This window comes from Chionomys nivalis, chromosome 3 (genome assembly GCF_950005125.1).
Source record: "Chionomys nivalis chromosome 3, mChiNiv1.1, whole genome shotgun sequence".
Taxonomy (NCBI): Eukaryota; Metazoa; Chordata; class Mammalia; order Rodentia; family Cricetidae; genus Chionomys; species Chionomys nivalis.
Genome location: NC_080088.1, coordinates 48,471,301 through 48,615,479, shown reverse-complemented (window position 1 = coordinate 48,615,479; position 144,179 = coordinate 48,471,301). Strand labels below are relative to the sequence as shown.

General features: G+C 39.8%; 2 protein-coding genes across 2 annotated transcripts; both read left to right on the top strand.

Moving 5' to 3' along the window:
* The first annotated feature begins 7,812 nt into the window (after positions 1–7,812).
* LOC130871844 (chromatin target of PRMT1 protein-like) lies at positions 7,813–8,565 on the top strand. The gene has a single exon (XM_057765492.1). It carries the CDS (start codon positions 7,813–7,815, stop codon positions 8,512–8,514), a length of 702 nt encoding a protein of 233 aa, XP_057621475.1. The 3' UTR covers positions 8,515–8,565.
* A 36,924-nt stretch (positions 8,566–45,489) lies between these two features.
* Positions 45,490–122,852, top strand: LOC130871264 (nucleolar protein 16-like). Its single transcript, XM_057764636.1, is given in 3 exon segments — positions 45,490–45,634; positions 122,291–122,556; positions 122,559–122,852. Coding segments are annotated over 3 exon segments (705 nt in total).
* The last annotated feature ends 21,327 nt before the right edge of the window (positions 122,853–144,179 follow it).

Here is a 144,179-nt window from a genome sequence, read left to right as displayed (position 1 = left end):
TGTGTGTCAAATACTCTATTTGGTCTTGGAGATAGAGCAGTAAACAACATGTCTGTCACCCCCACCAGTGTCACTGTGCTAGACGCTAATAACTGCCTGGAAGAGACTAACTGTGCAAGTGGGTGCTATTTTAACAGATGTGGGTCGGTTTGTAATGGAGAGTCTAGGGGTGGCTGTCACAGAGTAGTTAGAATGACCTGGCCAAAACATGCATATGATCTACGCTATAAGCAAGGGTGATCATGTGTGCCTTGTGGGAGGAGTTTTGGATTTCAGAGAGTCAGGCAGCAATCTGCAGGAGGAGGGACCGCTTGTTCATCCCAGCTGCCCAGCTAGCTTAACTCCGAAACAATCACACAAAAACCATATTAATTAAATCACTGCTTGGCCCATGAGCTCTAGCTTCTTATTGGCTAACTCTTACATCTTTATTTCACCCATTTCAATTAAACTGTATATCACCACGAGGTCACGGCTTATCAGCAAACTTCCAGCATGTCTATCTCCGGCGGTAGATCCTTGGCATCTCTCTGACTCCGTCTTCTTCCTCCCAGAATTCAGTTTCATCTTCTCTGCCTATCTAAATTCTGCCCTATCAATAGGCCAAGGTAGTTTCTTTATTCATTAACCAAGAAAAGCAACACATAGACAGAAGGACCTCTCACACCAGCAATCTGTAGGGGGTGTGGCTTAGGAAGAGGCACCAGCATGTTTAAAAGCCCCGAGGCAGAAACACAATGCACTATCCTCCCTTCCTCCCTCCTTCTTTCCCTCCCTCTCTTCCTGCCTCCCTCTTTTCCTTCCTTCCTTCCTTCCTTCCTTCCTTCCTTCCTTCCTTCCTTCCTTCCTTCCTTCTTTCCTTTCTTTCTTTGAAAAGCAGAAGCAATTAATGAGATTAATTAGATCAGGCCCAGAACAATCTCAACATTTGAATATGTAGAAGGGGGTAGAACTGACAGGAGTCCACAAAAGGAGCGGGAAAATCAAGCAGATGACAGAATTATGAGCAATGTAAACAACTGTGAACAGCCAGATTTTTAGTAGTCAGGTTAATAGGCTTTATCCCTAGGGACAGTAGGATAGAGCCAATGAGGTAAATGAGAAGGACATCAGGTAAATGTACAGCCAGGAGACAGGCCCAGGTCTTTCCAAATTTGGCTCATTACTACTGGACAGTGTCCATGTCACCTGGTAGCTTCTTCAACATCAGAATCTTAGATCCCCACTGCAGATAAAGCTCTGTGTAGAGGAGTTATACACATATTCAAATTTGAGAGGCACTGCTGTATCCTACTCTCCTGGCAGTGAAACCCACTGTGTGGACTTCTCTAAACTCTAGAAAGTTAGGCATTGCAGAAACCCCTCTGGGCCCTGACAAACCAGACTGGGTATTCTCCCAGCCTTCTGCTACCCAGTGAATTCTCATGGCATTTTTCTACACCTGCTAGATGACCCCTCTCTGTCCGGTCTCTGCAGTTTTCTTTCGTGCCTTCCCACTTCTTCTCCCACCATCCACCTCAGGGACTTTTCCACAATTTGAGGGCCATTAGGATAGAGGAGTTTGCACAAAAATTCACTCAGATTATGGTGGTCACAGCCTCACAGAGCACTCAGGGTGTGATCTTGGGAGGCGAGAGGTATCTGTTTGAATCAGTCAAGCAAACTTTTCTCCTTCAGAAGTCCCAGGTCGCTAGGGATGCCCCATGGAAGCCAGTGAAGCTGGGAGAAACTGCTCAGCTTGCGCAGCGCTCCTCCCAGTCTTCAGACACAGTGTGTCTAGAATGCCACCGCATAGCTGGCAGTCACCGTGGGGCCATCCCTTTGCAAGCCTCCCAACAACTTCCTCACACCAATGCCAACCCAGATGCACTGCCTGACTGTTTTGCAGCAGCGCCATTCTGCTGGCTCTCCTAACAGGGTGCCTCAGGCATCTACAGTACCGCGCCGATGATAAAGACAGCTACCATTACTCAGGGCAGACTGCAGGTCAGAACCAGCTCCATTTGCTGACTGTACTTTGTCTTGCGAGGCAGGCAACAATTCCAGGATGCTGCATAGTTCCTGGATGGAGAAATCAGGGTCTACAAAGGAAAATAACTTGGAGAGAAAGTCATAGTCTAGCATGTTTACCTGATTCTTCTTGACCCACACTCTTTGCGTGTGTATACATGTATGTATGCACATGTACACACACATACATGAATGGAGAATCTAAAAGACAATTTTGAATGTTTTTTTTTGGGGGGGAACTATCTATCTTGTGCTGCTTGCTTGCTTTTGACAGTCTCCCATTTGGTGGCTGTCTGGGGAGCCCATGGGTCCACCTTTCTCTGTCTCCCGTGCTGAAATTTCAAATGCATATTTCATGATACCAGCTTTTTTACATAGTTCTAGGAATTGAACCCAAGTCCTCATGCTTGCATGGCAAACACTTTACCAACTGAATATATCCCAGCCCTTTGGTCCTCTTTAATTTGGATTTTCCCCTTCCTTATCGTCCATGTGTTCTTCATGAAAGGATTCACAGGCATCGCATCCAAGATCACAGACCAGCACTGCAAACCTTTAATGTAGTTCTGAGCTGGAAAGAGCAAAGAATAATAGTGACACTTAAAAGTCTGAATATGTTAGGTGTAAATTAAGACTGGGGGTACAGATAGATCTTTGTAGGGAAGGGAAATAGAATAGTTATGGATGAATGGAGGAAGCTGGAATGGGATAATCAAGTGGGGAGGGGAATAGGATGGGGAACAAGGGAGAGAATGCGGAAAACAGCTAAAATGAAGGGTCATTTAGAGGATAGTATGGAAATCTAATACAGCAGAAGCTTCCTGAAATATATACATATATGAAGGTGATCTGAATAAAGTTGCCAATTGTCCTCCAGTCATCTGTGATTATTAGAACGTGAATCTCAGGCCATTAGCAATCTGTTGTGGGACAGAGTCATCAGACCTGGGACTGTAGTTACCACATCTCCCCTGACCCCAACATGACTGTAGTTGGGTCTAACTGATGTCTTGGAGGGTGCTAGAGCATGCCAGAGGCTGAGGTTGACTGTGAAGGGAACTGTACTGATGTGGTTTCCATTAGGCACTTCTGCTAGTAATCCCTCTCCCAGCTCATATGCAAAAAGAAAAATCTCATTGGTTCACCATGCTGGTCTTCATGCTTTCTAAGTTCTGATAGTGCCCTATCAAGTAGACATTCTTTCTGGGGGAAGCCACCTCAGCCAAGTTCTATGAGCCTCTTTCACGCTGGAACGGTTATAGTCAGAGTCCATGCCCAGGCACCCTAACAACTTAAGCTCAATCACTGTCCTATTGCTTTTTGATGCTTTGATAAAACACTGACCAAATCCAACTTGAGGGTGAAAATGATTCATTTGACTCACAGGTCACAGTCCATCATGAAGGAAGACAAGTCAGTAACTTAAGGCAGGTGGCTAGAAGCAAGAACTGAAGCAGAGGCCACAAAGCCCTGCTGCTTATTGGCTTGCATCCAGACTCATGTTCTGGTAGCTTTTTATATTGTTCAAGACCACTGACCTAGGGTTGACACTGTCACCCATAGTGGGCTGGGCCCTCCCATATCCATCAACTGAGAAAATGTCTCTCAGACATATGCACAGGCAAATGTGATGGGGGCAAATCATTAACTAAGGTTGCCTTTCCCCAGGCGTGTCTAGCTGACAACCAAAATTAACTATCACAGCTACCCATTCAATAGATAAATTAGGTAGTAATAGTGAAAAGCAAACACAGGAGATGTATTCAGTATGGCTATGTTGGGTGAGAAAGGGAACACAGAGACCAGTAACATCCCAAACTCATCTTTGATGCCCTAACATGACGTTTAGGTTTAAAAAGAAAATAAACTAGCTAAGTAGCCATGGTCAAAGTGTGACCCCATCTATCACTGATAACTGGGCACTAGTCTCTACTGTAAGGGTAGTAAGAAAAGTCAGTACCATATGAAATCACTTTCCTGGAAACAAGCCACACCTCCCAAATGTGACCAGCACCAGAAACTTAGTCTTGTCTTTCTCCCAGCCTGAGAATCTTAGGGAAATTCCAATTTCTTGGCATCTATTGTTTTAATAGTGTGATAAACAAAGGGAGGGGCATATGTGTCTCTTTGGAATATTGTTATCGCAGAGAGTGTGGGTATGCCCCATCATTATTGTCATTATTAGTTTCTTGCATCTCGTTAAATGTAACATCACGTGGAAATGTCAGCTTTTGCTTTGCAATTTTCAGAAAATTTGTGAAAAGGATTTGATGTTGTCTTTTCTCTCAATCATCGGAGAAGACAGACTGTTATATTGCCAACACCTGAGGTTTTTGAACAAACTAAAGAAACCCACTCATTGATGAGGGTTAGTTGATCAGTGGGAAATGTGGCATGACTTGAAGGTAGAAAGGAGTGTCTGCATTTTCTCAATTTCTCCTTTAAATACTACATTGTATGAAATTCTCAAAGCATTAATAAAAACTTTGCTAGCAAAATAAGGCTTGCTTTCTTTCCTCCTCTATACAAAAGAGGTAGGTGCTTCCAATGATCCAGTAGAATTGTTGCCCATCTGACTCAGTAATGCCAGGAGCTTCCCCACAGCCTCCCTAGACTGTGTGTGTAATGTGGAGGAGCCCTGTCACTTCTCTTCCTTCAGGCTACACAGGCTCAGATATCAGCTTCAAGAGTTCACGGTGGGAAACCTCTTCTTCCGGATACTTCTTAGACAGTCTTACATCTTACAGTTCCCTTCTCAGACATCCCTGATTAACAAAGCCTTTTTTCATAGCTGTGTATGAAAGATATCCTTCATAGCACACTGTCTCTGTTTGCCATGCCCAGCACCCATTGCCATGGTCACATCCCACTTTTACTGGCTGATGAGTTTTCATCCTTTACTACAACTTAACCTCCTGACACTTTGAATACAGTGCTGGCGTTAGGAAGATTCGGTGAATCTTCTTTGCATGGAGGCAGGCATATTGTTTATGTACACATTGGCAAAGACTCTGCTTTTTCAAGCCAGAGAGGGAACTGGATTGCTGGCATTGAGTCTGGGCCAGGAACTAGAATATCTCAATATTTATAAACATTTGAAAATCAGAAGTCAACTCATTGTCCATCAGTCAGACAGAGTTTGGTCAGTAAAACAAGAGCTAGTCTAGATATTTGGGGTGTGAAATAATTTAATGCAGGGAATCAGAGTCTAGCACCGTTGGAATGTGTGTTGTGTTGGAAGGTCGTAAAGCCAAGGTAAGCAAGGCTGCTCCCAGAAAGCCTGCAAGAGCAGGCTGTCAGAAGTCATCACCAATGGCTTGGCTGACTTCTGCAAGGAGTGAGTGACTCTCAGCAGCCTCTCTGAAAGCTTCCATTGAAATTCCTGCCAGCCATGGCTGCCATCTGCTGATATACACACACTGGTCTACAGCTGCCACTTAGTGGAGAAATAAGGCTCTCTTTTTTCCTGTTCTAAAAATTCAAACAAGTGTTTCTCATTAGCTAGATCTTGATGAATGATGCCGTGAAAGGAATGTGGGAACGGTGAGTGGCTCAATCCTACAACACAGAGGAGAGGGTAGAAAGAGGGACGCGTTCTCATTTGTGACACACAGTGTAACGTGCTGATTGCATATCCATTAAGTGGGGATTACTATAACTTTAGAACTGATGCTGTCCATGTCTGCTATTGACCAACACCTTGGCATGCTATGAAGTTGAATTCTTAAGTTTCAAGCTAGGGGATATAGTGACAACCTAGCAAACATCAGTGATCCATCTTAAATTCTCATCCTTGCCTCAAATAATACTTTGAATCTTCCTTATGGAAATGAATGCCTAGAAGAATTTGAGGCTGATGGATTATTGCCTCCTTGAATAAAAGAATGCGTTTTATTTCTCCCATTGGGTAACCTAAGAGATTTCTCCCACTTCATGATAAGTGTGTTGTTCCTTTTTAACAGATACTCTGGGAAGCAAGAGAACTTCAGTGACTTGCAGGTGATGCTGGAGCCAGTGGGCTAATGTCACCATCCATCTGGGTCTAGCTGCTCATTCACAATTTAGATACAGGATAAGGTCCATGGGCAGGAAGGAGTAATGTTCCACTGGGGTCAGAGTCAGAAAGACACTGTGCTGATGGTATGGCCTGTGTTGGCCCCACTCTGTCTCCTGGTGGGGTAGGAGGAACTCTGTGAAGATGCCATCTTTGGAGGCCCATTTTGCTCAAGTGTTTCTGATGTGTTCATCTCATCTAGATTGGAATGCATCACAGCAAATCAGTGTCAAAACAAATCAAGCCAGTCACATCTATGGATTTCTTATAAGCATTTCCCATAGTCAGATTAAGTCACCTTAAAAGCTCTCCAGCTAGATATCTACTTACCTTAGGTTGAATATTGTTGTTCAATTTAAGAAAAGGGGAAACTCATGAACTTCTAGGTAGCAGACACAGTAAGCTAACACCCCTCTACTTCATCTGGAGTAACTCCACAATAGGAAATAGCATTAATGTGTTATGCTTCTGTATGCAGTAATTCATGAGACTTTGTATAGGAAAACCATGACCTTCCTCACAGCATGGTGATTTCTTACCTAGAAACACCATGAAGCAGTCAAAGACATGCCCTTCAGGTGTACAGAGATTCTCTAATTCTTCCCCTTATCACAAGAACCATACCGCCACTTTTTAAATACATCTATCAATTCAGAATATTAGTCTTCAGAGTCCTACGAAACATAAGGAGATAAAAAGGCTCAGAGATCACTGTACGGTATCCTTTGACCTTTCCTTGCTTGTGATCTACTTGGTCTTAGGACATTGTTGTAAACAAGCAAACAAACAACCTCATTCATGAAGTGGCTCCCATTGACTTGGAATTCATTTATTATGTCTCTTTGTTCACTGAAAAAAATATTACCTATGCTATGTGCTGTATTCATTCCCGTCTAACTTTTAAGAATCCTTCCCTCTATACAGTCATCTACCTCCTAAGCTCTCCACATCTACGCGTCAGTCCTGCCCTGTGTTTCCAAATATTCCCAAGTCGCTTACAATGAGTATGGTATTATTATCCTGCTTCCTCTAATCCCAGGCTTCTAGGGATCTCTTGTTGTGAATATTTGGACCTTTTTGTTACGATTCATTCATTGGAACCCAGTTTTCACGCTTGCTGTATTCTGGAAGTAACATTATTCTATAGCTCTGTGGAGACTACGGTCTCTCTAAATTCAATAGTCTTCACTCCACATTCTTTCTGACATGCTTCCTAAAGTCAGCTGTCCTCATAGTTACCGAAACTACTACTTAACACACCAACCCAGCCCGCAAGGAGTGAGCCTCGCGTCATACCGTTTAAGCATCTCACCCAAACACCCAGCTAGTTGACCTGAGCAGGCCCCATCAGCTCAGGTTCGGCCGGCCCTCGGCCCGCCTGCCGCAGCCAAGGTGGCAGCCCCGGGAGGAGCGCTGGCGTCCGTCTCCTTCGATTCTCGGATTTGAAGTTGGCGCCGAAAGTCATGCTAAAAAGCACCACCAAGATGTCTCAAGAACAATGGCAATGGGTTTTTGATCCTACTGCACGTACTGGCTTTGTGGGAGCCTAGGCAGTTTGGATGCTCACCTTACTAGACCTGGATGGAGGTGGGTGGTCCTTGGACTTCCCACAGGGCAGGGAACCCGGATTACTCTTAGGGATGATGAGGGAGGGGGACTTGATGGGGGGCAGGGGGAAATGGGAGGTGGTGGTGGGGACAAGGCAGAAATCTTTAATAAATAAATAAATAAATAAAATAAAAAAAAAGATGTCTCTAAACGAGCGCTTTACTAATATGCTGAAGAACAAACAGCCGATGCCAGTGAATATTCGGGCTTCGATGCAGCAGCAGCAGCAGCTAGCCAGTGCCAGAAATAGAAGACTGGCCCAGCAGATGGAGAATATACCCTCTGTCCAGGCAGCATTAAAACTTAAGCAGAGCTTAAAGCAGCGCCTGGGTAAGAGTAACATCCAGGCACGTTTAGGCCGACCCATAGGTGCCCTGACCAGGGGAACAATTGGAGGAAGAGGCCTACCCATAATCCAAAGAGGCTTGCCCCGAGGAGGAGGACTACGTGGGGGACATGCTACCAGAACTCTGCTTAGGGGCGGGATGTCTCTCCGAGGTCAAAACCTGCTCCAAGGTGGACTAGCCGTAGCTTCCCGAATGGGCTTAAGAAGAGGTGGTGTTCGAGGTCGTGGAGGTCCTGGGAGAGGGGGCCTAGGGCGTGGAGCTATGGGTCGTGGCGGAATCGGTGATAGAGGTCGGGGTATGATAGGTCGGGGAAGAGGGGGCTTTGGAGGCCGAGGCCGTGGCCGTGGCAGAGGGAGAGGTGCCCTCATTCGCCCTGTATTGACCAAGGAGCAGCTGGACAACCAACTGGATGGGTACATGTCGAAAACTAAAGGACACCTGGATGCCGAGTTGGATGCCTACATGGCACAGACAGATCCTGAAACCAATGATTGAAGCCTGCCTGCCTACCCACTGTTAGACTCTTGTTAAAGTCACCACATCTATCTATCTATCTATCTATCTATCTATCTATCTATCTATCTATCTATCTATCTATCTATCTATCTATCATCTACTATCATCTATCTATCTATACCAAAAAAAACCCTTGAGAAAACATGAGAAGAAATCTGATTGATGCTGGAAGGACCTATCACAATAGGTTGTGGACTTGCCTTTTACCAGATGGGGCATTTAGTCTGTTCCATCTACTTTTTGATACTGTGTTACATGAAACCCTATTTTCCTTTGATTTGGTTGAGTTTGTTTTGTTGTTTATTCAGTCACCCAGACTTCTATTTCAACAGGAATGCGTTGGCTTTGTGAGTAGAACCTTTTTCCAGTCTGCTTCACCTGCCATGTATGCTGTCATTTTAATATTTCTTCTGTTCATCTTTATGATCCCAGAAAAAGTTCCCAGAAGGAGCCACTGGGCTCTGGGATAGAGTTCTACATCTTCCTTAAAAGCTTTCTCGTCATAGCTAAAACTTTATAAAGGTGTGTGTCTGCTAGGTTGATGGTGAAGGTGGTAATTTGGAAATGTTGATATTGCTACTGAGCCAGGAAAGGCTTACACGAGGTAGCCACTTGGTTTGGTCATTGACGTTGCATAAGTGGCAGCTGACTTGCTGAGGTGGATATGTATAATTTCCACCCTAAAATAAGATTTTTAAGTTTTTTTTGGCTTTGTGTCATGTCCAAGAGGCCTGTACACATTTAGTATAGAAGCCATTTGATATGGCAGAAGATACAAGGGTGGGAGACTGTTTACAAACTAACTGCTGGGAATGCAGAAATGCAGTTACCTATGTCCAGAACCAGTCTTGGTCTAATCCACATAACTGCCTTTATTTGACCCTCTTGAAGGTTTAATTTCAACTATGTTTTGTCAGCTGTTCAGTTTCAGTGCAATCTTGTATTTCTGGTTCATTATAACAAATTGTTCTCTCAAATTCAAAAAAAAAAAAGAGATCCTTTAGTTAGATTACTACCTTAGTCTTGAAGGTCCCTAGGGTCTTTCTTTCTATTTTGATTTTATTTTATTTTATTTTATTTTTGATTTTTCGAGACAGGGTTTCTCCGTAGCTTTTTGGTTCCCGTCCTGGAACTAGCTCTTCTAGACCAAGCTGGCCTCGAACTCACTGAGATTCGCCTGCCTCTGCCTCCCGAGTGCTGGGATTAAGGGCGTGTGCCACCACTACCCGGCTAGCCAGGGTCTCTCTTAAGAAGCTCTATTTTCTCATCGGTTTTATATGTTGCCCTTTCTAAAATTCTAGATTACATAACACACTCTAGAATTAACAATCCCAAAGATAATTTACTATGTTTCACTAAAAAAAAAAAAATAAATAATTAAAAACAAAAACAAACAAAAGACCAACTTTTCTTTCTACTCCTTGATCTATCCTTGGTGACATCATTACAGCCTGGAGTTGTGTGTTCATATTTGCTTATCTGTCCTCTGCACTCAGTGTCATGAATGTATCAGATCTTAACAAATCTTGTGAAATAATTCTTCTATCAGCCTAATACAGGCCCAGGTTTCTTTTCCCCTCTTCTAAAATGCATTATCACTCTTGGGAGACGGAACCATGACCAGGTTTTCTGAAAAGCTGTCTTCTCTCATAGCTTCAGATTTCTTTGTTTTTCTAGACATAATCCAGTGGTTCTCAACCTTCTTATTGCTGTAACTCTTTAGTGTAGGTCCCAGTGTTGTTGTGACCCCAAGCCTAAAATTATTTTGTTGCTACTTTAAAACTGTGATTTTGCTACTGTTATAAATTGTAATATAATATAAATATCTAATATGCAAGACATCTGATATGCAACTCTCAAAGGAGTCTTGGCCCACAGGTTGAGAACCACTGCCATAATTCATGTTATAGCAATCAGTGTTATCAGTTAAGTGCCCTCTGAGATAATTTTCCTATTCAATTTCTGTGTGTCTACTTTCCCCAGGAGACAGTGCTATGCACTAATGGGTTGGGATGGTAGGATTTGGAGACAAATGTACCATTTGGTATGAGTCATATCCAGCTTTGTGCCTGTGTGCTTTGCGAAGTTAAACTTGTTTTATATCACCTTTTCTCATGTACAAAAATGGGGGGGTTTACACTGGAGAATCTTGGAAGGGACAAAGGAGACTGATCATGAGTGAGATGGTACTTTCCACACTGTTGAATGGTTGCTTTCCTCTTTCCCCTTCCTTTTGTCTCCAAGAGCTCTTCCTGTTATTAATCTTTCTACATTCTATTTACATGCATCAATTCTCTTTAATTACAAAAAAACTCCTCAAAGAACATTATCTATTCATTTTATATGCCACAGGTGTCTTTGTGTATGGAAGGCATGTGACCTAAAAGTCTCCATGTATGATGAGATTTTTTTCCAAAGCCTTGCTCCTCCAAAATTTTGAGAAAAGAAGTCTTTCGTGTATTAACAGAGCCTGATGAATCAGTAAGTAGCTGAGTTTCCTAATGAGTATTTCCAGTTTTTTTTTTATTTTGCATGACATTTTCTTACCATTTTAAGGGATATGGTTCTCTCCCTCCAATAAAACATTTCCACATTTTAATATATCTGACTGTGTTTTTCTAGCTCTCTGTGAATTTTCATCTGGCAAGTTATTTCTCATTGAATCTTCATAGAAATTTATTTTTAATTTAATTTAATCATGGTTTATTTTGTTATTGACAAACAGCTTTTCTTGGTTTAGAGATGAAGGCAGTAGTATAATCTTGTGCTAAATGCACATCTTTCAGAAATGGAATGAACTGGAACATGTACATTCATATCCCAGCTAGTTCACTTTGTGATCTTCTGATATGGAAAGCCCTTCTGTATATGTGTTGCTTTAATTGGTTAACGAATGAAGAAGCTTCTTTGGCCTGTGATAGGGCAGAGACTAGCTAGGTAGGAAAATTAAACTGAATGCTGGGAGAAAGAGAACAGAGTTAGGGAGACACCATGCTGCCACAGCCAAAGGAGACAATGCCCAGGAACTTTACCAGTCTGAGCAGCTGGGACTGAACAAGCAGAGTCGAACTACAGATTGGTGTTGCAGCATGTGCCAGCTAAATCCACATAAAACCTGAGAGAGGTTGGAAAGGAATTTTTGACACAAAAAAACAAAGTTTAGCCATATATATATTTTTTGGGGAGGGGAGGAGATGGGTTCTATTTGCCTGTGGCTCCCTTAAGAGAAGTCTTCCTCATTCAGTAGTAGCAGCAAAAATACAAAAAACAAACAAACAAACAAAAACCCAAACAAACAAACAAACAAAAAAACAACGTGGTTTCAAAATGACAGCTTCCTGATTCATGCTAGTTTCACAAACAGCTCTGGCTCTTTCAGGAGGATGAACACTTGAATGGGGTTTGTGGGAAGCATGCTGTTACTTGGTAACAGCACTGGCCAACTGGCTACCAGATTTGAGATGGTAAGGATGGCTCCCACCTGGCAGTCTCAGAGCCTCCACCATGTTGGACTGGACAGAGCCAACAGGCAGGACCATGAAGTTTGTCCTAGCATTTGAAGAAGCAGTCCTGGTCAGAATATTATTACAGATATGCAATAAAAACAAATTTGTGGAAAAGACCTCTAAATGGGTCACAGTGTTGGATAAATGTATGTAGGCTTGAGAGAGAGAAAAAAACAAGAGAATTTAGACAGTTATAAAAGGAAGTAAGTAGTTTTAAAAACTAAAGCAAAGTCTTTAAAGAGACAGACAGACAGTCATAGATATTAAGGGGGTAAAAAGCCACATAAAAATGGAATATACACAGAGAGTCTGGATTATATTATTGTGTTTTCTTTGAATTTTTTGACTGTGAATGAGCTAAGTACAGAGAGACATTTCATTGTACAGGCTGCTAAGCTAAACCAACATATATATTTTAAAGGTGTCTTGACTTCAAAATTTGAGTCTAAGGATATGTTGCTTTCCACAGAAGATGGGAACCTGTGAATTCCTTCCTGGCTAACATGGTTTGATGGAACAAGACCCTTTGAGAGGTTTCCATAAACCCTAAAAATTCTTTACCTAATAAAGAGCAGGAAGTAGTTTGGGGAAAACTATGTCCAAATTCCCAAAAATATTGCTTATAAATGTTTGCTTACATTTAAATGGGGATATGCTATAGAAATGAATACTTTGCATTGGTATGGATCTTGTTTTATTGATACAAATTTAAGGTTAATTTTGTTATATGTATTTTCTGCTCTTGATTAAGGCATTGTGTTTGTGCAGCTCATTTAAAAATGTAATGTATAATTAAGAAATACAGGTTAATAGATAGTCATCTATAATAGTCAAGGGTGTAGTCATGTTAGGTTTTCTAGATATGTAGGTATATATTTTAGTTGGACAGATAATCTTCAAACCTTTCAAAGACCTACAGAATATGCATTTAAAATGTTTTAAAATTTTAGGACTTTTCATGACAATGAGACATATTGGCTCCTGGCAGCACCAATCTACTTCAAGAGGAAGATGGGCATTGAAGAGACTTCTTATGGAGTTTTTTAGGCATTTGGGCAAGAAACTGCTCTTGCCTGGACTGCTTTATCTTATGCTATATGAACTGGACATATAGGACTCACAGAAAAATGACTGCTGAACTTGTCTAAAGGTGAGACAGTCCTTCATGGTTCCTGCTTTATGAAAGAGTCTGCCAGGCATTCTGCAAGGCACAGAAGAAAGACACTGACAAACTGCCAATATAGGCAGAACTGTCTTTCAAATTTCCTGCTTCATGGAAAAGTCTGTCTGAAGCTATGGGCCTATAAGCTGAAGATGGATGCCCCAATGGTACAGAAGAACTTTGGGTGACTGTCTAGGCAACAAGATGTCTCTGTCAATTCTAGAGTTTTGGAAGTTGCTTATAATTCACTTTGTGTTAACTTAGGTAATACTATATCCTTCTGGAGTCTTTGATGGAGTTGAAGAAAAGATACTTATGGTTTTCCTTAGTTATGATAAAAGATAAAGGAGATATAAATATTGTAATTATCATTCTTACTTGATACCTGTTTTGTTATATGTAATTTTACTATGTTAAAATTAAAACCTTACTTTTTCTTTAGACAGAAAAAAAGAGATGATTTGGGAAGTCCTCCTGCATATGTGTTGCTTTTAATGGTTTGTGAGTAAAGAAGCTGTTTTGGACTGTGATAGGGCAGATTAGAGCTAGGCAGGAAAACTAAATTGAATGCTGGGAGAAAGAGAGTGGAGTCGGTGAGACATCCTGCCATATAGTCACCACCAAAGGAGACAGATGCCCAGGAACTTTATTATTCTGGGCAGCTGGGAACAAACTAGCAGACTCCAACTACAAATTGGACAACAAACTGTGCCTCAGTCTCTACCTCTAAAGTAGAAATAATTATAATATCTGGCTCATGGTGTCATGTGAGAACTAAATAAGTTTATAAAATATAAATGCTTATACCATAGACCAGTAAAGAATTAATGTCATTCATAGATAAGTTGGGGTTCCAAAGATAGCCAACATCTCTGTTTTCCTCAATGTATTGAGACAGACCTATGCCTCCTATCTTGCCAACTTAACAAAATGCTGCTTTCCATATGCCTTGGATTGGTAGCTGACACAGAAGTGGAGAAAATGGGACTGAAAAGACAGTCCATCAGTTAAGAACACTACCTCCTCTTCCAGTTCAATTCCCAGCATTCCACATGGCATCTAATAAGCATCTGTAACTCAAGTCCTTGGTGATCTGATGCCCTCTTCTGGCCTCTATGGGCACTTCATGCACATGAAATAGACCCCCATGCATATCCATACACATAAAATAAAAGTGAATAAATCTTTTTAAAAGTGTAGAAAATTGAATTAAATGTGTGATTTGTAGGTCTTCTTGCAGAAGGCTAGAAGTTAATAAGTAATGGCCATTAGATAAAGACTTACAGTTAGTAGGAAATTGTAACATGAGGTTACAACATGCTTTGTTGGGGTTTCTGTCCTGCCCAGTTCCCATAGCCGGCTAGTCCCAAAGAAAATCACACATAAGTTATAAACTGGTTGGCCCATTAGCTCAGGTTTTGTATTAGCTCTTATAACTTACATTAACCCATTATTCTTATCTATGTTAGCCACATGGCTTGGTACCTTTTTCAGTGGGGTAGATCACATCCTGATTCTTTGGCATATGGACAGGACTGTGGAAAAAGCTTCCTTCTTCCCAGAATATTCCTGTCTAGTTGTCCCACCTATACGTCCTGCCTGGCTACTGGCCAATTAGAGTTTATTTAAAACGTAATTGACAGAATACAGAATTGTCCCATACCAGAAAGTAAACTTGATCTTCTAATACACACAAACACAAACATTCAAACACATACACATAAACACACACACATATATATATGTATACATACACACAAATATATAGACATACACACACACACACACCTAAAATCCAACACATGGGAAGCTCTGTTGCTCACAACACAGAGTTTTACTTATTGGTGGAAATCATAGCTCTACATTACTCCTTCCCATATGGAACACTATGTTCGACACTCTTAAGACAAGACAAACCACTGACAAACTGGGAGCAGTTAGGACAGGACAACCAGGTAAAGGAGGAGTTAGTACTTTTGGGCAATAGAAGCAGTACACAGAGAGGCTCTAGCTTCCCTGAGAATCAGGATATCAGGCTAAACATATCATTGCTTTCATTTATTCTGCCCGGGGCACAAAGATGAAAATGTCTAAAAATGAAAGACTTATTTTGTTAAACATGTTGAATTTGCTACCTGGAGCTTTGAGTAGGTGCCCAGTGCAGGTTGGAAAATGAGTAACCACTCATATCCAGTTATCTCCTGGCTCTGGTTTACATTAACATTTACTTAACATTCACATTTAATTCTTACAACTACCTAAGGCAGATACTGTAATTATTCCCATTTTATAGATAAGGAGAATGAGGCTCAGCCAGACTTTCCTCGGGGGTCATACCAGTAATTAGTGCAGAGCTGGGTTTTGAATGCAGCTGTTTCGGTGTCACTTATCTCTGGAAGTCAGGGTGAGAGCATGGGAGGTGCACTTAGCTTGGATTCGCTCTAACTCATTTCATGTCTAAGTCTTTATCACATAAGGAACAGCCACAAACTCACTAATCTTCATTGGGGAAATAGCTCAGTTGTGAAAGTACTCATCTGGCAGGCATGAGGACCCGAGTTTGATCCCAGAACTGCAAATGGATGCATCTTTCCCAACCACCCGGCCCCAAATAACCAACTCAGAGGCTGAATATTACCTATAACTGTTCGGCTGACAGCTCAGGGTTGTTACTAGCTAACTCTTATACTTAACCCATAATTTTTATTTATGTTTAGCCACATGGTTTAGCACCTTTTCTCAATATAATATTCTAATCTTGCATCTCTGGGTTTGCTGGCAACTCTCTGACTCTGCCCTTCCTCTTCTCAGAATTCTTCTATTCTGGCTCTCACACTCAATCTTTTCCTGCCCAGCTATTGACCAATCACCTTTTTATTAGCAAATGAGGGTAATACATATTCTTAGTGTACAAAAAGATTGTTCCACAGCACAGAACCCACTTGAAAAAAGCCAGGTATGATGGGGCATGCTTGTAATCTTAGCAGCGAGGAGGCTCCACAGGCTAGAACAGCCTGCTTTATTTTGCAAGTTCCAGGCCGGGGGAAACACAGGAAGGAAATAAACAGTTGGACAAGACCCAAGGAATGATATCTGAGGTTCATCTCTGGCCTCCATACACACATGTACGTCCTCACAACAACATACAATTACCGACTCATTATTCTTTGGTTGGGTTTATTGCTATATTTGAATCTTGTATGTTTAGAATACTATCAGATAGCATGCAAATTGCTTTGTCTATTGGGGGGGGATTTCTCAGTCAGAAGAATTACACCATAGTTTTCCCTGTTTTCAATCACACAAGAAATTATGGGTTCTTGTTAAAGAACCAGGGCTGCAGGAGTTGTTCTGAAAACCTCGATGAGAGAACAGAAAGCAGACTATTATTTGCTGAGTATTTTCTGGATGCCAGGAATGTATGTGGAAATACATATATAGTGTCTCACTTCATAGACTTGGTATGCTAGTGAGGTTTATATCATGGTGAACTATGCCCACTAACATTCTCAACAAGCAACGGAGGTCATGTTGGAACCTAGAGGTATCAGGTACCAAACCACACCTTTCCAACTACGCCATATTGCTTCTCAATCACAAACACCAAGGACTTTACTGTGGTTTCTCCAAGTTCAAGAAAAGGACAGCAACTATTTAGTCTTACTAATCTCTTCAGGAGACCTTCAGAGAAAGAAACAAGATTCATACCAGACAGACATGACACATGATGAACAGTCTCATAGACTGGCAGTATGATGTCTAGAGCCTATCAGTTACCAAGGCTTGAACAACAAAGAAAGAGTGGAGGAAAGATGGCCTCAAAGTCTAGTCTAACAAAGAAAAACCCCAGGCTCTTTAATAGATACTGGTTCCTTCTCCAGCTAAGACCGCCCAGGGTCACTTCCACATATTTCCTGTATGTGTTGACTCTCCTCTTCTATGTCTAAAGTAACCCAGAAGAGTATGACCACCATACTCTACTGAGGAAGGCACCAATGTGTGTCATTATGATCCTGTCATGTAAAGAAGACAGAAATTTTCTGGATTAGTTATCTATTGCTACACAATGAATTGCCTCAGATTTAGTGGTTGGGAATAGCAAAGTGTTTATCTTCTCATTTCTGTGGGTTAGGAATGTGGAAATAATTCAATAATTCTAGGTCAGCACACAATTCCAAGGTCACTTACTGGATAACATAGTCCCTATCTGTAGACAGTTCTCCATGTGGCCACTGGATGAGTAGTTTTCCTCACAGTGAGAACAAGATGGAATTGAAACAACAAAACCAGACAAACAGAACGAGTGATTGAAGTAATATACTATCCTTTCTGTTGTAGGTCATTGACCGCAGGGATGAAGCAACCCCACCCAAACTAGGAAATGGAAACTAACAAAAGTGGAAATACCACAAGGGAAGGACCAATGGCAGACGGGCTTTGAAGCTAGTTGTCTCATGGGTCCCTCAGTTAAAGGCAAATATTTCTAGAAAGGGTTATCATATTAAAAGGTCACTGATCATTAACCAAGTAGCTGCTGCTGTGGAAAGCAGAAACAGATGAGCAAGCTGGGGCTCTAAGACCGGGGGACACTTTCTCTTTGACACTATAGAGAAAAGTCGATAGAGGAGGCTCTACTCCTTGTGGTTGGAAAGTTTAGGATAGGCTGATAATAAAGATCCTCAAAAGTGGAGCAGTGCCCTGTCTAAGGGCAGGAAAGATCCTCAAAAGTGGAGCAGGGCCCTGTCTAAGGGCAGGGAATAGAGTCAGAGTGAGCACAGAAAGCCATTTTATTCACTGTTTTTGAGAACATCCAGTACCCGGGTCTTGGCACTGGGGATCCACAGTCTTGGTGCAGAAATGGGAAAAAAGCAAGCGCTGTGCCTGCTGCTGGTTAATTAAATGTTGATTCCAAGCAGCTGGTAGAATATGTGCACTATATATTATCCTCAGTTTGCTTTTTCTCTTTTTTCCTAAATCACACATTTTAATTAACCTCCAAGCCCTTGCTGGGGCTTTGAAAGAACTTAATTGGCCTGCAGGGATTGGAATACACAACTGCTAGAGAAAGACTGTGTCTCCGTCGTTTTCACTCCAAGGACGTATAAAATTGAAATTATTGTTTTATTTCATTCTTTGAAGCCCAGCGCTACATGTGGATTCGTATTTGAAACTGGCAGAGGCATTCTTGGATGCTTAAGTGAAGCTTGCAAAAGGTTTTTAAATAGTGTGAATATTTTGTGCACAAATCTTTTATTAACCTTGTGTCTTTCGGTTTCCAATGAACTTAACACTCCCATTTTTCCCATTTTTCCCAGTGAAGGACTGAAATACAGTGACCAGGATTTAGGACACGAATTTCACAGTCAGGGTCGGGGGAAGAATCTCTTGATAACAGGGTCCCTCTAACAGCTTCACCCAGGAACCCATCTAGTGCCCCTGGGTCCAGGCAGTTGGGTACCATATTAATTCTTGGAGGCAGGGTCCTGCCCAGCACCCTGCAGGACTAAGCAGGTGAGCTCACATTCGGCACCGGGCAGACAGGCACTACTAGGGTGAGCAAATGGTATGGGGAGGAGGAGGAGCGAAGGAGAGAGAGAGAGAGAGAGAGAGAGAGAGAGAGAGAGAGAGAGAGAGAGAGAGAGAGGAGAAGAAGAGAAGAGGAGAGAAGAGAAGAGAAGAGAAGAGAAGAGAAGAGAAGAGAAGAGAGCCAAAATGGTCCATGTCCTGTGAAAGAGGCGAGGGGAGCTGGCTGATGTGGGTGGCATGATTACTAGTTAGGGTCATGGTGATGTCTGTGCCTGGGCTGCATCTGGGACTCATGTCTGGATTCATGACCCTGATGCAGCCATGGTCTGTTTTGATGTCCCAGGCTCCTGATGTCACTGAATGTTGGGAAGAAAGGGCTGGCTATACAGACTTGGCCCTGCCCTTCACTGGCTATGCAAATAGGGAAGGGAAAGGTCCCCTGGCACCCAGTCTACGTGTGATCAGTTGATCACAGAGCTACCACCAAGAGAGCTACTTGAACCTCTGTTTTAAAGAGGAAGACAGTGAAGACTCAGGAGTTCAGAACTGCTGTGGAGTCATAGGGCAAAGATGTGCTGGAGTTTGGGTGACGACAAGTTTGTCTGATTTCAATTTCCATGTTGTTTATGTATTAACAGGGAGAGTAGATTCATTTTCAAAAGTGATAAAATCTCATTAAGAAAATCATATTCTCTATGTCAGGGTTCTTTTATTCTCTGATTCATATTGTACTTCTTTGGTTCATGAAATTACTGAACCCATAATGGCATATAATACCAATATTGGCAAGATAATTCAGATTCCACCAATGGTTTCCACTGATTTTCTACTCTATAGTTTCTCCTTCTTTTTGTCAACCCACGGTCAGGGAGGATTAAACACACATGTCACTCAACAGTCCCTCTGGTTGTGAGTTAGCAGCATGGAAGGGAAAGGGATAAAAATAATAGCTAAGGCAAGTTTACATTTTCAGGGGACTTCAGTTGCCCCTGTTAGACCACCCATGACTATTCTGGAAAAGATAATTTATATGCCTTCACAGGAGCTTCTGGTCTGGGAAAGAATTCTCCTTTGAAGAAGGAGGCACAACTCCTAGAAATCATAGGAATGTGAACATTTCAAAAGTTTCTTTCCAAAGAAGAGATAAGTTCATCTTAGGTCTGAGAACTTTAACTGATTTTCTTATTGTTAACAATTTGGAAAACTAGCAAGGAATTATCTTTATCACCCCTGTGCCTCCATTTAGTGCCCATTCAGCTTCCCACTTAGGCTGTTTAATTGGCTCTCTATTTCACTTAGGAAAAAGGTACATAAACCTGGGCAGTGATTTTGTTTCTACTTCATAAAATTGCTTAGTTTAATTATAAAAGCATTTGTGTCTCATTATAACTTATGCATCTAAGATAGTTCACACTAAACCTTTGCACAGTCTTAATATAAAACCAAGCAATACCACTTTTCTACCTTGCTATTCCTACAATGTGTCCCTAAAGTGATGTTTATTGACAGTGTAACAAACGTAGAGAAGAGATATGCAATCAGAATCAGGACTGCAGCTCTAATGCTGTAATTAGATGATAGAGCTTCCTAGAATCTAATTCACTGAGTTCTTGCTACACTACTGTGGGATATATGTATTCCTCACTCCACTTGAAAGTTCAGAGAGGCTGCCTAACATCAAACAACTATTAGTAACAGAATTCAGATCTTTTGTTTGAAAATTTCCATACTCTTTTTGCTCCTGTCTTAGTCAGTTTGGGTACTCTAACAAATACTGCCGGGATGCTGAGACATCCAAGATCAAGGCACCAACACACTCAGTGTCTGGTGAAGACTCAAGTCCTGGTTCACAGACACTATCTTTATCTTTTGTCCCCATGAGGCAAAAATTAGTTCTCTGGGGTCCTCTTTACAAGGTCACCAATTCCCCTGAGAGTATTATCACGACCGTGTCACCTCTACAAATCCCCATCTCTAACTGTCATCCTTTTGGGAATAAATTCAAACATTTGAATCAGAGGTAAAAGCAAGTTTTCAATCCATTATAACTTTCAGTTACTGTGCCTGCATCCCTAGAAATGTTTAAACTAAAAATTTAGTTTAAAATAACTTTTATTTTGGTTTGTTTACTCTTTATTTTCCTGTTTGTTTTCTAAAGAGAGATAAAGAAGGCATGGAATTGGACAGAGGAGGAGACGGGGAGGATTTGGAAAGATATGGGGAGGGGAAACCATGATCCGAACATATTGTATGAATTTTAAATAAAAAAGTTTAAAATAAATAAATAAAATAATGGTAGACTCATGTGCAATTGTAAGAAATATTGCAGGGAATTCTGTATCTCTTTAGTGCATATTCTACACTAATATGTTGTAAACCATAATATAATATCAAAACCAAGATATGAACATCAATTCTGTTACAAGGGAATCCTTCCTTTAACCAGTGCTTTCTTTTTATATTCACCCACACTCCCCTCCCTCTCATTCTCTAATGTCTGAGAAACATGAACCTCTTTTACATTTATTTATTTTTGTCATTTCAAGAACATTACATAAATATAATCATGCCATATGTAATCTTTAGAGGATGGCTTTATGCTCAGTGTGCAGATTTTCGTTTGTCTATTTTTTTTATTACTACTTTTGTGATAATTGTTGACTTAACCATTTACTCATTTAAGAACATCTAGGAGGTTTCTGGATTTAGAGCTGTAAAAACAGTCCTGCTATGAATATTTATTTACAGCTATTCTTGTGTTTGTGAATATAAATTTTATTTCTCTGGAATACGTGCCCATGAGTGCAACTGCACTATGGTATTACAATTGCTTGGTCGCCTTCCTTAGAGATTCTCAAATTTTTTTCCAGAGTTTATGTGCCTTTTTTAATGCTCCCAATAGTGTAAACACTGTACTTTGTGACTCTTTACATTCTTGTCACTCTGGTGATAGATAAGGATATCATATTTTTATTTTACATTTTTATGTTTATATTTCCCTGTTGGTCTATGATATTTAACATTGCGTGTGTGTGTATGTGCATGTGTTTGCATATGTACACTCCCTTCAGTGAAGTGTCTCTCACTATCTCATATTAATACTCTAAATGAATTGTTTGTTTTACTACTGATTGCTGAGAGTTCTTTACATATTTCAAATATAAGTTGTTTTCTAAGTAGATGGCTTGAACATACTTCCTATCAATCTGTGGCTTCTTTTTTTAACATTACAAGTCCTTTTTTGAATAAATGTTTGCAGTTTTGATGGGGTTCCATTTGTCTATTTAATCTTTTCGTATAAAGTATTAGCACTCTTTGGAGAAGCTACATCCTGAAATTGTCTTGTAATGGCCTTAGAACTAAGCTTCTGCATTTGTGTCTATTATCTACTTTTAGTATTTCATTTGTTTGGTTTGCTTAGTTTTGTTTTGCTTTTGCCCAAGGATGCCTAACTCTTAGAGCAGCTCTTGTTGAAAATGTTATTGGACCACTTTGTACAATTTATGTAATGAAACATAAATTGAGCAGGTGGCTAAAGACAGTGATTGGAAGGATAAATAAGAAAGCACCTGTCTAATACTCTTAGAGTACAGGCTGGGTGGAAGAAGCCAGCCAGTAGGGAAAGCCTACATGAGATAAACATTTTTCAGATTTCACATAAGTGCGGATAAGAATGTGCAGGTCCACTTTCTTCCATAGACGACAGACTTAGCAACACTATGAAAACCAGTACCTCCGTGGGGACCCTAGAAGTGACTTAAGATGCATAGCATCCATCTGAAAGGCCAAGAAGAACTGATGTATGCTGGTAAAATGTCTGTTGCATCTCTTAATCACTGTCTTTCCCCCAGCTGGCACAATATAGTCCAATCAGAAGCTAATTCAAGATTCTATGCAGTGGTTTGAATGGGAAGGGTCCCCATTCCCCCCGCCCAAGTATGTTTGAATACTTGCCTCCCCCCCCCCCCAGTTGGCGGAACTGTTTGGAAAGGATTAGAATATCTGGGCTTGTTAGAGGAGGTGTGTTATTTGGCATGGGCATTGATGTATGAAAAGCCCAGGTCATTCCTAGTCAGACCTCTCTGCCTTCTGATTGTGGATGCATATGTAAATTCTCAGCAGCTACTCCAGTGCCATGTCACCTGCCTGTTGCCATGCTCTACCATAACGCCCATGGATTCTAACTCATTGTAACTATAAGCACCGAATAAATGCTTTCTTTTATAACTTGCCTTGCCATCATGTCTTATCATAGCAATAGAAATGTAACTGAGACTTTCTGTATTAGAGCATATAGCTCCAATGTTCTTTTTCAAAGAACTGCCTAAACTGTTTTCTTTTTTCTTTTTTTTTTCTTTTTTTTATTTTTGGTTTTTCGAGACAGGGTTTCTCTGTGGCTTTGGAGCCTGTCCTGGAACTAGCTCTGTAGACCAGGCTGGTCTCGAACTCACAGAGATCCGCCTGCCTCTGCCTCCCGAGTGCTGGGATTAAAGGCGTGCGCCACCATCGCCCGGCTCCTAAACTGTTTTCTATTTAATGTGCCATAGAGAACAGATGAGAACTGTCATAGATTGTCTGTCTAAAGCTGGGGAGAAAGAAGGCAATCTGAACAAACTTTTTTATATAATCAGAGAAACAATATTGCTACAGAATTATTATGTGGAAAAGTGATTATGAACTCGTTTGAGAGAAATTAAAAAAAAAAAAACTTTTAGCTAGAAAAAGATATATTCTCAGAAAGATGTTGAAATGTTCCCAGAACCTTTCTGTAGGATTCCTGGTACAATTCTTTTCTAAACAATCTCCATTAGTTGTACTTGGAAAGGCAATCATTAAAAAAAAAAATAAGCAACTAAATTTTGACAAACAACTATAATACTTACAAGTGTAGGGGTCAAATCAAAGGGAATAAAGAAATGTTTAGACTGACCTTGAGGAAATCTGCCACCAAGGACTCCAAGGCAAGATGACAGTCTAGAAGCTGCCTTTGCAAACTCCAAAGAAATAAAGAAAGGACTCAAAAAAGTCATGAAGGTAGTGACAGAGCCACTGCAAAGTTCAGGGAGAAAATGGGATCACACAAAAGGAACTAAGACAAACATACCTCAAGCCATGTGTCTCTCTAAAGAAGCTAAGGGAAACAGAAGCCTCATTGAAAAGGTAAGCCAAGTGAGCCTGATTCAAGCAGACCAGTGATGTGGGAGTGTCATATATCAATCTGTTGATTTCATTGGTTAAGTAATAAAGAAACTGCTTGGCCCTCATAGGTTAAAACATAGGTGGGTGGATTAAACAGAACAGAATGCTGGGAGGAAGAGGAAGTGAGCTCAGACTCGACAGCTCTGCTCTCTGGAGCAGAGGCCATGCTCCCCTCTCCCGGGAAGACGCCATGAAGCAAGCTACCAGGTCAGACATGCTGAATCTTTCCTGGTAAGACTGATGCTACACAGATTATTAGAGTGGGTTGATCAGGATATGAGAATTAGCCTGTAAGGGCTAGAGTTAATGGGCCAAGCAGTGTTTAAATGAATACAATTTGTGTGTTGTTATTTCGGGGCATAAGCTAGCCAGGCGACCAGGAGCTGGGGCGGCAGGAACACAGCCTGCAGCTCCCACTACAGACCAGCAGAACCAGCACAAGTCTACAACTCCCACATACTCAAATCAAGCTGCAGGTTTTGATGGGACAGTCATTTCTCAGGCAGGAGTACCAGCAATGAGGAGGAATTCCAACTTGTCACACTTTGTGGCTTGGAGGACAGCAACCATGAGAGAGAACCTGCTGTTCGATGTTAAGTTACCTTTGTGATCCAAGAACAGAAAGCGGTCATAACTCATCGAGTCTGACTTTTTCCTACCACAATCCCAAGATGAGAGACAGCAGTGGGAAGCAGTCACACAGACTAGGTGAGTGGGCTGGAGGCAAGCTGAAACATTCAGCTGGGACAGTGACCTTCACAGGGAAAGGTAATCCTCCCTTGGTGGCTGGGAACAGACCTCATCAATTCTTATTGACCCTGCAGTAAGATTGTTCTGAGCCTCAGGTCAGTGAGTGGATTGTCACCATCTGTCGTTCACTGTTGAAGGGTCTAGAAACTGAAGTGCCATAGACATTTGCAGCTGCCTCATTTGAACAGGCTTATCAATACTTCAGGAGGTAGAAATTATGAAGACCAGTCCTTTACCTGTACACATCTCAGTACCATGGTTGCTTCTCCCATTCCTAATACTCTTCCCCAACTAGAACATTAGCCACTTTGGGGAGGGGGGTACGATAAAGGAATTTGGGAATGTGGGATATTCTACCTCAAAACTGCAAAGCTAAGATGGCCACAAAGGCTTTTGCTACATAAATGGAAACTGCTAAAGTAGACAACTCTGATGGATGTCAGGTACTCATCCAATATTGGTTATCTCGTGACATCAGGTACCTACCCAATACAGTATCAACACCAACATAAGTTACAGGGAAGTCAAGAATCTACAAGTCTAACCGACCTTTCTTATGTATGTCTCTTAGTTACTTTTCTTTTGGTGTGAAGACCAAAACATAACCAAAGCAACTTTTAGGCTTATGTTTCCAGAGGATGAATCCATTGATCATAATGGTGGGGAGTATGGCAGCAGGCAGGTAGACCTGGCACTAGAGCAGTCTCTGAAAGCTTGTATCTTTCCATAAAAATGAGACAGAGAGAGCAAATTGAAATGGCATGAGCTTTGGAAGTTTCAAAGTCCAGTCTCAGGGACACATCTCCTCCAAGGTCATACCTCTAAATCTGTCCCAAACAGCTCAAGTATTCAAACATACGAGCCTAAGGGTACCACTCTTTTTCAAACTGCCACAGCCACTATTATATTTAAAATGGAAGTTCCCTCAGCATCTAAAACTCCCATACTATTGAACTATAAAATTTCTGGATATATAGACACAGGACCTGGTGTTAGAGGTCCTTCTGTTTATGTGTTGCTTTCATTGGTTAATGAATAAAGAAATTGCCTTGGCCTTTTGATAGAGCAGAACTTAGGTAGGCAGGGGGAAAACAGAACTGAATGCTGGGAGTAAGAAGGGCAGAGTCATAAAAGCCATGGATCCTCTGCCTGAGACGAACACCACCAGTAAGAATCTTTCCCAGCAAGCCACTGCCATGTGGAAATATACAAATTAATAGAAATGGGTTAAATCAAGATGTGATATCAGTGGTTCTCAACATTCCCAAAGCTGCAACCTTTAATGCAGTTCCTCATGTTATGGCAACCCCCATCACAAAAGTATTTTCATTGCCACTTCATAACTGTAGTTTTGCTACTGTTATGAATCACAGTGTAAATATCTGATATATGACCTCTGTGACCTATATGACCTCTGGCCTGAACTGGGAGTTGGTGGCTCATGCCTTTAATCCCAGCACTCAGGATGTAGAGGCAGGTATATCTCTGTGAGCTCAAAGTAAGCCTGGTCTATAGAGAGAGTTGCAGGACAGCCAGAGCTACACAAAGAAACCCTGTCTCAAAACACAAACAGAAAACAAACAATCCCCCCCCCCAAAAAAAACCCTGTTGGTCTGGACTAAAGTGTGCATGCAAGTGTGTGTGTGTGTGTGTGTGTGTGTGTGTGTGTTTGTATGCTGTGAAGAAAAAAAGGATGAAAAGTTCTCAAAGGGACACAGTAAGAAAAAATAGTAAACAATGGGGTACATATTAAATGTAAACAGAAGCCAAGACTTTGAGGGTGAGTAGGGGACAAACAGTACGTAACAGGAGATGGGGGAGAGGGTGAATAAGAATAAAGTAAAATCACATATGTGTATGAAAATATCAAAAATATCCTTCACTTTATGTGTTAACTTAAAATACAGTTTAAGAAGTAGAAGGGAAATATTTTCAAACTGAAACATGATAGATTTCTGCTGTCGTGAGAGTTCTGACGGATTCAGTGAGACGTGGAAAGGAGATGGAGCGGAGATGGAGCTTGGTGCTTACACTTTAGGAACTATGTTGCCAGAATTGAAGTTTATACTTTAGTCTGTCCTCTGACTCAGGAACTCTTTCTTGATTGACCCTGTGATTGCCTGAGTGAATCCTGACTTCTGGTTGTCCATATTCTTGAGCAGGTTCCCCCTACACTTATTCTGATATGGCACTTGCTAACTGAAACCATGACATGACCAGAAGCTTAATATTTTCTGAAGTACCCTGCTTCATTTCCCTGGGAAGCTGCTGCCTACCTAAAAGAAACATGGAAATGCCATGTGGAAGGGCACATCCATCCCACCATTGGAGATCTAGTTAAGTAAGGTATCTTGGGTCATTCACTCCCTAGTCAATCTGCCATGAGTTGTTCCAGGCAAGATCAGTAAGAGAAGTGCCCAAATGAGTTCTACCTAAACTTCAAGATCAGAGCCACCAAGTTGTTATTTCAACACATTGAGTTTTGTAGTATTTTGTTATATAACAAAAGATACCTGATTCACAATTATGAAAACTCTTTGAGGACAGTGTTTGACTCCTGTGTGTCTAAATGAGACACCCTATGACCAGGCTAGACTCTGCAGTAATGAGGACTGCAGGAACATACAGAGAGTCAGAGAATGTCTATGAGGAAAAGATGTACAGGAGGCTTCTAGAAGGCCTATTAATAGTGAGGGGCCACTGGGAGAAAAGCTCACATTGCCGCAAACAATAGATTGTTGGATGATTCAAACCTCTCTTGGCTCTATGCTCCCTCAGATGTTGTTGTGGTTCCAGCTTGTATATTATATCTCAATTAAAAAGTGTATTTTCACTGAAAGGAAGTAGCATTAAAATGAGCAACTTTATGATCCATTTCATTGTGCTCCTTTGCAGTCTGGTTAACAATGCATTTTAATAAGCCAGAGGCTGTGCAGTTGCTGTCCGCTCATGTAAATGAGACGCTGTACTCATCTTTATCCTTCGCTGTGATTACTTTTTATTTATTTTTGAAAGCTTCCTGGATTCGGGCTCATTGTTCAATTGTGAATCATATCTGCTCTATACGGAGCAGTTATTTTAATTTCCAAATTCTGAACAGCCGTTCTTCCTACAATTCCTTTCACTCTGCCTTTTTCACTTTGGTTGTATTAAATGTAATTTATGCCAATTTTCCTGTACCTGCTAGAAATCACTTAACTGAGTTTTCTGTCTTTGCTATCCTTGTTCCCTACTCTAATTCCCATGAGACAAATCTTCTTTAGGTATGGAGAAATCTGTGAGATAAATTTGTGCTTTTTAATGAATTTATTTCATACATGAGTACCTGAGGCTTTGATGGCAAAAATATATGTCTACAATCCCCTAAATGAATATTTTAAGCAAAATTAAATTACTAATGTATCATAAGAATATAAAGTAATGATAGATAACTTTATTCCGTATTGTTTTCAGAATAATAGGTGTCCAAAACAAGGCAACATATGTCCAGATTGACATATTGCGATTCCATAGTGGTATGGAGGAGAAGCTTGAAAATGAATATGGATTGCATGGCATAAAATCGTGTGCTATGAAATAGTAGTTCCCCTTTGAGTAATATTACAGACCCTGTTCTGGGTCGCTGGTTCTCAAATGCCTTTTATATCTTCCCCTCATAGCCATCATGACTTTTTCTGCCCTTCATTGGCCTTCACTGTCCCTCCAACATATACACAATCAGCCTTCCATAATTCCAGCACATCTGAAAGTAGGAGTGGTCTGTTGGGGGAATCTCCAAACTCCCCCAGACCTCTGTGAATTTTCTTGGAGTAGGGATTTCTAAGATCATTTTCATTCTTTCATTTTCAGAAAAACTCTGACATGAGGGGAAAAAAGCATATGACACTAGCATCCTATCCTGAATCACAGGCCAGCCTCTTGTTAGGATTTATGCTCTGAGTGCACTTATTTTTTATGAATGTATTTTTATTTTTAGCCTAAGCTACCTGGAGTCTCAACTAATCCCTTCAGACCAACTATTTGTCCTCAGTACTTATAAATATCTATCTAAAATATGTGTGCTATGGAAACTGGTCTGTACAAAATGGAACTCAGCTGGGGGATTTCAATTACTAGTGTTGTTTATGGCTAACAGTGTCCTTAAGGAACCCGGAATCTCATTTTGTGACTTAGATGCTCCATCTGAAAACTTCGTATATGTATTCTCTTCTCTTCCAACAAGGATATCTTATTTTTTAAGAAAGATAAATCAGATTTGCATCACACTAACTCTTTAGAAACTGGCTTGTAAAACACAAGAGAAAGGTAACAGCTCAAAAAGAGTAGGAGAAAAGCACAAAGGCTATGAAAAGCCCCATAATTATATGATTGCACCACTCAAGTGAAAATGGTAAAACTATACAGGCACATTATATAGCAGGACAGAAGGTTACTACAGCTCTCCATTCTCCTCAGAAAAGCTTCTGTGTAGAGTGTAAGGTGGTTAATGCAGAGATTCACAAGTGCTCAAAGCACAGAGAATATATGTTTATGAAGTGCTCAGCCATAAATGAAACAAATATATCATAGCCCTTTCCCCTCAAGGCTCAGGAACATCACAGAAGAGAGGGCAGAAAGAGTGCAAGAGCCAAAGATTGGGGACGACTGGAGAGAGAAAGTATTTTCTGAACATGATGGAACTGCTGTGCCCATTTATTTACAGCAGCTGTGCTGGATAGATAAGAAACAGACAAGATCTAGTCAATCAACATTCTATCATGGATGGGAGGCCAACATGGGTCACCACACCTTGTTGAGGCTATTTTACCCAGTAAGCCACTGTCACATGGCAATACACAGATTAACAGAAATGGGTTAAATTAAGAAGTAAGAATTAGCCAATAAGAAACTAGAGCTAATGGGTTAAGCAGTGATTTAATTAATACAGTTTCTGTGTGGTTATTTTGGGGCTAAGCTAGCTGGGTGACTGGGACGAACAAACAGTCTCCCTCCAACAGGGGAAGGATTGTCAATTATTCTGAGAGATGTAGTGGATAGCCCTGGACCCACAAAGCATCCCTAATTGGACTCAGTGGGTTACAAATTAAAGGAAGGAAAAGAAAAAAAGGAAGTTAGGAAGGAGACATAGGGAGGAGGAAACCAGGAGGAGTTAGAGGCAGAAATTGGGAATGTATATAATTAAATTGCGTTGTGTGCATCTATGAAATTCCCAAGGAATAAAAATATTAAATGAAAACCCCTCAAAATATTAGATGAAAACCCCTCAGGATTGTCATAATTCAGACACACACACATACACACACAAATTTGGTACAATGTCCAGGAATTTTGTACAATTAAAATGATTCTGCAAGTGAAATTATGGATTTCTTTGCAGCAACTCTATAATGTTTTGTTTAACTTGTGTCTGGGCCAGTAGGCAGCTACAAGCTAAAAGGAATACCTTGGTGAAATAGTGGTCTCATTTTGGTTCTGGATAAAATTTTTCTTTCTTTCCGACATTTTTAAATCTTAACTTTATATATACACATATAGGTCATAGACCATTCCTTTCAGACAGAGACAAATCTTCAAGAAATAAAGTGTGGAAATGAAGGAATTAGCTCCCAAACACAGACTACCAAACAGTCAACACATTAAGAAATTCAAAAGAGGCTTTAGTGTTTAAATAGAAGCATGTCTCTGCCCTGACCCATCTGTTGCTGTGTTAAATGTGCTACAATAAGTAACCAGAAATAAACTTCAGAGAGAATATAACTTGGAAGAGAAATCTAATAATCCTTAGAATTTTCACTGATAACAAATTAATGCATTTCTTTACCATCCAGAAAAATAAATCTATGGACACAGTGGAAGTTTTGGTATGCTGCCAAGAAGGCTGAGGTACCTGCTGAAGGAAATGGCCCCTCAGTTGCAGCATGATATCTAACTGGGCTTGGGCTCTCTGTTGTATTTATGTTGTATAACTAGGATTGCTTTGGGTTTAGTCTAGCCAGATTTGTAACTTTGAGCATTAACTCTTCTGCCTTGGAAGTAACAGTAGGTATTTATAATAGCACCATGGGCAGAGTCACAGCCCCATCTGTTTTGTTCTTGCCCCAGAAGCATAGCCATCTCCAGATGAAAAGAATGAAACACAACACAAAACAGTACACCACTTTCAATAATAGAGGTTAGGCAAAATATGTACATCTTTCCCCATCCTTGAGGCAACAATAATGACTTCCAATGTTTCGCTTACTAAGGTACTGTTGGAGTCTAATGCATTTGGGATTAGGCACAGTCTCAATAAACAGTATTAGCAGTGATGAAAGGGGGTATGGGATTACCATGGAAGATATGCAATAAGATGAAGTAGGTGAGAGCAAGTGAGGAGGAAGTTCAGCATGGGGACGAGGTTATTTTATAGGAGAATAGGAAGATAGTCTATTAAGAGCTCATCTGTTCTTACTGAAAACCATCCATTACCTGTTTTACAGTCCATTAGAAGAGACCTTACAAAGTTATCATTGCCTTATTTCACATTTATCAAGAAAATTTCACAATCATACCTTTAATTGGTTTGAGCACAACTGTATAAAATGCTTGTAGATCATCTACAGCTTTGCGGAAATCTCCTCCACTAAAGTATGCACTAATTAATTTCATTTGGGAAATTAAGAAATGTGTTCCAACATCAACTATATCCTCCATTGAATTATAAATAAGAACACAGAGTTCTTTTGAATAAGCAGAGAATTTTTCTGTTCATACTAACCCACACCCCCACTATTCTCTGGACTTCCTACCCAGAGACAAGGGACTTTTCCGCAGCTGCATTCCCTATTTTGCTTAGATAAGAAATTAGTATTTCATCACCCATTGTCCAGAACAGCTGCTCTGATTTTTCCTAACAGCCTAATGGGTCTCATTAGCCATAAATATAAAATAAGAAAACTGGATTCGTGGGCCAGATCTCCTCTCCACACTAAGCACATCAGCTTCCACGAACTGCTTCTCATCTGAGGCTCTCTTTGCTTGAGAAAAAGGATTTGAAGGACAGTTAAGTAATGTACGTGGGTTCGTTTGGGTCATGTAAAGGAGCTAATGAAGAACAAAAGCTATCACTGTTAAGCTCTTCAAGGCATGCACCGGGAGATCGAGAAGAGGCTATAGGGGAGATCATGTCTACTCCAGGTGCAGTACTGTTCTCATCTGAGGAAAAAAGGTAGGAGTGTTGGTGAGTGATTGTTGAGGGTCCACTTGCTAGTGAGAAAACAGCTGGGCTTATTGCTTCCTCTTTGCCCCATGTCTTTGAGAACATTTGTTGTTATTTCTGATTATCTAGTATTGATCACCTAAACTTTTATGCCACCCTCGCATTGTGAACTGACTAGTACCTTGGGACCAAAGAGTAGAAGGTAGGTGAATATCCCACAAAAGGAAAAGGAGGAAGTAACCTGTGAGAAAATCTGAACTTCCAGGAACAATAAACTATTTTTCTACTTTTCAAAGATTTTTTTCATGGTTTGTAAGTACTTCTTCCCCTCCCCCCAAATTTCACAGGATGGCTTAGGAGATCTGTGATCACATCTACCGCATTTTCATTTCAAGTCCCCTCCCTCCACCAAGGTTGAATTGCAGCTTCCTACGCTCCAATGTTTTCTGCACATTTGCTTTGTGACTTAAATAATGAATGATGCATGATTGCATGATTTAAGATGACAATTATTCTTTGAGTGCAAATCTCAAGAATAAGGGTGATAATTATCCACAAGAAAAGCTAGAGCAGGAATACACTGGCAGAATGATGTTCCTTTCATGCCCTTTTCCTTCTCTCGGCTTCTTTGTTGGTGTGTTTTATTTTGTGTTCTCAGAATCTCAACTCTTTGCTTCATTGCTAACCTTTAAGAACTGCACAAAGGTATAAACTCTGAAAGTTCCATGATAATCCAGGAATGCCCCCATGCTCTCTCACACACATTTTTTAATATAGATACTCAGAAATGTGTGTTAGGGGATTTGGTCCTAAAATGAGTTTCTGTGAAATTAGAAAAAACCCTCAAACTATTGTATTATGAGTTAATTTAAAGATTATACCTTATTCAGGGCTGAGACTATAGCTCAGTAATACAGCATTTGCCCAACATGTGTGAAGCTCTAGAGTTGATTCTAATAACTAGAAAGAATTATGTTTCATTCAAATGTTTATTATTAAATGATGTATTATTACACTGAGAATGTGTTTTACTTTCTTTAAACATACCATATTCAGTGAATATTTGCTGATCTCTAGCTCTGTTCTATATAGACATATTTTATGCTTCATAGACTTCTGAAGAGCCTGGAGCAGGTTTGTGATTGGACTACCTCATGAACCTCTTTTTCCCCAAGTCCCTTTACCTCCAGTAGGGTCAGCACCAGAGCCAGAATCCCATGCTTTTTCATAGAAATTCCCTGTGCTGAGGTAGCATCTCATCCCAAGTCAGAAACCGAGCATGTTTGCTTGAAAGGTAGTGAGTCTTTCAAAGAGTCGTTGTCTGTCCCTCCTCATGTCACGACCATTCTCTAAATAGGGGTACGCTATTTCCCCAAGTGATCCTACGATCTCACTCAACCTTCCCTTTCAGTCCCTCCCTCCCTTTCTTTCTCCCCTATGTTTTTTCTCTCTCTCACCACCTGCTCCCTCTGATCTTACTTTTCACAACACAGTGCATTTCCTTTAATCAGTATGGAGCATCCTGAAACTAAGGTGAAACCAAATTCTGGCTTCACGCCCAGATATCACTTTCTGAAGTGACAAGCGTTGGTAATAGGAAGGTTTGCAATTATACAGATCATTGCTTTGACCTGATACAAAGTCAAGCAGCCCACAATACAGGAACAGAAAGGCTTAACTACTATAGCTTACTGAGCATTTTGAGAACATTGGAAGGAGCTGACCTGCCTGCTTCCCTAGTCAGTCACTTTGCTTGTCTTCACTTGAAGCCCGTGATGAACAGTACAGCTCATATGCTCTTCCCCCAGTGAACTCCTGTCTCAGAAAGGAAGACTTAATGGCCTTATTACCTGTGTTCCTTTTCACCGCAATCCACTTGAAAATGACTTGCACAAAAGAATAGGACAGAACCTCTAACTGCAAGACTGTATTATAAATATCTGATTATCACCTACACCTTTTGTGTCTTAACTTTGGCGACTTTTTAAAAAGGCTCTTTCTCATCTTCCTTTAAAACAAAATCTTTCCATTTAGGGTAGCTTAGCATGAGATCTATGAAGAATAGAGTTGGGAAGTTGCTTTTTTTTTCAAAACAGATTGTGGTTTTCTAATCACTTTCAAGAAAATGAGGGCAAGATCTTCAAATTATATGAGTGTTTGTCACCCAGACAAGGCAAAGGCAAGAACTGTAATTGAACCTCTTATTACTTATCCTCTCTGACTCTCTCAATTCAGCTTGTCTTGCAGCATCTCTTTTTCTAAGCCTTGGGGAATTAGAAATGGAAATGAGATGTGAAAGCAGGGAGGAGCCCCTGTGAGAAATATTCCACATTCTGGACTTGGTAGTCAGTCATGGGGAAGGAGACGTAAAGGAGTTGGAAGAAAGGATTAAAAGCATCCTTGAAGCCACAAAGGGGGAGCCAGCCTTTATCAGTTTTTAAAGTCTTAAGAAGTCAAAGTGTGAATTGCCTTCAGTTTTAGGATTTACTTGTATATTATTCATGACCAATTACATCCATTTATATTTATTTCTTGAGTCTTCAGCTTCTAAGGAAAAGTTCTAATGGAAACGTCCATTATACTCAGCTTTGTCTTTCTGAACAGCCTACTTTTTCCTCTCATTCAGTGTCTTGAGAGCACAGAGAACTCTACTTAGAATGTGGAAAACTGGGCTGAGTGGCTCAGTTTAAGAAGTAAGCATAGTTGTTTCTTCATTCTCTCTTCATGCCTGCTTTGGAGACTGACTAGAACTTATTTATCAAGAAATCTTTATCAACCTGACTTTTTGCTTTATGTCTTCATCAGCCCCACTTGTTGCTTTTGCCCAAGATAATGCCAACTAAACAATTAATAAGTGAATTGGGTCAGTAAAATTTTGTATTATAACATAAAGCACACTGCTGGGGACCCTGCATTTTCCCCAATGTATTCATTGAGTGACGCTGCTGTGGAACAGCTGAGATATGAGGCTATTATATTAGGAACTATGTTCAAAGCCTCTCTAAGCATTGAATAAATGGGACCTCCTGAAACTGAGAAGCTTCTGTAAAGCAAAGGACACTGTCACTAAGACAAAAAGGCAACCCACTGACTGGGAGAAGATCTTCACCAACCCCACAACAGACAAAGGTCTGATCTCCAAAATATATAAAGAACTCAAGAAACTAGACGTTAAAATGCTAAGTAACCCAATTAAAAAATGGGGCACTGAACTGAACAGAGAATTCTCAACAGAAGAAGTTCAAATGGCCAAAAGACACTTAAGGTCATGCTCAACCTCCTGAGTGATCAGGGAAATGCAAATCAAAACAACTTTGAGATACCATCTTACACCTGTCAGAATGACTAAAATCAAAAACACCAACGATAGCCTTTGCTGGAGAGGTTGTGGAGTAAGGGGTACACTCATCCATTGCTGGTGGGAATGCAAACTTGTGCAACCACTATGGAAAGCATTGTGGCGATTTCTCAGGAAATTTGGGATCAACCTACCCCAGGACCCAGCAATACCACTCTTGGGAATATACCCAAGAGATGCCCTATCATACAAAAAAAGTATATGCTCAATTATGTTCATAGCAGCATTCTTTGTAATAGCCAGAACCTGGAAACAACCTAGATGCCCTTCAATGGAAGAATGGATAAAGAAAGTATGGAATATATACATATTAGAGTACTACTCAGCAGTAAAAAACAATGGCTTCTTGAATTTTGCATGCGAATGAACGGAAATAGAAAACACTATCCTGAGTGAGGTAAGCCAGACCCAAAAAGAGGAACATGGGATGTACTCACTCATAATGGGTTTCTAGCCATAAATAAAGGACATTGAGCCTATAATTCGTGATCCAAGAGAAGCTAAATAAGAAGGTGAACCCAAAGAAAAACATATAGTTATCCTCCTGGATATTAACCTTCATCAGGCGATGAAAGGAGACAGAGACAGAGACCTACATTGGAACACCGGACTGAAATCCCAAGGCCCAAATGAGGAGCAGAAGGAGAGAGAGCACGAGCAAGGAACTCAGGACCGCGAGGGGTGCACCCACACACTGAGACAATGGGAATGTTCTATTGGGAACTCACCAAGGCCAGCTGCACTGGGTCTAAAAGAAGCATGGGATAAAACCGCACTCGCTGAACATAGCGGACAATGAAGGCTGCTGAAAAGTCAAGAACAATGGCACTGGGTTTTGATCCTACTGCACGTACTGGCTTTGTGGGAGCCTAGGCTGTTTGGATGCTCAACTTACTAGACCTGGAAGGAGGTGGGATATCCTTGAACTTCTCACAAGGCAGGGAGCCCTGACTGCTCTTCGGGCTGCTGAGGGAGGGGGAGTTGATTGGTGGAGGGGGAGGGAAATGGGAGGCAGGTGGCGGGGAGGAGGCAGAAATCTTTAATAAATAAATAATAAATAAATAAATAAATAAATAAATAAATAAATAAATAAAGGACTCGTTTAGAGCACGCATCTTGAACTACAATCACAATGACCTTGTTTCCAAATAGGATCACATGTTGAATGTCCCAAAGGCAGTGAAATGTGAATGGCAGCGTACAACATACTATACTGGGAATGTGAGGGAAGGAATGAAGGAACGTGCAGATATTGATGCAACTTTATTATGCAAACAAAATAAAAGAAGAGCTACCTCTAAACAGGCTTTGCTTTTATTTTTATAAACCTAGTACTACATGTTTACTCGCTGTAGCAAACTTTCTTGTCAGATTACCTTTGGACCACCAACAGCCTGCATATAATGACCTGGAGACTTATTATTAATTATGAAAGCTTGGCCTTAGCTTACACTTTTCTCCAACTTGCTCTTATAACTTAACCCATATTTTTAAATCTACATTCTGCCTTTTGACTTGGTTGCCTCTTCTTAGAACAGTACAAACTGACTTGCTCCACACCTGCTACAAAAATTGTGGGCCTTGATTCCTCCTCCCTGCTTCTCTCTCTGCTCGAAAGGCCTGGCTATTTTTTCTTGCCTAGCTATTGGCCATTCAGCTCTTTATTAAAATCATCACAAAGCACCTTAGGTAGAGACATATCTTTACAGTAAAAATAAATTTCCACAAATTTCTCCATTTTGTCTAATTAAAAAGGAAATGGTTTAACTCTAACACAGTGAAACTTTAAACAATGAGAAAAATTATCAGGTATTGTCTAAATAAAAAGGAAGGGGTTTAATTCTAACATTGTAAAACTATATACAGTATTAACAATTATCTGGTAAGAATTACATTCACTATGCCCAGTCCCTTTGCATTTGGCAAATTCAGAGAAACTACTTTATTATCTATCCTATATTACTGAGTCCAATGTTTTATATCTAAACCACTTTCTGTTATAACTTGCGTCACAATCCTAAAAATATCTTTTTAGATATAAAAATAGACATGTTATTACATAAACAACTCAAGCTTTTATGTCTCTCAACCTTATATATTTTACATCTCTTATATACGTTTCTTTTTTGAATTTTGTAACAGGGAAAATTGTAACTATAACTATCTAGTCCTTAGATCCATCAAAGACTTCTGAGTAAACAGGAAGTACAAAATAAGACACATCTGACCCTGTCTCGAAAAACCAAAAAAAAAAAAAAAAAAAAAAGACACATCTGAAACTATAGAGATGACAGAAACAGATGATTCCTATGAAATGTCGAGGCATACATCTTCAGCTTTCAGACCTAGAATGTCTAACAGACTTTTCTATGAAGCAGGAATTTTTTTTTTTTTTTATTTTCGAGACAGGGTTTCTCTGTAGCTTTTTGGTTCCTGTCCTGGAACTACCTCTTGTAGACCAGGCTGGCCTTGAACTCACAGAGATCCGCCTGCCTCTGCCTCCCGAGTGCTGGGATTAAAGGCGTGCACCACCACTGCCAGGCTTGAAGCAGAAATTTTGAAGGACTGTTCTACCTATTAGCAAAGTTTGACAGTCTCCTCCTTTTGTATCCTGCCTGTTCAATTTGGACAGAATACTGTCAGCAGTTAAGGCTGGTCAGTTTCTCACCCAGTGACTAATTTTGCCACAATAAAAGCAAATTCCACATGAAGGTTCCTCAATGTCCACTATTCTCTCTTGAAATAAATTGGCGTTGCCAAGAGAAAAATGTGTATCACTGTCATGAAAACCCTTAGGTTATTAATATATCTTAATGACATATTCTGTAGATCTCTGAAATGTTTGAAGACCATCTATCTAAAGTATACCTTTGTTTGACCTTGAAATCATACCTAACATGATTACAAGTTTGACTACAAGTTAGATGACTACTAACCTGTATTTCTTAATTATCTTCATTAGTTTATAATAGATTTTGAGAGTTGTAAATTTACATTACATTGTTAAATGAGCTGCATGGTACAATCTCAGATAATATAACAAAAATAACCTTAAAGTTGTATCAATATCAAAAATCCATACCAATTCAAAATATTGAAGACTGGTAATTGCTTTTTTAGTTTAAAAGTAGATTTAGTAATCTATCTTTTATCCTATCATTTCTATATCACCCTTTTTCTTTTAAGAATGAGATCCTTGAATCTAATCTCCTTTTCTTATTTTCTTCCTTGACTCTGTTTAACAGAAACTTGTAATCAACAACCCAAAATGATGATAAACATTGATTATCCATTGGATGAACAAAAAGTATCCAACCGACATCTTAGGAATGTGGACATCATGTTCTCTTCCTATTATCTGACAACATCTCTAGAAGACCCTGAAAAAATTGAGACAATAGTCAAGTCCTGGGAAAGCTAGTTGTCTTATTTTTTTTTTTTTTTTGTTTAATCTCTGTATAATGGGAAAGTGCAGGGCTTATCTGAAGTCATGCCTGAAGTAGTCTGTGAGGCTGGACCATTTCAACTGGCAACTTCGTAATTGTTCTGGATGCAGAATTTTGAAGAAACTGTAAAAAGACGTTCTGAGAGTCTGAATCATCTGGGCTACTTGTTTTCATTGATGTCTGGTTCTTTTCTTTTCTGAAAACAGAAAAAATTTGAAGGTAACATATAGATCTGTATTAACACAAGTATTTATTGTGTGGTATGCAGTCAACTAAGGATGAATTTTGTTCTACATTTGAGCAGTTAAAAGAAATCTGTTAACTTTATAAGTCTATTTGGACTGTAATATAAATCTCTATCCATGCTGCATGAAAGTATGCATGTAATGACAAGTCATGAGGACTCTGTGGTCAACAAGATTTATCATGTCTTATTCAGTCTCAGAGCTGTTCCCATATTGAGGGTTCAGCATATGCATACCTGTCTTGTAGTTTGTTTTGTTGTTATTGTTTTTTACTTTCTTTATGTGTTTAGCCAAGATTTTCAGGAGGTCTCTCTGATCAAATCTGGTCTTTCTTAATTCTGAAGAAGTCCATAACTTTTTGTTTCTTGGGGAAACAAAAGTAAAACTACTCCCCAACACAATATATTTTCTGACTTCCATTCTGAAGAGAAGAAATTCTTGAAGAAAACATATATATGTTTAATTTAGCCATTTCCATAATTCAGTGTCTCTCAGCAGCTATTATTTTTGTTCATTAGCATTCAAAAAATTTTAAGTTAACAAAGCACCATACAGGATCTAGATACCCTGTTTTCCCCATATTTTTGTGGCTTTTCCCTTTTATATTACTTCACTCTGTCTTTAAATTCTTTATTATTTTTAAACTATTTATTTTTTATGACTCTCTATACCTGTTTGATTTTCTTTCTTCAGCATCTAAGCACATTTTTAAGCATACTATATTGGCTTAGGGGTTTTCTTGGTCTGATCCTGACTTTTTACTCATTTGCGGTCTTCTCTAAGTAAGTGAGCCAAACTTTAAACTGCTAAGTGGTGGCTAGGCCCTCTTCCAGGTGGTTCCACTTATTACATGGCCTGGAGTCCGGCTCTGTCCCCTTCAGGTTGGTAAGAACAGAACCTCATGTCTGTGAACACCAAGCTGGGGCTGGTGTATCTGCCCCAGCTCCAGTAGACACTTCTTTCTAGTCTCCCACCTCCGAGTAGCATGCTACCTGCTGCTCATAAACCTTATTCAAGTTCTCAGTAGCAGTGCCTCTTAAAAGTGCCACACATCTATACACCGCAAGCACTGGGTTTACTTGCAACATTTTTTCAGCTTTCTTAGGCACTATGTGGATTCACATACCACACAAATATTGTAAATTTTTTGTCAGACTATCTTTGGACTGCCAACCTGCAAACAATGACACGAAGTGATGGAGGTGGGTCATCTTTCTATCTGTTGTTTCATTGGTTAAGTAATAAAGAAACTGCCTTGGCCCCTTTAATAGGACAGAAAATTAGGTAGGCGGAGTAGACAGAATAGAATGCTGGGAGAAAGAAGCCGAGTCAGGAGTCGCCATGATTCTCCCACACCAGACAGACACAGGTTATGATCTTTCCTGGTAAGCCAGCTCGTGATGCTACACAGAATATTAGAAATGGGTTAGATCAGTATGTAAGAGCTAGCCAATAAGAGGCTGGAACTAATGGGCCAGGCAGTGATTAAAAGAATACAATTCCCGTGTAATTATTTCGGGGCATAAGCTAGCCATGCGGGTGGCCGGATGCCGGGGATGCAGCCCTGCTGCTCCTATTACAACAACGAAGACTTATTATTAACCATGAATGCTTGGCCTTAGCACAGGCTTTAGCTCAACCAACTTTTATAACTTAATTAACCTATATTTTTTTTAAATCTGTGTTCTTCCACACCTGTTGTATAGCATTTCTTATTTGACTTGCTTCATATCTACTGGTGAAATCTCACACACCTAGATTCCTCCTCCCAATTTCTCTCTCTGTCTCTCTGTCTCTCTCTCTCTGTCTCTCTCTCTCTCTCTGCCTTTAAGTCCTACTTAGTTATTGGCCAGTTACCTCTTTGTTAAATAATTCAGAAGACAACTTAAGTAGAGACATATCTTTATAGTGCAAACAAATATTTCATATAGGCTATGTTGAAGGGAATTGAATTTTAGATTCAGGGAAGTATAGTATATTTTAAAATTAGCTAAGGATGTTTTGTACTTTTCAGCCTATGCATACTTTAGGTGCCAGCTCTTTGGATTCTGTCTTTGGAAGTAAGGATAGTGTCACCCAGTGTAACAACTATGGAAGTAACATGAAAACTTGGAAGAAAACCATTCTAAGAAGCGAAGAAAAAGGCTGAAGTGATGAACACTGAAACATCTAATTTATTTCTCATGGAATTTCCAGAAGTAAAGGAAATGTATTTGAATAGTTGTAATATTTTTGTTTGTTTGTATGTGAGAGACAGGGTTTCATGTAGCCTAGGCTGCCCTTGAACATGCTATACAACTAAGGTTGACCTTGAATTCTTGATCTTGTGACATCCATTTCACAAGTGCTTGAATTACAGTTTGCTCCACCACACCCACGTTTATACTGTATTAGGGACTGCACTCAGGGCCTCAGGAAAGCACCCTATTAACTGAGAAGGGAAAGTAAACTTTAATGAGTAGTTACAGATAACTGAACAAACAAGAAGGAGGCCAAGGAAGACAGGAGAAGTTGAGTGGACCATGTATCTGGACCTGTGTGCATTCAAAGTTGGATGGGCATGAAAACCAAAAAGGGACAAGAATGACTACAGTTACAGAAGCAAGGGAGATGGTGGAAACATTGATTCAAGAGATGTGAGTCCTGTAGCACAGTGCAAACTGACTGGGGACCTAGACTAACTGGTTTCAAAAAAATACAAGCATCCAGTAATGTTGCATGGAGAGCGGGGGGAAGGGGGCTTTGTTTGACCCAGCAGCCTGGCTAGCTTACACCCGAAATAACCACACAGAAACTGTATTCATCTAAACACTGCCTGGCCCATTAGCTCTAACTTCTTATTGGCTAATTCTTACATCTTAATTTAACCCATTTCTATTAATCTGTGTATTGCCACATGATTGTGGCTTACCAGCAAGATTCTAACCAGCGTTCATCTCAGGTAGAAGATCCATGGCATCTCTCACTCTGCCCTTCTTCCCAGCATTCAGTTCTTAGGTAGTTCAACCTACCTAAGTTCTGCCCTATCAGGCCAAACAGTTTCTTTATTGATTAACCAATGAAAGCATAAACAGAAGGACCTACTACACCACAGTAACTACTAGTGTCTGTGGTAGCAGTGGCAGAAATAGGAGCCACATTCAACAGATCTGAGAAATGTGGAAAAAGAAGATGTAGGAATGGGATAAGTAGCTAGAAGAGGGAACCATTGTGAGAGAAACGCAAGGTGAGAGACAACATGTGAAGTCCTACGTTGCAGGAAAGTTTCTGCTAATTTTGAATCCTCCTCAAAAGCTATAGCATGGAAACTCACTTAATGGAAATTGGGGAGATTATGAGAAAAAAAAAGGGGTCTCAGGTTGTGATGATTCTCTGAATTTTATGGCACTGCATTTTCCTTCCAAGTAGATTTTCTCCGATTTTCTCTGTCTTTGCATTTGAGTGCTGGTAGTGTGCTGTGAGGTTTTGCTGTGTCTCCTGCCGGAGCAAATTTCTGGGAAGTTTTCCCTAGTCACACAACCACTGGGTGTCCCTGGCCATCTTCGTGACAGCAGAGCCTCTGACAGTCTGTGACCTGCCTTCCCACCATCACACTGATTGGTGACTGGGAGGTAAGGCCCCAGTCACAGCAATACAGAAGAAATAAACAAAACTCATTTGGAATAAACCAGGGATGAAAATTGAAAATGTTCACCACAACTGCTTTTCTGTGCTTGACACACTTCAGAAGCCATTCTTCCTGACAACATAATCAAGGTTAGTGGTGGGCTTAGCATTCTTTTTGCTTGCTTTATTATTAGGATGTTGCATTTTCTAAATGAATGATCCTGAGAATAACCTTGTGGAATGGCAACATCATTTCTCAGAAAGACCTGGTCTTCTACTTCATGTTCTACTATTCTTCACCCTAGGTACCAATTGCCATTTCAAAGAACATAATTAAGATGCGAAACGTGCTTTCTGAGACAGAGGTATAAAATGTGAGCTCTGTGTAGGGAGAAAGAATCTAGGCAAATAATCAGAGGGGAACATTTCACCAACATGGCACTCCATTTCACTTTGCTTTGGCTGAGACATTTGGGGGAAAAAAACTGCCTTGAATGGTCATTTCTTTTTTTATTTTTTAAAGCTTTTTTTTTTATTGAGCTCTACATTTTTCTCTGCTCCCCTCCCTGCCTCTCTCCTCCCCCTTCCACTCTCCCCCAAGACCCCCATGCTCCCAATTTACTCAGGAGATCTTGTCTTTTTCTACTTCCCATGTAGATTAGATCTATGTAAGTCTCTCTTAGTGTCCTCATTGTTGTCTAAATTCTCTGAGATTATGGTTTGTAGGCTTTTTTTTTTGCTTTATGTTTAAAACCCACCTATGAGTGAGTACATGTGATAATTGTCTTTCTGTGTCTGAGTTGCCTCACTCAAAATAATGTTTTCTAGTTCCATCCATTTTCCTGAAAAACTCAGATGTTGTAATTTTTTCTGCTGTGTAGTACTCCATTGTGTAAAGGTACCATATTTTCCTTATCCATTTTTCAGTTGAGGGGCATTTAGGTTGTTTCTAGGTTCTCGCTATGACGAACAATGCTTGAATTCAGTTCATCAGGAGATTTTGGCATCTCCTTTTCATATAGAATAAAGCAAATGTGTTTCTTTCTAAAGTATTAAGGCCTTATGATAAAGAAGTTGTACAACTGAAAAAAAGCTCTTCATTGAGAGAGAACAGAATGAATGCAGAACTGAAAGTCCATATTTGGGTCTCATAATGGTTCTGACACTCGTTGATGGTTTGTTGTTGGGTGTTCACTGGGTCAGACTGTGGAAAGTGGAGGAAGCCCTGAGTGAATGTATGAACAGAGATGAAGTCCCAAGGCAAGGTATGTTAACACCCAAATGTCTCAGACCCATGGGAATGGCAAAGTCTTCTCTAGTTTAGGATCAGGGAAATGATGTTTTCCATTGGTCCAAGTACAAGTGTTTACAAATGATTAACTGGTTTATACCATTTCTCATTGCCACATTCCTAAGCTATGCAGATCATGGCCTAAGATATTTGGTTAAATGCTTTCTATGTGTTACCGTTTTGGGCACTATCACATTTCCAGGAAAGTGCTGTTCTTCTTGCTACTTTAACAGATGTGAAAGTTGCTACTTTAACAGATGTGAAAGAAGAGGTGGCTCATGGTCCTCCCACCAATAAGTGTTTGTGCTGATCCATCAAGCCAGAGTGGAGAGCTCTGAAGCTAGGGCTCTTCAGTGCTGCTGGAAGGATTTTGAGGTTTGGAAACATTGGAAGCAGGAACGTTACGCATGCTCAGTGAGCACTTTATCACTGAGCTACATCCTCAGCCCCTTGAAAAATGTTAAGATTGTCACTTCAAGACCTTCTAGAGCTCTGTCTGTTGAGTATGAATAGGGCACAGCACAAAAGATTAAAGATAAATCCCTGAACTTGCAGAAAGCCAACAGCAGAAAGCAAGCTAATTCCTTCTAGCAAGAAGGGGGGAATCCAGCAGCAACAACTTAAGCCCTGGATGAGTACTGGAAAGATTTCTAAAATGTTATATGTTGTAGCAACATGAAAACAGAAAAGATCTATGAGGATTAAAATGCTTTACTGTATGTGGCTTCTTCTTTTTCATAATAATTGACTACTTGAAAGATAAAGCCCAACACTCTTCAAAAAAACAAGAGAGCTTCCATTTAGAGAGGTCTTGGTAATAGTCCTTAGTTCTGAGGTGTGGGGCTTTCTGAAACCCTTCACCTATTTTGTAATGGATTATTGAAGACTCTTTCTCCAAACAGAACCTGAGCTGAAAACAAACCATAAAAACTATTATGGTCTGGAAGGAGAACTCAGAGTTAAATGAAAATACAGCTACATTCGTCAATATGCATTAATGTCTTGACACATGCTTGGTCTATATAGCATTTAATGTCCTTGCGTCTTGGTGAAGTTCGAGGGTTAGGTGTGTCTTTAAATTTTCTTTCTCCTTCCCCCATTTCCTTTTCTTCTGTATTGATCAGAGACTGTGTGATTATCCATTAAAGACAAGAAGTGAGTGAATATTCATAGGCAAGTTGATCACAAGTGTCTTCCGCATCTTTTGAGAGTGACATTAAGGTCGATAAGATTTCCACCCAGGTTTTTTTTTTTTTTATTTGCATGATTTTTTTTTTTAAAAAAAATTCCAAGCCATGAAGCTGCTCTAACTGTTGAGTTTATAGCCATTTGTGTACAGGGTAATTACAACTTAGCCAGCGTGAAAGATGGTTTAGAAGGAGATGACCTCTGTGCTCCTGCTAACTGCAGCTCAGGACCTAGCCAGCTGCTGTGGTGCATGAGAAATGTCTTAGTTCATTAAGATCAAAGGAGCTAGTCACTTGTTCACAGGCCTGATTTCGCAGCTGCAGAAGTATTTACAGCAATTAACAGCTTTCTAAGACCCTCTGCTTGAATTGTTAACCTTCAAATAAGATGTCTCTAGAGGCATCGTTGATGATATGATCACTTGTCCCAAAATTCAGCTGCTTGATCTTTATTGAACTTGATGTGGAAATATTTAAATGATGATTGAAACAGTAATTAAATTCTATGCCCGGACCTGGAAGTCGGGACTGTATGGAGGAAGGGAACATTATCAGAGCCGAAAGCCCCTAATTCTGTCAGTTTTCGGCTTCGGGGATGTAGAGCATGTGTGGGGTTTCCTGACAGGTACTGATGTGTGAAGCTGTTTTAGAGGTGCCACCAAACTAAACACAGGAACGCAGCGAGTAAAGTGGTACCACCAAACAGAACACAGGAACGCAGTGGGTAGGAATACAGCGGGTAAAGTGGTACCACCAAACCGAACACAGGAATACAGCAGGTAAACCCAGGTGATCAGCGTGAAGATCCCTAGGCATCATTTCTGACACAAGGTGTCAACGACGTGATTTGGTCATGAGTGTGGTTTCAGACTGACTTGGGAAAGATAAACCGAAGTTTTTGACTTTGATCAGGTCATTGTTTAGTTTTTTATTTCTCTGATATCCAGGATATAAATTTGTAAGTTCAACATGGAGGTAGCATCAGTCATATGTCCCTGTTTGACAGCTTTTCATTCGATGGCTTAATCCATGGAATCTCAGCCCTGAGAAAATGTGGAAATCCCCTAGGAATATGGATTCTGGGACAGTCTTTGATGCCAATTGTGTGAGACTTTCGAGCATGCTAAAGTAACACTGCAGGTGATTTGAACTTATTGACGAGTTAAGAACCTAATTGATGTATGCTCTTCATGGACAAGAGCCGTGTGTTTCATTCACTTTCATGTTTTCAGAACACAGAGCCAAATCTGACACTTAATAGATATTCAATAAATATTGCTGAGTGGCCTGTGCTTTGTAAAATGTTGGGTGGATCCTAATCGGCTGGAGTCTCTGTGAGGGTTTGTGGAGTGTGCTCGGGTGAATTAGAGAATCGGGGAGTGCAATCCCCCTCTCATTCTACAGTTGCTCCCCAACACTAGAAATGAGTAATCCTGGAGCAGGCCCTGGGAACTTGAAAGTCTTCCAAGTTACAGGCTTCCTCCCAGTCCTCAACAGCTGTGCTCCCTGTCTGCCATCCCTGGGGCTGACTCCATTCTTCATTTTCTAATTGCACTTTAGTTTCCTGCTGGCATTGGCACTCAGCCCTGAAGCTAACCCTGTGTGGGACATGTTCCTCAGCTGCTATGAGACATTTTTGGGTTCCCTGCAGGCAATGCCTCAGCTAAAGAGAGTTGTCTGACTCAGTGTCACACCTCTGAGGGTCAGTCTCACTGACCTAATGGCTGAGGCGAGACTCACTTTAAAGGTTTGTACTTTGGTCAACCTAGGGCAACTGCAACGGGCTATTCAGCTCCAGGGCCCCTATGGAGTGAGCCATAGTCTTGGTTATGGTTGTTTCTGAGGTCTTCCCCTCCCAGCACTTCTCCCCTCTTCTGTAGAGGCCAATGAAAAGAACACCTCTTAGCAAAGCCCTTCCCTCCAAACTCTGTGTCCCTCTGCTCTAGAACACACAATGACAAGAGGATTTACTTTGGTCTTCGTTGCCCATGCTCCTCTTCCCCCGTCTACTGCAACAGGAATGAGGAACATGAACAAAATGCCTGGACTCACAGAGAGAATATTTTGATAGGAGAGATAATCAATCAGTCAATAAATCTGTGACGCTGGGTGGTGAGTAAAACCATTTTTTAAAAATTGAGGGAAAAAGACTCTGATGACCTGAGTTCAATCCCTGTGACCTGCTTGGCAGAAGGCAGTAACTGACTCTTGGAAGTTGCCCTAGGAGCACTAGTTCTGCATTGCGGCATGTGCACAGGCGCTCTCATACACACACAAAATAAACACACAAGAAAATAATTTTTAAAATTAAGTCAAATACATTTAAAATAGATCATATTGGAAATATAGTCTCAATGTCCTTTATTTATGGCTAGAAACCAAATATGAGTGAGTACATCCCATGTTCCTCTTTTTGGGTCTGGCTTACCTCACTCAGGATAGTGTTTTCAATTTCCGTCCATTTGTATGCAAAATTCAAGAAGTCATTGTTTTTTACTGCTGAGTAGTACTCTAATATGTATATATTCCATACTTTCTTCATCCATTCTTCCATTGAAGGACATCTAGGTTGTTTCCAGGTTCTGGCAATTACAAACAATGCTGCTATGAACATAGTTGAGCATATACTTTTGTTGTATGTTTGGGCATCTCTTGGGTATATTCCCAATAGTGGTATTGCTGGGTCAAGATATAGATGATAAAACCTCATTTTGTTTTATAGCATGATCTTATGGATATTGGCATTGATATGAATATTGGTATTTCAGGACAGAAATACCACAGGGTGGCAAGCGGAGGCACATCTCTTTCCAGCTGCTCACTCAATGACATCTGTAAGTCCAAGCAATGTTTGTTCAGTTGCAACCGCAAACAGACTGTGGATACAAAAATATACTAAAATTCAGCAAAAACTTTCTTTGGGAACTAATCAATGGTTAAGAGTTTACTGTGGATTTGGGGAGATGCTTAGCCAGTAAAGTGTTTGCTCTGCAAAAATGGAGACCTGAGCATTCATGACTAGACCAGTGTCTGTAGGCATGTAACTATAGTCCTAGTACTAAGAAGCAGGGGACTGGGAGGTTTCTAGGGCTTCCTGAGCAGTCAGTCCAGTCAATAATATCTCTCTCTCTCTCTCTCTCTCTCTCTCTCTCTCTCTCTCTCTCTCTCCCTCCCTCCCTCCCTCCCTCCCTCCCCCCCCCTCTCTCTTTCATAAGCACACACAAAAAGAATTTGCTTTGATAAATAATGCACACAGAGTTACCATTGTTAACTACTCAATGCAATTCACTTATGTCAGTAAAATTTACGATAAATGTTTGCACAATATACAGACTGTGTGCAGTTTCCCTGCAGAGATGTGGGTGTGTACACTCACCGGCACATCAATGTGTAAGGGGCTTTGTATGAGGTATGCTAGGAGCAGAGAGGTGCAGCATTTGAACTGATCTGATGGAAACAGGCTGCTTGTACTTAACACTCCGGGAAAACATGGTGTCCCAGTTATCTTCTTATTCCTTAATCACAGACTGTAGTCTCAGGACACACCCGTGAGTCTGTCACCCATGTAGATGACTTAGCTCTCTCAGCTTCTGCTGACTGGGGATTTTAAGAATGTCTGTTAGGTCACAGCTCAGGTCTTTGCTTTCTTAGTCAGGGTAAACTATTTAATTGGCTCAGTATTATTTATATTCTGGTAGCACTTTATAAAAATTATGTAGATATAAATATATTTAAGTGCTTATATGGTCATTTTGAGTATTTTAATAAAAACTCATCTCTTAATTTACTCATTTTATCTCTTTGAAAGTTTAGATAATTGAGTGTAGAAATCTCTTTTGCTGATCACAGTCTTTAAGAACCAAAACGCAGGTGTCTAATTAACAAAGAAGCATGGAATCAGGGCCCACAGGCACTGGTTTATTGGCTTGATGAACATGAAGAAATCCAAAAGTTTCCTAACATGCACAGTAGAAAATTATCTTGTAGAACCTCTTAATTGTAAGAGCAATAAAACAAGTTCTGGGTCTTTATGGAGTTAGCCATTGAGCCTTGAGACTACTCACGATACAGCATTTGAACTGGTGAAGTAAGAGGAAGGTGAAGACAGAATCCTGTCATGCGTGTCAGTAATCCACATTGGTGTATTTTCAGATCATAGCAATTGCCATAAATATCTAAGGTCCAGTTGCCCCTGCAGTTGTCTGGTGCCAGGTGCTCGGGACCGTGTAGCATTTGGTTAATGCTTAGTGGAAGGAGTGACTTGAGCTCTGTGACAACTGGATACTCACTAAATGACCACCGCACTCTAAGGTCAAGCTCCATGGCTTGTGGTTGTTTGAACTTTGTGCTCTAAACTTGGCTACCTTGATCTAAAGTCACACATGTTTAAACAATTACATCAACGAAAGTATGAAGCATTCAAGGAAAATAAATCTTTACACCAATTCAAATTATCCTGCTTGATCACTGTGAAATGCCCCTAGGATTTTATTCTCAGGATTTGTCCTAAGAGTCTCCAAGGTGACAGTGGTCACCCAACTACTTCATGGTAAAAAACCAGGCAGCAGCCTGATCATAGTTTGACATCTCTATAAATACTTATTCTATTGGTCGTGCGAGAATGCTTTTCTCACTGTATGATCATATTCTTTTTTCATTGAAAAAATAAAATACTAATTGTAGAGTGGCAATCGCCCACTGCTCCCAAAGCCTACCCTGTCTAGCATTTTGGCATCCATTTTTGCAGTCTTTACATACACATATTTTGCCAAAATTTTAATAATACTCAATGTATAATTTCTCCCTTGTTGGAATATATTTAATATCATAACAAAAGCATTCAAAATGTTATTATAATCTTCCCCCCATGCATCCCTTTATACAACATGTGTTTTATTGTGGGAATGAGTCCTACCTGATGCTGATCTTTGAGCCTCAATACCAAATTCATCCTAAAGACTACATTTTGACTCTGATTATAAATAACCCAGGAAAATTATATTATTTTCCCAATTGCATTGTAATTCCTCTGGTTAGTTTTGATATGATATGTTTGGGAACATCTTCAAAATAACTCAGAAAATTAATGACATTATCTGTACATGTTTTTAAAGAGAAATATTTTAACTATCTTGTTTCTTTCTACTAGACATAAGTGAGTTTTAGCTTTCTCCTCGGTTATTTTTATCACCACTCCAGATCAAACCTAGGGCCTCACACCGTCTAGGCAGGTACTCTACCACAAAGATACCAGCAGCCCATTTAAAACTCCTTGCTTTGGAGGCATCATCTTGCTAACTTGAATGAAAAGACCTTAAACCTGAAATCCTTGAGTAACTGGGATTGTTGAGGAAAGGAAAAGTACACATGAACAAAATCATATTTAAAAGAATGCTTTACAGGTTTTGATAGTAATTTCCAAATTAGAAAGTGCTTTGTGAAATGGATGCATGTTAAATTAATTACTGTCTTCTTACAGAATACCTACTTGTGATGAAAGGAAAAACTAATTTGAATAAGTCACTTTCACTGCATTTGCCAAGCACCACTTAGCACACTTGTCTCATCTCTGAAAGCCCCTCAAAGGTGGCTGGGTCCTATGCATGTTTACTATAGTCCCTTGCTCTGTTTTGTGTCCTTGATGGTCAAGTTTCCAGATTTTCATGTCACTGTGGTTATCATGCTGCAGAAATTATTTCTTCATCGGTGTGAGAAACAGAGAATCCTGTAGGGTCTCAAGACAAAGACAATTAGTCTTTGGCCAGGAAGGAGAACAAAACTTTCAAGTTAAAACACATACCTTTATTTAATTCCAGCACTCAGGAGTTAGAAGCAGGGAGATCTGAGTTCGAGGCCAGCCTGGTCTTTAGAGTAAGTTCCAGGACAGTCAGAGCAACACAGAGAAACCTTGCTCAAACAAAACAAAACAAACTAAAGCAAAAAGCATTAAAACGCCAGCTCTGATGTTCCTTTTCCAGGAAAGGCTCCATTCAGAGTGTCAGTATTTATGAACAATGGCTAAGCACACAGTTCTGTACTCAATACTGGTCTTTATCTCTATGAAGAACCCTTTGGGGAAATCTTTAGTAAGTTGAGTAACAGTTTTCAGGGTGGCAAAGGAATCGCTGGATTAGCGCCTCAGGATCATAAATGCTAATAAGCATTTCTGGGGTTTTGGTTGGGTCTAGAGTTTACTTCGTATTTTGCTTACATGCATGAGAGACTAGGTTTCATTTGCAGAACCACATAAACTCACTTGGTAGCACATGTAGTGAAGTTTTTTTATAAAATTAACTTCAATTTGCCACTGTCTCTATGGTTCCTTGGCTTAAAAGAAAAGTCAGAGGATTCAGGGAGCAGATTAGAATTATTTTAACTATGGTGATTGTTCTAGTCTCATTTCATGGTAAAATATCTTGACAAAAGAACAACTCAGAGTAGAAAACCTAACAACAGAAATGAAAGGAAAATGGAAATTTGTACCAGGAGTAGGGTCATTACTGTGATAAATCCAATCATATGGTTTTATGTCTTTGGACTATTTTGTAGAAAAAAATTTGGAACTTAAAGCTATAACAACAAGTGAGTTCTGTTGCTATGATAAAATGCAACTCCCAAAGAGAAAGAGTTTAACAACTCCAGGTTCTAGTTCATTAATGCAAGAATATTGAAGTACCAGGAGCTTGAGGCTGCCAGTTATAGCACATCCACAGTGAGGAGCAGAGAGAAAGAGATGCATACGGTGGTCTTGCTTGCCTGCTTGCTTGTTTGTTCTCCAAACAGAGTCAAACAACTCTCTCCTTCTGAACAGCTCAGAACACCCTACTCAGGGAATGATACCCCTATAGTGGACTGAACCTTCCCATATGAAATGAACCAATTCAGCTAAGAAAATCTCCAATAGACATTCCCACTAGACATCAAGATTCCCCTCCCAGGTGACTATGTTGTATCCGGCTGGTAAGCAAAGCTGATCATGACAGTGATGTTTGGTTTACTGAGCAACAGAATTAAAGAAGTGCTTTAAAAGACACAAGCCTTAAAACATGAGTTCCAGTTATGTGAATGTGATAAAGAGTCTTTTAAATCAATTACTGTTTTCTTGCCATGCCCCCTCTGAAATATCCTATAGAGTTTAAATGTCAAAATAGTCTTCTTCCCTATGAGCATCTGAAAAAGTAGGAATTGCTTCTATCCAGCTTTTACTTTTTTTTTCCATTGAGTCACTGTAGAGGTTTGGCTTGAAGTAGTATAGTTGGTGATTATCAGGTGTTGGAGACTTCCCATGAGAATCTCTTTTCTTTTAATTTTTAAACATTTTGTAGTTTTGTGGCTGGATCTCCTGTAGCCAAGGGTAGCCTCGAACTCCTTGCATAGTTGATAAGGGCCTTGAATTCCTAATTCCCTATTTTCATTGTCCAAGGTGATAGGATTATAGGATTTTGCCACCCGGCTCTATGGGATTCTCAAAGTCATTTTATGTGGCACATTTTTTTATGGCATTCAAATGGTCAAAGAGAAGGAGATTAGAATAAATTGAGAGGAAATAATGACATGACATTTTAGTGGCATTCCATAATAACTGAGAGAGTGGACATGCCAGCGATTTTTTAGGATGCATTTACCAGGAATAAACGACTTGGTAACTCTGGTCCAATTTCCAGTTGCCTGGGGACACAAAGCCATGGGAGCAGAAGGTGTTGTGCTTTCAGCTAAGCAGAACAGAGAGGAGGAGTACTTATATCCTTGAATGAGATGCTGGCGCTGGACATCAAAGCCTTTTAGGACATGAGACCAGCAAGAACAACTGTAAACAATCCTTATGCTTTGTTCCTGGGTGCTAGACATAATACCCTCAGGTATCAGAGAATCTTGGTTCCTTCTGTCTTTGAAGGGTCTTTGAGTGGAAAGCTCTGTAAGAACATGGAAGGGTCAAGCAGACTGCCCACTTTCACCTCTGAAGCCCTGGCAGACCATCGCTGTGGAACTCCAGCAGCAGTGGGGTAGTCACTGCTCCCCAGAATCCCAGCCTGTCAAGAATGTTGGCAGCCTGTGAAGTTTGGTTAAGCGACAAAACCACATCTTTCCATCTGAATTTAGGGGAGGTAGTGGCAGAAGGTGGTAGGTAAAGAGAGAAAAAGACCACAACTGTCAGCCTCTTTCTTCCCCTTTCCGCTTACACAGATCAGCTAGGGAGGACTTCCTGTCTATCTGTGACTTAGAGAGTCAGTTGCTGTGTACACTTAGAGAAAGCTGGAGGGTTTTTGAATTAATAAGCCCCTTTAAAAATGTCAGTCAAGAAGTGCTAAAGACCTTTCACCAGCTACTTTCCAATCTTGTTATTTTAATACTTGCCTCTACCCTAGGCTTCATGGAAATGTAGAAGGTAATGAAGTGTTTCACAGGCTGGTTTTTGTATTTTTACTCTCATTTCAATCTGTCATTTAGTGGTGCTTCAAAGTGATGTTTACTCGAGTTGGAGTGCTATTTCACAGAGCCCCAAATCCTTATTTGAGCTCATGTTTTAGACACATTGTTGTTGTTATCATTGGGCACAAGGAGCTCAGTGGAAGGAGAAATACATTTCAAAATTTTAGACTTATGTCAGGTTTAACAAGGACATCCATGGGTTTTCTATTAGGCACTTATTAGAGTCAAGTTGGAATTGCTCTCATCCAGGAACTGTGCAGGAGGATTGCATTCCCAGACTTCAGAGCTGACCTTAGCGTTAGACTATCTTAGCTTTATATATTTAGCTAAAGGGAGGTGAAGTAAAAGGAATATTTCTATATTGTATTTTCTTAGTATTGGTATGTTTTAAGTGTTAAAAGACACCTAAATGCTAATTCTAATTAATTTAGCTTATTTTGCACATCTGATGACACTGGGTATAAATACTAAAATGCCAAGTTCCTGTCCCTCTGACTCTCAGTCTAAAGAGACAGGCAGAGGGGCACAGAGTTCAATTAAAAAAAAAAAACATGCAGTGTAATAAAGGGAAGGGTAGAATTAAGAAACCTGACTGCAAGTTCCAAGAAGAGAGAGCAGCTGATCTGACTTAGATGTTAACATTGGAAAAAGAAGAATATAGAATGATTCATTTGAAGAATGAATGAAGGGCAAGGATGGGGCACTCTAGACACAGCAAAGATCATATGCAAACCACTATATACCCGGTCCTGGAAATCTAGCCACTACTCAGGCTAGTGAAGCCATGGATCTTGGAGGAGAACCTACAAGTACCACTTTACTAAATCAGAATAATCCCTATCTATATTCTAAATGTTTGTGCTTATACCCACAGGCAAGTGTCGTCTTTTCTCATTTTGATGGAAACATCTTTTTGTAATAGATGGAGAACATTACAGGAAACCACAACCAATCAAAGGGCAGAATTGTGGAGTCCAGTCCCAGCTGATACATCTACAGCACAACTCCTGCCCCTAAGGCTCAGGGAACATTCCAGAAGAGGTAAGGATTGTAGGATCCAGAGGACCAGGGGGTTTGATGTGAAATTATGTCTTCTAGAAATGTCAAATTTTCTACCCATAAAGCCTGCCTAACATGACCTTAACAAGGACAACACCAGTGGATGTGCTAATATGGAAGGGGGGAAAGTTCAGGAAGCCCCAGACATCAACAAAGAACTACTATAGGACATTATAGAATTCTGAGAGTGGGGTAAATTGCCTTCCCCAGAGAAGAGCCTATGAATTGGTTATCTAATACCAATTGATCAGCCCTGAATGCATATACATATAAGACATATTATATAGAATGAGCAGGCTATATTCATGTATTTAGGAACACACACACACACACACCAACAATTTTTTAAAAAAGGTCATGAATTTGAAAGAGACCAAGAGCAGAACACACATGAAAGGGTCTGGAGAGAGAAAGGGGAATGAAGAAATGATGCAACTATATTATAATCTTTAAAAATGTGAAAGAAAGAAGGGGCTGTGAGAAATAGGGTGCGGCTAGCATAACACATAGAGCAAAGCCACAGAAGAGTCAAGCAGCTAAGACCGGAAGCTTAGGACAAGCTTATGTATAACAAAGGCCTGCCACTGCTGCACAAAAGCATTTGGAGTAAGTCTTCAGTCATATAAAAATGGAAATAAACCTTACATCAAAGAAGCAACACACAAGTGTGCATGTGTTAATGAAGCCCATTTTGGAGTCACTGTCGATAAAAGATGAGGGAGGGAGGCTATAGAAGTGGTTATATTCATTTAGATAAAAAATGGTAAAAGCCTGAATGGAAGCAATGATGGTGGAGAGGAGGCTGCTTCACTTCTATAGGAGGCACTGGTGAACACTGGAAATGGAGCCTACAGCTACAAATTAGTAGATGCTGAATAGCCCCTGTGTGTCATGACTGTTTTTGAAACATGTGGGGAAGAACTTTCTTAAGGCAAAGGTAGAGGAATACTTTACATAACTCGAATATTTTAATTAAATCACTTAGTACTCAAAGTAAAAATCACACAATAGTCCAGAGTGATGGGAGATGGGAGGGATGTGTGTGTGTGTGTGTGTGTGTGTATGTATGTGTGTGTGTGTGTGTGTGAGAGAGAGAGAGAGAGAGAGAGTATGTGTGTGTTGTATTATGTGGTGTATATAGAAGGTACTCTATCATCTCTACTGAAGGCTTAATTATCACTTAAATTGAGTCTATTTTATTCACCCAAGCTTCACCTCTTCTCACTACTAACTTTTGTACTATAAAAAGTATTTTGTTCAAAGATGATCTGGATTCGAAATAGAGAAGAAAACCACAAAACAAACAAAAAATGTATCAAGAGGTTTTGATGCAGTGAGTCTTTTTGATGTCGGTGATTACTCCATAGCAAAAGATCAGCACTGCAGGCAGGGTAGAGGCAGCAAGAAGAGCACGCTCTTCTGAATGGGATGCACATACATCCTGCCTATTAGACATGAAGGGCTTGAACCTTACACTAGGTGGAAACTCAGTCCCTGAATGTCAGTGCCAACTCCCACTTAGATGATTCTTCCTCTTATAGGGTCCCCACTTCATAGGCTTCATTGTACTCTCTGATTTACTAAAGGCCATAAATTTTTTAAGCTTACATATTGGGTAAATGGTTTACACCTGGGTCCTGAACCACTGTTCCTAGATTACTCAAAGTAAGTAAATAAAATGTGTCGAAACTTACTTTTCCCTGTATGCCTGTGTCCTATGAGTGTCCTATGCATCACAGAGGAGGAAAGCAGACCTTACCGCCCTGATTCTGTCTCACTTTCCCTTCAATACATGTATCAGAAACATCAGACAAACAGCTACACCTGCTTCTTCTAAGGAGTTCCAAAGAGGAGCTGTGCACATGGCAGGGAGAAGGACTTAGAAAGATAAATAAATCTAAGATGATCAGCAGATCCAATATAGGCATTACATTCAGTTCTCAGAATCCCTAATGTCAGACTTTCGTACATTCACAGAACCTGAGAATCTCTCTCTGTGTCTGTCTCTCTGTCTCTCTCTTTCTGTGTGTGTATGTCGTGTGTTTGTACGATTGTGTAGGTCAAATGATTAGGGAAGAACTGTAGGGCAGACAATGGGCAGGTGAGCTCTAGAATTAAACGCCACTTATTGGTAAAATGCCTTTGGCCAATCTCTAATTTCCCCATGCCGTATATGCAGCTGAGGCAGAATTTGGAGAATAGTAGGTCCAACATCATAATTGTGAAATAACATGTGTGTGAGAGTGAAAGTATGTACATATGCCTGCATGAGTGTGTGTGTGTGTGTGAACAAAGCAGTTAGCTAGCCTAGCACTTAGTAGGAGCTCAGTTGCAATTACTTCTTATTGTAGATATAGAAAAAGAAAAAAGCTAGAGCTGGTTGAGCACCTGAGGTGGGAGGCATTGCATTAAACACTTTTGCTCTTCCTCCCATCATCATTATAAAATCCCCACATCTAACATGATGTGTTAGAATAATTAAGTAGTCTTTCAACAGCAAGCAGATAATCTACATCAGACCCTAGACTGAAAACCATTCTTCTGTACCTCATGATAGGACACTTCCTTTCTTGAGTTTTCGTGCACAGAAAGCGGTGACAGATGTATCTTACAGAAGCTCAGCTTCCCAGTAAGCTAATGATCTGTTGGTCTTGTCCTTCAATTGTCTGTGCTCAACATGAATGGTTGAAATTTGGCCCACCTGCTTTCAAAGGAAAAGGTTCCCAGCTGGAAGAAACCACCTGGAGTCTTCACATGACAATCGCTATGATCACATCAAATCCGACCAGTTTGGGTGGATGGGATGGGAGTGGAGCTTCTGTGTTTGAAGATCTGAGCTCTTTCTTTCCTTTGTTACAGTCCCAAAGCCCTCCACTAAATCCTCAGACCCAGGGATTTTTATTTTTTGTGGAAAAAAAATGATAAGTTTAGCTTATTTGGATTACATATAGAGCAGGCCTAGATACAGAAACATCACTTCTGTCCCAAATCCTTCTCATCAGACTTGGTTACACACAAAAGAATCCTGAAAAATAAGTGAAGACCAGGGAGGTGGATCAGCAAGTAATTCTTGCTATGCAAGCCTGAAATCCTAGTTCTAATGCCTAGCACTGACATAAAAATCCAGGAGTAGTGACACACCACTCTAATACCACCAGTAACCAAGAACAGGGTGGAAGTTGGTGATCCTGAGGACTCACAGAGCAGCCCACCAAGTCAGTGTTCTACACAATGTAGGAAGACCACCCAGGGCAATTCCTCTGGTGTGAGGTACAAGAACACCTTCAGAGCAGCAGCCAGAACTGTCTACAGGTTATCCTCCTCCCTATCTCCTCAACATATAAAATCTCAGACTGCTCTTCTTCCACTGAGAAAACAATGCTTTGAAGAAAACCTAGGAATGTCTGTTAACTCTCAGGGATACAAGGTAACTAAAAGGTAACATTCATCAGGAACCCAGAGTTAGGAGGGAGATAGTACAAATGAGTTCTGATAGAACACGAAGTGACACCTAGGTGTGTATTTATAAACAGGGAGCACACCTAAAGCCACCTCTTTGCAAATGGATACGAATAAAACTTGTCTACGTATGAACCAGGTGCTTGGTAAGATTTGCTTCAAGGCCAACTGCTGTGTTGTGGACCATGAAGGTATAACTAGGGTGATGGTGTTTGCCTAGAAGGATGCCCAGGACAACAATTCAATGTCAGAAACAAGATGACTGGGGACAAGAATTCAACATCAGGGAAACACAGAAGACCAGGTTGGGGTAGAATTGGGGGTGGGGGTAGGGGTGGGAATAGGGGTAGGGTTGGGCTGGGGGTAGAGTGTGGATGAGGGTGGGACTTGGGTTGTGGGTGGGGGTTGGGATGTAACACCTTTATTCTCTGAGAATGGGAGGAGCCTAAGTTTAGGAGTCAGCTAAATGGATGCTGGATTGGGTATTTTATTTTTTTTAAATATTTATTTATTTATTATGTATACAATATTCTGTCTGCTTGTATGCCTGCAGGCCAGAGGAGGGCATCAGACCTCATTACAGATGGTTGTGAGCCACCATGTGGTTGCTGGGAATTGAACTCAGGACCTTTGGAAGAGCAGGCAATGCTCTTAACCTCTGAGCCATCTCTCCAGCCCTGGATTGGGTATTTTATAGGGCTCCCGTGTCTTCTCCTTTTTTCTGTTGGTTCTGTTTAGAAACCCACCTGGTGCCTGCCATTTTCCCTTACAAGCTGTGAGGGGAAATGTCTTCAGGAAAGAAGAAACTGCCTTCTCATGAGCTGGCCTTCACTTTTGTTGTCTACCTATGTCCCTCTAACTCTCATTGAAAGTTACAGATAGTGACTGCGAATCTGGCTAAAAAAGACCAAAATGCTTAACCATTAGGTACCCAGGAAACTCAACTCATCCTCACCGCCTTTGGCTTTTAACCTGGTCTAGGTCACAACTTTTATTTAATGACTTGGGGAGGAACATCAAACAGAAAATGAAAACTTTTGGTTAACTCCCAGGAGATGAGATTTCCAGAGGTAAGAACAATGCCCCATCTCAGTGCTGGGATACTAGCTGCCTAAAACCTTTGATCTTAGCAGCAGAGTGGTTAATACTTCATCATCCTGTGAACGTGGGTTCTGATCTCATCTTCTCTCAACAATGTGATCTGCTTGCCAGTAATGTCCTGGCTGGCTCTGCAGGGCCTGGGCTCAGTGATGGACAGAGTACACTCAAAGCAAAGTGTTCTCTTGTTCAACACTTCAGATTCGATTGCTACAACTAACTGGGCATCCAGATGGAGGTACTGAAGGACCTGGGTATTTATGGCATAAGAAGTGCTTGAGGTGGGGCATTCCCTCATCATATCTGAGCACTGGCCATGTGAGAGCATTTTCAGACATATTCTGAATGATTCTACAGTGTAGGGCTGAGGCTAATATGGAAAAATGACAGTGTAGCGGTTTGCAGCACAGCACATGGGAGAATTGCCTAATGACCTCCTGAAAGTTAAAGGTACAAGGTGGCAGGCAATTTCTCATCCCTAGTAATTGAAACAGAAAGAATGCTCAACGATCAAACCAGAGAAAGGAATACAAGCATCTTATAGACAAATGGTACCCTGGCATTCAATCTTCAATAGAGTATAAAGTGGGGATAGGAAGAAGGAAGAAAGAAAGCTTATGGATAGTGTAGTAGGAGATTAGTTTTGAACAAAATCAGCCTAGATCTGAACCCAGCTTCTGTATACTCCTGAATGGTATTATATAGGCTCATAAACTAGGGTCACTAACACATTTAGAAACTGGATTAAGTGTTTTAGGAATCACTGATAGGATATAGCAAGAGGTTTGGAATGTGAATTAAGAAAAAAAAAGGAAATAAATTTTAGTGTCAGACTTAATCTCTGGGAGTTACAAGACAGGTTTCTATGGCTTAGTATTTTCAACTATAGAATGAGATTCCATTTTTATTTGAATTACATGTTGTGCCTCTAACAGCCCCAGGACAGGGATAGTAAATAATAAAAACACTTGGTGGGGGCTGTGGCGTGTATTACCAAGGAGGAGTTCTGTCTGAGCCCTAACTCTTTTGTTGAACCGATTGGTGTCTGAATACAAATAATCATTAGGGAGTAGGCTGGCTGCTGTGCACTGCAGATAAAACCCTCTGCACTTACCCGTCTTTTCTTCCTGGGAATTTTGCCAGAGGAACTGAGAGCAAGTGTTTGGGTAAACAAGGGGAGTCTGCTATCTGCTTCTCTTCATCCCCATGGGATATATTGATTCTCTTACATCTGTAACATCAGGGACAAACATGAATCTAACAGACCAGGAGAAATAACTGTGCAGGGTTGGCTCTGCCAGACTTTCTGTTGGTCGGGAGGCCAATAAGATTTTAAAAAGTGAGACCATTTGTACTGTTGAGATGGAGAGTTTGGGGGAACTCCTGTTCTTGGAGACTATTCGGAGAAGCAAATGCCATAGAGATGAAGATATGGGAGGCCCCTAAAATGTCATTTTCTATTCTCATGCTGTAACAGCCCAGAAATTTTAACCACCACCAGGACTTCAGAATTTACCTGCAAGCCAGTATCTGCTCCTAAGCGCCCTGGCCAACTGTTTAGTCTTATGTGATCAAATTCCTATTCCACTTTATTTAATGTTCATATAGCAAGTTCAAACTCAGCATACTCAAAGATGGAGTTCCTTTTGCCTTTGCATTTTCTTTACAATTGAATGGAAGCATAATCCATCCAGCGTTGAAAGACTCCTTTATGTATTCACACATGGGACTGGAAAACATTTGCCTGGTTGCACACTCTGTGCTCAGCAATGTTAACTTGTTACTGCAGTCATTAAGGATGAAAATCACGTCCTCAGGATAACATGCCTTGGTGGGGCGAGATTAATTCATAAGACCATAAAATGACAACAACAACAATAACAACAAACTCATACTGCACAGGTATATGAATAAGAGAATCTTAAATAACCAGACCTGGAAGAACAGTAAATAAAGCAGAAGGTAAGTTGTGGGTATACAGACAGAAGCTACTATAGTCATGGTTTCAGAACTGATATTAGAGTTAAGGATGAAATTCTGAAACGTAAAATGAGACAATCTTTTATATGTGTTTGTTTAAGCATGTTATGTGTGTATGTATGTGTATATTGTTTATATATCATGTTATATATTGACACATGTACATGTTTGTATACCACAAACTATATACTTATATTTACATGTATATTTTATATATTATTCATATAGTATATATGTATGCACATAAACATGCATGTACAAATACCTAAATAAATGGGAACAAATGAAGGTAAAATAAGACTAATCTATTAAAAATACAAATAATTGTGTTTTAAGACCATACCCTCCTGCATGTGATGGGGTGCTACTATAGTCCAAGCAACTTGAAAGCCAGAAACTGAGGAGCCTTTAAGCCCAGGAGTTTAATTCCTTAAAACCATAAGCAAGGTCAGAATCAATAGCCAACTTGAGACTACACTGATGAGATCTTACTAATGACAGTCCCATCTGAAAAAAAGTCTAGTAATTTGGCTGTTGGTATGTGCACCTGAAGAGGGGTAATGCACAGGTATCTCAATTATGGGGAATCAGAAAACACACAAAGTTTTAAAATGTTAATTACTATTTAGAATTAACTTTCTAAAATGTTAATTACTATTGTGATGATTACCTTTATTTGTAAACTTGGTACACCCCAGAACCACCTAGAAAACATCTCAGTGTAGGGTGGTCGACATTGATTTGGTTTGTAGGCATGTTTGTGGGAGGCTGAGTTATCAAGTTAATTGATATGGAAAGACCTGGCCTTCTATGAGCACCATCATTCCCAAGAGAGGAAGCCATGAACTGTGTAATAGTGGGGATGTCAAGATGGTCACAAGCAAGAAACCCAGTGATTGTGCCTTTCATTTCTGGCTTTTGTATGAATGTTTGCTTTTATATTTGAATGTTTGGTGATTTTCTATTGTTTTATGTTTAGCTTTTGTTTGCTGTGTTTAAAATTCCTGCCTTGACTTTCCCCAAACAATGGACTGTATTCTGGAATTCCAAACTAATATAAACTCTTTTCACTCAAAATTTTCTTTTCTTTAAGGTATTTTATCCCAACAATAGAAAAGCAGCTAGAATAACTATTAACACAATTCTCAATGTTATGAGAAATCTTATTGTTGTATAAATTAGTAAAAATGAGTCTATAAGCTAAGAACCATACTTACACTTTATTCAAGAATCTTTTATTGTGAGCCTAATATGCCAGGCACAGGACTGAGTCCTGTGAAATAAATGAACATAAATAGAGAGTCTTCTAAAAATAAAAACAATAAAATCTATAAAGATATACATGCATGGGTAGCCTTACATTTACTTCAGCCCGATAATATATCTCTGCCAGAAGTATTACTGCATCTACTTTTTACTAATGGAGTTGTTTTATTTTATTTTAAAGTTGGTGAAACCAACCAGATATAGAAGGATATTATCTGAAAATATTTGGGTGCATCTCAGACACACAGAGATAACCAGGCTTGGAGAAGGTCAGGGATCTGGGCTGTCTGGTGTCTTGCTTAACAGAATGGTCATTTCTTTAGAATGCTGCCAGTTATGTGACTTGGCTAGAAATAACACTGCTTTTATCTCCTCTAGGTTAAAATCCCAAATTAAGAAATAGAGTTGTTTGGATCTGGTGTACCATATTACAACAATTAGCTATGGTCTGAAGGCAGGATTACACACCTTAAATAGAAATATGGGACACTTGCTAGGAGAGCAGGTGCTTCCCAGAAAGGACATCTTAAATGGGCAATTTGATATGTGTCCTAAGGACATGTGCAGAAATGGGCACAAGAATGTATGCAGAAGCTTATACCAACATTATTTATAACTGCAGAAAAAGGAATACTTTGCTACCCAATGGAAAGTGGCAACTTAAGTAAACGATGGCCAAATAATTCATTAAGTCAGTTAAATTCTATTTCTGTAAAATATGATGATGTAAGGAAAGTGCAAATAGCATAGTTGCTTAATTAATTTTTTCTTATAAAACATGTTTAAAAAAATTCCACTCAAACCTTCAAGTACTGACTGACGTCTCACGTGAGTGCGACTGAAGATTATCCAGTAAAGTAACACATTTTCCTAATTTCTCTAAGTTGATGATCAGAGGTACATATGACTTTTATAATCATAACTTCGAATATTTTCATGATGTACTTGAGAGGAGCAATAGTTTCTAGTACTGGTAGCCCCGAGTTAAGCGTTTTGTTTGTTTGGTTCCTTGGGTGAACAATCTTAGTCGCGCAGATTGACCTCTTTCATCAAGAGATCTCACATATGGACACTGGAGGAATAGTGATCTGGTAGCCTAGAGCTTTGTAGACCCTTAGCTCAACACTGTTGAAAAGCTGATAGCTCTCGTCACAAGCAAGGAACACAAGTAAGGAACATCTAACCCTGACAGAAATGGAAAGAAGATGGTATATTTTCACTGGCTCTTCTTTTACATGTTTATTCCTCATAACACAATGCTACTATGAGCTGAATATTCTAAAAGAAAGGGCAAGCTCTTGATTGGTCTCCCAGAACTGGCTAAGCAATACTTTTATTTGTGGATTACTTCAAACAACATACTCAATCTTATGGGACACTACGAAAGCAGTCCTAAGAGGAAAGTTCATAGCACTAAGTGCCCACTTAAAGAAAACAGAGAAAGCACACATTGGAGACTTAACAGCCCACCTGAAAGCTCTAGAAAAAAAAAGAAGCAGACTCATCTAGGAGGAGTAGAAGACTGGAAATAACCAAACTGAGGGCTGAAATCAACAGAATAGAAACACAGAAAACAACTGAAAGAATCAATGAAACAAAAAGCTGGTTCCTGGAGAACATCAACAAGATTGATAAACCCCTATCCAAACTAATCAGACGGCAGAGAGAGAATTTGGAAATTAATAAGATCAAAAATGAAAAGGGGGACATAACCACAGACACAGAGGAAATTCAGAGAATCATTAGATCTTACTACAAAAGCCTGTATGCCACAAAACTGGAAAATGTAAAAGAAATGGACATTTTTTTAGATAAATACCATATCCAAAGTTAAACCAGGACCAGGTGAACAACCTAAATAGACCTGTTAGTCGCGAAGAATTAGAAGCTGTTATCAAAAACCTCCCTTCCAAAAAAAGTCCCGGACCAGATGGTTTCAATGCAGAATTCTATTTTCTTTTAAAAATTAAAAAAGTTAGAGATTAGTCAAATCCATAAATATAAACATCCTATATTGGATGAATTTTTTCCTAAATATTGTACCAGGTAGTTTCTGCACTGTGTTTAATCAGGAAGACCTGGACCCATATGCCTAAGCAATGGCATGGAGAAAATGTTCCTTCAGATCTCTCTGGGTCTTGGACAACTATGGGAGAAGCTAGTGCAGCTTTAGTAAAGATTCTGTTTGACATCCGGACTTTGCAATTAACAAACCAATAGCCCTCCTTCTGTCTAATGCAGGAGTGACATGGGAATTGAAGGTCCAGGACCTGTAGGCTACTGCGGTGAATGCCACTGGTTTAATGAAACATGAGACCAATGGGGTTGTCTCATCCTCTGCTCCGTTTCTTCTTTAATGTTTCTCTTCTTCCCTTTTTTTCTGACTTACAACCCATTTTCCTTTTCAATCGACAAACATTTCTTACTCATCTCATGAATGAACCTAAGCATTTGGATAAATTTTTATGACCCGCAAGATACTTTAAATTATTTGTGGATAGTGATGCAAAGTGGGCCATGGTAATAATTAAGAGCCACTAGGCAGAAGGAAAGTAACAGTGCCCACCCCCCAGTATTTATTTTAAGAGAAAGAAATTATACAAATGTCATATGTGTGCTGAAATTGAGTTTTTTCTCTTATGTCTTTCCGGCTTTGTATCCCCACAGCGTCCTCCTTTGCTTTTCCAAATTTCATACTCAGTGTATTCTGCTCATGGGCTCTGTCAATAAAGGCCTGGACTGGACCAAGGTCCTCCCACATGATCTACAAGTGCTCCATTGCTGAGTTCATTCCCATTCTTCTGCTCACTTTTTATTTTGAGTAAGTCATTTTGTAGCCCAGGCTAGTCTTGTATCTGCAATCCTCCTGGCTCAGCTTCCTGAGTAGCTGGGAGCACAGGCCTGAACCAACAGGTCCAGAGGATCATTTCTGACCGAGTTCAGAATCTCTCACCTTCTGAGACTCCTCAAGTCGTACGTGTGTTAGGAGCCTAACCGTACTCGACTAAAGTTTTAGTTTGCAAAAGGAAGTGGACGCAAAGATGCTAAGTGATTTGCTCAGACTATTATTGTAGTTAGAATTAAACAAAGCTCTTCAGACACTTGATTTCTGAGCTTCTATTCATCTTATCATTTGCTTTGCCTTGAAAGTAAAAGGCAATGCATTTATGCCTGGCTAACAGCTAATTTTCATCTATAGGATCTCTTTAAATCTAAAAGCCAAGTGGGCCAGAAGTTGAATGGAACAAATGGGGGACAATTGTAATTTATCTCACTCATCCACTTCTCTGGCTCTCAGACAATGATTCTGTCTGGACCTCACATTAGGGTCTTCTGGAAGCTTAGGTTTTATATATTAAAGAAATACCACTATAGCTCTCATTATAGGCTTCTAAGTTAAGAATCTCTGGAGATTTTTGATTTTAGCCATTCTGACAGGTGTAAGATGATATCTCAAAGTTGTTTTGATTTGCATTTCTCTGATCGCTAAGGAGGTTGAGCATGACCTTAAGTATCTTTTGGCCATTTTAACTTCTTCTGTTGAGAATTCTCTGTTCAGTTCAGTGAATGGACTGGGGGGAGGAGAAGAGGAGTGGGGATAGGGGGAGGGGAGCGGGGGGAGGGGCAATGTGTGGGAGGAGGGGGAGGGAAATGGGAAACGGGGAGCAGTTGGAAATTTTAATTAAAAAAGAATTAAAAAAAAGAAAAAAATAATAAAATAAAATTATATATACATAAAAAAAAAAGAATCTCTGGAGAGGCAGGCAATGGTGGTACATGCATTTAATCCCAGTACTGGAGAGGCAAAGTCAGGTAGACCTTTTTGAGTTTGAGGCAAGCCTGGCCTACAGAGCTAGTTCTAGGACATCCAAGGCTATCAAAGAAGCCCTATTTCAAACAAACAAACAAACAATCTCTGAAGAACACTTGCTTCCCAATGTCTTGGTATGGATTTGTTGGGCAACATGACAATGCCATGTTTAATTTATCAAAGAAATGCCAGATTATTTCCCATAGTGACTACATCATTTTACATTCTGAGTAGCAAGGTACTATGGCATCCACTCTTTTACATCCTCACCAATAATTGCTATTGTCTGTTACTGTGGTTTTAGCCGTCCTAATCACTGTAGTTTGATTTGCATTTCCATATAAAGTGTTGCAGAGAAATTTTTTTTCATGTACATAATGTCCATTCATGTAACCCTTTGGGTCTATGTTTGGTCAGATCTTTTGCCCACTTCGAAACAAGTTCCTTATCTTATTTATCATTTGCTCATACTTCCTTCCATTTTCTGGAGTGATAGGTTTTGAAGCATTAATGTTTAATTCTGAGGGATCTGGCATTTGTGCTTTGTCACTTGTATTCCTGTTGTAGCATCTAATAATCTCTTTATGTCACAGTTTACCATCATGTTTTCTTCTCTGAGTTTAAGAGCTTCATCCCCTTCACTGAGGTTTTTAATTATTTTGACATAAACTTATATATGGTTGGAGACCAACTTCATTTTTTTGCTTCCTTTCTGCATGTGACCATCTAATTCTTATTTTTGAAAGGTCTAGTCTTCATTCATTTGATAATTTTGATGTTATTATGAAAGTATAGATTAATTCAAAAATCAGTCTGGAATTCAATGGTAGTGTTGATTGCACATGTTTGTGAATATATCAAAATGCCTTTTAAATGGATTTTATGGAATATTAATTATATTTTGATGAAAATATTTTAGCCATTAATTCATTTTTATTGATCTTCTTGAGCAAGCATTCCAATCTGGTATGCTGATCCTTTCTTGAATATTTGTCTTTTAGTAAGAACCCTTTCACAGCCTATTTCAGAGCTTTCCATACAATTATTTGTGCAGTTTCCAAAGGTGTAAAGGGTGCGAGTTGAGATGGATGCTGTGTATAGAGAACAACCATTCACGAAGGCTCTGTGCAGGCACTATTGCCATAGAGAATTTGTCCCACCATGGTCCCAATCTCACTATTCAGAAATTCTACCTTGTCAGTGTCCCAGAGTCAATCAAACCTGACATAAAAGTGCTGAGCCCGTAAGAGTAGGCCCATGTACTCAGAATGCTAACGTATTAATTTGGATGAGATCAGTTCTCCAGTGAGCACGTGTGTGTTCTTTTCCGTTATGTACTAAGTAGAATAGTAAAAGACAAATCTGCCTCCTGATACAGGGCTGACATTCAAAGTCTTGACAGAAGACATTCTTGCCAAAGCAGCTTCTCGGCAGGGCTACACCAGACAACAGGATTGACTGGCCTTTGTCCCGTGGCTCTTTCATCTAGGAATCCCTTCCTGCTCATCGATCTTGCTTCAGGACCAGGAAACGTTCTATCTATAACCTGCGGTTTTTACGTACTTCTGATCAAGCTCCTGATCATTCCTCATGTGCTGACTTTGTACATTCATCCCAGAGAACTGCCTTTCAGTGGCCCCACAAGTGCTTGATTTCCCCCCACGAGACAGTGGAGTCTGCAAGACAAGGATTGATCAACTGATCTGTGAGCATTTTCCAGAGCCTCGAATAGACTTGCATGTTAGAAGTAAAGTGAGAGGAACCTGGGGGCCATTTATCATCCTCAGAAGGACTTTTTCCTTTGTGTGGGTGTGTTTCAACAATACCAGAGGTTTGATAGTTTGGCAATGTAAGTAATGCCAAATTCCTGAATTAGAAAGATGGTCTATCCCTAAATGAAATCCACTTAATTCTGAGAAATATACAATCGCTTTGTGTAAAGTAATTCAAACGCTTGTGATTCAAAAGCAAGTATTTTCTATTAGAATTATTTCTAAGTGCAGATCCAAATCCTTTCAGAGGAGTTGATGTGTGTAAGCCCACCAGAACCTCTTGTTCATGTATTTGGATGGGGAGATAGGCTTATTCTCCGGTAATATTGATGTCACTGGCTACACACTTGTGCAGGGAACCACTCTTCATCTTTCTTAATCTTCCACGACTGATTTGGAGTTCAAAGTGTGGTCTGGGGGCCTCCAGTTCTGGCAGCAACTGACGGCTTGTCTGAAGGGAAGGACTTTGGGCCCCACCTGCGGCTCCTGGGTCAGAATCCTCAGCATAATGTTGTCTCTGCTGATTTATGTGCGGTCGTTAAAATCAGAGAAAGCACTGGATTGCAGCACTGGGAGAGGCCATGTCCAGGACAGGCCAGAGAGGACCAAACAGAAAGACGGTCTAATTGAGAGGAACAGGAACATGCAGGGGTGTGAGCTTGTATATCTTTGGACAAAGCTGAGATAACTAAAATGATTAAATCTGGTAGAGTCCTACCAAGACACAGACAGCATGACTCAAACGAGGATTCAGAAAGAAGCTAGAATTAAGATACTATTTGCAATGGTGTGGGCAGAATCAAACTGACCTTTAATGATTAACACATTTAGCCACTAACAACATCAACACAGGTTAAGGAAGAACAGAAAAATATCCAAATTATCATCCTCTCTTCCTCTTTTAGTGTACCAAGGCGTTGTCCTCCGGCCAAAGCCACCCAGAAGATACATGGTAGGAGGCATAGCTCCTACCATCTATAGAACTCAGTCTCCAGCGCATACAGAGGAACACGTAGAAAGGTACAGACCTCTCCCTTTAAAAAATCTGTTCATTATTCACATACCAGGTGGAGCAGAGAAGGTTGAAAGTTATGCCCTTGCTAACTTTCTCTACAAATAAAATTGGTGGGGAAAAACAGACATAGAAATCTTAATTTTCCCTTTTCACTTTCAAACTCAGAAGTCTCTAATTAATAACTACCACCAAATGAGGAAGTACAAAAGGCAGCAAGTAATGAGAAATTAAAGTGTGGGCTGTGGGTCAGGTGACCATTCTTGCTGTTCAAGATGTATGCAGAGTTTACCTGGGGTTCTGGCTGGCCGTTCTTGTCAGCTTGGCACAACCTTGAATCACCTGAGAAGACTGAACCCCAATTGAACATGCCTCCATCGTATTAGCTTGGGGCCACATCTGCATATGACTATTAGATTAATTATTGATATGGGTGGATCCTAAGAGCTCCCTGGTGGCCGGAGGGAGAAGGCGAGGCAGCTACAGTTTAATCCTTCCCTGAAGCCCCAAGCAGGATGAGCCTTGCTCTCTTGGTACCAGATTCTGCTTAGAAGAATCTTTATTCTATGGTGGGGGTGGGTTGGGGGTAAGAGGAGATGGGGAGAGAAAAGTGAGAAGGGAAGGATGGGAAGAGCTTGGGGGAATGGGATGGTTGGGATTGAGGAAGGGTGGATATATCTTAATTAAGGGAGCCATTTTAGGGTTGGCAAGAGACTTGACTCTAGAGGGGTTCACAGGTGTCCAAGGAGATGTCCCCAGCTAGTTCCTTGGGCAGTTAAGGAGAGGTAACCTGAAATGACCCTATCCTATAGCCAAACTGATGAATATCTTGCATTTCACCATAGAACCTTCATCTGGCGATGGATGGATATAGAGACAGAGACCCACATTGGAGCACTGGACTGAGCTCCCAAGGTCCAAATGAGGGGCAGAAGGAAGGAGAACATGAGCAGGGAAGTCAGGACCACGAGGGATGTGCCCACCCACTGAGACAGTAGGGCTGATCTAATGGGAGCTTACCAAGGCCAGCTGGACTGGGACTATTGGAGCATGTGATCAAATCGGACTCTCTGAAGTCAAGGAGGGCTGACTGAGAAGCCAAGGACAATGGCACTGGATTTTGATCCTACAGCATGTACTGGCTTTGTGGGAGCCTAGTCTGTTTGGATGCTCACTTTCCTAGACCTGGATGGAGAAGGGAGGACTTTGGAGCAGAAGGGAACCCTGACTGCTCTTTGGACTGGAGAGGGAGGGGGAGACGTGGGGGAATGGGAGGAAAATGGGAGGAGGGGAGGGGAAATTTTTTAATAAAATTTTTAATAATAATAATAAGGCAAAAAAAGAATGAGAAGTTTCTGTTTATTTAAACTAAAACTCCCCCAGAGCACTGCTATTTTAATGTGATACTGATTAAATTCAGAACAGTAAACGAAGACTGAAGAAACAGGTTAATAATTATTTTATTAAATTATGATAGTTTTGTTCATGGCACCAAAATCTACCTGATTTTAAACCTGCTCTCTCTCTCTCTCTCTCTCTCTCTCTCTCTCTCTCTCTCTCTCAACATGTTTCTAAGATTACTGCTACTGACAGAGAGTCGGTGGGTGGCCTAGAAAGACTCAAAGTTTCAGATTTTGAGTGGCATAGCACTGAAATGCCATGTTGACTAATCCACCAGAACAAAACAAACCCAAAATATGTGGTTCATATGGAAGGAAAGAAAACAACAGAAAATCTATGCAATGATCCGTGGAGTTGACACAAGCGTTAATGTGGCCATCACAGTGATTGAGAACTCCCACAATGATCCTGCACAGTTCCTCAGAGACCACATCTGCTCCCTCACCACGATGTGGCTTCACTGTCGTCTGATCAGCTGTCTCCAGACTTTACAGCCCTTTTTATCCTTTCCCAGTATAAATAGCAAGGCAAGGTCTTTTGACTTCACACTGGGAACTGTCAAAACCCAACAGGTGTAGACCTTTGCTGACCTCCAGGGGCCCTTCATCTCTCAGGGAGGGGACTGTCTGCCCTTTGCCAAAGGGATTGCCCACAGCCTGACACCAAAAGATGACAGCTGGTTTTCCCTGTGACATATGCCAACCAGGAGAAAAGCTCAGATGCAACAGCAGAGAATATGTGGCACTAGCTACTCTTCCTCATCAGCTGCACATTACATTGGAGGGGGAAACCAAACTGCTAAGACTATTGGGATTTTATTAAATGCAATTAGTATAAAAGTGAGAGATTTAGGGAGTTATAGGCCACCAACTCCCCAAATGCTTAGATGTAAAGTTAATGTTTTTAAATAAAAATGCAAATCAAAGGGTTTTATTTTTCTTTAAAAATAAAAGAGTTTTCACAGTCTTGCAGGAAAGGTTGAGATGGAAAGACCACCTGGGCTTTTTGGTTCTGTGTTATTGGACCCCCAAACTAGAGATGATAAATTATGCAAATAAAATAGAGGATGCTCAGGGAATCTAATTTGAGGTATCTCCTGAAGTGTTGGAGGGGTACAGACTTATACAAAAAAGCCATTTGCGGTGCTACTTGAAATTCAGATTTAACTGGATGTTTTGCTGAAAATACACTTCCAAGTCCAGCAACCTGTTTGGCTCCCTGACACCTGATTGTCCTCTTGAGGCCAATAGTAGTACTTAGCTGCCAAGCAAAACTTTATTCCAACTTTTCGAGATAAACAAGGAACCTTAGCCAGAGGATTTCAGCTGTGTAACTGGGGCTGCTCTCCTCTGTTATGCTTCTCATTCCTCCTGCTGGTTCTGATTTTAATACAGTTGAAAAGAACTTGTCTTTTGTGTTAGACTAACTTATTAACAACAACAAAAAAAAACCTGCTTTGCCCTACATCCTCTGAGAAGTAAAGTAAATCATATTTAATTTAATTTGATCATTATCTGTCCCAGGCTGAATCAGGCATGATTTAAAAGGCAAGAGGCTAATGAGGAGGCCTGTCAGGAATGCTTCATCATGCTGCTTTGGATAGGCTACGGTTACGTGAAAAGTACAAAGAGAGACCAGTGTGGCTTGTCACCCAGCACAAATCCATAACTGCCCATGGCTTAAGTGATGGCATCTTCTGCACTAGATGCTGAAGATGTCATAATGAGCAAATCATTGTCCCAATGCTGATCCTCTAAGAGAATGTACATTAAGGGGAAAGGTTAGATATATTTGGTAAGACTAAAGAAGACTTCTAAGAGGAGGTCGTAGAAATATAAGGAAGTGTGTCAAGGACCACAAGCACCAAGGCTAGGCAGCAGGCCATTCATTATTGTATCGTAGGATTATTCTAGGATTTCTAGTTACCCTGTGTGTACAAAACACTGCTGTGTTTCTTGTATGTATTCAACATTTATTGGTATATTTTTTTAAAAAATCAACAAAATATATGGAACAGGGAATCATACAAGGCATTGGAGGTCTGTGAACCTCTAAAATTATATAACAAAAATATATGGGTATAGATGCTGAGAATTTATCAAGAAGGATTTATAAATATGTTCTTTTTTCAATTTTCAGTGTTCTATAATCAATCTCCCCAAACTGAAAACCCTCCATCAGAGACGCCAGACAAAATGTCCATCTAATATAAAACAACTCATTATGACCAATAGATATATAGCATGAATCAACTCTTACAGAGCTCTTTTGTAAGTAACGGAGAACAAAATCAGATTTACAAAGCTTATGTGAAATTAATCTCAAGTTTTGGAAGAAAACTGTGGAAATATGTGAGCACAACATTGTATTACAGATTCATGTCATTGAAGAAATATTTTTCTATTCATTAAAATTCATCTACTCTCTCATGAGAGTATAATTGCATCCACAGGCATTCACAAGTATCTCATAGCTGTTTCCATTTTCCTGTGCGTATACTGTTCATATTTGTGATAATCCAAGATTCTCATTGTACTGGTTAGTTTTTATTATCAACTTGACATGAACTGGTCACCTGGGATGAAGAAACTTCAGTTGTGGATTGGCTCAATCAGACTGTCCTGTGGGCTTGTCTCTGAGGCATTTTCTTGATGGCTAATTGTTGTGAGAATTCATTCCCCCAATAGTTTGAGGGTACCGGTCTTAGGGCATGGCTTCTGTATGCAGATGTGATCTCTTATAAGGAAGAGGGGAGAGGGCTCTCTTGCTCACTTGTGTGGTGGTTGGAGGTTGGATCACTGCTTCCATTGACCTAGGGCAGAATGGGAGACCGGGGAAGCTCTCTGCCTTGTTGTTATTCATTAGTGTTCCATAATAAATCTTTGTTTTCCTTTTATTCAGGCTCTAATGGATTCACCAAACATCACCTACACTTGGCACCCAATGTGGGGCAACGTTGTGGATTCACTTACCCTCGCCTAAAGCTAGCTTTTTGCTTTGAGAGGCCCTTGCCAATGTGGGTTATAGAGATGGACCTGGGATATATAAAAATAATAATAAATAGCAAAAGCTAGCTGAGCCAGCCAGAGGGAGAAAGCTCATAAGCTATTTATCTGTGGCCCCAGGTTTCTGCCTTGAGTTCCTTCCTCAACTTCCCTCATGATTGTGGGGAGCAGACAAGCCCTGAGTGAATGTGTAAGGAGTGGGTGAAGTCCTGAGTGAATATGTATTGTTTCCCTGAGCACAGCCATGTCAAGGACCCCAGTGCCTCAGATCCATTGAAATGGCAAAACCTTCCCTTGCTTAGGCTCAGACATATAGCAGAGCCTTTCACTGGCCCATGTATGAGCGTTTAGGAAAATACAACTTCCTCTAGAATGCTAACCAGTGAGGATTGTTCCCTTAGAGAGACTTCCTAGGAAGATGATCTGAAACTGCCTTCTTGTTCAGCTGTGTACCATAAATTCCCTCCTCAGTTAGATGTATACAACCAGGCTGCTGTTCAGTTCAGATGTGTACCGTAAATACACTGAGGTTCTGGCTTGCAGTTGGTGCCTTTGGAACTAGCACAATTCACCTAGTTCCAGATTTCCTTCCTGACCCCGTGTCTGTATTTCTGTCCTTCTCTAAACCCCTTTATGCACCAGTCAGGTTTTCAGGATCAAGTCATGCAAAACAAGGCAGATGATAGATTGTGATCCAGGAGCAATAACCAAATAAAATATTTCCTTTCCAAGTTGGTTTTGTTCAGTATCTTGTTATAAAAGTCAAAAGCAAACTAGAACGCTCCTATTTTATGTATTTATTTATTGACTTCCCATTTCATACATAAAAATATTGAGACACGCCAAAAATTAAGTTACTTCCTCAAGGAAAGAAAGCTTTAAAATAAAAAAAGTTCTGGGCATTGGTTGCCAATGCAGATGGAAGTGGATGAGCATGCCAGAGGCTATTATGTTGATGCTCTGTTCATTGCTCTTTGGGGTTTTAGGTCTTCTGACAACTCTTCTTTTCTCACTCTTAAATATGTTTGGGGACTTTGCTATCTCCAGCACTTTAATTTTGTATAGAAACATCAGCAGACCTGTTATTTGTATGTCTCTCTGTTAGCATACATAAGCAATTCCTAGGGAGCACAAAGTGATTTGGGCTCATAGTATCGGAGGGTTCAGACCATGCTTGTTTGCACTCTTGGACAAATATCATGGTAGCAAGCATGAGTGTTCGAGGCTGTTCTCTTTACTGTATAGGAAACAGAGAAAAGTGGAATACAGAGAAGAATCTGGACAAATGTCTTAGTGTCAGAAGCCTGCTATCCTGGTCATTCTAGCCACTTTCCCCATCAAAGTGTCTCTACATTTAAAAGACCCAACATCATCCTTGTTTAGTACCTTCCTTATCAAAACATGGCAGCTCCCTTTTCCTCTGTGAACAGTCATCAAAATATCAGTTCTCCTTCTCTGTATTTCTACTTTCCTTCCATGCAAGTCACAAGCACACCGGAAAAGCAGCATCTAATAAGCTCAATACCAAGAGCAGGGGAAAGTCTGGCCGCTCTGTGAAACACAGAATCAATTATCATCATGTTAAAGTTTCACCCAGGGATGACATTTCTCCAGCAAATAAGTTGATTTTTAAAAAACATGTCCCCTTTGCAGGGACCAGCAGTTTTCAGCTCCTCTGCAACTTCTCCCAAAAACTTGCCCCTAAAGTCTCTTTACATCTGTAATGCAGCCACTACAATAGCTTTTCAAGTGTGAGCTTGCATAGTTGTTTTCTCATAATAGTACTAAGTCATGTGACAAAGCAAAGGCGGTAGCCACAGTGGCTGAGATTGGCTGAGAAGGTCAGGCAGCAAGCATCTGCCTGAGGAGATATCCTGTCTGTGATGTTTCCAACAAGGAACTTAAAACCTAAGATCCAACAGCTACTGGATGATGTGGGAAGGTCATATGTCAATCTATTGATTTCATTGGTTAATAAAGAAACTGCCTTGGCCCATTTGACAGGCCAGTCCTTAGGTGGGTGGAGTAGACAGAACAGAATGCTGGGAAGAAGGGAAGTGAGCTCAGACTCCATGTCACTCCTCTCCAGGGCAGATGCGATGAAGCTCCTGTCCAAGATGGACGTAGGTCAGACATGCTGAATCTTTCCCGGTAAGATACCACCTCGTGGTGCTACACAGATTATTAGAAATGGGTTAAGCAAGATATGAGAATTAGCCAAGAAGAGGCTAGATATAATGGGCCATGCAGTGTTTAAAAGAACAGTTTCCGTGTAATTATTTCGGGTAAAGCTAGCCGGTGGCCAGGAGCTGGGAGGTGGTAGGAAGTGGCCCACAGCTCCTTCTACAACTGGAGAAATGTCATTTATTTCCAGGATAGAATGAAAGCTGTGGGTGTGGAAGGGAGCAGTGAGTAGAGATTGGAAAGAACTTGAGACTTGGGGAGAAAGAATAGTAGAATGTGGGGTGACAAGTGGAAAAGAAGGACCCTGGGAAGGAACACAAAGGAGGGAATGGGAGATGAGGCTTCTGTTTTCATGTTGTAAACAGCAAATCCTTCACAAAAAAAACCCAAGTGAAACAAAGCTCCAAGCTCATGTGACTTTTTTTTCTGTGCCCATAAAAACAGAACCACAAAAAAAGCAAAACAAGCAAACAAAAAATGGATTGAAGATGCATGAAAATGTATGGAAATTCCAATGATGTTACTATTGACAGTGTCTACATGGGATAGGAGTAGCATTGACAGGTTTCTATATATATATAATTAGATAATCATTACTTCTTCACAGGGCTATCAGACTGACTGAATATATGCAGTATCTAACCAGGCAGAGTTACGACACAATGTTCAGTATTTTTAATGAGTCCATTCTGCAGTTTTCTTTGAAGTCCCTAGTTTTTCATTCCTGTGGCTATGACCTGGGGTCATCCTAAACTAAGGCCATCTTTCAGTTCTTCCTTTTCTTTAAACTCTTTTCTCTCCCCTTCCTTGCCCTCTAGCCCATACTGTATCTTCACATCATCTATTCCTTCCCGGAGGCAACACGGTCTGCCATCTTTGAAAGCATTTCAAAAGGCTGATGCTGAGCTGCTGCACAGTTCTTCAATGTCAGGCCTCAGAAAACCTGATGGCTTTGCAAGAGAAAATGCACACCCGTTCTTTCTCCAAACCAGCACTATATTTTGGGAAATTCACATGGAATGGACAGCAAGTTCTGGGAGTCAAGGGCAGATGCAAATCAGTTCTTCCCACTCAGAGAGGACATCTAGGTTGGAAGCTTCAATCCAGAATTCAAAGAGTGCATGCTACAAACTGTGAGGTTGAGTCCCTGGAGGGCGTATGTCTTAAAATAAAGCACGACCTTTGTCTTAGTTACAGTTTCTATTGCTGCAAAGAGATACCACGACCAAGGTAACTCTTACAAAGGAAATATATTTAATTGGTTAGGCTTACATTTTCAGAAGTTTAGTCTCTTATCATCATGGTGCGACATGGTGGTGTGCAGGCAGACATGGTGCTGAAGGAGTAGCCTAGTGTTTGACCAAGGGGCTTCAGGAAGCATACTCTCTTACTGGGCATAACTTGAGCATATATGAGACATCAAAGCCCACCTCCACAGTGATATTTGTTCTCCACCAAGGCCACACAATCAAATAGTGTCACTCCCTTTGGGGACCATTTTCTTTCAAACCACCACAACCTTACTTCCTAAGAATGGTAACAAGTTAAGCAGGACATTGAGGGTGGGTGTGCATTATTTTCTGGCCTATGGCATTAGCTGAAGTGAGTTATAAAGAGCTTTAGTGTCCAGTTCTGAAATGAGAAGGAAGGAAGCAAGGAAGGAAGGAAGGAAAGAGGAAGTGAGGAAAGAAGGGAAGGAAGGAGAGAGAGAGAGAGAGAGAGAGAGAGAGAGAGAGAGAGAGAGACTGAGAGAGAGAGAGAGAGAGAGAGAGAGAGAGAGAGAGAGAGAGAGGAAGAAAGAAAAAGTACTGACTGACACACTTTGCCTTTAGAGGAAAAATACCAGCCTTGTTGGCTTCCCATGGTTGTCATTGGCCAGAGACTGGAAACCTAGATTTGAATGTCTACGGGTCTCTGTACAGTAGAGGGACCGTGCACCCACCAAAAAACAGGGATACCGAGTCTCTAGTCGGTGTCCCCAGTACAGGAACATTTTACATCTGGTGTCAGAATGTGTGGCTGGAGGGATTCAGTAGGTCTGGGATCCCAGCACAGGGAGGGGACTGTAGGAAACTTGTTCCTGGACTTCACCACACTCCATTCTGCATCTCTTCCCTTGGCTGATGCTTTGTATCCTTTTCTTAGACAAGTGGGGACTACAAACATGGGAATACTCTGAATCCTGAGAATGCTAGCAGAACCCAAAACCTTGCTATGGTCAGAGGAGATCATGGCCCATTGCCTTATTGCCCTCATATCATATTGAAGGTTTTTTATAATTGCTTACCAACTTTATAACCACATCAAGAGGAATTTAATTTCATCTTCTCTATACTCATTTGTTCTTAGTTTGCCTGAATACTGAGATGAAAAGACATACCCTAGAAATATTTGGAAGATAAGACCAGTATGTGTAGCATGAATTGTAATTGTTCTTAATAAAACTCAGGGTCAGCTATTGGGGTGAATGCTGAAGATCAGAGAAGCAGAGCAGCCAGCCACTGGAGAACTCTTACCTCTAGTAATGCTCAGATCAAAGGGGTGATCCTGTCCTCAGACTGTCTCCTCTGACTGACTTCTCAAATATACATAGTCATTCATACCCCGCAATGTGTGACAAAATGAGACTCCCTTGCAGCTAAAGGTGGTGTAAAGGCAATGAAAGCCTTGCTGTGGGATTTAAACGCAATGACTGATGCTATCCCTCTTGCTATACAATGAAGCAGCTCAAGAATGCGGGATTGATTTATTGTTTTCTTGTAAAAACCGTGGGTCTTATTGATTCTTTTCCCTCATCACCCCCCTGCTCTAATTGATTGATTTGATGGTTAGAACTCTGACTCCATCTCCGAAGATGGAGTGGGATAATTACTGCAGCCTGCTGTTTAATCTTCCTGCCACACAATTACCGCCACTATTGTGCCCCGCGCCAGCACTTTCTCAGCTGTCATCCCTGTGCTGGAGTTTGATACTGCAATGAGACACCTGGAGGTGGAAGCTTGGTCATTATTCAGGGTCGTTTCCTGGAACTTGCAGACTCTTAAACAGAGGAGGGGCTCCGAACCTTTTAGAGGTACTTGAGCAGTCTACCTTCAGATCAACTGTGAGTTGTTAGAGGTGGACCGAGACATCCTGGGAAGACATTTGCTTAGCATCATGAGCCTGGAATATGAGATCAGGAGGGAGCGAATTCTGTTCTTTGCTGACTGTGCTTCCTGGCGCTTTTTTTTTTTTGATAAGCCTGTAAAGCTCTTTCCTTGAGGTTCCATTTGCTCTGAAATTAGCAGCCATGGAGCAGGAGCAAGTCATCTCGGTAGGAGGTGAAGTATCTTTCTGATGCCCTCATCTTGTCTCACTGAAATGGGTGAATCACCCCTGGTTCCTGCACCAAACTTGACCCCCAACCCCCCACACCTCCTTGGAAAAGAGCTTGGGGCATGAGATCCAGAAAAGAACATGGGGCATGAGACCTGAAAAACGACAGGAAAGTTTGGAATCTAACATTTTAAAACTCAAGACAAGAAGCACGTGTTAAATTTACATGCTTACTGTTTAGCTTTCAAAGTAATGAACAAAGATATACTTACATGGAAAGGTGTCTGAGGGTCTCACTCACAATTCTGTGGAATTGTATTGGTAGTCTGCTGTATCACTGCTGCCTAGATTAGAAGCCAAACGATCTGGAAGCTAATTCTAACTTTTTTTTCTTCTTCTACTTTAATTGAAATTATAGTATTCACTAAATCCGGTGAAAATGATTTTTAAGAAGCATTTCCTCTATAACACAGCTCCCTCCCACAACACACAACATTGACTTCATCACGTATTCCAATCACCTCACATGTGAGCATTGTCAATTTTGAAGTCTGTGGTTAGAAAAAAGACTTTCTGCAAACAGTAAGGAATAAATTGCCCGGACTTGCTTCACAGTCGAGAACTGCAATGTTTCCTTCACTTTATCTGATGATTTTTGGTTTCACATTGAGCTTAGGGAAAAATAAAATGTAAGTTTTTTTACATAAACTCCTTTCAAGTAACAGAAAGTATACAGAAGAGGTATAATTTGCAGAGTTTCTTTTAGTTACAGTCTTTTATTGATTTTTGGTATGCCTTCCCAAATCAAGTCCATCACTATTGAGGAAAGAGTGTTAACCAGAGAACAAATTGCTAAACTTGCAAGAAAACACCAAAGACCTGGAAAAAATCCGTACACCTTTTTCCTCCATGTCTCTCCCCTACCCCTGTGCTCTTTCTCTTCCTGTATTTCCATCTGTTTCTATTTTTTTCAGTTCACCATGCTAAAAATGTTTAAGGAGAAGCATCTAAGTCTGAAAGAAACCTATTGTCTCCCAATTTTCCCTCATCAATAATTTGGGACGTGTCTTAGGGTTTTTGTTGCTGTGAAGAGACACCATGACCACGGCAACTCTAATAAAGGAGGCATTGCACTGGCATGGCTTACATTTTCAGAGGTTTAATCCATTATGATCATGGGGCTACATGACAGCATGCAGGCAGACATGTAGCCAGCTGGAAGTCCTACATCTTGACTCATGGGAAGTGATCTTTCTCACAGGGCGTGGCTTGAGCATCTATAAGACCTCAAAGCACACCTCCACAGTGTCAGACTTCCTCCAACAGACTACACCTCCTAAGAGTTCCACTCCTTTGGGGAGCCGTTTTCTTTTAGACCACCACAGAGTATAAGTCGATATTGTTGTGGTATCACTTTGTGAAGGAGAGGAAAGAGAGGGAGCGGTCACCATCTGACCACATTAGGCAAAGGATCAGTTCTTGCTAACTTATGCGTAGCAACTATCCCCTAGTCTTCCCGGGAACTTCCACCAATCTTCAGAAAGCATCACTCCATCTGTGTTTAGGAGAGTACAACATGTTCTTGTCCTTTTGAGTGAAGTAATATTCTTCCAAGATCCTTCTCATTTCATGTATGCTTTTAGGAGACACTTAAACTGTGAAGTTTCCTGGTTTGTGGCCATAGACTGCAAACATTGTGTTTTCTAGAGATGCTATAGAATCTGATTGGGCATTAATTTTGTTTATCACTGCCAAATCCATATACCACTCCCAAATTCTAAAGGATCTTATACTCCCAATATCTTGATTTTAGTCCAGTAAAACCCATTTGCCCTCTGTTCTCCAAAACTAGAAGAAAATAAAATTGTGTTGTCTTCAAGCACCAAGGCAACGATACTTTATGATGGCCGCCATCGGAAAATAATGTAAATGGTTCAGTAATTAACAAATACTGTCTATCACTCTTTTACTTATAACTTTGGTAAGTATCCCACATGGATATTTGTAAGGTTACACTCACAAACAATTTAAAGCAGATATCAGCATTATTCTCATTGCATAGAAGTTCAGAGAAGAGCTGAGCTAAGTTCATTTCTTTCCAAGCCTAAAACTGTGTCTCTGAGTCTGCATTCAGGAATATGTGCCCATAGAAGTTGATGACCCAGGGAGCTCCCCAGACACCTGCACCATCAGAGAGCAGACATACTGTGGATAAAGCTTCTGGTATCTGAGGCAACAGAGAGTGACCACTCATTCATTCTTCAAACATATTCTGAGAGCATACATACGACACTGAACCCCTACTCTCTTGCAACTCACAATCCTGAGGGCAAACATAACCAGAATAGAAGTTGTCTTTCATAAGGATAATCTCAGGGATACACCTGTCATATTATGCCTGAAGAGACAGAACACATAACATGCTCTTGATGGTGACGCCAATAGGTGAGGCTACTAATGGGTACGAGGCAGGCTTTCTAGAGCAGTTGGCAGAAGCTGAATCTCGAAGGATGAACTAAAGCTGTTCACCTTAAAGAAAGCTGACAGATCGTCAGGCAGCGAGAACAGCATACACTAAGAGAAACCATGATCAAACTGCAAGTCACTTGTGGTTCGGCGGGAATGGAGGATACAGGATGTAGCGGGTAATATGAGATGCAGCCAGACAGGAGGCCAGAAGCCAGATCACAGAGATCTTTAAAAGCATTAGTCCCACTGCCTTTTAAGCCTCGCTGCATTTTCTCTTTAATTTCATTCAATATGTGGCCCTTCCCTTGGTTTGATCAGCTTTTTCTAGCATCAAAAAGATGTCATTCATAACTTGAGTTCTGCAGTTTCAGCACGTGGCTATTCACAGCTGGCAGCAATGACTACACTGTGGGCTCTGAGAGTAGAGTAAGTGAAGGAAACAGAAATTGGCATCCTGCTAATCACCTCGGGGTCTACAAAACTAACCAAACCTAGGAACATTTGGAGGAAGCCACTGTTACTGTACAGTCTTAATGAATAGAATTAGAAATGGATTTAAATAGAAAAATTCAAGCCCGCTTCCTTAGGAATCTCTGCTGGATTCTTCAAGTGAGGACGTTATCAATGGTCATATTGAATGGTTGTTCATAATAACTTTCTTTTGTCTTAACATCCAGGACTTGAGATAACAATAATTCTGCAGCTCTTGTTTCATTTATGTCTCTGGCATTAACAGGTTGGATCATGTTCTTCCCAAAATGTGATCCTATGTATGTGATTTCATTTGAAAGTAGTATCTCTGTGTTTATTACCAAATTAAGATGAATTAAACAGAGTGGTCCCTATTCTACAATGACTGATGGCCTTTTTCTGGGGAGGAGAAGGACACATGAGAACAAAGCAGAGACTGTAAAAAATACAATGGCAGCCAAATTCCAAGGACTGATGACTGCCAAAAAAAAAAAAAAAAAAAAAAAAAAAAAAAAAAAAAAGCAAGGGGAGTCATGGAAAAAGCTTTGGTCCTGTTACACTGTTTGGACTTCTAGATTTCAGAACCACGAGAGAATAAAGTGTCTTCCTTTTCAGTCACTTAGCTTGTTATAATATCCCTGAGAAATCAATATACCATCACTTTCAAAAGAAAAAATAGAGATAAATGGGACTAAATCTAACAGCCCATGGAACAGAAGCAGGGAAAGATATGAACTTTTTGTTCTATCAGCCTGAGAATCATCTTTTGCAGGGTGACCTCCTTCTTAGTCACCATTCTATTGCTGTGAAGAGACACCATGACCACGGCAACTCTTGTAAAAGGAAGGATTTAATTGGAGTCACCCTTATAGCTTCAGAGGCTTAGTCTATTATCATCATGACAGGGGCAGGGCAGGGCAGCATGCATGGTGCTGGAGAACTAGCTGAGAACCGCGTCCTGATTATTCACAGGCATAGAAAGATGAAGAAAGAGAGAGAGTGAAGCAACGTGGTGCGGGGTTTTGACACTTCAAAACTGCTCTCAGTGACACACTTCCTCCAGCAAGGACATACCTCAAATCCTTCTAATCCTCTCAAATGGTTCTACTTCCCAAGAACCAAGCATTCAAATATATAAGCCTAAACAGGGAGTTCTCATTCAAAGACCACAACCATGATCACTTTTTCACTCATTTACATGTTACAGTGTCTTTGCTGCTTGATTTCTGTTGACCCTTGACCCTGGCTTATCTGTGGCTCTCCTCTGTGCAAAGCAGCACCCCCTCCCCGCAGATCAAATTATCTATTGCAAGGAGGGGGTCTCCTGCTTTTTAGAGCAGCATTTGCATTTCCTTGTAATTCCCATACAAACACCTCCATTGACTCAGAGCCACCTCTGTCCAGAGATATTTACCTTTCATGCCATGGAATACTTGTGACATCAGATAGACAGAAAAAGAAAATGCTTTCCCTGCAACCCCCAACTTGTAAGACTCCCCTTTAAAGGAATTTATGGCAATCTACCCCTAGGTTATTTATTTATATTTTCTCCATGACCACTTTTCCAGTAATGAGTTTAAATGTAAGAAATATAAACCCATCTGGAAATAAAATTATGCACCAGTTTCATAACAAAAGATAATTGCATTGTAATCAAGCTGTCATTTTGGAAGCTAGCAGGAGATGAAGTGTGCTCTAAACTGGCATGGGAGGCGTATGGAGAGTTCCTTTGAATTCCTCGCACAGGGGCTGAGGGTATGAAGATTCCCAATGCAGAACATTAGAATTTGTAACTGGGAAACTTCTAGGCATTAGTAAACATACAGGTTCTAGGAGCAGTGGTGCTTGGATCTAGTACCCAGCCCCTAAAGGCTTTGAACTAAGATTGGCTGCAATAAAAACTGCTCCCAGCATGCTTGGTTTCAGACTGTGGACCTTGATATTTTCATTTTTTTTAAGCTTGTTTTTACCCTTAGGCTATTATTTTACATTTTAGTTTAGTAGGAGCAGGCGCTGGGATTTTCTGACAGAAATATGGACGACTGGATAACACAGCAAAGGAAACTGATATTTGAGGGAGGAGAAAAACTGTCATTAAAGCTACTTTCTACCACTCTAAGCTCAGCTTTCGCTTATGACAATAAGATGGTTCACTGACTTTTTCATGGCTGGGAGGATTTTTCCCCCTCTTTCATGAGCTCTGAATAGCTACTGAGATAAGAAGAATGTCTCTATGTCCAGTGGTCAATGTGGCAAACCATCAATAAGAGAATGGTAACTGAGTAAGACACCGGACAGAGACCAGTGTGACAGAAGAGATACAGTAAATGATGTCCGCCGTCAGGGCTCTGGTGACAATGGAGGACTCACAACCTCCCAGGAGTCTGACAGTTTGTAGTCCCATAAGAGCAGGCTCTTATCATTCCCCTTTCTCCAGTCCTTTCCTCCCTGTGCAAGGGGAACAGCGCACGTCCCTGTGAGGCTGCCGTAACCACAGCCTCACCTCCTAGCACTCTGCAGACTCCTCTGGTCTGTTTCAGGCACACTAGCCACAAGTCATTCCACTCTGCTGCATTCTGCTGCCGCTCAGAAGCCTGGAATTTCTTGGTGTGTTTGTTTGTTTGTTGTAATTTTGAATAGGCTTCTCTACCCCCGGTTCTCATTCCCAAACAAGACAGAAGAATGGTAGTGTTCAGCACAGCAGGGCACCATTGTCATCTGAAACCTGTTAGGAATACACACCTTGAACCCAGAGACATCTAGGTCCCATCAAATGTGCATTTTAAGCAAAACCAACAGGCAAGGCACACACTACAATTCTTACATATGCATGTCCACATATAAACATACACATATAAACACATGCACACACATAAATATACATACAGATGTATATTTATTATTGTGTACATGAACTTATTTATCTGTGTGTTATGTGTGTTTTTATGTGTGTCATGTGTATATGTGTGCTTAGAAGTGTTTATTTGTATGTATGAGTACATGTGTATATTTACGTATGTGCATGTGCACTTATATACACAGACACACCTATTTACATAAACACACATACATATACATAAACACATGAACATATGCACACACAAACATAATACACATATATACACATATACACTAACCTACACATGTTTATGTCCATAGTACTAACATGTGCACACATACACACAAATCTACACATGCATGTTCATACACATACATATACACACATATACATATATACACAAATCACATACATATACATAATACACATACATACAAATATATGCATGCACACATATGTACACACACAATACACACTTGCACATATACACATACAAACATACACTTGCCACACATTTACTTATCTATACACATACATCACCTATATACATAAACATACACATGCATATACACACACATGCATAATCACATGTATAACCTCAAATACAGACACACACATACACATATATATACACAGAAGCAGACACAAGGATGCACATACCACACATACACACATACACACACACATAAATTACAGATGTATAGCTAGGAACTTAGAAGTGATGAGATGGTGGGAGAGGGCAAGCCCCTGCATGGCAGGCTCTGGTCTCCATGATGAATGGGCTACCATTGAGCTGCTAGCCAAGGACTTCTGGCAGAAACTGGGGTAAGGCGCAGGGAAGTGATGTCAGTTCAACTGGCTAAACCACGAGGTGGCAAGGGGTCTCCTCTCAGTCTCCATCTTGTCTTCCAGTAGAGTTCCCAGGCAGGGAGAGGGATAACAAGGAACCAGGAACAGAATTCTCTCTGAAGTCCTGGCCTCCAGTAAGGCCAAGCTGGGAGCTGTTGCTTTGGGGTTCTGCTCCGCCTGACCAGTTCCTATCACTAGGACTCCTCATCCAGTCATTCGGACATAAGGATTCAATGAGATAACATATACAAATTACCCAGAAGAGAGGCAGAGCATAAACGTTTTAAAGAGCAAAGCATGCAACAAAAGCTCATGTTCTTCCTATGTCACCTCCAGACACCCAGCTAGTTAGACAAGACACCTATCAAGATAATTGAGTAAATTTTATTTTTGGACCTCATTAAACTAAAAGTTTCTTTCTATCTTAAAAAATTGAACTTGCAGAGGATGATCCATTGGAGCTGCAATTAAATAGCAGTCATCTAAATAATTAAACAATAGGATGTCTATGTATAGCAACTACTAGATGGGTTTTCTCTATCTATTTTAAAGACTGGTGGGTACAAGCTATGCAAATGACTTTGCAGAGATTTTTTTATTAGCACAAACAGACTGAAATTTAAATAACTTAAGTGCTGCAGACACTGTGAATCATAGTATTTTCATTTTTCCTTCTACCCTTGAGTTCTATGACAGCTCCTTTTCTGGAACGCAGGAACAATGAGGCCTTTGAACGACCCTAGCGATTTGAACATACCTTTCACAGAGCCTTTGTTGTTGCCTCAGAAGCTTGGAACCACACAGGACACACCCTTTTTCCCATGGGATACGCCCCCTCTACGCTCAGAGTCTAATGAGCGGAAGACATCTTTTCCTGTTCTGCATAAAACTGCAGCTTTGTCAGACTGGCTACTGACAGCTCTTACCCATGATCCTAAGCAGGAAGTGTTTCTACTTAATTGGCCGATAATTCATAATCAGGATTTCTCAGTACCGAGTTCAGATGGGGACTGTGGTCAGGACCAGAGGTCAGAATCCAGAACTAATACCTCTTCTCTGAGGACTCAGTAGCAGGTGTACCGGGAACTGCTCCTTCTGATCCTGTTTCACCATTTCTTTTTCTGCTTATTGTTAGTGATAATATGGCCTGTGTCAGAAGAAACATGCAATGCCGCAAATACTACCTAAGCTCTGCCTTTCCTGTCTTTCTTCCTTTCCCTAGTGCCTTTCTCACAAAATTCTAACTCCCTAACATTGCCTATCTGGACATGGGTTAAAATTCCTTCTTTTGTCGTCATGAAGCAACTGCTATTTATCTCTCTGGTGACAGACAGGAAGTATGGTGCACACGAAAAAAGGCAGCAGCTTTGTAGTATATCAAGCATTTCATAACATCATTTTAACAAAAGAGAACAAATGACTACCCAACAATGATGTGTTGACTTCACTAGAGCAGCAAAAGTTGCTGGAAGAATATAGCAGATTACCGTTAGGCATCACTACATTGACATGGGTTTTTGTTTGGGGCTTTTGTTTGTTTGTTTGTTTTTAATTCCAGTTGTGTTTGGTTCCATCCTAGGTCTCTGGGCCACCCAGTCTCTGGGTCCTGGCGCTCCAGGCAATATCAAGGGTGTGTCAAACTTGTGGTACGGGTCTGAGCAAACCAGTTATTGTTTGACCCCACTGTACGGCTGGCCAGCATCCCAATCCCTTCACTGGAAGTCCCACCTGGTCACAGGAGATGAATTAGGTTTGCTTGCCTGAATATAAGTGGGGCATTTTATTAGAGCATGGGGAACTTACTGCTGATTACACTACAGAAAAAGATAGTCCTTGTCCAGCAACCATTGGCTGCCAATAGTCTCTCCGCAAGTGGCTTCATAAGCCTCTCCCAAGAATGATGGAATGCTGATGGACCCAGTCTTGTGCAGATGACCGTAACTGCTACGAGGGCATGGACAGTGCAGTCGTATCATGTCCAGAAGACAACTTTATGTGACTCAGATTTCCATCCTCTGGCTCTTACATTCTCTATTTCCTCCTCTCTAACATTTCCAGAGCCTTGGAGGGGTGACACACATGTCATACTTAAAGCTGAGGACTCCACTGTCACTTACTCTTGGCACTCTGATCAGTTAAGTCTCTGCATTAACTACTGTCCCCTGCAATATGATGAAGGTATAAGCAGCACCAACCTGTGAATACAAACATACAAGGCAGTTTAATATCAGGTCCATTTACCAAAATGATACCAGTACCTTCTCCCTTAGGGCCTTTGACATCTCCAGGCACAAGCTCTTCCCTAGGTTTACATAAGTGTTAAGGGCCCAACACTGGTCCTCATCCTTGACTGGCAAGCACTTTACCAACCTAGCCAGCTCCCCAGTTCCCCCATCCTGTCAATCGCCTTTTGTTATAGGACACAGATAGGTGTGGTTTGGGCCTATTCACATATCCTCATCTTAAATTCATTATCTCATTTAATGTCCTATTTCTGAAGACAATCTCCTTTTAAGGTTTGTGACTAAGGTCTCTGAGGGCTATAACTTAGGTGTGTGTTGCATATACCCAACACATGAATTTAGGGTGTGTAAGTCACTGTTGTTTAGTTCAGGGACAATTCTCTATGGCTTTCCATCCCAATGCTCCATTCTTCCCCCAATTCTGCACCCTGATTTTTCATTTACCTTTTATTTTGCCCATCTCTAAACATGTTAATATTCTTGGTATTGTTCTGTTGTTAGCCCTCATACTAAAGGTATACATGGTTTGTCACCGTATTTAGAGCACCAGAGCATTTTGTTGCATCTGTCCAGTTATTCCTTCAGTGATTTGATGCTTTATGATGCTTTCTGCCTAGTTACAAGTGTCTCTTTCAGTTTAAAAACTCCCTTATCATTTCTGATACAGTATGATCAGTGATGACAAATTTTCTCAGTATTTTTTTTGCTAAAATGTCCTTCTTCACCCACCATTTCTACTAGAAAGCTCTGACAGGCATGTTGACTTGGGTTGGCAGTTGTTTTGTTTTGCTGTTTCCCCCTTCATAACTGCAAATACCCAATTCTATCCTCTTCTAGTTTACAGCGTACAGGTTGAGAAGTTTAATAGGCGAGCAAGCACTTTACATTTTATTTGTTCTTGCTCCTTCACTACTTCTAAACTCTTCTCTTGTCTCCAGTCCTCCACAGTTTGATTATCATACATTTTAGGACAGACTTAGTTGTACTAAATCCGGCTGCCTAGCAATGACTTGTGTGACTTTAGCCCTTCCTATTCTGGGATATTTGCATTTTCATATAGGCTTAGGAAAATTTCTGTTATGATTGCTCCACCTCTCTGGCATCCCCCAGAACCTCATTGTGTCAGCTACTTGTCTTTTTTTTTTTTTTTTTTTTTTTTTTGGTTTTTTGAGGCAGGGTTTCTCTGTAGCTTTGGAGCCTGTCCTGGAACTAGCTCTTGTAGACCAGGCTGGTCTCGAACTCACAGAGATCCGCCTGCCTCTGCCTCCCGAGTGCCGGGATTAAAGGCGTGCACCACCACCGCCCGGCGCTACTTGTCTTTTTTACCACTATCCCACAGTTCCCAGAAGCCGTATTTATTTCTTTGTAAATTTTCTTCCCTTGCTATGTATTTTCAGAGTCGGTGAGGCTGTGAATTCTTTACTTTGCTTGATCTGTTCTGAAATTTATTCCTTCTCTCACATTTTTATTCTATTTAGTGTAATTTTTATTTTAAGTGTTTTTTTATGTTTTACAAAATCAATTTTGCATAAATTGGTTTTTGTTTCCTGAATTTCTTAGTTTCTTTAAAGTAGTTTAATTAAATTTTTTTGGCTCACTGGTTAAGAGTGCATGCTTTTCTTCCATAACACCTGAGTTTTGTTCTCAGCATCACATTCAATGGCTCACAACCACCTCTGTCTCTAGCTTCAGGAGATTTAGTGCCTGCCCTCCTCTGACCTATGTAGGCATCCACACACATGGCATACCCCCCTACACATACATGTAAATATAAACTAAGATAAATATTTAAATTCTTGGTCCAAGATTGCTATATGATTAGCTCCTGGTACCTTATTTTACCTGCTAGCGAAAGTTATGTTTTCTTATAAGTTCTTGAGGCTTGTTGACCTGGTGGCATTGATCTACTGAACGATTACTTTTTCATTCCATTCTAAGCAATCTCTTGTTTGTGCCCATCTATCCAGAAATTCTAAGTATGCTTATTTTCTCAGATTCAATGATTATTGCTTCTATTCTGTGTTAGATGGTCTCCAAGTCTAGTCTGTGTATTTCCTGTGGTTCATGTGTATTGATTTATTCCTACAGGGCTTCTGGTCCCATAATTCTCCTACATATACAGTTTATTTGTTGTTCATTATGTTCTGGGGTGCCTAAAAGGACTAGTCTCCCACCATGAGCCCAACTAGTCACACCCAAAATGAGCCTCTGTCTTGAGTGGGATGAGCCACCATCCTACAACCAGGCATTCTGGAGTTCTGACAGTGCTGGACCTCACCATAGGGACCAGCCCCAGTCTCCAAAACACTGTGTGTTCTTCACTGTTTTTCTCTCATATTGACAGTGACGCTTCCTTGTTTTCAATTCAGTGAGTGGTTCTACGACCACTAAGGCTGTGTTGTTAGTTTTCTTCTACAATTCTGTGAAACTAGCACAACTCTGGGACAGAACCAAATCTCACATGGCAGTGACCTATTTACTGCTCAGGTATGTGTACATTTATAACTCACGACTGTTGTAGATAGCCTCAGGTAGTGCTAAATAGTATTCAAGTTCACCAGGAGCTTGTTTGACCCTGTGAACAAGCCAGAGGTTCCATCTATTGTCATGGGGTTTTTTGTTTTGTTTTTGTTTGTTTGTTTTTGATTTTTCAAGGCAGAATTTCTCTATGAAACAGTCCTGGCTATCCTGAAACTCACCAGGCTGGCCTTGAACTCACAGAGATCCATCTGCTTCTCCCTCCTTCATGCTGGGATTAAAGGCATGTGCCACTCCCACCTGGCAATAACCATGGTCTTTAACAAGGGGTTATGGAGCTCTGCCTAGAACTGGGTTTTATCTTGTCAGGTCTGGTACTGGGCAGCATCTAAAGCTGTAATTTAATTCATTCTCCCATCCCTCGTGAGAGTCACTCTTCTCTCAGATGGATTGCTTGGAGTTGACAGAGTGATGACACAGACATCTCTCTTCTTCCTTCCTCCTTCAATAGGTCACCACACCAGGCATAATCACTTCTTAGCTTGCATGATGGAAGGTCCGTGTATGATAATCTGTTCAGAATCATGTCTTTATGGGACGACAGCTAGGGGAAAATTCTTTATGGTTATTATTTTTCAATAACCATCTCATGATTTCAGAAACAAAGGTTTCTCTGTTTTACTCTAGATTATCTATTTATGTATGCTCTCGCAAACAGCTTTGGAGGATAGTGATGGTTTGGCCTTGTCTGTCATGCTTATTGTCTACCATAAAGAATGCATTTTTCTCTCAGTTCAGAGTTTCTCAGGTATGGTTCAAACTAATCGCATAAGAAGATCCCCTCCTCACTTGTGGGGTAAAAAGGACTGAGCAAATGTGACATTCCTGCCATTTGCTGCACATTGAGAAATAAAATATCTTCTAATTTAATGCTGTATTAATATGTTAGGGTCTAGGAAGTAGAAGGATAAAGATAGGTGATTAGTAAGCTAGTGAAATAGAATCACAGATTCTTTTTTGTTTTGTTTTAGTTTTTGGTTTTGTTTTTTGAGACAGGATTTCTCTGTAGCTTTAAAACCTGTTTTGGAACTAGCTCTTGTAGACCATATTGGTTTCAAACTCACAGAGATCAGTCTGTCTCTGTTTCCCGAATGCTGGGATTAAATGCGTGTGCCTCCACCGTCCAGCAAATTGCAGATTCTTTTCTTTTCCTTTTTTATTATTATTTAATTAAAAATTTCCACCTCCTCCCCTCCTCCCATTTACTTCCCAATCCCCCATCCCCCTTCCCCTCCCTCTCCAGTCCAAAGAGCCATCGGGGTTCCCTGCCCTATGGGAAGTCCAAGGTCCTCTCCCCTCCATCCAGGACTAGGAAGGTAAGCATCCAAACAGACGAGGCTCCCACAAAGTCATTACAAAATTGCAGATTCTTTCCAGTCCATAATCACTTTAATTTTCACATCCTCAGGGACTAAGGAAGCATGTTGGTACACATATTTGTTTTCCAAGTGTTATTTTGATTTTACAAATCAATTTAAACATTTTTTATACTTTATTGTTTTGTTATTATTGAAATTCAAATATTTTATCAAATATTTGATCTGTAACCATTTTCTCCAAATCTGTAGGGTTCTTCTCTGATGGTATCTTTTAAAGAACAAAAGTTATAACCTGATAAAGCCTGATTCTTCAAATCTTTCTTTTATGTCCTGAGTTTTCGTTACCAGTCTAAGAAAAATTCACCTAACGTAAGATCACAAAACTTTTCTCCTAAACATGACAGTTTGGGACTTTACATTCAAGTCTACTATCCATTCTGAATTCTTCATTGTCCTCTGTATAAGAGATATATTGGGTGTAAACATGGTGGTACATAACCATAATCCCAACATTTACAGTTCTGTGACAGGAAGAACACAAATTCAAGACTAACTTGAGCTACATAGTTACACTTTGTCAAAGAGAAAGAGAAGAAGGAAAAGTGGACAAAAGAAGGGAGAGGAGAGAGAGGAAAATAAAAAGCAAGATAATGAAAACTGGAGAAAGAGAGAGATCAATTTTCTTATTTCACTTTTCTCTCATATAGTTCTCCATCTGTCCCCAAACTATTTGTTAGAAATTCCATTTGTTTTCCTTGGGATTGCTTGGAAACTTTGTTGAGAAACAGTCAGAAAGATATGTGTGGTGTGCAGTTGCAGACATGAGCTGCCTCCTTTGGGTGAGCCTCAAGTACAGGTAGAAGGCTGTTGGTTATGCCTGTACTGTTCATGCCACTATTGTACACTGGACATATTTTGCTAGAGTGGTCACTGCCTTATTATTGTTTACATGTTTCAGACATAGGTAAGAGTTCCTTTGGCTTTTCTCCTACAGCAGTCTTGCAGCCCTACAGAAGCTAACCAGCAGAAAGGAAGTCTCAGGTCAATAGCTGTTTGATGTCTTCGTGTCCTGTGGCTGAAGGGAAGAAAGAGATATTAGGTTAAGAGGCTGAGAGAGAAGAGAGGGTCATGTAATACATTTAATGTGAAACCAGAAGTGAGGTCTATTTGAATGGCAGGTGGGAACTAGCAAAAGGAAGGCAAGAAGGATGGGGGAGGGGAGGGAAGAGGGATGAAGAAGAGCAAATATAATGACACATGTATGAGAATGCCACAGTGAAATCTTCTATTTTGCTAATGTTATAAACTAACAAAAACCATGTAAATATATTGCTGAATTATCTATTATCTTTTGTCACACTAGTTGTGCATATGGATATCAGTCTTGTGCCACCTTGATTACTCTGAGTTTTAAGCAAATCTTCTAGGACAAGAGGTATAACTATGACAGTTCTGCCTTTCTTTGCAAAGCTCCTTTGTCCCCCTCCATATGAATTTTGTAATCAGCTCACCAATTTCATATTGATTCCATAGATTGATTTGGGAAGAATTAACATCATAACAATATTGGAAATTGTTTTGGATGAGTGTGTTCAATCTCTATTTTTCTTCTGTCTTTAACTTATATCAACATGGCTGCTATTTTTTAATGTGCAATTGAAAATGATACTTAAATATTAAATGATATTTAAAACTTTAAAACTAGAAAATGACAATGTGACAATGCTCATCATTTTCTCATTTCTGACCTTATTCAATCTTTATCAATTATGTACTAAGTTATCTTTTATTCTTTTTACTAGATGCCTTTTGTGCTTAAAAATATTGAAGAATTTTTCCTATTATTGATTTGATATGATTCTTCCTTGATACTTTGTTGTGGAATAATCTGTTTGTATATTGTGAATATGTGTCAATGATTAGTTTGATAAAAAGCTGAATATTAATATTAATAGCTAGGCAGGATTTGGAGACAGAGAGAATGATGGGAAGAAAAAGGGTGGAGTTACAAGAGAAGAGGTGAAAGCATGACATGTAGGGTATGAAGTAACAACTCATGAGCCACATGGCAGCATGTAAATTACTAAGATGGGTTAATTTAAATTATAAGAACTAATTAGAAACAAGCCTAAACTATCAACTGAGCTTTCATAATTATTAATAAGTCTCCATGTCATTATTTGTGAGCTGGCAGCACAAAGAAAACCCATTTACAATATTTATTAAATTGTATCCACTAAATTTCTATTGAATTTTTTTTCAAAATTTTATTTATTTAAAAGTATGAAGGTCCTTTGCTGTCTTAATTATCCCATTAGTCATAAAGATGTTCTTAGTTGTTGACTTCTGTATGATCAGAGATGACATCTTTTATGAAAAAAATCCTCTTAAAATTTTTAAGATATCGTATATATCTCAAAGTATGCTCTACAAAGTACATGTTCCAAGGGCATTTGGAGAGATTATTTTTGTGTGCTGTTTTGGGAAATGTATCTGTAGTGGGCATTTAGAACCTATTGATGGATGCACTGGATCGTTACTGTGTTCTACAAATTATTTATGAATGCTGTTTGTTTTGCTATATTTATTGGCTATTTTCATTTGCAGTTCTGTCAGTTTAAGTGTCATATGTTCTGATGTTCTGTTAAGTTTAAAATGGTTACATAATATTAGTTGACTATTGTTATGAAATAGTATTTATCCTAATGATATTCTTTACTGTTATATGTAGGGTTGACACTAACATAGTCAGTTTACTTAAATTTTCTTTTGATTGCTTAAGCTAGAATATCATTTGCATCTTTCCACTCAGTTTTCATTTTTATTTACACATATGAGTGAATACCATGTGTAATGTTTGTGGACTCAGCAGGGGTGTCAGAATGCCTAGAACTGGCATTACAGTCTGTTGTAAGCGACTAGATATTGAGAATGGGAATTCAACTTTGGTGTGCACTATTAACCATTGAGCCATCATCTTTCTAGTCCCACAACTTTCTAATTTTAACCTATCTGTGACTTCATATTTAAGTGGACTTTTCAAAAATTAAAAAATATATTTAAGTAATATATAATGTCATTACTCATATATTTAAGTCTAAAGTTACCAACTGACTATTTTCTCATTGGTTTATATGGTTTTTTTTTTTTTACTGATTTTCTTCTTTTTTGATTTTTATGTTAAGCAAGTGCATTTATTCCCTTTTCTATAATATCGACAACACATGTGTTACATTTCTTTAATGTTTGCTTTTGGTCTATAGGCCATCATTTTGTCATCTATCTGTGAATGATGCTTTATTACTCTACGTAATGTTTGGAACTCACAACAGTGCACTGCTCTTATTCTGTGTATTGTATAAATCTCACAGTAGATGATTCATTTTAAATTAAACAGAAATTACTTAAATTGTTAAAGTATTAGTAAAATTGTTTTACATTTACCTATGAAGTTTCTTTCCTTTCATTTATCGAGTTTTCCTTCTAACATCATTTCTAGGGGCCAGAAAGCAGATCACAGAGGATCATTGTGTCTGCTATAGGAGAGAGTCTTTTTTATACAACAGGGAGGCTGCACCTATGTAATCCAAGCAATATGGTCACCTAAACAGGACCTGCACAATGACAACACCAATTAACATCCCATACCCTTATTTTCTTCAATATCTCCTTTGCCTCGGGTCACTTTTTGATGAATTTTTCTGGTTTCCGTGTGTCTTAAAACTATTTGCTTCACCTATAATTTGAAAGATTGTCTAAGAATTAGAGATGGCAGGCTGCTGAGCCTGCCCTTCAGTGCTTTAAGGTCTGTTCACTATCTCCTAGTTTCCTTTGTTTAGGTTGAGAAATCTTCCTCATTTTATCTCTCCTCTCCCTCTGCACATGTTATGCACCTGTGATTGCTTTAAAAATTTTCTGTTTATAGGACCAAAATGAACATTGCACCAATAAACATGCTACCCTGGAAGGGCATAACTCTAACCCCAGATAAAGGACTACAGGCAACTAAGGAATGCCGGGAGCAGGAGAAAATAGTCTTCTCAGGGAAGACTCCCATCCGAATAGGTTATTCAGTACCAAGTGGTTACCCATGAAATCACATACATACAAGTAGCATTATATGGACTGAACAGGTAGTATTAATATATTTTAGCATATAAATATATATATATATAGTGTGTGTGTGTGTGTGTGTGTTAAATTAAAGAAAAAGTGTCCAGTGGTCATGAATTTGAGAAAGAGCAGGGGGAGGGTGTCCATAAGTGTCACTGCTCTAGAAACAGTGGGACCTGGAAGAATGGAGCCAATAAACAAGGCCAACTAAAGCCTCGTGCCATAGCCAACATTATTGAAAACATCAGACAATTTAAACACCAAGAGTTGAGAAAAGTTACATGAGTAAAAATGTCTCATCAGTTCAAGCTATATACAATTAATTACAAGGACAAGCCACACAAAACAAAATCATCTTTTTTCATAGAGGCATAAAAAGATAGTTTAGTCACTTAACTAAGCAAGCAATAATGAGTAGTCTCACATAAATTCGCTCCTATCAGCTACACTGGGAGGAGCACCAAAACATTTTCCAAGAGTGATTCCGTGTTTGGAAGAAACTGAGGTCACAAGACTCTCCTCTTGTTTTCTTAGAGTGTTCTCCGAAGCACTCAGATTATTCTCACAACTCACACAATTCTATTCCTGGAACGTGTTGTGATATATAAGGAGGTTGGACAGAGAGAGGGGAGAAAGGGGAAATGATGTAATTACATTTTAATTCAGTTTTTTTTATAAAAAATTCTGTTAATGGACAGTTGCTTATGGAACCACAGCCAGGCAGCTGGGTTAAGCCCTCTGGCTTTTCTGAATTACTTGGGAACAATTTTTTGATTTCGTTTTCCTCCTCTGGAATCTAGCTTGCTTTCCTGGCCACTCTGGGCTTTCTCACTCTTCTGATGAATTTGTCCCCTGATCCTTTCCTTCCTGGGGCAACTTAAATGCATATGGTCTCATTTTCTTTCTTCCTCTTTTCTGCTACCTTCCTTCCAACAGCTGCAGGGACTTGGAGTTTGCCTACCCTCAATTTTTTTTCTTAAAATGGAATAAAATTGTCTCCTGTTTCTAAACAAAATTTCATTTGGATACTTTAATACCAGCCAACCCTTCAAGGGTTTCTTTCTGTTCCCAGCCCACTTTTCTCCAGTAATTCACACTACGTGCACATCTAACATCAAGAAGTCACCCCCATGGCTTACTGATGCTGTGTTCTGATTTCCCAAGCTTTTCTCTACTTTTTGTTCCCATTTGAGATCGTGTCTAACTCTACACACTCATACATTTGCGATTTCAAATCTCCTATTTATTCTAGCTACAATAACTTTCATTCCAAATATTGAACACAGCATCTTTCTAGTTTTCGTGTTTCCTTTCTGGCATCCGTGATTTTGCTCACCCTGTGATTTCCTCTAGCTGTAATAGTATATAAAATGCAGTCTTAGAAAACCTATTTCTATCCTTGCATGCTAATTTTATCATATCTCTGTTAGTTTTGACTGATTCTTGTTTCCCTTAGCCCTGAGTAGTTTGCAGCAATGCAGGCATTGGGTAAGAAAGGAGGAGATGCCACACCCCTCTCTCAAGTTCTCTTCCTGTGTGTCTCTATCCCAGTTGGCTTTAGAGCTCTTTGTTCATAGGTGTCCGAAAACCTCAAAGGAATGGAGAAAAAGGAAACTAGTGACTGGGTAGGTTAATCTGCCCAAGAAAGAACCACAAGGACATAGCTAGAGCAGAGAAAGCAGACCATAATATCACGCTGTGAATGTAAACACAAAACATGCCTGAGGGCTAAAAAAAAAAAAAAAAGCAACAACAAAATGCATGCACACAGTGATGAACTGAAAGCATGGGGTAGTCAAGAAGATAAAGGCAGAGGAAAGGAAAAATGCTGCGAATGATGGAGTAGAGGAAACTGCCCCAAAGTTGCATTTGTAACCACCTTTGTCATTGACACTTGACAGTTGCTGTCACCTGGTAAGCTTACTAGAAGTACTGCTGCTTTTTGTTTAAATGCTTCAGCCATAGAAGCAAGAAGGGTGGTCACATCCTTATCTTACAGGATTTTGTTAGTTTTTCCTTTATCCTTTGAGACAAAGGTCACACAGTCATTTATACCAAAGAACTCAGTTTCTGGTTCATTCTTAGACATTCAAATATATTTTTGTTCAGTTTTCCCCTTGGACAAAAGTCAGTACTTTAGCTGAACAAGATTTAGCTTTGTCCTGTCACTCAAGTACTTGAGAATAAGAGCTGTGCTAAAATTCGTGAGGTGGTTCCCTATAGCAGGGCCAGGACTCAGTGGTTGTGCTTCTAGAACATGAAGATCTGAAGAATAAGAGAGAGGCACAGCTGCTAACTCGTCTCCATGAGGAACAAATTAGCGATGGCTGCAGGAGCCAACAGGGTGTGATTCTGAGGACTAAATGCCTCAAGAAATGTTCAAATTATTAATTTTAAGTTTGGACAAGGACAAGCACCCCAGACAGACAAAAGGCACTTTCACTGGGGAAAAAAAATCAGTATCTGAAACAGATAGGGATATTTGGGGAATTGCCCTATGGCAGAATGTCTGACTTTCAATTTCATTTTGAACAAAGATAGTTTTCTCTGTGTGGGAAGATAAAGTCACAGCATAGAAAAATATCACTTTTTTGTAAACGGTATTTTTCCTTTGTAAATCACCTTGGCCAGTCATGACCTCAGCCAATAGCACCACTAACACCATTACTTCAAATGACAGGCACATTACCTGGGAAGGGGAGGTGACAGAGACAAGATGCCTTGGCCCTCAGCCTGAGTTACGAGACAGCAATCAAAACTTTCTAGATTCTCCGTGGGAGCCGCTGCCATTCTGTGTTCAATCATAGACCAGCTTTCTCTTTGAAGAGCAGCTTAGATCTTAACAGAGCTGGGGAAGCCTGCGGAGATCCGGCTGAACCCTATTCTGCTTCTTGTCTCCCCCACAGAGAACCATGTGCTCCAGTCATGCTGAGCTAAGCACTGCAGCTCCTAAACAGGCTGCACACACTCTTCAGGATTTCCCACACTGCACCTTTGACAGTCTCTTTAGAGGATCCCCCCTCCTTTTCCATTCCTGTCAGGAACAAACAAATTTAACTAGCTTTTCAAGCTTGTCAGTCCTACCTCCTGAAGGACTCCCCTTGCTGAGTCTTCACTGCACCCCAACTCACTGTTCTAAGCACTACACCATTCCTTAAGGTGGAGTACAGTTTGTACTATTCATAATAGCCTAGGTGAGGTGCCCATTAATAGATTAATAGATGAAGAAACTATGTTTATATATGTATGAATATGTGTATGTATGTATGTGTGCATGCACACACAGAGACACTCAATTTGAGATTTGTTTTATAAGGTAGCAAAGGATTCTACTCAACCACAAAGGAAAAATTCAGACTAGATCCAGTTACTACAAGAGAACAGCAGGCTGTCTGAGAGAGTGGCCAAGGGCATTAGGTCACTGTTTGGGGCTTTCTTATTTAAAATATACATTTTTTATTTCAAAATAGAGTTTTATTCAGCTGTAAAATTATTTGCAGGAAATGCATAGAACTAGAGATCATGTAAAACAAAATAAGCCAAAATCAGAAAGACAAATGTCATATTTTCATTATAAGCAGAACTTAGAATTTTGAACGGGAGAGAGGCACCTTAAGAGAGAAAAGAGCAATGAGCAAGAGAGGGTAATGGAAAGTAAAGAAAAATATCATGTATGTTTTCCTCATATGTATTATATGAATGAAAAATGAAAAAAAAAGGAAATTTGAGAAGAGGAAGGGGGCCAGTGAAGGAGAAGTCATGAAGATAATTAGAGAATATTCGTTAGAGAATGTTCAAACACAATGGTATATATGTATTAAAGTAGCAGGAAGAAAGTGATTATTCTACATACTGCAATACAAGTTCATATTATAAATGGAAATATAGCTTTAAAATACCTTTAAAATGCATGTGAGACAGCTCAATGGTAAAAGACACTTGCCACTAAGTCTGGTGATCCTAGTTCAACCCTGGTACATATACATGGAAGGAGAAAACTGACATCTGCCACGTGTCCTCTTACACACACACACACACACAATGACACATACAATAAATAATTAATGAAATTAAAAATATTCAAATCTTTGAGAACATCAACAAAGAAAGTAGTTATGCAGCCTCCCTATGTGTAGCTGCAAAAATAAATCTTATTAAATTCTAAAATCAACAGAAAGAATCCTAAACAAGCTTTGTGTTCTCCTAGACAATCTCAATTCTTTTAAAATATATTATAATCCCCTTTATACACAGGAAGATGTTTTACCTCTCTTCAAGTCTTATTTATCTAAGTAACCACTACATAATAGGTACTCAAAAGATTTCTTGAGTGCAGTAATGGCTCATTAGACATTATACTTGGATTTTAATAGGCTTTCCTTTTCTCTTGGCAAAAAGTCCGTTTTCCAAGCCCTTCTTTCATTTTTCCTTTTATATAATGCCATTTAATGAAGACACAGTTCTTATGTGTAATTGCATAAACATTTACATGAAAGAACAAAATGAATGAAAATAAAGAGTTGAGTAGAAATTTAACTTTCTGGGGTCCAAATTTTACTTTATGTTTTAAAGCCTTGAAAGTCATTACTGAATGCAGTTCTGGGGTGGGGACTAATTCAGAATTTCCTACACATTGGTTTGCTGTACCTGAATGTTCTCATTATCATGATGACTGCTGTAGCATAGTTAGGGGGGACTTTAATTACTGGGATATTGTACCCCAGGTCAGAAAGAAGGAGCTATGGGTGCTCAGCTCACTTTCTCCTTTTAATGCAACTCAGGACCCCAGCCTACGAGAAGGGTGACACCCAGTCACCTGGTGGGACCTCCTAGTTCAATTACCCTAACCTAGATAATCTAAAAGGCATGCCCAGTGCCTTGTCTCATGAGTGAGTTCTTCAGTTTAGAACCGTTACATTCTGCCTCCAGGCCTGTGATTCTTATGGGAGATAATCTGAAGCAAAGGCTGGCCTAAAGCAATCATGAGCAGCCACAATGAGGCTTTCTTTATTCAAATATATTTCCCATGCTCAGTTATTTCCATTTTTCTTCCTCTGGATATATCTTTGTTATAAAGACAGACATGCACCATTAGTTTGGGTCTGGACTGGTGCATGATTTTAGAATCCAAACTTTAGACAGTGAAAACTGATAAAACTTGGGACTGGAAGATGGCTCCAAGATTAAGACCACTGGCTGCTCTTCCAGAGGTCCTGAGTTCAATTCCCAACAACCACATGGTGGCTCACAACTGTCTATATTCCAATAGGATATGATGCCCTCTTCTGATATGCAGATGTACATGCAGACAAAACCTGCACATATGTAAATAAATGAATCATTAAAACAGAAAATCTATGAAACTAAATTTTTAAAACTATTTTTAGCACCTTTCATAACACTAATAGAAAGTCTAATAATCAAGACTTCATGGTCTAAAAGGACTACATAGATACTGACCTATATGTAAACAGATGTCCAAGAGTTGAAGCTCTTATTCTCTTCCTGCTGTTGCTTCCAAGATCTGGTAGATGATCCTCTACTCATGAACTCAGAGGCAGCACTAAGTAGACTCAGTAGGCTTAAAATAGAAAAAGCTCACAAAATTGTGAGGGAAAGGGGAGAAAGGGAATAACTGGGCAGTGTATTTGACAAAACACATTGAGTGCATTATGAAATTCTCAATAGAAAATATGTAAGGAAAGTAACTTGAAGGTAAAGACAATAAATAAAGAGAGAACAGAAAAGCATGTCTGTTCCATTGTCCAGGGCCTGCCTGTAGAGATAATTCTTTCCAACAATAAAAGAAAAAAATAAAACAAGGCCAATAAAATCATCGAAGTGATCTAACCATCACACACTATTTGATAAACACATGAACTAGACCAAGATAACTGCCTGCCAGTGTTCTTTGATTTATATTTAAAGTAAAACATGGTTCTCTCATGTCCAAATCCAGCACATTTTAGTGGACTTTCATATTCAAGAAAGAAAATTTTACAATTGCTGCTAGCTTACCAGAAAGGGGGCGTGGGATGGATTTTAACACTCAGAAAATGGTGTGTGAACTTCCGAGCAAGAGCTGTGCCTGAGGACAGGTTTCCCCTGAAAAAGGATGCCCAGAAACACCACTGACCTCAGAAACTCAGCGTATTAGAATCATAGCAGAAAAAAGCTGAGCATAAACCACATATTAACTTATTAATTTCAAACAGGAAGTAAACAGCCAGTGTTATGCCTTGACAGTTATCAAAGCATCTGAGGTCTCCTCGGTGGTTCAGAAATATCTTCTAGCATTTGCTTCTTATAGCCCCAAATCTCAGAAGTCTTTGGAGTTAAAAAAAAAAAAATCCTATTTTTTCTGTAAGGATTATAAGACATATCTGAAAATATATATAAAAAAAAAGCTCTTGTTTTATGACTTTTCTTGCTGAGGCATGAACAAGCATCCATTCAGTAAAGATAGGAGGGCACAGGTTATAGGCCAAAGAATTGAGTCAACCCAAGCTTAGCAAACTGATGAATTTGTTGGGATTACTTATAGAAGTGTAAGTAGAAACTTTTGTCCTGCCTGGTCCCGCAGCCATTCAGTCCCAAAGAAACACACAGAGACCTACATTAATTATAAACTGGTTGGACTATTAGCTCAGTTTTATTATCAACTAGCTCTTGCAACTTAAATTAATCAATAATTCTTGTCTATGTTTAGTCACATGGCATTTTTACCTTGCTTCCTCTTTGTCTAGGTGATGAATGCAGACTGAGCCTTTCCTCTTCCCAGAATTCTCCTAGTCTGGTAGCCCTATACTTCCTGCCTGACTTCTGACCAATCAGCTTTTTAATAAACTCACATGACTGTAAAGTCTTTACAAAGTATAAGAGCATTATCCCACAGCATAGAAGCATGGTTGAAACATTCCTAAAAGGAACATGAATGATTTAAAGACTGCTGAGTCACCCTAAAGCTCACCCAAACATATGATGACAAGAGCTGTATTTCTGAAGCCCCTTCAGGAGCTGTAGGGGGATTAGCCCATTAGAGTCCCTTCTGCTGAGCAGTTGTTACAACTTTAGATGACCCTGAGAAGAACCCCTATGAATTTTGTTACTTTGGGGATCTTCCTGACCCTTAGAAGCTTCCTTTTTCTCTCAGACCTTGTATGCTTTGTTTACTTCCTGAGTCTCATAGCCCACCTTGTTTCTCCACGCCCCCACACCCACAAGCACCCTGCCCTGCCCCGTCCCTTCTGTGCTTGCTTTTACTTGGCTTTCCACTCCTTGAGCTACAGTTAAAGAATTCTTTCTGAGACATAATCTAGAGATACTCAAGAGTCACCAAGTTTTCTTCTCTGCCATAGTGCTCATGGTCATTTGTCATCTGAGATCTTATATATGACACATGATATTATTTTATTTTATCTGGATTTTTGGTTGTGTGGGGTGATAGGATAATCTTGCTTAGTGTAGAAGTGCCAAGCACCCTCCCTCCTTCCAGACACTACTTTCAGATAGATACTTTAACATTGTTATCGCACACATGACGATGAAATAATTTTGAAACCAAGACCAACTCTACAACTTTAACCTAAGTCACTCAATATTCCCAGCCTAAAAGTCTTGTTTCATTATAGCTGCTGGGATTGGAATAAGTCAGTGATGTTCAGTTCTGTTTTATCCCCAGCATATCTCAGAGACTCCCTATGGGGTCTTCCGAGATGCATGGAAAGAGTGGGTTGGTGCCCTTTCTTTAGAGGATGAGATAAAGGAGACAGTGTGGAATAAAGGCCTTTGTTGGGATATACCTATTCCTCAGATGACATTCTGGAGTAGATGAGCCAATTCTACAAAGATCTGTTGAGAAATATGTGTAACCATGTTGAGTTCTATGGCAGGGGCTACTATTAGTAAGACTAGTTTGAATAAATCTTAATGATATAAAATGTTTAGTGATGGTGTCGAGGATTATGCTAAAAATAGTCTGAAGAGTGCAACAGTGGAGATAATGTGGAATTGCAATCAAAATACTAGGATACATTGAATTATAACATTTCTTTCTAAGATCGCACATGTTTTAAAGCACAGAAATTCAAGAATACGTGATGCGGCATATTGCATTGGCAATTTAATTCTGGAAGCAATCCTTAGATCTCTGGAAACTGACAGGCAATTCAATGCACAGAAAATGATTATAGGTCTTTTTGTCTTTTACAAATTTATTTTCAAGATAATTCTAAACTATGCAAACTGTTCTAAATATATCAGAAGACCCATATATCAACTTAGTAAAAATTCATAGTCGATGGTATTTATCCATAATTCATTGGCTACAAATAGGAGCTAATTTGTGTGTGTTATGCTTTAGAGACTGTTAAACACTGACATCACTTTTTCTGCAGTGAGCTAGAATGCCCAGTAATTTTCCCACTTAGTAGACTTTTTCATTTCTTACCTACTCAGTCTAATATAATTAATGCATTTATGGATTAAGTGCCTCAGACTGTGAAACAGTTGGCCCAGAAATCCCACTAACCACTAATTACTGTCGATTCTTTGGAAAATCATGTTCAGTGTGCAGACCCAGGACTTTCTACTCTAGTTAAAGGCTTTCTGAGTGGGATGTGCAGAACTTCAGCCAATCTACACAAGCTGATGCTGGCACAGCTAAGTGGTACTGCGATTTATTCAAAGTGTGCATCACCAAGGACTCACGGATTAAAACACATGCTCTGAATGGGAATGAAAAGAATTGTTTAAGTGTGAGCTAGCAACAGACTACCGCTCCACTCTCCCGTGCTTTACTATACAAGCATAGGGTTTCCTCTGTGCCTTGATTTGTGTTTCACGTTTTTCCAACTATTCTTTATTAATAAGACTATTACCTGATAAAAGAGAACAGAGATAAGATTCTCAAGAGAAACTCGGCCAATTTTATACTGTGACCATGGGTAAAATGGAATTGTGTCCCTGGTACATACTCTCCTATGGCCAGAAGATAATGGCCTCCCCTCTATGTGCCCCAATTACTTAGAGAAGTTCCCCTCTCAGCCACTAGAGAGTCTGGTTTAATAGTTCCCGGGCAAGCTTGACTTTTTAACTAACTACTAGTTTAACTGATGAAAGTGACCATAGACTGTTTCTTAAGAAAGAATGGAAGTAAACTTAATTTTTCAAATTCTTACTGCTCTGTGTAACTTTGTTCAAAATTTAAATATTTTCCTTTGTTTAAAAACTAATACATACAAATAGCGTTATTATCACTATTATAAATTATTTAAAATAAAACATCTTTCTCCTGTCCCTCATCTATATGCTTCATCACTAAAAGAATCAATTTAAAATTTCTGTATCTGTCACATCCTCAGAATGAAATTCATATGCCAGCAAATGCTCCCAAGAAAGCAAGAGAGATTCAAAATTTCTTTTTAATTCTTTACACTCTACCAAAATGCATCTGCCCTACCCTTCTGGATGCCATAGAGCAACATCCTACCCTAAGAGATGTTTCTGGGCTCCCCCTCCCCATGGCAGCAGTGGGAGGTGTCTGATTTTAGCACATGAAATAGTGACTGACCCTGGGAAGCAACTATTGTAAAATCCGTGTAATTTAGGAGCCAATTGCTGTGTCGCATGAGACCATGACGAGATGTTTTGTATGTGCGGCCTATGGCAACTCTTTTTGTCATCTCTTGTTGCCTTTCCTCTGTCAATCATTCCTCCCCTCCACATTCCCATGGTGAAGGGTTAATTATCAAGACACGGTTGGTATATATATTCCCATTCCCTTAGGTTCCAGCATTAGATCAGTAGTGGAGGTCCAATATCTCCTTGTACTAAGCTCCACCCTCCCAATAGCTTTATGAGCAACAAATATATGTCTTAAAATTTCATATACCTGTATCTTTTTTTCTTGCTCAGAGCTTCAAAACTTTCATGATATTCTAGTTGTGTTTCTATTGCTGTGGTGAAACACCCTGGCATAAAGCAACTTACGGAAGGAAGAGTTTATCTTAGCTCACAGTTCCAGGCTACAGTTCAACATAGCAGGGAACTGAAGGTGACAGGAGCTTAAAATAGCTGGCAACATCACCTCTGCCATCAATACCAGACAGAAACAAATGCGTGCATGCATGTTTCTGCATAACCTGCCTTCAGCACTCTCCTATAGCTCAGGGCTGCAAGCACAGGCAATTTTGTTGCCCACATTCAGGGTAAAACTTCCCCCACAAATTAACCAAACTAAGGCATCCCTTCACAGGTGTGCCCACAGGAAAACCTGATCTAGGCAATCCTTCACATCAAATTGATAATTAAAAATATGCGCTACATATATAAAAAGTGTCTTATATTTATTGAAGCCCATCATGTAGTTTCCAGTGTTCATGACACTGGAACCTAATAGTACTTTTTTTTTTTATCAATCTTAACATGAGCCTTTCTGTTGGTCAATTCTATTTCATGAACTTATAAATAGTCACCAAATTTTCCCACAACTCAAGAAATATAGAAATTACTTCAATTCCTAATGAAAGAGAATATTTGAACACAGAAACACTCTAAATTATTGGGTAAATATGCCAACTCTGTACTCATTCTCCTCTGGCAATTTAAACCATGGCCCAGAACTCACGTTAATGATATTCTGGCAACCCAAGATGTAGAGAAGCTACCCAGATCATTCGCATTTTATCTGTGGGATATTCTCATAAACCAGCTCCAGCATGACCAGGCCAGAGCTGCGCATTTTTGAAAAGAGACAAACATATGCCAAAGAAATCCCAGTCTGCTATACTACTTGAACACATGAAAAGAGATTTCACGCGTGTGAACTATGAGAGCTCTTCTTAACCTCTGTCCTCTTGCTCCAGCCTTCCCTTTGCACAAAAGCTTTCATCTCACCCAGCCCAGAACCTTCTTTGGTACCATTCTACCTGAGTCCTCACCTCACAGTCCCTTTCATGTCACACACTTTTCAGAAACTGCCCCTGGCAGACTATCCATCCCCGCCAAGATGTCCACTGTGAGATGCGCTTGATTTCCCTCCAGGATTGCATACCTCTTTGCTCTTCTCCAGCTGGTTGCCGGAAAGTGAGGTAGATGCTCAGCAGGCAGTATCACGTGATTTTCCTTCCAGCATGTGTATGGGGAAATGGCAGTACTTTTGGGAGGGTGGAGAAGGAGAGCAAGAGAAAACGGTGAGCTCCAGACTCCAATAATTTTGTGTTTTATCACCTCAGTATAATGTAAAATCCCCAGAAAACGGTCTATATGTAACATATTAGCATAGCTCTCCATGGTCACTGCAAAGATTTTGTGTGTTGGCATTTTTATGTTTGGTGATGCTCACAGTATTTCACCAGGCTTTTAAACAACTGTTTATTCCTTACAATCTGTGGGAGGAGAGGCAGGCAAAGATCCATGCCCTGGGCTTGGGAGATGCAGAGCTCATGTGGCAGTGACGTGGCATACAGACTAGGTATGGATCATTACTTTTCATATCATCTACAGATGGCATCGGAGCCTGATGTCCCATCACACGTACAGGTTCTGATAATACAGCGTGCAGCCTGCATGCCTACCAATGTCTCCCTCCTTACATGGTCTGACTGGTCTGAATGTTTATTTGTTTGTTTTTGTAAAGCAGGAAAAAAATTTAATCTCCTTTCTGAATATGTCCCCTTCCCAACCCCCAAAGCAGCTAGAACACTGGAAAGAAATGCTGTGGGACAATGGTCTGTACCCTATCAATTGTATTTTTTTTGAATGCTGATTGGCCAGTAGCCAGGCAGGAAGTATGGTGGGGCAACCAGGCAGGAAGTTGTGGTAAGACAATCACAACAAGAGAATTCTGGGAACAGGAAAGAGTCAGTCTGCAGTCGTCACCCTGACACAGAGGAAGCCAGACATAGAGCAAGAAAGATATGACTGCCTCACTGAAAAAGGTACAAAGCCACGTGGTTAACACAGAAAAGAATTATGGGTTATTATAAGTTATAAGAGTTAAGAAGAAGCCTGAGCTAATAGACTAATCAGTTTATAATTAATGTAGGCCTCTGTGTATTTCATTGGGACTGAACAACTGCAGAACTGGGTGGGACAGAAACCTCAGTCAACAGAGGATTCTTCTGTCATTTGAACATCAATCAGTTTCATGGTTGGAGGCCAAACAGTTCCATCAAGGAATATTTTTTCACGTATGACAGGGTGACTGACTAGCCCCTCACTGTTAAAAAGAGGAAGCAGACTCCATTCCTGTTCAGTTGTGTTGTCTTCCCTAGTTATTCCTCTCCTGCTGAGTTGGTAAGGAACAAAAAAGACTATTGGTCATGCCCACAGACACTGGTGGCCTACTTAGGACTCAAATGTCATCTTATCCTTCTCTACTTAGGCCCTAAAGACCTAAATATCCTCTGAAATATAACAAGAGAATGAATACTATACATGAAACCTGGTTTTTAATTCCTGGGAAATGGGTCTATTGACTGACCTGCTCAATTTATTATCTGGATTGTAAGCCCAGACTTGCAATTAAACACTTTATTGATGAGTTTCCTTATGATAAGATTAATTTTATAGCAAATTTGTGTTGGGTAGTTATATAACCAAATTTAAGGTGAAAATTTGGAAAAGAGCCATCCTATATGTGAGACATTGAGACAATGTTTAAAATTTAGACGAGAGTTGTGATGACCATTGTTAAGGCCATGGCATCTATGCAAACTCTCCCTTTGAAGTAGGTCATGAATGACAGAGTTTTGCATAGTCATGAAACCAGGTTGCAAGAGAAGACATGTCTTACTGAGGGCATTTTGTTTCAATAAATCAAAATAGGGCTTAGTATCCAAAATAAAACTTAGTATTTTGTGTTTATATATTAATATTAGGCTTGGGCTTTGTGGAATAAAGCTGCTCCCCCCTAATATTTTAAAGGGTTCTAGTGATCTTCTGTTCTTGGTGTTATTTGCTAAGATATGATGGAGGTCTTCTCTGGGAGCTTTAGTATACTAGATATAGAAGATTCTGCCTTAATCTGTGTCTCAAACTACCCTGCCTGCCCAGACAACTGAGTAACTTATATCCTAATCCTTCCATATAAATTTTACTTGACATTTTTCAGGAACTGGGATTTACAACCTTACTTCCCCTCTTTGCTACACACAGCAGACAGGTTTAAAGAATATATATATTCTCTCTCTCTCTCCCTTTCTCTCCCTCAAAAATATTATATGCAAGAATGTAATTTGAGGGGATGAAGAGATGACTCAGCAGCTAAAAGTACTGGCTACTCTTCCAGAGGACTTGGGTTCACTTCCAGCACCCACATGGCAGCTCTCAACAGTCTGTGACTTCTGTTCTAGAAAATCAGACATTTTCTTAGACATGCATGCAGGCAAACACCTACATACAAAAAGTAAATAGACAAATTTTTTTTTTAAAAAAGAATGTAATTTGAAGAAGCTCACCTGGATGGTATGACAGTGGTGCTGGGGAGGGGATATGAGGGGGTTTTGAAGTAAAGAGGACCAGTGTGGTCTTGGCAATAGTGTGCAGAGTTGAGGGGGAATGGTTTCAAGGGCTGAGTGTGGTGATGTAATTATAGACATAGATCATGTGCTCTGTATCCTAAAAAAACAAGAAGAAAGGATTCATTCAAATTGTTTACATAAACAAATGAAGAGAGACATTTAATCTGATTTAAACATAACATTCTGTGTGTGTGTGTAAAAGCATCATCTGGCACCCAAAAACAAATGCAAATTTAATGTTTTCATGGCTAAGAAGAGTAACTATAATTTATGCTTTAAAAGACTGAGAAAGAGCATCCAGTCTAAAGGGGAGAAGAAGAAAGAAATACAGGGCTGGAGCGATGGATCAGCAGTTAAGAGCACTGACTACTATTCCAGAGGACCCAGGTTCAATTCCCAGCACCCACATGGAAGCTCACAACTGTCTGTAACTCCAGGATCCACAACCCTCACACAAACATACATGTAGGCAAAAGAACAATAAAATAAAAATAAATTCATAAAAGAAAGAAATCCACTGTGATAAAAAAGATGTATTGACATCGTACTATGGTATGTACACTAGCACCCTCTCTACTACCTACAAAAGTGTTTATTAAAATCTGCCTGTGGCTTTGGTGCCTCAGAATTTAGTTGTAGGCATAGGAGGAAAAGGTATACTACTGTGGTTGCTGAGAGCAGACTTAGGGTAGGACTAAGGCTGAATAAAATAATATGTGACGACACCCAGTAGTGGTCCATGCCCACTGCCATTGTATTTATGTCTGTCTATTTATCCATCCAAATATCTGTTTGTTCATCTACTTATCATTTATCTATCTTGTAATTGGGAAAGAAAAATAAAACTATGAAAACTGAGCTATAATATTTTTCCTATCATTTACATAACCTTTCAAAATAAGGTTCTTACAGCAGTGAACATTAATCTATCAACCCATGATTTATTTGTATTCAAACAATGGCTGTAATTTCTGACTTGATTGATGGAATCACTCTCTAGGACCATGTGTTCTATATCACCCACCCAAAAATATGGACAGAGGCAGAGAAGTTTCTCTTATTACGAGCTACATCCCTCCCTTCGTCTCCTGGATAGGGCTTCTCCTGCCTAAACATTTTGGCCCTTTCATCAACACAACACAGTTCAGGGTGAAGTTCTCCCGACAAATGACAAAGATTCAGTTAGAGCTTATAGACACTGCACAGGCTCAAATTTCAAATGTTTGTATATAAATCAATTATTTTCAACCTTGGCAGCCTTTCCCCCCATTGAAACTATGTTATAAATGTGTAGACAACTTCATAAATCTTTGACCTAAACTATCTTTAAAATAGAGAACATGAGCAGGGAAGTCAGGACCGCAAGGAGTGCACCCACCCACTGAGACGGTGGGGCTGAACTGGGACTGATGGAGCATGTGATCAAACCAGACTCCCTGAACATGGCGGTCAATGAGGGCTGACTGAAAAGCCAAGGACAAAGGCACTGGGTTTTGATCCTACAGCATGTACTGGCTTTGTGGGAGCCTACTCTTTTTGGATGCTCACCTTCCTAGAACTGGATGGAGGGGGGAGGACCTTGGTCTTCCCACAGGGCAGGGAACCCTGACTGCTCTTTGGACTGGAGAGGGAGGGGGAGGGGATAGAGGGAAGGGGAGGGAAATGGGAGGAGGGGGAAATTTTTAATAAAATTTTTAATAAAAAAATATATTCTCTTATCTGGTAGAATGGATTTTTTCCCTTTTTTGAGCTTGGCATATATTTTGCTAGGTCAATAGAATTGAGCCTTTGGTATTATTACTCAATCCAGGGAAGGAGATGTTATTTGATAAATAAACTGGGATTGGTACAATAAAAAGGCACACACTAGAAGCGGTGTAGGCCCTTTTCTACATAATCTACCTTGGAGGATAGATTAGACCATAGTGAGATCTTTATCATGCTCCACTGCCCTTCACACAGAACTGAGTGCAGGCTAAACACAAGTGCAGGATGCTGAATGAAAGCAAAGAAGCAATATTGAGAAATGAGTAATGGGGAAGAGGAACGCTTGAGGAAGAAGATGGTTGATACTATTGTTAAGTGCTGGTAGTGTGCCTGTGAGCAACTGATGGTCAACAGAGTTAAAGGATAGCACTGTACAATCTCTGCCACAATAGTAGAAAGGTACTAAGAAAATATAGTTCGCCCTGGGGCTTCTCTGGAACTTCCATACCTGGGTGAGGGAGGTCTTATGGGTTTGCTCCATATAGAAGAGTGACACTGAACTTTAGTTCAGACAGAAGCACTGAAGAATCAACAGCAATCATAAAGAGCAATCATGGACAGTAGAGATTAGTAGGGATATATAGCAGCAGTTGGAATTATACAGTTTATACAAAAATTAACTCCAAGGAGCATTTTGGTGTTTCCCACTGTGTAGACCCCCTAAACTAGGCTTCATGAAAAAAATATACAGAAAACTCCTGAGGTTCTGATTCATCTAAAATTATCTCTGACCGATGGACTGAAGACATTTTCCAACGAGGGCCCCAAAAACTTTTAGGGTTACAAAAGCAAAAAAAAAAATCACCTATACCTGTCAACAGTTTCATTTGCCAGATTTAAGAAACTCAGAGCAATTTGGTTGTAAAATTAACTTTATAAATACAGCTCAGGACATATCCCGACAACTGTTCATTCCAGTTCTTGACACTGATACTATTTGGGGCCCTTCTGTAAGTGAAAAACAGATGGCAGAGTTTGAGGTAGAGGGTTTATAATTCCTGTCAAAATAGGAGAAAACCACTGAGGAAACATACTTAGCCCTGGGGCTTCTCTGCAGCTAAGTTTCCAAACTTCTTAACTCTAGAACTTCTTAACCTTTTGGCAAAAGAGGAGGCTGAAGGAGAAAGAACTGCCCTGAAAGCTTTGATCACACTAAATCCAAATGTGCTGAGATTGCTTTTCCTCTTTTTCTATCTCCCCCTCCCGCTCTCTCCTTTCCTTCCTTCCTTCCTTCCTTCCTTCCTTCCTTCCTTCCTTCCTTCCTTCCTTCCTTTCTTTTGGTAATTTATACATGCAAAGAATGCTATTTTCAGCTAGATTATTGGTTTACATTAAGAGGACCCCAGATCTGGGTGTTGGTGTCCTGGAGACCACATACAATGTTTCCAGACCATGCTCGTGAGGAAGATGGAAATGAGGCATAAATCTGTGAAAACGGCTGGAAATAAGCTCAATCTGACTTCAGCTGTAAGAATGCTAATCATACCCTCATGTATGAAGAATCAGTTTCTCATCGCTCTGAAGTCATTGTTTGTCTCGATATCTTTATTCAGTACTTATCCCACCTAACCTTGGGAAGCCCCATGATTTCCCAGAAGGACAATGTCCTGCCACTGGTCATCAGTCTCTCATTATCTGAGAGCCTTTCCCCTGGCCAAGTCTCAGGTCACCACTGGGGCATAGGCATATCTGAGACCTAAGTAAGGGATGCCATTGGACTCTTTATTTCTGAGGCACAAGGCTCTCCTGAAGTTACTGTGCTTGTTTTTACTAGAGGATTGGGAATAATGGATTAAAATTACAACACAGAAAAATCATTTAAAGTCAAATATCAATATCACTGTCTTTTATGCTGGAGTCCTGGAGAGTAGAATCAAAACAGAATTTAGTGTGCAAGATGGAGTGCTCTTGTGACCCAAGCTGGGGAAAAAAGATAATAAGCCAAATATATAGCCAAGACTATACTTGATCTCTTAAAAAAGGAAACCAACTCTTGCTAGAGTAGCTTCATGAATGAACTGAGAAGATATCATTATATTAGCTGAAATAAGTCAGAGGCAAATCAACACTTGCTGCACAATCTCATCCACATGTGGAACCAAAAGCTTACACTCCTAGTAGTTCCCAGGGACTGGGCTTACAGGACAAGCATAAGAACATCTGCTAAGCAGACAAAGTTTAGTTTTAACCTCTGGAGAGATATGTACAGGATGATTGTACAGTATACTTAAAATGTAGTAAGATTATTCTGCATATTTAAAATGCATATACTCTCTAGCACACCTAAAGATGAGTCCATAATATAATTGTAGGTTAATTAGTGTCGCTGAAGAATCATTTCACAATGCATGCTTTTATTGCAAGATTACGTCATACACCTTAAGTATGACAAAGGCTGATAATACCTCAATCAAAAAGTAATTCTTTTGATTTGAGGGAGGCTGGCAAAGAAGGGGAGTGACTAAGAACAAAGTGTAATTTCATGCATGTATGAAAATGTGGTAGTGAAACGTATTACTTTGGATGCTGCTAGATTAAAATAATTTTAAAATGAATTTCTTAAAAATTAAAATTATTATAGTTTTCCTTGATGATGCATCTTATTACTGATTCTTTTTTTAATTTTATTTATTTATTAATTATGTATACAATGTTCTGTCTGCATGTATGCCTGCCCACCAGAAGAGGGCACCAGATCTCATAGATGGTTGTGAGCCATTATGTGATTTCTGTGAATTGAACTCAGGACCTCTGGGAGAGCAGCCAGTGTTCTTAACCTCTGAGCCATCTCTCCAGCCCCTTATTACTGATTCTTTACTTACACTGAGTGCTGGTTACTTTGCCTACACTAGATTATAAATAGAAACAAGGGGTCAAGAAGGAGTCTCCCTTTTCCAGAGCAAATATAAGCAATTTTGTACGCATGTGTACATTTATTTTTATCCTTCTTATGATAAACAAATAATAAATGAAATAAGTTTTCATAAGCTTTTACTGATATGAGGGTCTCATTTACTTGTGTATGTATTTTATAATTATATACATAGATATATAAAAATCTTTCAATAATTAGACATTTTCAGTGACTAAACTAATCCGTTTAATTCCACTCTTTCTCCTGTATATACACAGTTCCTCAAAACAGTTTGAACTAGTGCGTTATAGATGTACTTCCTGGATTCAGGAAAGATTTTAGAAGTCCCAGAAATGCTTATCAATACTACATTTCACAAACAGGTTGAAGAATATGAACAGAAAATACATCAACCATTTCTGAGGTTGCACTCTGAGGTTCCAGTTTCTGTGTATGTAACACGCCTTTGAGTCTACATAAACCCTCAATGTAATCCCCATTATATGGATGAGGGATTTAGAGCTCAGAAGTATTAACTTATTTCCTCAAAGCAGTGAAGTTTAATCTGAAATTCACAAATCCACAGTATTTGAAACATCGGGCTTCATTCACCCTTTCTACCACAATGGACCACAGTAACATGTCTTTAGTGAATACTCAGGAGCCTTGGAAGAATCACTTTGGCCTTTTCAACCTTTAGTATCTCACCTCTTAATTCAATTATTTACATCTATATATGCTACAAATTGTATGATGTACTGACGCTGGACCAGTTGATTTTTATGGCTACTTGGATAGTTTATTTTGAGAAAAGAGAAGACTTGACTCTGGGTAATTTTTCATGTCATCCAATTCTAGTTTTTGCTTCAAACCTACTTAGACATATGGACTAAAAGTCCTGGTAGCATCTCAAAATGTCTGTGTTCTTTTTATAAGAAAGTGAAATGAAATTATTCAAAGTCTGGAAGGAATTTTATGTTGGGACAATAAATTGAGAGAAAATGTGAATCCATTCATTTCCTACCTTAATTGAAAGGACACCTGCAGGTTTTATTGATTAGGCATCTTAGCAATAAGTCTGCTTCCTTAATTAGTTCTCTTACAATTACATGGAGATTAATTTTCACCCTGAGTATCAAATCATAGGAATCAAATAAAAATATTTATTGAGTGTCTACTGAGTGTGAGACACTGTGAAATGAAAATGAGAAAAAGCTAATGAGGTCATCCTGTTGTCCTCCATTTAAGGATGCTGTTTGTCTTTCCAATACTCTCTCTGGGTCCCTGTTAGGCATAACCGTGACTATCCTTGATTATGTAAGGAACATTACTAAAGAACTTTGTTTTTCCAGATGATCATGGATCCGTTATCCACCTGCATGGAACCCTCCTATTCTCACCTACAAATCCTCCACTATTTGGATACCCTTATGATGAACACATGGTAAAGACACATACTGCTTTTCTTTCTCCAATTCTGTTACCTTTTCTGGTCATAGTTATCTGGTTCTCACATTGAAAATCTGTTTACATCATTCCCAGCCAAAGGGCATAAAGAATCTAGTATGAGACCCAATATCTAGTAGAAAACATCAAACCCAAGCATAATTTGGCATAGCCTCATTAACTGAGAATGATTTTGTGATGAACACATGATCTCTGAACCATTTTCTGTCTTTTTTTTTGTGGGGGAGGGGGGTCATTGAGCCCTGTCCTTTTGTTATAATTGTGTCTAAGTCTGGGTCTTCTGATGGTCCCTATGTAGATAAAGTTCATCATTGTGTGGAGCCAAGGAAGCTTTGAGTGAGTAAGGAGTGGAAGGATCCTGAGAGAATGCATGCTATTGACAAGGCCCAATGCCTCAAACCCATGGGAGCTATCAAAACCTTCCTCTGGTCAGTGTGTTGATATCAACTAGCAGTGTGTGCAAAAACTAGCAATTGCAGCTTCTTCCTCCTAGATGTTTAGTTTGAGACTATCCCCATACAGAGATCACCACAGAGACTAGCTAACTTCTCCTCTCAGACTGTATGTTGATAAAGTGGTTGAGGTTCTGTGTAACTGCATAGTTGGTGTCATCCGGACAGTACAAGCACAGCCCACCCAATCCCAGCTTTTCTGTATGCGTGTCTTTGTTTCTGTCTTATCTTCATTCCCTTGTTGTGCCGGTCAGGTTTCCATAGTAACACCATACTGCATGCAGCATATCTGTGTGTGAGATTAACACAGAGAATAGAGATGAGGAAGCCAAGAGGAAAATAGAGAGCAGGCCAAACTGCTACCATTCCAACCTTTGGTTGGAAACAAACTCTGGAGTGTTCCATTGCTTGAAGTCACAAATTGCCATTCTGAAATAATGAACCCAAGCTTGGCTTCTATACTTGTAATCAAACATGTGTGATGACACATTTCTCCTTCCAAATACAGTGGAAGGAGGAAACAGCAGTTGCCCTGGCTGTAATTTATATAATTTTTATTTAAAAGCCCTTGCCCTTGTAATTTATATAATTTCTCTCAAACAAATTTTCTTGCCTTAAGCATCTTCACTAAGAGACTAAGTGGGAACTGAACTTGGGAAATCTTGTGCTAAGCCATTCTTACATTTGATTATGAATCTGAGATCTGTCCAGATCCCCTGAAACAAGGAGCACAGGGATCTTATTTAGTGTTTCTAAACTGTCCTAGTCTTCTCTGCTTATTGTTTATGAAATGACTGCTGTCACCTAAGACTTATTATAACAAGACTGTCTTTGAGGACTTTTCATAGGATCCAGCAAAGTGTTGACTGATACCTGGCATTTGAGTCCACTTGTCTTCACCAGCCATAATTAAGTGTTATGTTTTGTAGTGTGCTTCACAAAGTGACAAAATGCAAGGTTGGTCAACAGATTCTGATGACTTTTAGTCAACTTGCCTAATTGTGCCAATAAATCTCAGAGAGTTGCACCTTCATTGTGAAGCTTGACATTAGGTATATTAGAACACCCCAATTATGGTTTAAATGACTTATGATTTTCTGGAACAGTGGTTCTTTCCTCCGGAGTCCTCAGTTTTAATCATTAGTGGCATAAATGCCTCAAAGCACAGGAACCTTGACTATCATTGTGTCTGCCAGTGGCATTATTCTTACATGCAGAAGACCATGACTTGGTGGATTTAGCACTGTGGAGACAGAGTCCAACCATAACCCTGCACTCCCTCTCTCCTTGATCTTAAGCAAACTGTCTGGCTTTTCAAGGTCACTCCTTTCAGGGTTGCTAGACTTAGGGTAAATATACAGTAAATGCATAGCGCATAGCACAGCTCCTAACATGTCAAAGACACTCAATGACCTCTTAATCATCTCTTGATTAAGTCAGGGTGTTAAAACTGAGACCAACTATGAATACAACTCAGCAGATTCCCCACAACAGTGTGGTATCACATGAAAAAAACAGACACCTCTAGAAGCTTTTGGTTTGTGCTCCAGTGTCCATCCTGCTTGACTCAACCTTCTGAGGCATTCTGAACCTCTCGCTGGGTTCATGTTTAGTTCAGACTGGAATTTTGAGTTATTTGAAGCCAAAATGTATTTTATATGGGATACCTAAGTTAAATGTAAAATATTTGACAAATCTGTCATCATCAAAGATTGGGAGGAAAGCAGTTAGTGGGATTTTGAAAAAATAATGAAGAATTTGAGGGAAATCAAACAGCAAATAGGAGCATGTAATCTATCACAAATTTCTCAGAATCTCTACCCAAATTAGTGTCAATTTTATCTGAGTTATGAAATATGAATGCCAACAGTATCTCATTTCAGTCTGAACTATTTTCAGTCCTTAAAAGGAATTCTTCAATGCCACTATAGTTTCAGATTCAGATTGCAAGGTGACCTTGTTTTCTTTATCATTATGATCTGATTTTATCAGATGTTTAGCTCTGCCAGGCATTGTGCTGAGTATTTTACACACTGATTTTGTCTACACATGCTGTGATTCTTTGTATCAGGGACTACTGACATTCCTTGTTTACAGGGGTAGACAACTGAAGCTCAGGAGGGGAATAACCGTGGTAAATGGCGGAGAAGTACATAAACAAACCCTGGTTGTCCACCTCCAAAGCCAGAGGCAGGAAACACCAAGCCACCCACTGAGTTTCAGATGAGGCCTAAGAAGAAACTGAAAACAGCTCCTCTTCCCCTAGTAATGGCCCCTCGGTGCCATTCACTCTCTGTTTCATCTGGTCTCCCACTTAACAGCCATTTGATTGTCAATTGTCAGACATTTGAAAAGTTAAGGAAGGGTGAAGCTATCACCAATTGATTTTAAAGTAGAAGAAAGAATGGTTCTAGGTGTGAAAATCATGTCCTCCACTATAAAAGTAATAGCTGTCATAATTGAATGCTTTCTCCTAGTGCCTAGAGTGATGTTGTCTGTAGTGGCTCTGAGAAGGAATCACCCCTATGGGAGCTGAGGCGTATACATATGAAAGTACTTCAGAGAGGTCGCTCTGCAGAACTGTGAAAAAGGGGAGATAGACTTCATAAACTTGAGAATGAAGCTGCTGCACCTAATCTCCTTCTTCTTTCTCCTCCTTTCCTTTCTTAGGGTTTTTCTACATTCCCCTGGCTGCTCTGGAATTCTCTCCATGTAGACCAGGCTGGCCTCAGAGTCACAGTGGACTGCCTGATTCTGCCTCTGAAGGGCTGGGATTAAAAGCAAGGGTCACCAAACCTGGCTATATCTTAAATTTTTTTAAAGAAATATTTGATCAGTGTGTACCCTTGTGTTTGTGTGAGTGTTGGCCATGTGTGTGGGAGTTCCTGCAGAGGCCAGAAGATGGAGTCACACACGAAGGAACTGGAGTTACAGAAAGTTGGAAGCCACCTGCTGTGGGTTCTAGGAACCGATCTTGGGTCCTCTGCAGATGCAGGAAGCATATTAACTGCTGACCCATCTCTTCAACCCCGTCTTCAGTTTTTGTATATGCTTTTTATTCATTTGACTTCATTAGATAAGTATCTTGAAGCATCATTTTTTCTTTTTCTGCCTATTTCCTTTCGCTTTCCTACAAGGTACAGGATAAAATAAGCCACACAGAAAAAGCTGAGTGACAGGATCACTCCGTGGACTCTCCCAGAGTGGGTGGGTGTTTGAGAGCTACACAATACCACTGGCCACATTTCTTCTGTCCTGCTGCCTATGTTGATCAACCCTTTCCTATGAAGAAGCCCATAAATCTCTAAAACCTATGGTGAGCTCTTCGCTGGGTTTGTGGTTTGTTTATCAGGGTAGGTTGTTTTGTATCTGTTTTGATATATGTTGAACAGAAACAACTATCTTCGAGTGCATGGTTTACTAAGAACAAAGGCTCAAGTAGGGGACTTTCTCTGAGTGAAGGTATGCTGTGCTGTAATCCACACCTTGTGGTTACTTGTTATTACAGCCTTCATTGGCAGAATTCAGTTCTTCTGTCTCCACTACACACACTGTGGTTCACATTCTGATAATTTATAAGGTCTTAGTCAAAAGGTCAATGGCAGCAGAGTAGACCATGTAAGTGAGTAACCAAATTCTCATCTCCTCTTTCCTTCAAGAAACTCTGCCTTCTATTGAGTACCTGTTCACAATAGCCAGTAGTAACTTGTTCATTTATCTATATATTAATATAGTCAGATTTTTGCCTCACCAGGAACCTTCAGAGAAATTGGGCCACACTCCAAGTTAAAAACATCCAAGGTTCCCAGCATCATGAAATTCACAGCTTATCCAATTCAGTAGACAGACATGTGAAAAGTTCACATGTAAAAACTTTTTTAATGAATTTATGTTATTTACAAACTGTTAATAAGTAGAAATTATACATATTTTCTATATAAATGATTTCTTCTAATCCTTAAAACAGAATAGGTTTAGAATATCAACAATGTTGACAGACTAAGAAAATGACCTATTTTTCAAATATTTGGTTTGATTTTTATTTGTGTGTGTATGTACTAAACCCTGTGGAAGCCGTATAATAGTATTAGATACCCTGGAACTGGAGTTGCAGGCAGTTGTGAGCAGCCTGATATGAGGGCGGAGAACTGAATTTAGGTCATCTGGAAGAGCAACAAGTGCTCTTAGCCACCGATCCATCTCTCCAGCCCATACAATGAGGCTCTCAAGCATGAATATCTCATACAGATGACCCAGATGATAAGTGGCAGGGTCTGAATTTTACCCCAGGTCTTCGGCAGGAAAGCCCACTCTTCTTTCTCAGGATTACTATGATATTACTGTAAGGTCACTTGGAATTAATATTTATATTGTCACTTGGCTTCTAACATTTTTTTCATTTCATCCCCCATATTGTACATAAACAGATATTTCATGAAGAAATATTGGCACAACAGTAACAAGTCCTAGTAATATTTAGCCAGGTAGATTATCTCATTTTCTATTCTAGTACCCCTCCCCATCACTATGGCCACCCCAGTACTTCCTTGCAAGCTATCAAATGCTTCTAGAACTTCTTAGATGTTAACTATGCTTATGGTTACCTGAATGGAGATTTGAATCTGTTTTGAAAGGACTTTATGATATAGCCTTATTACAACTTCTCAGATGAGTTTAGAAGTAGAAAAAAAAAGAGTGTAGCCTTTAGTTTACATTAGGCTTATTTCTAATTGTTTGAGGGCTTTGTTTTTGAAACAGAATGGCCTTCTTGCAATCCTCCTAGTGTTGAAATAACAGATGACACCATGCCTGGCTATATCAATGCCATCCAGCAGATGCAGTCTTCAGTTCATGCAAAAGAGATTCAGAAGGAACAAACAGATTGACAGTTGGTATTCTAAACATCTTGAGGGGTCCCTTAGATTTCTCTAACTTGATCATGTCTAGACGGTCACTGTAGATTGTATTATCAATAAAAGATTTTTTATTTGCCATCATAACAATTCAAAGGTATCTGAAAATAATAATGTAATGTTTGTAGAAACATAAAAAGTCACAGAGAATAGCTTACATGTGGTGTCCCCTGTGATGATGTTTAGCAGGATCAGAATTATATATATATGTGTGTGTGTGTGTGTGTGTGTGTAACCTTAAGTGTTTTCTGAAGCAATATAGGTGAATAGTGATTTTTAATTTTTTTCTTGAAGTTAAACTAGCTATCATGATTCAGAGATCTTTGAAGGCAGCTCATTTGAAATACACATTTTCTAACTGAATAAGCTGATAGAGCGTGACTGCCAGAGAATAGACCCAAAACACTCTGTGGTCTCAGTTGCAAAGGAGAGCACAATCTCTGTGAATATACTGTCTGCATAGGGTGGTGTCTTAATCATTGCAAACGTGATTTTTTCCATATTTGTTATTATGAGTAATATCATTTTTCCATTAAATTTTTGAACTGGTCATTGCAGGTGGTAAATAAAAATATGTTAATTTTTGTTCATGTTTTACAATAACCAATCCTATTTCCATTACTTTTTCCATTTAATTTGTCCAAGTAGGCAGCAATCATACAATCTGAAAATTAAGATATTTTGCTTTCTCCTTTCCAGAATAGATTTCTCTTAGCAAAGAAACAGCAACATAGCCTTAAATATCTTTTGTAATAGCCAGCATCCTTATTTTACTATGAATTTTAATGAAATTGCTGTGATTTTTTTGCTGACTGTTGGTTTAAAATAGTATTTTTTAGTTAAAGAAGTATGGGCTCATTTCTACATAACTCTGGGTTTTAAGAAGAGACATGTGCTGAATTTAAGAAAAGATTTTGGGGCATCATATGGCTAAGATGTAGACAGAGTAGAGCTCCGTGATTGGCCTAAAGGAGCAGGAGGCAGATGGATGTCAGTGAAGAGATATGAGGAGACTGGAGGTGTGGACTTGAGCGCAAGCCCTGTATTTGAATTCTAGGCTTGATGGACCTAGACTCAACCTATAGAATATATCAAGGAAAGACATAAAGGGAAACTTTAATAAACGGGTTTGGGGAAGTTCTTTCTCCAGGTTTTCTTCACGATCCTCTGTCTAGAAATTTTGTGGGAAGATCATCGGAATGTGAGCCAATGAAGGTCTGGTCAGGCAGTCAGTTAGCCACACCCTGCTTGGGGAGAGTCTATGCAGGAAAACAATCCAATCATTTGATGGGTAGGGAATTAGAGCAGCTGGCATGTGGAATCAAACAGGAATAGAAAAACTGGTGTCTAATATGTAGAAATGTCAGGCTGAATAGTGAAAGTATATGACTAAAGCAAGGAGAACCCGGGGAAAGGACTACAGGACCATATACATACATACATACATACATACATACATACATACATACATACCCATAAATACATACATACATACGAGGTCGGAGAATCTAGGGAAATAAAGTCAAGGTAAGACTAATCAAAAATAGAAGAACAAGAGGTGGCAACAAAGGTATAATCAACTTTCCTTAAACTGACTGAGCAAGGCAGAGCCTGTTAACACGCGGTTCTGGAAGTGTGGTCAAGAGTTAGAGCTGCTGTTTCTGAGTTTGAGCTCCTGGTGCGGCAGTCTGCGAGGTGCCCAAGGCCAAGGGAAAGACTCGGAGGCAGAAGTTCGGTTACAATGTCAACCGAAAGCGTCTGAACCGGAATGCTCGTCGGAAGGCAGCTCCACGGATCGAGTGCTCTCACATTCGACATGCCTGGGACCACACCAAATCCGTACGGCAGAACATGGCGGAGATGGGTTTGGCCATGGACCCCAACAAGGAGGTTCCCCTCCGAAAGAGAAAGGTAAAGGGCATGGAGGTAGACGTGGAGGAGAAAAACCCAAGGACCTTGTACGGAAGCCCTACGTGGTAAATGACCTGGAAGCAGAAGCCAGGCTCCCAGAGAAGAAAGGAAATACCTTGTCTCATGACCTCATTGAATATGTTCATTACATGGTGGAAAATCATGGGGAAGACTATAAGGCTATGACCCGGGATGAAAAGAATTACTATCAAGATACCCCAAAACAGATTCGGAATAAGATCAATGTCTATAAGCGTTTTTACCCAATAGAGTGGCAATCCTTCGTTGATTCTTTGCAGAATAAGAAGATGGAGGTTGACTGAGTTGTGTGCATCCCCAGACGAGGAGTGTATTGTTTCAGACGATGCCGGCAAGGTGCCATAGAATCAGCTTTTACACACATACTCACTCTCTCCTTCATCAGAAGGAACTGTTTTTCTTTTTTTTCTTTTCTTTCATTTTATTTTATTTTTCAGAGGGGTATCTCTCTAATAGCCTTAGATGTCCTGGAACTTGGCTTTGTAGACAGGCTGGCTACAGACCCACAGAGCTCCACCTACCTCTGCCCTGAGTTCTGGGATTAAAGGGGAAGGTGTGCGCCCCCACAACTGGCTAGAGAAGGAACTCTTTATAGGGTATGGTTTATGCTTTCTTGGGGGCTCATAGAAAAGCCAGGACTGGCTCTTGTGTCCAGAGGTGATGCTTTATTTGAATGTGATCTGTACATAATAAAAGCATTTTACCTGTGGGGGGAAAAAAACTGACTGAGCAAAACTGGAAAGAACTGAACAGAGCTAGCTGTGACTCTGGAGAAAGGTGAAGATTAGACGTGCCGGTTTGCATAGGATGCAACGGGAGCAGCTACCCTGGAGTATTTTTCAAGGGCTTGGGCAAGATGAACAAGCAACAGGTTCAAGGATGCTTTTCTTTAGAGCGTGGGAACCAAGACTTTTAGGGGAAAGAATGAAAAAGGTGCAAACACAAGAATGATAGATGTGGGGGTGGGGAAGAGGAGACTTTCAAACAAGCCAGATATAAAGGGTTATTGAAATTTAAAGAGCTGAAAGATAGGCCAGCTTTAGGGTTGGAGATGATGCAAGTGCACGGAGCCTGATGTAGCGGTTAACCTTGGAAAGAGGATGGGTATGTAAACGTATACAGCACATACACAGATACTGTGGGAAAGGAAAAGAGCCATTCTCTCTTGGAGGGATACCTTGCTCAGCCTAGATATGGTGGGAAGGGCCTTGGTTCTGCCTCAAAGCAATGTGCTAGACTTTGTTGACTCCTCATGGGAAGCCTTGGGGATGGGGATTGGAGGGGGAAGGGGGAGGAAAAAGGAGGAAGGGGGAGTGGGAAATGGACTTGTCATGTAAAAGATAGTTTTTTTTTTAAAAAAAAAAGTGAAAATGAAAAAAATAAGTAGAGTTTGAAAAAAAATAAGTAGAATTATTAGACTAAGACATGAAACCAAGCATGAGAATAGAGGAAAAGTTTCAATAGTGTCTTTAACATGAAAATTTCCAGAGGATTAATTAGGAGAAAAGAAGAATTTCTGAACATTAATTAGGAGCAGCTGCCTAAACCTATCAAGGGTTAGCGGATAGAGAATGAAGGGCACTCAGTGTGAGACCATTGCCTGTTGCTCTCCAGGGCACGAAGGATCAGGAGTTGATGACTGGCAAGGGCAATGGAATAGAAATAAAAGGAGACAGAGGGCTGAGGGTCATAGTAACTCCACCATCAAAGGTAGAGTTTTTATACCCAAGCCCTGCTGGAAATTCAACAATACTCCAATTGATTATAGCTTGTGTCTGTTCAATATTGATGTCTTACATTTAAATTAAAATAAGCAAATGTCATATCTGTAATATTTTTATACTCCCACACATAAGAAATTCGACTTTTGACCTTCCTAGACTCAGTACTAGGGACTCATTGAGCACTGGTTTACATATAAGTCCTTTTTTTTTTTTTTTTTTTTGGCGTTGCTGTATTTCCCCACCTACTGAAGTCAAGTAAAAGGGAAACTGAGCTGGGAATGAAGATGTCTAGGTTTTAGCTTTAGTTCTGCCCTAGAAATGTGTAATTTGAGTCATCTTTTGGATCTGAATTCACAACCGGAAAAAGATATGGGGCGGGAAGAAGACAGACAGAGGAGGAGAAATTAAAATAGTTAAAATGTAAAGATGCCCCCCCGAGCTCTAATAGTCTATAATCACAAACATCACATGCAAATGAACATGCTCAGATTTTATTCTCTTATTTTTCTTTGTGTACAGGTTTGTGCGTATATCTGTATATGTGTTTGGGTTTGCACATGTAAGTGCACTGCATGGTGATGCCAAAAGAGGGTGTCAGACTCCTTGGAGCCCGGATTACAGGTGGCTTGAGCTGCTCAATGTATGTTCTGGGAATAGGATCTGGGTCCTCTGAAGGACAGTGCATGCTTATAACTGCCAAGATATCACTCCAGCTCCATGAAAGGCATTGTTCGGTGGTCTTTAATATTCTTTTTGGATGATTACATAAGATCATTTTCTTCTTCAACTTATTCCAGGAGAATTGCTCAGCTTGTTTCTAACAGGTCCATTCATCATTCAAAAACCTGTTCCTCTTCTTCTTTCTCCTCCTTCCTAACCCTAAACAGAACATGCTTAAAAGGGTGGAGTCCAGGCTACTGACAATAGAAGTTATTTCCATGACCCAAATAGTCCCTATTCTTCCAGGGTTCCCTATTAATATTAGCCTGATACAGTGTGTGTGTGTGTGTGTGTGTGTGTGTGTGCGTGCACGCGTATGAGTATGTGTGTGTTTGTGTGCTTGCGTATGTATGAGTTTGTATGTTTGTGTGCTTGTGTGTATATATGAGTGTGTGTATGTATGAGTGTGTGTGTGTGTTTTGGATGTGTATTTTATTTTTATTATCATTTCACTCATAAGGTAGTAATGCTACTAAAATATTTCATATTTTAACATTATTGCAATTTTTCTTTTTTGCACATGATTTCTCTGCGTGGTTCTGACAATCCTCACTGTGTTGACCACACTGGCATCCAACTCAGATCCACCTGCCTCAACCTCCTGAATGCTGGGATTAAAGGTGTGTGTCACCAAGCCCTGTTAAATTATTATAATTTTTCATATCTACATTAGTTAAGTATTTATTTATGCCATTTAGTTTTTCTTTCACTGTGTCATATAATCTGGGATATTCAAGTTAACAAGAAACAAATCTTACTTTGTCTTGTAGTTTTCAAAATTTCTTTCCATAATCACTTGGAAACACTGATTTGGGCCTCTGTTGAAGCAACACACAAGGTGGTATTGGAATCTGCTCACATCTAACAGAGAAGCTATTGCCAGTTGATGGCAGTGGGAAGAAGGGATAGTCATTTTCACACCCAAGTGCATTGGACAGCTCTAACTGCATGCACTTTGTTTGTTTTTTTTTAAAAAAAAGTGGGGAGGCAACAGCACAGACACTGAGAGAAACAATTAATAAATGGGACCTCCTGAAATTGAAAAGCTTCTGTAAAGCAAAGGACATGGTCAACAAGACAAAACGACAGCCTACAGAATAGGAAAAGATCTTCAACAACTCCACGTCAGACAGAGGTCTGATCTCCAAAATATACAAAGAACTCAAGAAATTGGTCATGAAAAGAACACGCAATCCAATAAAAAAAAATGGAGTACAGACATAAACAGAGAACTCTCAACAGAGAAACCTAAAGTGGCTGAAAGACACTTAAGAAAATGTTCAACATCCTTAGTCATCAGAGAAATGCAAACCAAAACAACTCTGAGATTCCATCTTACGCCTGTAAGAAGGACCAAGATCAAAAACACTGATGACAACTTATGCTGGAGAGGTTGTGGGGGAAAGGGAACACTTTTGCATTGCTGGTGGGAATGCAAACTGGTACAGCCCCTTTGGATATCAGTGTGATGATTGTGCAGAAAATTAGGAAATAACCTTCCTCAAAACCCAGTAATACCACTTTGGGGTATATATCCAAAAGATGCTCAATTATGGCACAAGGACATGTGCTCAACTATGTTCATAGCAGCGTTGTTTGTCATGCTAAAACCTGAAAACAAACTAAATGCCCCTCAACAAAAGAATGGATAAGGAAAATGTGGTACATTTACACAATGGAGTACTACACAGCAGAAAAAAATACAACATTTTGAATTTTGCAGGAAAATAGATAGAGCTAGAAAACATCATTTTGAGTGAGGTGACCCAAACTCCGAAAGACAATTATCATATGTACTCACTCATAAGTGGTTTTTAAACACAAAGCAAAGAAAACCAGCCTACAAATCACTATCCCAGAGAACCTAGACAACAATGAGGACCCTAAGAGAGATATACATGGATCTAATCTACATGGTAAGTAGAAAAAGACAAGATCTCCTGAGTAAATTGGGAGCATGGGGACCTTGGGAGAGGATTGAAGGAGAGGGGAGAAGCAGGGAGGGGAGCAGAGAAAAATGTAGAGCTCAATAAAAATCAATAAAAAGGGGGGGGATGGAGTTGGGAGGGGGCTCTTTGGAGGGTTGAAAGGAATTGGATGGGGAAAGTAGAGGTGAGCATAATCATAATACATTTTACACATTTATGAAATTTCCAAAGATAAAATAAAAATAAAATAACATTTTAAATTTTAAATAAATTTTAATTTAATAAAGAAAAATAATGTACCAAAAGAAGTCACCCTATGAGTTCTTTAAGAGGAAAAGATGACTGCATTCCAAATTTTATCAAAGAGCAAAAAAAAAAAAAAAAAAAAAAAAAAAAAAAAAAAAAAAAAGAATGCTGGCATTCAAGTTTCTTCAGAATTAAAAGAGCTTATAGCTTATGATACATCAGGCGAATGATGCTCCAAATCTTCAGGTACTCAATGACAAATTAATGTTCATAAGTATACTCCTAAATGCTGAGATTCTTAGCTTATATATGGAGAGATAGAATTTAGGCTACATACAAAATGATAGGATCTAGCAAGTAAACACAGAACAAAGAACATTATTTATTGATTTCATTCCATTCACTTGTTTATACTTTGTTATAGCCTCCTCCTCCCCCGCCCAAATTTAATGTATTCTTTAGAAGAAAGAAATATGTCATAGCAAATAAATCTAGATAGTCTCATATTGAAACTATAATCTGCCAAGAATGCTCATCTGAGTAATAGAATAATTTTTTTGCAAAATGTGTGTTTACATTCGATGCACTTCTCAGCAATGAACATATCATAAAGCACACAAAAACTAAAAGAAATAATAAATAACTTAGAATGAAATAAAAAGGAAATTGCTTTTTAGACTGCAATCTCTGGTGTTTCATCTTGTTTATTAATAGATGCTCAACACAAATTTAAGAAGTTTAGTACCATCCAAGACAGAAAGGAAAACATGCCAAGATAATGATCACAACGATGTGTACAGTTACAAGCATATCCCTTTTACAAGAAAAAAACCCCAAATTTAATGTTGGTAGTTGAGAAATATCATCTCCTTGGATTATTTTGCATAATGCAAACAGTAATAACACCACAGCATTCTTCCTGAAAGCATAGTGATGATTTCTGTGGCGTGCTCTATATACATCTTAATTGATACCAATTACATCTTTGAAAGATGTTAAAATTGCATTACAAAGCAATTTCCTGGGAGGGTACCATAATGCCCATAATGTACAAGACATATATGCTGACCTGACTTAACCTAAACCTAAATTTTGGAAGGGGAAAAAAAGACATCTGTTTTCTTGACAGCATGTGTTCCAACTAGAATGATCTGCTTCTGCCAGCCTCTGAGGAGATTGGATATCGCCCTATGCATCTGTAATTGTTAAGGTTTTCCAAGCTTTATATAATTATATTTATTTGTTTCTTACCTTTATGAATTAAATAAAACACGTCTAAGTATTAATGAATGGAATTGTATTATTACATTGTCAAGGTTTGTGAGAAAGGAATAATAAATTTATTATTACTTAGCTTTAATAACAAAAACAATATTTATGGAAGAGTTCTTTAAAAATAAAGTATCTGGTACTTTGGACACTCCAAAATGTAGGTTTAGATTAAAACAAGAACTCCTGAGTAAATTGGGAGCTTGAAGGACAAGGGAGAGGGTGGAAAGGGAGGAAGCAGGGTGGGAGGGGAGTGGGAAGGATGTATAGCATGTCCCTATCTACACAATTAAAATATGAAGGATTTAATAAAAAAGGAAAGAACGAAAACACGGGTGTCAAAGAGTGCTGGGGAGGATGCAGGGAAAGGGGAACCGTACTCACTGCTGCTGTGCTGGGAATGTGAGCTTGTACAGTCACTGTGGGGGAAGTCGGTACAGAGATTTTTCTAAAAGTTAAAAGCAAACTGTATGACTCAGGTTTAACACTTCTGCACAGAGCACCCAAAGACTCTAAGTCACCACACCACACCTACCATCCATGTTGACTGCTGCACTGTTCACAAAAGCCAGGAATCAGGACCAGCCTTGATGTCCATCAACACTGGAATTAATAAAGGAAATGTGGTGCATATACATAATGTAATTTTATGATGCCATAAAAATATGAAATCATGACACGTTGCAAAAATAGAAGCAACTGGAAATCATTGTCTTAAGGGAACTCTCTGGATACAGAAAGGCACAAATTGGATATTTTCTCTTTTACGCAGCACCAAGAGTTAAAGTTGCACACATACATACATACACATGTATATCAGTGTACTTTTATGTCTACATGTGTGGGGGTAGGTCAAAAAGCTGCAAAGAATATCATGAGAGGGAAGAAATAAATCTTAAAGGAGATTGGAGATCAGTTGAAGAGAGCAGAAGGGGGGATAATTGGGAAAGGAAGGGAACCAAGCATAAGTGGGGCATAGCAGAGAGTATTGGAGGAGAGGAACGATGGACAACAAAGTATAATGACAAATACATATGCACATACCATGATGAAACCTAATACTTTACATGCGAATCTAGAAAATCAATGTTTATGGTTTTAAACATGGGAAACTCCTACCATCTTGACCCCTGTGCTCTTTAGACTATGTCTACCACTTTCCACTTTTTAAAACTTTATTTTCCCCAAATATGTATTTAGCACACTTTTTAAATTTTACTTTTTAGTCAGCATATGAAATAATGTGTTTCATTATCCTTGTCCCCACTTCCCCTACTGGTACCGTTCTTCCTCCCAAATACTAATTCACTAAACACACACGCACACACACACACACACACACACATAACATAACATATGTGTATACATTTGTTGTATATTAATTTAAATTTATGCTTAAAAAAGACAATATTTCTCTTTCCTATCCTATCCCCTCCTTAACTTTTCCTTTCCCCTCTAACTATCTCTGGACCCTTTCTCTCCTACCCCACAGAGTCTGTCTTTTACTTTCATTGCTCTTTCTCTAATGCACACACACACACACACACACACACACACACACACACACAGAGAGAGAGAGAGAGAGAGAGAGAGAGAGAGAGAGAGAGAGAGAATTTTTTAGTTTGGCCAGCACTCTTTCTTTCTCTCAGGACAACAGGACAAACTGGCCCAGAACTCAGAACTGTTGGGCAGTTTTCCTATCCTTACCCAAGAATCAGCGATGGTTTCAAGGGGTTCTTTAAATTCCTGATCTTCAAATCTTAAAGTGAGATTTATTTGAACATGAGTGTCTGAGGCTAGTATCACTTTGTAGATGGTCCATTTTTATGCATACCGATTTTCTTTTCATGTCACCAAGTCTGACATGTGACTGAAGGGGGGCTCATCAGTTATTAGAAAGTTTAGCATCATGCCCTTAACGAGAGATGCCATCCATATAATACAGGCAGTGGTCAATGTTATCCTCTTCTAATCAGAATTCTGGTGGACAGAAATTATTTAATATTTGTTCTGAGAAATAGGCAACTGATTTGTATGGTTTTGAGCTAATATAGATTAATGTACTTTTTGCTGGTGCTTTTTAAATATATTTTTAGCTTATCTTCCCTGAAATACGTTGTAGACATTTTTGAGCTCTGGACAGCTGGACAGAGCTAAATGTAAGCTATTTTCCCCCCACAAGCCATATGCTCTGGGAATCACCCTGCTGACAGATTTATAGTCCTTTGCTGTGATCAACAGGGGAGTCGATGTGACTCCAAAGTATTCCTCACATAATCCAGGCACAATGAGGCAAAGCAATAATTTATGACCACTTCTCTGGTCTTATGAATACACAAGAGGCAGAAAGTAGATTGTCAAGATGAAAAAATAAAAACTACAGTGGTGTTTGTGAGTGAGCTAGTACATTTTTCCTAAAATGCTTTTTTGTTTAATTCATATATTTAAAAAATATTACAGCTACCCTAGATGCATCGAGTTTGTTTATGGAACTCCAGCATCTAAATAGCTCTGTAAAATGTTCTAACTTTGAAAAAAATGGGAAAGGACTTTTTCTTGATAACCTTATTGTCTCTGTAATGTACTATGTTCTCTTTAATGATAAGTTTCTTTACTAATGGTCTAAAATAAGTAGCTTTCCTGTCAATTTTCTTAATTTTAATGAACCATACACTCCTAGAAGACATTACATTGGATGCATATAAGAGTACAAACGTGCTGAGGAAGGAGCTAATTCAACTTATGTTTGAGCATGGAGAATTGCTTTGCCCTTTAAAATCTAATTCATCAAAACCTTTATTTCAACAGTTCTGCTTCTGCATTATTAAAAGAAACTTCAGATAACCTTATTTCCCACGTGGTCTGGATGGGTTGCACTGCTTACCTTTTATTCTGCCTTATCACTTACAATGTCTGTGGCTCCATGGAGACAAGCAAGATAGAAAAAGGCAGAATGGAAGTTCCAAGTAATAATGACAAAATATTATCAAGTGTCACATGTCTATCAAATATTTCCTTTTGTTGTATCTTTTTTTAGCCCACAGAGTCCATTTAGTGCTACATGTATTTATATGGATGTAGGACTATCTATTGGAACATGGGTAGCCTCCTAGGTGTTACATTTCTGAAAAAAGCTAATTCTCCCTCCTTCAGTGGCCACCAATGACTAGTAGCTCCTCAATCTAGGGTAGAACATTATGAGACCCTCGTCTGCTTATGCTGGGATTGACTTTGCCTATGTAAGCAGTAACAATCACTGAGTTCACGTGTGCAACAGCATTGCCAAAATTGGCAAATTCTGCTATGCTACAAGTGTCCACTACCTTTGGATTTTACACCCTTTCTACACTACAGTTTTCCAATTTAGAACCGAGACTCTGTAGTCTTTGTCCTCTGATGTGATGTGAATCTCCATACTAGCCGTGCTCCGTGGCAAAAGGAAGCTTCTCTAATGGGGGTCAAGAGTTGCACTGATCTACTGATAAAAATATAAGAATGTTGGGGTCAGTTTATTACTCTGTCAAATTAATAGAATGATAATACTAGGTTCTCCACTCAGACCTATGATCTAGCCAGTCATCAAGTTTTGTCTAATTAGCAGTAATAAGCATGAGTTTCATCTTGTGAAGTGGGCTTTAAATCCAATCAGAAAGTAGCTAGTTATTCCTACGACATTCATGCCACTATCACACCAGTGGACACATCTTGTCAGGCCATCCATTATTATAGTTCCCAGAGTTCAGAGCTGGATAAAACTGTAGACTATTATTCTCTCTCAATAGCACCTTCTAACATGATGAAAACTAGCCAGATGGGAGGGAAGCTTCGGGCTGGTTTCACTAGATTTCTCCATAGCCTATGGCTCAACTGTAGGACATGTTTAGGAATAGAGTTTTACCATCAAGTTTTAAAGGGTAACTAAGAAAAATAGCAATAGTCTGTAATGTTTGATGGGTGTCTACGTACCTACCCCATTGGCCAACTGTTACGGCGAAAATGAACGGCAGGACAGAATTTATTATTAAATATTCAGCTTTAATAAGGGGAGGACTTACAAAACCGAGGTTCCCACAGAAAACAGGAAAACAGAAGGGAGTACGGGGAGCACGCCCAGCAATCTTTAGAAGTAAAAAATAACCTCAGGGGATCCCACCCTTCAAGCATGGTGATTGGTTGGGCTTCCCCTACAGCCAACAACTCAAAAAGAGGTAACTCATACCTGGCACTTGGTTTTTTATTTTATTTGATAGCCTATAGTATCAGGGGAAATATAATACCCGTTATAAGTCAATACCATTTAAAAAGTCTTAGTTTTCCTTCCCCATACTTTCTCCTCTACTTTGGACTCAATTCCCCCACCTATTTAGTCCTTCTTGTGTCTTTACTCCTTTTTAATCCCTTCATAACATATATTCTATTCCTCTAATATTCTTGAAATCCTTCCTTAATGGCTCCTTACTAGTTTCCTACCTCCTGTGAGGGCTCCAATGTATGTGTGGGAATACACATATCGGAAGATTCTCACATAGCATCCACATATGGGAAGATTATTCCCAGCTCCCTCTATTTACCTGAAAATTACAGAATTTTATTTTCTTTTATAGTTTAATTCTATGTATGTACCACATTTTAATGTGTCATTCATCAGTTGGTGTATATCTAGGTTATTTCTACTTTCTAACTATTGAGACTAGAGCAGCAACAAACACAGATGAGCAAGTGTCTCTGCAGTTGATATTCCTATGAATTTCTCTGGGATAATGAGTCAAGAAGAGGTTTTTGAAGAAGTTGCAAACACTTAAGTGCTTTTACTAATAGCAACACAGAACATCAAGCAAGAATGGGCCAACAGGCCTTCCTTAACTACCCAAAGCATCTGAGAATTTTGAGGACAGATAGCTTTCCTTTATTGCAGATTTCCATAGTGTGCATCCAGTCAGGAATGATGGAAAAGAAAAAGCATACAAACACAAGGGTTGATAGCAGCAACTGCAAAGGACATCTGTGAATGGAGAGTAGCTTAAATAGAAGAGTTTCAGAAAGTGGCAATTCTGGTATTACTTTCAGCTTTATCAGTCAAGTTCAAAGCCCAAGGAGGGATTATGGGATAACAAATGGCAGAGTTTGCAGTTGCCAAGTTCTCCTTAAGCTCCACATTCCAACAGCACTATTTTCAGCCAGACACAGTCTGAGGGAGGTACTAGTATTCAAGTTTAGATGTCCAGCGATTCCTTCATCTTACAGGTGAAGACTCAGAATTATTAACCTGCCCCAATTCACTCAGCTTGAGAACTTTTCTTCCTTCTAAAGCCTCACCAAAAGATAACTGACTCTTTCACTTCCCGAGATCATGATCTTTTACCAACAGGACAATTCTCCTAATGTCTAGATCAAGTCACTTAAAATGTAAAGTATACCTATTCCCTTGAAAAAAAGGAATATATATATATATATATATATAATTATATGATAACATATATATTATGAATATAGCATATTTCTGTTTGTGCATCTTCCTATCTGATGGAAGTACTATTGAATTCAAGGAAATAAGATTGAGAGAACATATTTTTAGAAGTAAAAATGCAACTTTCTTATTTGTACCACATCAACCCTTCTATTACAAAACGTCCCTATTTTTACTCCTTCTATACTGAAGTTAAATTATTGAGTTTATAAGAACAGTATTATTGTTTTTAAATGTAAAGAATTAATGACTCTTAGCTGGCTGTGGTAATACACATCTGGAATGCCAACACTATGTATACTGAGTCAAGAAAATCACCTTGAGTTTGAGGCCACCACGGGCTACACAATGAGTTACAAGCTAATAAATAGGATGCATCCCTCCATATCTCCAAAATGAACAAACTAAAACAACAAAGGTGACTCTTCATGCTTGTTCATGTGCGTAAACCTTTCTGACAATATTAAGCTTACATTAAATATTCCAAAAAGACAGCAGATTTTTCCCATCTTTTTTTTTTTACTTATTTATTTATTTTTATTCTTTTTTAATTAAAATTTCCACCTGCTCCCCATATCCCATTTCCCTCCCCTCCTCCCAAATATTGCCCTCCCCCCACTTCCCTCCCCCATCCCCACTCCTCTTCTCCTCCCCCCACTCCATTCCCCCTCCCTCTCGATACTGAAGAGCAGTCCAAATTCCCTGCCCTGCGGGAAGACCAAGGTCCTTCTATCTACGTCCAGAAAGGTGAGCGTCCAAACAGGCTAAGCTCCCACAAAGCCAGTTCATGTATTAGGATCGAAACCTAGTGCCATTGTCCTTGGCTTCTCATCAGTCTTCATTGACCGCCATGCTCAGAGAGTCCGGAATCAACCCATGCTTATTCAGTCCCAGACCAGCTGGCCTTGGTGGGCTCCCAATAAATCAGTTCCACTGTCACAGTGGGTGGGTGCATCCCTCGTGGTCCTGATTTTTTGCTCATGTTCTCCCTCCTTCTGCTCCTCATTTGGACCTTAAGAGCTCAGACCGTTGCTCCAAATTGAGACTCTGTCTCTACCTCGATCCATCGCCAGATGAAGGTTCTAAGGTGATATGCAAGATATTCATCAGTATAGGATAGGGTCATTTCAGGTTCCCTCTCCTTAGTTGCCCAAGGTACCAGCTGGGGACATATTCCTGGACACCTGCGAACCCCTCAAGAGTCAAGTCTCTTGCCAATTCTCAACAGAAGAAATTCAAATGGCCAAAAGACACCTAAGGTCATGCTCAACCTCCTTAGCGATAAGGGAAATGCAAATTAAAACAACTTTGAGATACCATCTTACACCTGTCAGAATGGCTAAAATCAAGAACACCAATGATAGCCTTTGCTGGAGAGGTTGTGGAGAAAGAGGCACACTCATTCATTGCTGGTGGGAATGCAAACTTGTGCAACCACTTTGGAAATCAGTGTGGCGATTTCTCAGGAAATTTGGGATCAACCTACCCCAAGATCCAGTAATACCACTATTGGGAATATACCCAAGAGATGCCACATCAAATGACAAAAGTATCTGTTCAACTATGTTCATAGCAGCATTGTTTGTAATAGCCAAAACCTGGAAACAACCTAGATGCCCTTCAATAGAGGAATGGATGAAGAAAGTGTGGAATATATACATATTAGAGTACTACTCAGCAGTAAAAAACAATGACTTCTCGAATTTTGCGTGCAAATGGATGGAAATAGAAAACACTATCCTGAGTGAGGTATCCCAGACTCAAAAAGAGGAACATGGGATGTACTCACTCATAATCGGTTTCTAGCCATAAAATAAAAGACATTAAGCATATAATGTGTGATCCTATAGAAGCTAAATAAGAAAGTGAACCCAAAGAAAATCATATAGTCATCCGCATGGAGAGGGGGAACTAGACAAGATTCCAGGGCAAAAACTGGGAACTTGTGGGTGAGGTGGCATGGGGCAAAGGGGAAATGGGATGAGAAATATGAGAAGGGGAGGATGGGAGGAGCTCGGAGGATTGGGATGGTTGGGATATAGGAAGGATGGATACGGGAGCAGCGAAGTATATATCCTATCTAAGGGAGCCATCTTAGGGTTGGCAAGAGATTTTTCCCATCTTTATTGAAGAATTTTCCTCTGCAAAATGACAGCATTGACTCTAAAGAACAACGAGAATTAAGATTAAGAAGAACAACGGCCTCTGGAAAGCAATTCTTGAAACCACATCAACACAGATCTACTTGGCAAAAAAATTAACTGTGGATAGCAATACAACACAATTGTCATGCAATATGATTACATAAGTTAAATTTCTTGTCCACAATGTTTAGATTAATTATATGACTTCACACATCAGGCCATATGGTATTTATAGTGGAAATAGGAGACGATTCTCACTCTAAAGAGACTCTGTCATATTTTAGAATATTTTAAAGTATTTGCTTACATACGTGCTTGCTAACCACACTCACTTTCAGGAAGCATCCAGTGAGGTTGTGCTCTTTAGTTAAATTCTAGTTATGATTGTCACAGTTTACAATTAACTGAAATACCCAAATGTGGCTATTTAACCTCCTTGATGCTTTGCTAGTCAAATTCCCCGGTACTGAGACCAGCATCCAGTTTGTACAAAGGATGTCTTGAGAGCATTTTGAGTATAACATTATCTTTCAAGTCAAATTTAGTATCTGGAATTATGCAGCTGTTACTGTGTTTGGCACAAGATGATGTGTTGTGTTAAGCCTTTTGAGCGACACTGATAATGACTTTCTCTTTAACCGCTTCTATTGTTTTATACTGCCAGAGTTAGAGATGTGGTTGGATGTTACTAGGCTCAATTATCTCTTTTCTCAGATAAGAAATGCAGAAGATGGTTAAAGTGCAGCGAATACATGTCAATGAAGAGCTCAGTCACAACGACATCTATAGCGCCCCCATCTCATCCCTCTTACTACCCCAAGCCCACCTCAGACTCAGGGATCATCGTGGAAAAGTAATGGGAATAATGTAAGAGACAGCGTTCAGGGAGGACCATAGTGAAACAGTATGTTCTGGTCATGACAGGACCAGTGCTTTCATGTGCTCAAAGCAACTGTGGTTGCCTATAATATAATAGACCTGCTACTAAGCCAGTCAACATTCTGCTGTGGAGTATGAAGGATTTCATGAGCCTCCACCGCTGACATAGGAGCTCTAGACAGCTGATGACTTCTGAGGAAGGGAGAATCCATTTTCTTTAAGGGTGAGTCTGTCATGCTCTAGAGAATGGTCCTACACCAAGCATTATAGGCATAACACCAACTGGACTCTCCAGTATTTGTTTTTTTAAGACAAGACATTCACATTAGGGAGGTGAGAATGTATCTTGCGGGGGGGGGCACAATGATCAAAATACATTTAATGAAATTCTCAAAGAACTGGTAACATAATTTTATAAAAGAACTTGGAAGGGAACAAAGAAGAGCCACTCTGAAATACTAGCTCGGGCCACCCAACTTGTCACTAGAAGAGTTGCTCTCGGCCTTGTGTCTGAGCTCAAGTGTGTAATAGTTGAGGTTCAAAGAGAACTTGACACCTACTCTATATTTTTATGTTGCTTGTTTTTTTTTTCTGTTATTTTGAGACATGGTCTTACTCTACAGCCCATGCTGCTCTAGAACTTACTGTGTGTAACCCAGTACAGCTGAGTGATCCTGCTTTAGCCTCCAAGTTGTAGGTTTCAAAACACCCAAATCCATTTTTTAAAACTTTTCTTTAAAACGAAGAAAAGATGAATATCATTTTGTGTGTTCTAAACTGAGGCTCCAGACAGAGCAGAGGGAATGTTAGGTTAACATCATTATGAAGGACTATCATAACCTACCTTGCTCAGAATATGTGCAACTTCGAGGATTGAAGGGAAAGACACAGGAGCCCACGAGGATAGACAATAAGGATGCAGAAAAAAAGACAAGCAAATCTTTTTGAATACATACACAAAGGAGGGATGGGTAGCACAGGCATTCCTCTATGACTGGCATTTAATGTCTGCCTGTTAGCAGAAAAACAGCCACTGGACAGTGACACAACCGGTAAGAGCTGAGAAAATGAAAAGCTATTAAAAAGGAATAATAGCATCATAGAGGCAGAGAGAAGTTCAGAGAACTCATCGACAAAAGGAAAGAAAGCAACTGGCTGCAAACAGCCTGTTCTCAATGTAATGGTGCATCCTGGGGGCAGAAGAATATCAAACAAATTCTCCAACAATCGAATTTATGGTAATGGAATGTGAGCACATCAGCACACCGGGACAAGGCACTCAACAACCAGGAGAGTAGATGGAGGAAATCTGTGCCCTTCAGAAATACAGCTTTCTAAACTTTAGGAAGCACAAGTTGAGAGATTTCTTGATGAAAAATGCCTCAAGTCCTGCTATTGCATTAGCCTTTATGGTTGGGGTACAGAGTCACTGAAAGCATTCAGACATCAAAACAGAAGGTGAATGCCCCAAATCTGATAGAGTGTCAGACACATAGAGAGAAGCAAAGGCACGTTTTCTGTGAGTGCCAAGGGCATGCTCCCTTGGGTAAAGGGAGGACAGCTGTCAAGTTGCTCCCTGATGGGGTTATCCTGACTTATCTTTTGCAATCGTTTCATCTTTACTGAACCATAGGATAAAAATAGCAATGTTTGTTAGGGCTTTACAGCTTTTTTTAATGCTTCAAATTACATGGCTTTTAATAGACTGTGCTCACACTCACCTTCTGTGCCCATGTGTTTGGATCCTTTGAGCTGCTGTGTGTCGAGTTGCAGTCCCTTTCACTTTGTTCCCAGCCACCCCTCAATTCTGTGTGATCCTAACCAGGCTACCGCCCTTGAAGATAAGGCGAGATTCGGTCTCTGCTTTCCATTTTCTCACCTCCCTCTGCTCTTTGAACTTTCTAAGGTTTATTATTTTTATGAATATGAGGATTTTTGTCTACATGTATTTATGTGTATCATGGGCCAATTTGCACCTGAGGAGGAGGCCAGAAGAGGGTGTCGAATTTCCTGGAACTGGTAAACATTGATGTGAGCCACTATGTGGGTGCTAGGAACTAACCCTAGATCTTCTACAAGAGCAACAAGTGCTTTTGACTACTAAACAATCTCTCCACCCCCTCTTTAAAATATCTAAATATTCCTAGTAGAAAAAAAGTGCATACACTCCAAAGTCTTGAAGTTTTCTACCTTATTCTTTGTACTTTGTACACTAACCCCATTATGAAAAGCCTCTGTGTAAACCTAAGTGTTTGTCTGACTTACCAATATCTTAGATGAGCTCATACATTATGATCTGAAATTCCCCTCTGTATTCTATGAATATATTTTATTGTATTGGTTAATAAAGAAGCTGGTTTAGCCAATGATTTAACAGAATATAGCCATACTGGAAAAGAGAGAGAGAGAGAGAGAGAGAGAATAGGCAGAGTCAGTGAGATGCCATGTAGCCACTGGAGGAGACAAAGAGCTGAACCTTGCTAGTAGGCCATGACCTCATAGTGCTGCACAGATTAATAGAGATGGGTTGATTTAAGATGTAAGAATTATTTAGAAATATGCATAAGCTAATAGACCAAGCCATGTTGTAATTAATATAGTTTCTGGGTGATTATTCTTGGTCTGGGTGGCCGGAAACAAACAAGCAGCCTCGGAGAACACATTAGTTAAGAAAACTGAAGCCAAGACCACATATCTCGGTAATGGTTGAATTATAAAGCATAATCCGTTGGAACTATCTCCAGTCTTCAATAGGCTGCCCATTAGTCGTCATTTATTTTTCACTCAACACAAAAGCAGTCTCCCCCTCCCCTTGCCCTGTGTGTGTCCATCCACATGTGGGATAGGATCATAGGGTGGTCCTATTTTCGAGTTTGCAAGGAGCTCTATGTTATTTTCCAAAGAGCTATACTAATTCTGCACTCCCACTGACAGTGTGTAGGAGTCCCCTTTGTTCCACATCTTTGCCAGTATTTTTTGTTCTGTCTTGTTTTGTATTAGCTCTAACTGGGGTGAAATAATATCTAGTTGCTTTGATTTGAATTTCCGTGATGGTTAACAGTATTAAGCATTCCTTTTCTTTTTGCCATTTGTATGCTTCTTTTAAGAATGAGTATTCACGCCGGGTGGTGGTGACGCACGCTTTTAATCCCAGCACTCAGGAGACAGAGGCAGGCGGATCTCTGTGAGTTCGAGGCCAGCCTGGTCTACGAGAGCTAGTTCCAGGACAGGAACCAAAAGCTACGGAGAAACCCTGTCTCGAAAAAAAAAAAAAAAAAAGAATGAGTATTCAGATCATTTGCCTACTTTTTTGTTAAATTTTGTTTCCATATATATTCTGGATAGCAATCCTTTTTCAGACAAATTTTTAGCAAATATTTTCTGACAGTCAATTTAGGTGATTGTTTTCTTGGTGTGTAGAAGCTTTTTGATTCGATATAATCCCATTTCTCTGTGCTTGACTTTGTTTCTGTTACTTTTGAGAGATTATGTAATATAAATACCATTGCCTAAACTAATGCATTAAAATGTTTCTTCTATGTTTTCTTCTAGTAGCTTCATAGCGTTAATGTTAAGTTTTTTATCCATACTAACATTAAAGGACACAAAGCTAGTATGGGATATTTTGATTGCACTCTGACATTCCCAAACTGACAATAAAAGTTGACCATGAATCAGAAAGTGGAGCTAGCTACTAGATGACCGGAATTAGCCATAGAGGTTTTGGAGGACCCAGGACGTAGAGAGAGAAAAACAGGAAGTAGTAGGGAAGGGCTTAAAAAGATCCGCAGCCTTTTGAATTCAAGAAAGGAGAGAGAGGGAAAGGTCACTGGCAACTTCTCTACTGCTTTTCTGACCATCAGGTTTTATCCCCATGTCTGACTCCTGAGTTTCTTTAATAATAGACTAATTTAGGTAATCATCACACAAAACCAGTGGAACGGACCCCACAAATACAAGCCAGGCAACTACTGTCAACTGATTGTTGACAAAGGTCCCAAGAATGTATTTCAGAGTGAAGAACTGGAGGTGGAGAGATGACTCCATCAGAGCCTGATGTGAAAATATGATGACCTAAGTCCAAAGCTCCAAGCCCTATGCGAAGACTGGATGTGGTGATATTTTTCTGTAACCCTGATGACAGGAAACTATGTGGCGGGCGGAGTGAAGATAGCCAGGATCCTGGACTTCATTGATCACCTGGCCAAATTGAGGAACCCTGTATTAATAAATAAGGTAGGGGCTATAGAGAATGATACCTGTATTCGTTTTGTTTCCCTTCTGATAAAAACACCCTGACTAAAGCAGCATTTATTTTGATTTATAGTTTGAGAGGGGACACAGTTTATTGCAGTAGGGAAGGCATGGCAGCAGGAGAATGAGGTTGGCTCATTGCTTTATATAGTCAGTCGAGAAGCAGAAAGGATGATCAGAAAACTGGGCCAGGTTATAACACTAAAAGGCTACTTCTTCCAGCAAATCTCCATCTCCTAAAGGTTCCATAAGTTTCCCAAACACGGACCTGGTTTTATCGTGGAAATTGCACATTCAACTCAAAACATGTGACATCCACTTCTAGGTTCTACACACACACACACACACACACACACACATACACACACACACACATACATGCACACACATACATGCACATACGTACATGCTGTTCATTCCACTTGTATTTGTGACCATATTCACATTAACACATACACAAAACACACGCATACACATACTCAAACAAAAAGGAATAGAGAACAGAGCACCTCTCTAATAAATAGTACTGACAAACTGAGTATCTATGCAGATTAAAATTTAACCTGTCTCTTCTTGCAAAAACATCTAAAAATCAAATTAAAAATGGATCAGAGGCCATTTTTACTTTTTATTTTTTTTACATGAGTTTACTTTTTATTTCAATTTACTTTCCTAATAGGTTCTTTAAGAATTTGTCTTTCCTATAAGACTACAGATTGTAAAACTGATAAGTTATAAATGCATTTGATGGTAGCATTTTTATCATTCCTTTGGACAGTTCCTTTTTTCCATTCTCCACAATGACCTCCTACCTCCCCTCTCCACAGCTATGAGATCCCCTGGGGATGATCTACCCAATGATGTTCACTTTCCCTGGACAGTACCCCAAAGAATAGACATGTCTCTTCTTACCTACAAATTCCACAAAAATTTCCAAAATCCCCTTCCCTTGTATCCTGATAGGTGATTTAAAACTGTGATTCCTTTAAGGGTCTAACATACCCTATATGTGGAGCATGTCCTTTATAGCAATGCACATTTCACTGGAAAATTCATAATAGCCTGGTATCTTAAAGAAAATGATGTGAAGCATGATTAATAAAAACTCAGGGTCAGAAATTGGGGACACGAAGAGCAAAATAGCCAGCCCTTTTACCTTGACCTCAGTCCAAAAATGACGATCCTGCCTCCAGTTATCTCAGAATGAGACCCTCCCTGAGAGCTGTCTTCTCCCGTCTTATATTCCTCTCTAGGCCTGGGATTAAAGGCTTATGCCACCAGGATTAAAGGCATGCACCACCACTTTCTATGGCAACTAGTGTGGCTACTGGGATTAAAGGTAACTGTTTTAGGTTGTCTGACCACATTCACACTCCTAGGCATATAGTTGTATGTATAAAACTGAAGAAAATAAACAAACAAACAAACAAACAAACTGAAGGCCAGTCTGTGGAGCACTTCAAAGAAAGCTGTTAATGTCCAATTTAGTTGATGCCTTGGACCTTTGTTGTCTCAGCAAATGTCTGGGAAGGGGCAATGTGACATGTTGCTGCTCTATATTTATGGTACCCTATCTTCTGATTTTCATTAACTGAAATCACTTCAATCATTGGAAAACTGTCAGTAGCAACCCTTAAACTTTGCCCACAGTTATTACCAATCTGAATTTACTTATGCCTAAGTATGTATGTTGTTAAACACCAGGACAGGAAAGGACTGATTTTCTTCTTGACTAGAATGATTCTCTTTGGAAACTTAGGAACTAGGACACAACTATTGAAAGAAAAGTTATGTTCTGGACTTAAAAGTTCCTTACCTAAAGGTTCTGCAAACTGATTTTAGCTTTTCTGTCACTCTGGCCAGTGGACGGGTAAGAACTAGCTATTTGTTTTCTTCATGAATTCTTCATTGTCCAAGAGATTAGTTGATTGTATATACAAGTTATGGGGCAGCTTGTAAGGGGAGGTTCAGAATGAAATTTCAAAAGCGAACAAGGACCTGGCCAGGTACCCATACATGCATGTAAAGCTTAGATTTTTGTTGTGGCATTTTAAAAAAGAGCCTTAGAACCGTTTCAAGGAAGAGGAAGATGGAATCACTTTTGTATCTTTTATACGACAAGTACACAACTGCACCACTCTTTGTTCCACTTGTGGACTATGCCCAAAACCTTAAAGCTGTGTACAAAAAAGGTCCAGGTCTTGAAGTGCTTCTCAGGCCATAAAGCAAACAGGGTTATTTTTAATTGGACAAATTAATACCAGCATCTATGTTTCAATCTTCGTGGAAATTTTTAAATGTTAAACAAGACCAAAGTTAAATCAAATTACAGGGAGAAAAATATCTAAAATCAGATATCAACTTCAGATTTATTGAACTATTTTCTGTCTTATTTTTGGAATATAATTGAAGAGAACATTCTGTACTATACACCATTTAATTTCTATTGATAATAATGCCCTTCTGGAGATGTCTTTGGCTGACTTAGTATTAGCTTCCAAAAGCAGAGAGATAAATAACAAGTTGATTATTCATCAAGTGACATTGCCTCTTTGAGGAAACATACTGCTGTGGGAGGCTTAACACAGTTAAAAGTCCTGAATTGTCTGAGTTTCAGTTTTCTCAGATGAATATATAATAAATCTTCCTCAAAGTCTCAGTGATAAACCAATAGTTCTAAAAAAGGGTTTGCTCTGAGGCCCAGGGAATCAAAACAACTTTTATAGAAACTAAAATAATACTGTTGGCTATTATAAATTATTACCCAATCACAATGACAAATCAAAAGTAGTATTTAGGCTCAAGCATTAACATCTACTCTGTTCTCTGCTTCTGTCTTACAGGTGGAGGTAGACTAAGCAGCATTCCAGAAAGCCAATCTATGAGAAAAGGAGTGTGGGAAAATCTTAGATGCTTTCTGTGCCCACAACATAGACGCTTCATCCTAGCACACAAGAAATGTGCCCATCGTCATTAGTAC

Excerpts from the sequence above, each read along its gene's own strand:
- LOC130871844 (XM_057765492.1), top strand. The coding sequence starts at position 7,813 with ATGTCTCTAAACGAGCGCTTTACTAATATGCTGAAGAACAAACAGCCG.